Here is a 144,179-nt window from a genome sequence, read left to right on the forward strand (position 1 = left end):
CAGCATCCCTTGAACAGTTGTGGAGATCAGGTTACAGCTGGGAGTCTCACAAAGCCCCAACCATTACAGCAACTGACAGGTGGTCTTGGAAGCAGGGTTTGGATTGGCAGACAGGCGTCTGGAGGAGTTAAGATACTGCTGGGGGAATTTGAGATGAAATTGCAGGGTTGTTTAAACACCCTAGGGTTACAAATAGGCTTTCACCCTTAAAATCCCATCTGCAAATATGTAGCCTTAAACTGTCTAAATAGTTTGTTGTTAAATCCCAGGGTTGGTAGAGGCCACAGGAAAGGCTTTGCATACTCTCATCCTGTTGCTTTCACTGAAATTACATTTGTGCTACAATGAAATGTGAAACCTGGAAAGTACATAAAAAAGAAACTTTCCCTACCATGTGCTATGCCATCAACCATTATCAACCAAATTGATTAAACTTTCTAGATAACTACCTTGTCAACTTAAACATGTGCCACACACTGGTTTTGTACACACTGTGGCATTTATTATTCATATTCATACTAATTGCACAAAACAGGTACCATTACTCCCCTTCTGGAGATGAGCAATCTGAGGCTTAGGGAAGTTAAATTACTTAGCCACTGTGCGTAAGCTTTGTAAACTGATCATTTGGTTGTGCAATCTTCCAGATGATGACAGAAAGACAAGCGCAGGAAAGAAAGAGAGAGGGCTCCAAGGAGAGAGGGCCTGTATACTGTATACTTCCCTCTTAGTGTTTAGTTTTGTTGTGTCTCCTAAGTTCTGAAAGGTTGTGTCCTCATTATAATTAGTCTCGAGGTATTTTTCAAATTTCTTCTTTGATTTCTTCATTAACCCAATTGTGATTCGGTAGAGTGTTGTTTGGTCTCTTCTATTTCCATAGCTTTCTCCAGAACTATCTCTTCTACTGATTTTTGATATGCTACATCTTCAATATTTTCTTATTTAAAGCACCAATTTCAATCTGCTCATGAATTTTATTTCTCTGGACATCTATTTGTTCTTCCGAGTTTTCTGGTATATCTTTGATCCATTTTTCCGTGTTTTCTTCCATTTCTTTGTATTTGTTATCATGGCAATTTTGAACTCTGTATATGATAGGAAGAAAAGAACTTCCAGGTCTTTGTGGTTGGGTTCTGGAGATTTGTTCTGTTTCTGTGGTGTAGTATTCCCCTGCGGACTCAGGTTAGTTTGTTATGTTGTGTTGTGTTGTTGTTTTTTTTTTTAATCGCCCTATTATTTGCTTTCTGGATATTAAGGGAATAGAGCTTCCATTTTCCCAGTAGACAGTACTGTATATCAGGGAGAACTAATCTGTAGCTGGGTCTCCTCTGGGTGGTGAAGGGACATTGAGGGGTCTATTGCTATGGAAGTGGTGAGTGTAGGTGCACTCATGTCTGTGTGGTCACTCATGTCTGTGTGACCACTGCTTGCTCTCCTCTCTGTTTCAGGCCTGAGCCTCTGCACACAGCAGGCTGGACTTTTGGTGTGGCCCCAAGGCATTCCAGTGAGGCTTCTCTATATGGCTTGGTGCCCATATCCACCCAGCATCCACTCCTGGGGAAAATGGATGGGGTGAGTAGTTCTGAACTCAGGTCTTCCTCATCAGGCTCCCTGTATACCTGGCTATACTCTTGCCTATATCCGCCAAGGTTAGAACAAGTAGATTCACCCTTGCTGAATGCAGCTCTAAACTGTGATTTCCACTGTGAGAAGCCTCCCTCTAATTTATACTTTCATTTCCCTACATTGAATTTCTCCAGAATCTCCTTTGCAGGCATAGTCAGCATTGGTCCCCCATGATGGTGAGGCACTCCAGTTTTGTCCCATGTCACGGAATCCTCTGAGTCCATCTTCCCTGAACTGACAATCTCAACTGATTGTTTCAAATTGAACTTCCCTTTATAGATGAAATTTTTACTGTTTGTAAATACATATTTAAAGAATGCACTATATACAAAAATAAAATAAATTGAATTTCCCCAAAGCTCAAAGATATGAAAGTTAATTGTTGGTGATGGTTATTTTGCTGATAATATTATAAGTGTAAAGGTCTTGGGAGGCAACATAGTTCAAACTCCTATATTAAAGGCCAGGAAACTGATGTTCAGAAAGGAGAAACAACTAAGTTATGATTACACAACTGGACAAAGGAAGTTCTGGAACTAGGGACCAAGTTTCCTGTATGTGCTGCTGAAATTGCTCTTCTTATGACACATGGTAGAATTAAAAACCTACATAAAAGCATTTCTTTGTCATAATATTCAATGCAGTGTTTTGTTTTTTTTTTTTTAAATGCCTTTTTTAAAAATTCAAGCCCAGGGAGCTCAGGGAAATGTCTTGGATGAGCAAAGTAGAAACATCCTGGAAGCTTACTTCTGGTGAGAACCCTTTACCAGTCAAGACTAAGATCAGGGCGATTTGCCTTCCCTGGACTCTGCAGGAGTTTGAGAGAATTGGGTCTTTTATTTGTTCGTTTAGATGGTTAATTATATAAATGTGTGTCTATTTCAAGCACTCAGTGTTTAAATCAGATCTTATGATAGCATTGGTTTGCTTTTCACACTGCCCCATGAGGAGCAGATCATTGCCAGTAAGTTTTGCATGAGGAGAATTACAAATTGTTCATGCAGCCATGGCATCCTCTTTATTTTGAATGCTTTGCATTTTCTTTGGATTTGAAACAGAATAAAGGTGGCTATGCCCTTGGCACATATTTCCAGTGTCTTTCTTATCCCAGAGTTTGTGCTGAATTTACCTTTTGGGGTAAAAATCACTTGCTATGCTCCATGCTTCCAGGTTTTCCCTGCCTGATTGTGGGAGCTACCGAGACATCTCTTCGTTGCAAGCTAGGCACAGGCAGCCCAGAGGCCTGGTAACCAGGGGTTGCATGACACACAAAGCCTTGTCATTTACCCTGATCAGACTCCCACATTGTTTCCAGAAATTCATCCAAGGCAGAATCCCCCACTCCACCTTGGGCTGCTCTCCAACTAACTAGACAACTGCTTCATTTTGCTAATGGTGACCTTGGTCTGAGTTTCTCGTCATTTTTGTTTGTAGGAGGCCAACAGCCATAGATTCTGTGGGAATCAAACAAGAAAAGAGGCAAGTCCAAGTGGAATTTTCCCAGCCTCTATTTTCCTTCCAAGTGCAGATACCCTGACTGGGGTCTGCTTGTGCTGCCTGCAGGAATTTGGACCCAAGTGAAAGAGGAAAGATTTATTAGAGGAGCAGCAAGGTATTATAGGAGATGGTGCTGCACAAAAACCACAAAGCCCTGAGCAGAGAGGCTTACAAAAGCGTCATATCCTTTCAGGCAACTCTGGAACTGCTCCTCCCAGCCCTCTCATATCCTCTTTTCCCTCTGGCAAAGACTTTCTACCATGGAATGCATTTTGTTATCCTAGAAATAGGTCAGAGTTTCTTTTCATTCTGGACATAAATTTGCATGGTTTAAAAAATAAACCCAAGAGAGTACATTGGGATAGACTTTCTCCATATGTATCAAAAGTCAAAAGACTTTTGGGAGAGTTACCCTAAAGAAACAATTAGATTCATACCTAGATCTCTATGTACAAGATGTTCATCAGAGTGTTGTATATATAAATACAGGTCCCAGAGTTTCTGCTGGGAACTCCACATAGCTCCCTCCATATATGCATTTGCATTCACTCATTTAAGAGACTGAATACAAGGTTAATGAGCAGTCGAAGAGCCTCTTGAGGATAAATATTTGAAATCCTATTTTTTTCTGAGGTTGAGGTATATAAAGGTATGTCTGGTGAATGTGACCCTAGTGGAAACTAGAAAGGGGGCAACCCTAAGATGGATTTTATGATAAAGGAGAAGGAAGCAGATTTAGCAATAGGACCCAGTTATTGGAAGGAAGCTATGGTTCTAAACAGCATGTTGGCTGATACCAGCGCTTGAACCAATCCCTCGACTAATTAATGACCATTTTGATTTGCCAAAACTGAGAAGTTTTCCTGGGACATGGGACTTCCAATGCTAAATCAGGTAAGTCCTTGAAAACCTAGAATGGTTTGTCATCCTGCCCTCTACCGAGGGTGGGTGCTCAGAGGAAGAAGCTATGTAAGAAAGATAGTGTTAACTCATGCTGGACGCATCAGACTTTGAGCAACTTTGCAATGAGACCTTTGCTGAAAACTGCGAAGAGGTGTTTTCCCTCTCACTTCATAAGAGTGGCAATTGCAGTAAAGGTGATTAGTTTTGAAGTAGACTAACATATCTGGGTTATGTCAACATTTGGAATCACAGATTTTCAGCACACGGTGATGAGCTGGGAAAACAAACAGAACAAAGTTCCAGCCCAAAGTACATCCCAATGGGGCTGTCAGGTGTGGTATGTGTCATTTTGACTCTGCAAGCAATAGCCAGGAATGATCCCCTGACACATGTGAGTTTATTCCTGGGTGATCCCGGAAATATTTAAAGAGGAAGACCCTTAAAATGATGGGAGTTGGAGCCTTAAAGTTATGAAATTGGGAGAATTAATGTTAATTGGGGCTGTTCATTCCCATTGGTTAATAAAGCCCAAGATATTCAGGTCACACTTACAAGTGAAAAATTAAAACAAATTGTCAGATAATAAGAAATTGATTAAATAAATTACGGCATTCATATTTATTAGGAAGTTATTTGGTATATATACATATAGGGTTGTGTGTGTGTGTGTGTGTGCGTAGAGAAAGAGAAAGAGAGAGAGAGGAGGTCTACATTTTTTATTTATATGTGCATAAATGTACAACCAAGAGTTTAGAAGATAAACAATTAAATGGACACTGGATAGTAGGATTTGGGGTCACTTACACTTTTTATTTCTTTTTGATATCTCAATTTTACAACTTTCCTAAGATTATGCATTGTGTGTCACATACACAACTCTCTCTCTCTCTCTCTCTCTCACACACACACACACACACACTTATGTAAACTACTTGTACATGCTAGACAGTTGCAGTTGCAGTTTCTCAAAACCTTTTTATTAAAAAGGTATCATACCTATAATTTTAGGATGTGTTCAGATAGAGTACTAGCAGTTTGACTAATATATTTATAAAGTACAGAGCTAAGAAGTACATGCATTTTTGAGGCACTGGGGGAAAAGCAAGTATCTAAGCTCAGTGACCATCTAGGTTCAGGGAAGAAAAAGAAGTTTGGATTCCTCTTTCATTTTCTTGGCAAAGGTCTGGTGCTCTGGATGAGGAGTAGCACCTGGTCCACATGCACACAAGGGACACCCAGAAGTTTGCAAATGATAAGGGGCTCTGGGAATATTTGTCTGAGCAGCGCAGACTAGGGAAGGTGTTTCTGCAGGTTCTACCTGGGCAGGCATCCTCACATCTGTCATCTCAGAACCTGACAGGGAACGGGCGTGGGGCAGGCCCTTCATATGAGGTTGTGGCATTCATTAAGCAACACCATCCATCAACCGATGCCACGGGCACTTGGCTGTATTCTTTAAGCACTTTGCATGACTGTGTCTAGCCTGCACTTTTTTTTTTTTTAATAACTGATCAGGAGTATCATTCCCATCACAAAGATAGGAAAACCGAGGCTCCAAGTGGCTTAATAACTTCACCACCACTCGGCATCTCTGATGGTATCATGCAGTGGCATTTGTCATCCCAGGAGAGAAAGGAACAAAGGGAAGAAGGGAAGCAGCCGAGCAGGAGCAGCCCCTTGCCGGCATGGGTATTAGAATGCCGCGCCACTGCTCCTTGATGGCCCAGACAGTGGAAATTAGGGGGCACAAAAGCTCCTTCTCTTGTCGTCTGTAACATGTCTTTACTGTTGATGAGCAGAATTCAGAGAGTGTAAGAATTGCATACTTAACAGAAGCTCATCCAAGCCTCTTTGGTCTGGATAATGGGCTGGAAATCAAGCTCTTGCTGAGAGTTTCTAGTTCAATCAAGTCAGAAAATTACATGAATTTCAATTTTTAAAATTCATATATTTTTACAATATGATTGAAGGGGTACTTTGGACTTGAGCTTCTACCAGCTAGCCCACATTTCTCCATTCCTCACCTAACATCCCAAAATGCAGGGATCTATTCTAGAGAATTTAATGGTATTCAGGCTGCCAGGAAAGGAACACATGCTTGAAGTACTTGGTCCATGGGAGGACTTCAATAGTTAGGCTGACTTCATTCTGTGGAAATACAAATGATTTTAAAGTAAATTCATGCCTATTGAAGTCCCTGATACTATTTGTAGAAGTCACAAATTGGAAGACAGTAACTCCCAAAAGCAAATCCCTGCCCCCGACCCTCCACCCCCAAAGAAAAGGGGGAGAAAAGGAGGAAGGAGGGAGGGGGGAACAAGAACAATAAGGACAGAGTTAATCATATTCGTAATGGTGCCTCTTGTAACTTGAAGTCACTTTCAACCCTATCAAAGGTGCTAAATTATATGAAAAGTTATCTGGTCTACTTCCCATAAAGGAAGAGGAGGTATGAAGGAATATGAAACAGAAGCGCATACTAGCCATTTAAATTCTGGAAGTGACCTGTAAGTGAGGATTTCTGGAAATACCAGTAAACAAAACAAAAATCTTCAAAGGCTGGATCTCAGTACCCTCTCTAGTGTTTCCCTTAGATTCCCTGGTGAAATACTGAGTCAAGAGTGGGAATCAGCAGTTTAGATGTCATACGCTTTTCAATCTATGCATTTCCCACCTTTTTTGTCAAGATATCCAAGGCAACTTCCATGGGAATTTCAGTTCCCCGTGTATCCTAAAAATTGCCTCTAATTATAAGACTTTCAAAATCTGCATGTGTCTCAGCCACACTTACACAAGTCAATACCTGCCATCACTTACTGTTAGTTTTCTTTTTTTTCCCCATCACCATCCCTATGGCCTTCTAACCCTTTCTCCCTCCCTCTTAACCTCAGAAACCTCGCTTTATCAGGGTCTGCTAGTTTTGGTAAGTATTCTGTTTTGTCAACATCTGTAATGCAATCATCCAGTATTTGCCTTAGTAATTTTGACTTGCTTTACTACACAAAATGCCTTTAGGCTCCTTCAATTTTGCTATAAATGGTAACATTTCATCTTTCCTTATGGCTGAATAGTACTCCGTAGTGTGGACAGACCACATCTTCCTAATCTGATCCTCCTCCCGGGAGCACTTTGGTTGCATCGGTGTCCCAGCTATTACCGGGAATGCCACAATAAACTTTGTGTACAGATAATCTTTTGAGTTGATGGCTTCATGTTCTACGCATAGATTCCCAACAGTGAGGTTGCTGGGTCATATGGATTTCCATTTTCAGTTTTTTTGAGGTAGATCCAGGTCACTTTCTAAAATAGCTGCGGCAGTCCTATTTCCATTAGCAATATGTTAGGGTTCCGTGTCCCTGCACCCACGAGAGCACTTACATTTCGTGTCTTTTTAACGTGTGCCACACTCACAGGCGTGAGATAATCTTGTGTGGTTTTGACCCACATGTCTCTTATTAAAAGTGATGCCGAACAATGTCCATGTATCTACTGGCCCTCTGGATAGCCTCTTTGGTGAGCTGTCTGTTCAGACCTGCTTCCCACTTATTAATCGGGGTGTTTGGTTTTTTCGTTGTTAAACTGAGTAAGAGTCTGTGTATCACGGGTATTAATCCTTTGTCTATTGTGTAATGTGTGAACATGTCCTCCCATTAGTAAGATTTCATTTAATCTACTTACATTTTCTTTTGTTGTATAAAAGCCCTTTAATCTGAGGCAATCCCAGTGGTTTGTTGTTGCTTTTATTTCCCTTGCCGTAGGGGACGAGTCTCCATGGACATCTTTATCATTGATGCCATGCATATACATCTTGCTCTTTTTAAAATAAATATTTCCCTGTAAGAAATACATTTAGGCCTTCTCTTATCCTGAATCAAATTCTTCAAGGTACTGAGGGTGTTGGAACAGGCAGAGAAATGAGAGATGAGCTTTTCCAACCCTTCTATCTCACTAGTGAGGATACGGGTCTGAGCAGTTGAGACTCTAGCCTGCAGTCCCAACATGATTTTCTGCAAAGTAAAGAACAGTGTGGATGGTGCAAAGGGACAGGTCTCTGGAGTTACACAAACTGCATGAGTCCCAGACCTGTCCTTTGCCCTGTGGCTGGAGATGTAGCCCTGTAACTGCAGTCTCCACAATGCTCTCTGTAAAATGGAGACAATACAATATATATTAAAGGCTGTTGTGCACTGAATGAGAGCTTTGGACTCCGGCTTTCAGCAAGCTCCTGTGTCCTTTTTAAAAGACAGACACCAAAAGAAGTTAAATATTTAGGAGATTAAGATGGCCAAATTTCCTTATTTATTTTAGGCCACATGGAAATGAGATAGGACTTTTATTCTTAACTGATTTATGTAATTCTTATTTTCTGCAAGCTCTGTGTCTCCACCGGAATGCCATTAAAAAAAAAAAAAACAACAAATTTTCAGTGATGACAGAAGCTAGGATTTTTATTCTTCCTTTTTGGAAAGTATTCTCTGGCATAGTAGAGAGAGAGGGATTCCCTTGACACTGACCTGTATTACTCAGGGTGTAGTGCACAATCCAGAGGATGGGCCTCCTGATAAGGTTCATATAGTAATCATAGAAAATCAGACTGAACACTTGGTGTAGAATCAGGAAAATCACAAGATGAATGGACCTATGTGAATATGAACATAGCCTAATCTTCAGTGAGAAAGAAAAAAAGAAAGATACTGGCAATTATCGTTCTGTAAACATCACTTCCAGCCACAATAATTGTGTGTGTGTGTGTGCGTGTGTGTGTGTGTGTGTGTGTGTGTGTGTAAGTAGCAGGAGAGTGATGATATCAGGAACGATAAGTGGCTTAGACTTCAAAGAAACAAATCATGCCAGCACAATAGCTTTTTATGACAGAGTTATGAATAGATGAAGGGGAAATGCAAGAGAGGTAATCTATCTTATGTTGGTAAAGATTTGATATGTCGCATGAAATTTTATTTGCAAAATTAGCTACAAGATCACAAAGAAAGGTTATTGATAAATTGCAAAGTATGTGGTTGTAGGAAGGGGCAGAGATGGCTGTTGGGGGTGGTCTTATTTAATGCCTTCATCATTAAACTGGAAGAGGGAATGAATCTTTCTCTGCGTTCATGAAAATTGCAGGTTATACTAAATCAGAATGTGGTATGAACACTGATGAGCCAGAAACTGACACAAAGGTGTCTGAAAAGAAAGGGGGACTTTGGACAGAAGCAAGAACCAACTGAAAAAAGCAATGCTTTTAGATGATTTTATATCTTTTCATAATAATGAGTAGAATGAGAACTTTGTAGCAAAGTAGTGCTACAGAGAGTTGCAGAAGATGGACAATTGAAAAGAATCCGTTAGACACACACTGTGGGGACTAGTATCTTTTGGGGACCTACCATGTGCCAAGTTCTGCATTTGGACTTCACAGTCTCTGAGTAGGTGTTCAGAGAAGGTCAACAGATATTAAGAATCCCAGAATAAAAGAGGAACTTAAAGTTTACATAATCTAACCATTATTCACTAAGTATAATTTGACACAGACTTAACTTCTTTCACTTTCTAGGAGCTGAGAGTCTATAGATTTATATTATCTCTGTAAGTCTGTGACCCACCTTAAGTTTTGTAAAACGTGTGAGGTTTGAATCAAGGTAATACATATATGTATATATATTTGCATAGGTAAGTCCAATAACTTTTATCTTTTCAGGAGAGCTCCTGTCTTCCTAGTTTGCAGAAAGGTTTTAATAACGGATGTTCAATTTCTCAGAAAATAATGCATTCATTTCAAGAACCAAATAATTTTTCTATTGGTGCTCTATTATCTTTAGGAGGAATTAAAAGTTAGAAACATGAATTTATATAATAGTTCTTAATTTTGCACAGATCCACATGTTTGTATGATATCACATTCCTTCTCCCTGGAGACCTTTTAAAAGCATATCCTGCAAGATAGAAATGATGGCAATAAAAACTATGTTCTTGTTTGTCAGATAAATTCATTTATCCTTCATTTTTTTTAAAGATTTTATTTATTTTATACAAGAACCAGGGTACAGGCCAGATGTGCAGGAGGGTGAGAGGATTCACCAGAGACAGAGCAGGGAACAGAACAGGCAGACTGACGAAATACACTGCTGAGGGGAGCAGCAGGCGACACAGGAGAGGTCTGCCGCGCCATGTGGAATTCTCGCCGGCTGGCCGGGATCAAACCAGCGCTGCAACTGCAGAGGCTGCGGACAGCTTCAGAGTGTGGCGCTCAACTGCCTGAGCCACCAGGGAGGCCCTATTTATCCTTCATTTTTAAAAGGTTTTTTTTCAGGAGTAGAATTCTGAATTGACACGTTTTGATTTTTTTTTTCCTTTCAGTGCTGTTGTCACTCCATGGTGTTTTGATTTGTGTGATTTCTGACAAGAAGTCTGTTGTGATTCTTATTTTTGTCAGTCTATAAGTCATGTGTTTTTTTCTAGCTTCCTTTAAATGTTCATTTTTCTCCCTTTGGTTTCGAACAGTTTGGTCATGATATGGCTGGAGGTATATTTGGGTGTTTGTGGGCGCATGCACAATTGTGTATATGTATTTATCTTTCCTAGTCTTCTCTGAATTTCTGTGATTTGGTACTCATCATTAATTTTGGAAATGTTAAGCCATTATTTCTTCTCTTTTCTCTCTTGGAGTCTATGAATACATATGCTAGACCCTTTGATATTTTCCAATAGCTCTTAGATGCTCTGCTCTGTTTATTTATCATTAGTTTTACTCTTTGTGTTTCAGTTTTTATATTTCATATAGGTTTATCTTCAAGTTCACTGATTCTTTCTTCAGCTTTGTTTAGTCTACTTATGAATGTACTGAAGGCATTTCTTTAGTTCTGTTACTGCAGTTTCATTTTAGGCATTTCTATGTGACTTTTGCTAAAGTCACACTTTTAACTTCTTTACTGATGTTACCTACATTATCTTGTCCTCCTTTCATATTAGAGTCTTTGACATACTAATCCTAGTTCTTTAAATTCCTTCCCTAAAGTCCCAATATCTGTGTCATATCTGAATCTGGTTCTGTTGTTTGCTTTCTCTCTTAAAAATGTGATGTTTCTACCCATTTTTTTCACCTGCGTCATAGATTTTCACTGAGAGCTTGATGTTTTGTGTAGAGCAGTAGGGGATGAGATAAATAACTTTGTTTGGGAAATGAAGATTCCTCTCTGCTAGGTTTTTACTGTTAAATTTTGAATCAATCTAGCGAAGGTCAAGCTGTGTTTAGGCTTTATTGTTGCTGTGGTTAGCCACAATGTACCACAGACTTCAAATTCCTCCAGTGATAACTTGTATTTAGCTTGGGGACTTGCTCAATATGTTTTTTCTCCCTCAATGTCTGCTTCACACATCAGTCACTCCTTTTTGCTGTACCTCAGAGAGTCTCTTTCCACACTCTTGTAATTTCATAGCAGAATTCCATGATTACTTGACACTAGTTAGCCTGGTGGTGCTGCCAGGGATATTCTCTATTACTCAGATAATGCTTCAGACTTAGCTAGATACTGTGCTCCAGAGTCTCATGGGTTTTCACTGCTTTCTTAATACTTCTACCCCTTGCGCCTCCCCTGGAGGCACAGGCGGTTGAGTGTCACTCTGTGAAGCTGTCCGCAGCCTCTGCAGCGCTGGTTCGATCCCGGTCGACCAGCAAGGGTCCCACATGGCGCAGCAGACCTCTCCTGTCTCGCCTGCTGCTTCCCTCAGCAGTGTATTTCGTCAGTCTGCCTGCTCTGTTCCCCGCTCTGTCTCTGGTGAATCCTCTCAACCTCCCAAACATCTGTCCTGTACCCCGGTTCTTATATAAATAAAATACATAAATCTTAAAAAAAATATTCCTACCCCTTTCTTAAGAAGTTGATTTTTTTCTCTTTTCTTACCTAGCTTCTCTAGGTTTTCACAAGTACCTGAGGGTAACAATGTTTGTTGCTCCTCTTCCCACAGTCTAAGGGTTTTGTTTCTTAGGAACAGTAGGAGATGGGGATCAGGCAGGATGAAGGAGATCCTCCCTTTCCCACAGCCCTACAATTCCTCTGGTAAAGCACATACTTCAAGGGATACTTTCTCAAATCCCTTACCATTATTTTTTGCAAGCATGTGGTAAAATTATTGGAAAAGAACATACAAATGGGTAAGAAACTAAACTCCCGGGAGTTCTATATTTTCTACACTATTCAACTACAATCAGTCTTTGCTAATCTATACTCAGTCTTCACCAATTTGTTAACAGTTTACTCATCTACAATAAGTCTTTGCTAATCTATACTCAGTTTTCACCAATTTGTTAACAGTTTGAGCTAAGTTTTTCTTACCAGTATCCAGCTGCATCTGTCCCAGGTAAGAAAATGTTCTCACTTCATCTCTCATTGTAGGCACCTGTTATTTCTCAGCAATCTGAGAGTAAATAAAAGTTGTGAATTTGCTCTTTATAGGAGGTGGGGGAGGGATTGTGTGTTGTTGCTATAGTTGTTATTGTTATTTTTGCAAAAATGAGCTTGATGCTTTTCTAGATTCTGTATCCCTAGATGGAACAAAACATCTGTTTGCTTATGATGAGACAACCATAAATCTGCCCTGCATTTGAGACCATATCCCAGTCTTGCCTCTACCTTTTTCTTTGGTAGCATTTTCCGGGATTTGGAACTGAAGGTCCTGATGCAGAAGAGAAAAAATATACTCTTCCTGCAGGTAAAATGATATCCACCTCTTATATTTATTTGACTCTTTTGATATTTGTTTTAGAATCTACTTTGGATATTTTCCATTATTCTCTTTATCAAGACAATAAAACCTTCAGAACTTCTCTTGTGTTGAGAGAGTATGTGAATTACATCATTACAAATTTATTTACCCTTGATAACACTTCACAGAAGCTTTTCTAAACCACAATTTCCTATTTCCTATTTCGAAAGTATAAAGCTAACAAGCTATTCTGTTATTTCAAAAAAGAAAAGAAATCATTCAATTAGTTGTATGTCAAATGAAAGGGACACTTTGAATTGTGGCATCATTCTGAACATATGAAAAGCAAAGTCTGCACCTGTCATCACTATGGGATGAGGCATGAATATTCTATACATTTCTGATTAATCAAAATCCATGCAAAAATATCAGTCAGATCAGAAAAGTCAGACTTGATTAAAACACATTTAGCTTATCTGTATTGTCTGGATATCACACAGATTAGAACAGAAGCCAATGTGATAGTGTGGGAACAAAAGACTTGTCAACCTGACACTATTTTAAACACAGAAACAAATGGAATCCTGCAAACCAATTCTGATTAACTAAACCTGACTCTACCTTGAAAAACATAATGGCATTTTTATGATTTTAATATGGTTATCAGCACATCCCTTCTATTCTGAGGTATCTAGACATGCAATCTTCAGGTATTGGGAAATAACATCTTCAATTTGAGAATAACGTGACCTGCAGTATGCAGCCACAGACAGGAAACTACAGGGCAAACTTGTTTCTGGTGTGATTAAAAGCTCACTTGAAAGGACCTCTTTGCATGTGGAGCTTTCCTGGGCAAAGGATAGAGAGCTTCTTTGTCTTCAAAGAGCTTCAAAAGATATAAAGGGAAAAAAAGCATGTGCAAACTGGAGAATCAGCTGTGTGAGGTATTAATATTTTATATTCTGAATATAGTCTCTCAAGCCCCTACTCCTTGACTCCTTTCCCTAAATAATCTGTTGAAACAAAATCTCTACCAGACCCCTATTGCTATTGTGTGATGCAGACTGAAGAATCTGGAATAACTGGGTGGTCGTGACCTGTGATTGAGGATAAGAAAGTGGGTATAAACAGTGAGGAGGAACAATCTTTCCAGCTTCACCTCAGAGGGAATTGGGGGAGGGGGCAGATGTGGCCATGTGTCCTCTATAAGACTTTAATGCATTGTGCAAAAAACTTCTTTGTCATGCCTTTCACTGTCATATTAGCCACCTGAGGATTAAACCACACACTCTCTGAGAAGCAGAAAGGAAAGATCAACCATTTCTCTCTCTCTCCGGAAAATCAGCCCCTTTTGGTTCCTACAGTCCATCCCTCAGGGACTCAGCAGCCTGCCTCACTCCCTCTAATGATGCACATCAGCATTTCTGATAGAAGCACCTGCTAATCCTCCCACCCTGGTTGGCAGAGGGTGAGGAGGTGAGCTGTTTCAACAGGGCTGTGTGCCTTTTTAAAACACTCCATCTCTGCCAAAATGCTTTCAATAAAGACGCTTTTTCATTTTTAAGAAGAGGGTGACACAAATTATAAAATCGGAATTGTTTTCCATTCAAAATGAGTTAATAATCACAGCATTAATGGACTTTTCTAGCTTCTATAACATCAGTATAACACTCTTGCAAAACTAGTCAAGTTGAAATATTCTCACTGACATCCCTCTTCTTATTTTAGTTAAATCAACCCCTGCCCTTTTGCAATTCACTTTTCTTAAGATCCATGAACTCATTGGCATTAGCAAGCAATGGGAAAAGGTGTGATGTTATAACATGTACAAAGTCCTGTCCAAACTTCTCATTCAAGGGTCAAGGACCCTTTGTAAAAACACTTGACAGCTTGAATTGTGATGAAATTCTAGTTTGATAAACCCACTAGGAGAAAATTTTTAAAAATTGCTAAGACATTTAGAGTCAAGTTTATCTCAAATTCTCTAGGTAAGAGATCTATTTTGAAATGTACTTTTTCAATTCTAGTTTATTTACACTATATTCTACATATTTTCAAGTATGGTATCCTAAATAGATGCAAAGATATTTCAATAATTTTTTCTTGTAACATCAACTAAACCTACTCTCATGTATTTTTTAGAATGTGTGCCTTGTTCTAAGAGGAAAAAACAGGTACCATATGAATATGTAATGATGAAATTTCTATAGATTGAAAGATCAATGACTTTTAATGTTAATTTTTTTTTAACTTGGGCATTACATTTAAAATTGTCTGACCAAAGTTAATTAGGCAGGGATCTTTTCAAGCAAGAAATTTATTGTCAGAAAAAAAAGGCAAGTTGCGGGGTGAAAGGGGGAGAGCAGAAAGAGGGGGGTGGAGAAAGAGAGGGAGAAAGAGAAGAACAGAGAGAGGGAGACTATGAAGGTTATGACCCAAAGAATTGGTTTGAAATTATATACCTTATGCACATCAGCAGCAACAATGAAATAAGATAGATGAATATAAAATCTACATGCCAGAACTTAGAAAGCATGGATCTTGAGTGAAATCATGAAATAAAATAGAATCTAAGTGCTGTGCCTTAGTGTAAAAAGGTTGACATGCTACATAGCAAGAAATGCCATCTGTTTGTAAGATTCACTATGAAGACCGTCAGTGCAGTTACATACAGACAATAGTTTTTCTCTTAGATGTAGCGAGCATTGGTGGTGGCCCACCCAGCACCCAACTTGGCTTTCTGAATCTCAAAAAGACTCTGAGTACCAGCAGCCTCCACACACCCAGCGAGACTTGGGGGAGCCTGACTTCACCGCAGTTCCAGGGAGTAGACCTGATTAGATAAAGGTCATCCTGTTTCTGCAAACCAGGAGGCAGCAAACCTTTCCCAGAAAGGGTTGGACAGTAAATACTTTGGGCTTCGTGGTCATACCATCCCTGCTGTTGCTACTCATGTCAAGCAGCACAATACTTCATTGATGAGTATGACTGGATCCAAGAAAATCTTATTCATGAACACTAAACTGTTAATTTCATGCAATTTTCACATTATGCAATATCATTCTTCTTTTTGATTTTTTCCAAGCATTTAAAAATGTGAAAGACATTTTTAGTTATCAGGTTATACCAAAACAGACAATGGGTCCAATCTGGCCTGTGGGCTGCTGTCTGCTAACTCTTGCTCTAGGGACAAGTTTTATCCAGTAGCATCTTCTGGGATAGTGGAAATATTCCACTAGTTGGCCAGATGTGGCTGTTTAGTATTTGAAATGTGTCTAGAGTGACTGAAGAATTGAATTTTTATTTCAATTTAATTTTAATTTAAATGTAAACAATCATCTTTAGTGAGTGTAATAAGGACTCCCACTCCATTTTGTGATGTTTGGCTGCTGACCGTTTCAATTCTCATCCTTTTTCCTCTTTGTGCCCCACATCTAAATAACTGATAAGAAAGTCTGGGTGCTATTTTCTTTGGTGCTGATGGGAGAGTTAAATGACCAGATCCCTGTCCATACTCAAGAACTCTCCCCTGGCCTCAGCCTAACACCAATAAAGGAACCAGATGAGTCTCTTTACCTCTCTTGAGCCATTCTGAACTCTGAGGAACCCTGCTTTCCCTAAATTATGTAAGTTATGAACCTTGTCATACCCCCGGTGTGTATATGACATCATCAGTCTTGACATCTTAATCAAATTTAGGGTGAGGGCCCACCAGTCTCTCCTGGTAGCCATAGTGAGGCATTATCATACTAAACAACACAGCTCAGAAATTAGTTTGTTCGTGAATAGGTAGGTGACTCCGTTTAAAGTTGGACTATTGGGAACACAATGAGAAATTGACTAGAGAAGTGTAGGAAATTTCTTTCTATTTTATTTTATTTTATTTTTTTGGAAATAAGCCTCTGGTTTTGACTGTGAAAGTTCTTTTTAAATTTTTTTGGAAATAAGCCTCTGGTTTTGACTCAATGTGAGCAGGGAATTTTGTAGCCCATTTGTTGCTGGCATCTGTGTTTTACCTACAAGGAGAACCAACCTTGGAGAATGAAGTTGAACCTATGATAGGATAGTACATCCTTAATGACAATATTGAATCAACCATTCCTAAAGCAGCCACATCCTCTCAGCTTCTAGGGATGTGCGCCAATACATTTCAGAATCAGTTTTCAGTTAATTACAATCTAAACCATTCTAATATATACCATTGATTCTAAAAAGCATGTTTTCTCCTCTCATTTTAAAAACTCTACCATTCAGGTGATTCTTACAATCTACAGCATGGCATAGCTTAGCTGATAAAATCTTTTTCTATCTTTGCTCTACACAAAATAACAGTGTGTCTTATAATTGGAAATGTCTTAGATCTGATAAAATACTTTAGGTTTGATGAATACTTTAGGTGTTGGGGTTTTCCTCTTTCCTTTTTTTTGTACATATGATTGTTTAACTTTTAAGTAACTTTTTCTTCTAAGATCGTCTTTTCTTCAAGTTTTATATATCTCCCAGAACTATGAAGCAGTATTTTCATGTTTGCATACCTTCAGAGCATGCCTAAGTGAATTTTTTTACCAGAATCAGATTTTATTTCTTGAAGAACACATTCTGTTTTGTGAACTAAAGGTAATATGAAAAACATCAACCAAAGTTGTACAGATCATTTGGGAATATCAACTAAATTAAAAAAGATTGTTAAGGGGCTGACATATTCTAGCACCACTCAGGCATTGAACGAATTGGCCTTGGATAAAATGAAAAAGAGGGGAAGTACTTAATTGTATGCTTGGTGTACTCCATTGTCCCTGACTAGTGAAGGGCAACTTAACTATGAATTACATTTCTGTTATTATTAGATTTTTAACATTTTTTTTGTTTTGTTGTAAAAATTCAGCACAATGCAAGCATGTTATTATGGGGTATAAGTCAAAAACCAGCAAGCATTGCCATTAATTCAAGCACATGGAAATCCAAAATAAACACCCACTTTCATGAGCCAACACTTGCAATTCACATGAACTCTTTTATTACAAAAAGGGTTTCTTCCAAATAGTCCTTCTACTCCACCCTCCCAATCTTTCTCAAAATGTGAATAAGAAACTATAATGAAAAATAACTCCCATTTTATGATTAAAAAATAAGATACCTAGGGAAGTATGTGATTTATTTGCAGAACATTAAAAAGTTTGATATTTTATATATATATGATGTATATATATATAGTACATATATATGAGAAATCTTGAATAAGTAGATCAAAATAATGTTTTTGCATTGGAAAAGTACTGCCACAAAATACTTAACAGATTTATGAAATCCTCATGGCAAGAGGGGGAGTGTGACAATATAATTTTTAAAATAAAGGGAAAAATAGTCAAGAATATATTGAAAGTAAAGACTAATGAAACAGAACTTGCCCTATCAGATAATGCAACTTCAAACATGAGAGCAGTGTGCTACTAGCAAAAGAATTGACAGACCAATCAATGTAATAGATTTGATAGCGCAGAAATCCAACACAGTGTAGATGTGAACTCAGTATACATTAAGGGTAGCATACAAAAGTAATCATTATTGAATATATAGTAAAAGGCATTGTTACTCTTTTGGAAGAACAAAATTAAATCACCACTTTAAGATAAATTGCAATGGGTGACCTTGAACCTATTAAATCAGAGGTAAGGAAATGAGAAGTCCTATTAAAGCATAAATAAACGAGATGAATTCACCAAGGAAAGGTAACTTGTGACAAGAGATGAAGCACTGATGTCTATCTCCTCTCTAGTCCTTAGAGCCCACAGAAGTGATAGGAGGAATAGTGTGAAAAGATCAAATCTTCCAGAAAACAAACTATTAAGCACAGAAAATGATGAAGTTCTAGAAGACAGAAAGTGGAGGAAACTATAGTCCAAAGCAGAGAACTGGTGCTCCTATGAAATCAGAAACTCAGATAATGGGGCCCATCTGGATTTTAACATGCCTTCCATGACATTCTGATGCACATGAAGTTCAAAAAAGTTACTAACTAGGGAAACTTACAGTCAGATAGATACCAAAGGGATTCTGGAACCATCAACAGGATAATTAAATAGTTTCAGTCCTAGTAGCTGGACCAACAGAGTTGCCCCCTTGCTGTTCTCAACATTGGGCAGCATGTGTGGCTAGGTTATTCACACTCGGGATAAAGTCCCAGGAATCATTTTTAGATAAAATACACATTTTGGGTAGGGAAGGTGTCTAAAATGAGTGCTGGGTCTGGAAGCAAAGGTGAGCAGAGATGGAGAACTTCATGGTCCCTCAGTGTTAGCAGAAAAAAAGGAAAAAAGGAAGAGATAATTTTTCACCCAGAATGTAAAATTTTTTCAGAGTGATTTACATACAACTTAGCTTTCTGAAGTGGTAATTCTGGCAAGGGGTACTCTTGAGTTGCACTGAAGCTAAGGAAACAGACATGTTCCCCAGACAAATAACTGCTACCAGGTGGAAACTGATCCTCTCCATCTGGAAGTCAAATTATCCATCTTGCCGTCTATCCCCATCCTGCTTACTACATCCACTCAACTATATCCAGGACTCTTATTCACAACAGATAAATAAGTCTGTTATTTGGCTTTAGAAAATTTGTGTTCAATTTAGACTAGTCATTGTTTTCTGTAAAGAGTAAGAAAGCAATACTTTCAAAAATCAAATACTTTTGACGTGGCAGTTCATCTATGTGATACTACTTTCTACCACTGTAACTCAACAGCAGTCATAGAAAAGTGGCCAGAGACAAAGCAAAATTAATGTGTGTAACTGTGTTCCAACAAAACTTTATGCACACAGTTGCAGGTGGACCAGATTTGGCCCACGGGTCATAGTTAGCCAACATTTAATTTAGAATCCAGATCAGATTCACAAACTCAAAATGAACAGTACAAGAAACACCAAACAATAAAGAAAAACCAAGCTATAAAAAAGATGCTAAAAGTTGACCAGAATCAATCTGTGATGAAATGCAGTCAAGGAAAAGATGAAAGAAACATTAGTGAGCTTAACACACTCAAATCATTGTAAAGATATTATATCTATAGAAAGGAGCAAATTATTGTGAAATAAACAGAATTCTTAGAAATTATCTATACGATTACCAAGAGCTTAATAGATAAGCTGAAAAACTGAAGAAGAGAGTTGGGGGTGGGGGAAGTAGATGATTCTTCCAGAATGCAATGCAAAAGATGAAGAGTTTAGCAGTAAAACAGAAATGCTGAGTCATGAGACTACTTCCGAAAGTTCAACATTTGTTTAACAGACCTTCTAGAAAAAGAAGAAAAAAATAGAGAAGAAATAATCACAGAAACAACAAAAGATAACACTGTGACTGATTGGAATATATAAAAATTGAAAACATCCATCAAAATCCATAATAAAATGACAGCCTACAAATTAGTTACATTATAATGTGAAAGGCAATATCATTAAATACAAAGAATTCATACAAAATGCTCAGTCTTTCAAGTAGAAAAATGGGCAAAGAATTCACACAATGGGACACACAAATTACTAGTTAATTTCCATCAGGCAGCATGTCCAGAGCCAATGAATGTGATACAGTCCTGTAACTGGAGACAGTCATTTGCTTGCACGTGCCCTGCTTGCACTGAACTCTCCTCTCAAAAGCGCACTTTTGAGAACTCAGTTAAGGTATCTGTAATATGAAAGAATACCAGTTGCTAAACAGAAGATTCCCTTTTTCACCTTCCATGTGTCTTGGAATATATCATGGAACAAATGATCTCAGGTCCAATGGCAGAGATCAGTGGTTCTCAAACTCTAATGTGCATCCAGATCATCTGTGTGTATTCAAACTGGACTCCACCTTCCAAGATGCAGATTCTGTAGGTGTGGATGGAGCCTGAGAATTTTAATTTCTAACAGATTCCCAGGTGATGTTAATGCTGTTGTTTTCAGGAACCACATGTTGAAAACCAAAGACACAGGTCAGGAGTTGGCAGACTTTTTTCTATAAAGGGTCAGATAGTAAATATTTTAGGTTTTGCAGGCCATACTGTCTCTGATAAACGTACTCTGCTGCTATAATATGATGACAACAATAAACCATAAACGTAACATAACGTTATTGCCTGTGTTGTGATGAAACCTTACAAAAACAGGAGACAGGCCAGATTTGGCCCTCTTGACATAGTTTGCCAATTTCTGATACAGGAAAACAGGATCCAGGCAGGAGAACACACATTTTATAAAGAAGAAAAAATTTTAATAATATTTTAGAGCAGATTTACATTCACAGCAAAACTGAGCAGGAGGTAGAGCTATCCCATATGTCCCCATATCACTACACATGAGTAGCCCCTCCCCCATTGTCAACATCCCCAGCAGAGCAGCACATTTGTTAAAACTTCTAAATCTACACTGACATAATTATCATCCAATATCCACAGAATACATCAGGGTTCACTCCTTTTTTAAAAGATTTATTTATTTATACAAGAACTGGGGTACAGGCCAGAGGTATAGGAGGGTGAGAGGATTCACCAGAGATAGAGCAGGGAGCAGAACAGGCAGATCTACTGAAACACACTGCTGAGGGGGGAGCAGCGGGCGAGTCAGGAGAGGTCTGCTGCGCCATGTGGGTTGCTCCCTGGCTGGCTGGAAATTGAACCCGCGCCGCGGAGGCTGCGGACAGCTTCACAGCGCTACGCTCAACCCCCTGCGCCACCCAGGGAGGCCCAGGGTTCACTCTTGATGTGTGTTCTGTGGGCTTGGATAATGTATCACAACATAGATCCAACAGTACAGTGTCATACAGCGTAGTTTCATCGCCCTAAAAGTCCACTGTGCTTCACCTGTGAGAACCTTCTCTTTCCCTTTGATAATCACTATTTTTCACTGACTCTAAAAATTATTTTTGTAGTGTTTTTTTAGTTCATTTACTTTGTTTTTTTATATTCTACCTATGAGAGAAACCATCCAGTAATTCTTTTGCTTTCTGTCTTATTTTGCTTAACATAATCACCTCTAATTCCACTGATGTCACCAAAGGCAAGACGTAATATTCCACTAAGTATAAATACCACAACTTCTTTATGCAGTCACCATCCATCAAGTTAGGTAATTTCTATGTCATGGGAACATATCTTTCTGTATTATTTTTTTCATATTCTTTGGATAAATTCCAAAATTGCTGGTTCATATGGCATTTATTTCTATTTTTAGTTTCTTAAGGAGTCCACCACAATGGAAGGCCACCCCACTGACTGGGAAAAGATATTTGCACATTTTATATCCAACAAGGTTTTAAGAATCAAAAATATAGAAATATACTATTCAACAAAAAAAAAAACATTTCAACACAAAAAACAAGCAATCGAGTCAAAAAGTGGGTAGAAAGTCTGAATAGACACTTCTTGAAGACCATACAGATGACCAACACATAATTTCATTTATTATTAGGAAAATGCGTATCAAAACCACGGTGAGATATCAGCTCACACCTGTGAGAACAGCCAATATCTAAAAGACTAGAAACAACATGTGTCAGAGAGGGTGCTGGGAAAAAAGGAATTCTTTTATCATATTATTTTTTCTTGAGATAATGGTTTACAGTACTGTATATGATTTGGAGGTATAGATTCACACCTATTCAGATGTATGCTACTACACAACTCCCACAATCAAAGCACCTATAATCTCCCACCACAGTTCATTGGGCTGCCTCCCCTCTGCTTCGCACTCTATCTATTCCCCCTCTGGTAGCCTCAGCACTACAGTCAGATTTTTAGGGCTTGTTTTGGTTTATTTTTGTTTGTTCCTTTGTTTCTCTTTATTCCACATATGAGTGAAATCATTTACTATTTGTCTTTCTCCTTCTGACTTATTTTATCACAATACCACCCAGTTCTATCCATGTTGTTGCAAATGGCAAGATTTCACCTGTTTTGCTTTTTTATAGTTGAGTAGTATTCCATTGTGTATGCATATACCATGTCTTCTTAATTCATTCATTTGTGGTTGGGCACTTAGATTGGTTCCATAACCTAACTATTGTGAAAAATGATGCAATGTACACAGGAGTGTTTTTGCATTCTTCAGGAAGACACCAAGGAATGGAAGTGCTGCATCATATGGAATATCCATTTTTAATATTTTGAGAAACATCCATACTGTTTTTCAAAGAGACTGGACCTACATTCCACTAACAGTGTACAAAGGTTCTCTTTTCTCCACATCCTTACCAACATGTTTTGTTTCTGGTCTTTTTGAAATGGACCATCCTCACAGGTGTCAGGTGGTATCTCATTATGGTTTTGATTTGCATTTCTATGATGATAAGTGATGCTGAGCGTTTTTTCAATTGAATGCTGGCCATCTGTATGTCTGCTTTGGAGAACTGTCTATTTAGTTCTTCTGTCCATTTTTTAAATTGAGTTTTTTTTTTATTTGTATGAGTTTTTTGTAGAATTTTTTTTATCAGCCCCCTGTTGGACATATGATGTGCAATTTTCTCCTATAGAGTAGGGTATCTTTTTGTTTTAATAGTTTCTTTTGCTGTTCAGAAGTATTTTAGCTTGATGTAGTCCCATTTGCTTATTTTTTTGTATCCTTTTCCACTGGACTTGAGTCACCAGAGACATCACCAAAACCGCTTTCATGGAGTGTTTGTTTATGTCTTCTGTGTGTCTTATGGTTTCAGGTCTTACATCCAGGTCTTTAATCCACTTTGAGTCTGTTTTTTGTTTACTGTACAAGATAGTTTTCTAGTTTGATTCTTTTGTATATGCTGCCCTGTTTTCCCTATACCATTTGTTGAAGACGTTTTCCCTTCTCCATTGTACACTCCTGGCTAAAAAAGGAACTCTTACTCCTCTTGGTGGAAATGTAAGTTGGTAAGCCTCTATGGAAAATGGTATGGAGATTATTTAAAAGAATAAACATTAAATTTTAAAGCATGTGTTCTTAACCTTAGTTCAATAAATGGACTTATTTAATCATCAGATTTCCCTTCCAAGGCACCAGTAATAGAGATGGAGTGATTTCATTGGAACCTCAACTGAACAGTTAAATTATGAAAATCTGGGAGCAGGGAAGTAGACAAGAAACCTCAGAGCTTACTGGAAAGATATTATAAAAGCCACAGAAGAGGTGGCAGTTTTGGTTGAGAAGTCATCTAACTAAATGGTTCTCATGGAAACCAAGTGTACCAGTTGCATGAGAAATAGCTAAAGGGTCCAGGAAGAGGGCTGCTTGATCCTGACAGGTAGCCGCTAATTAGCAATCAAAACCTAATTGAGATTAACAGCTGTTTTTGTAGTACAGTTACTAACAGGGAGGCAGAAATGGTATGAAGATCATCCAAGCACTACAAGCTGTGTTTTAACATCAGAAAACCATGAGAATAGAGCAGTATGCCAAGCAAGCAGGGAGATGAAAGCAGGCCACAAACACAGAGCCGAGCTGACAGGCCAAAGAGGGCTGGATCCAGAGGACCAATTAGGATGTCTACAGGGGTGCTGGAGGCAGATTAAAGGGGCAGGATGCAAACAACAATAGCGAGTCTATTCACTGACTGGTGTGGCCGAGTCACTGCCTCGTTCTTATGGAGAGAAGGGCATATGGTGCAGCTCTCTTAGCTTATCACCAGGGCCCTCAGGTTAGGCTGGAAATGCTTTCAAATTACTATCTGAGCACAGTCCCAGCACTGTAGTACTGCGTGTAGGAATATCTATTGTGTGGAGGCCCCACTCGCCCCACGGGGCTGCACCTGGTGACATTTCCACCAGGTGAAACATATTGAATGCTCAGTCTCTCTTTGACATCCTTTCAGTGGATTTTCTTTTTCTGAGACTGTCTCAGTCTACTGGCTCAGAATGGGTTCCCTTAATTAGAACTGCCAGTCAAACTGGTGGATGCCACCAGAAGTAGCACATAGGACTGAGGATGAACTAAAGCTTAGTACAGGCCTCCATCAGCAGGACCACAACTGTCAGACACACACTGCCTCGGCATATGCCACAAGGTGGGCAGGTTGATCATTCATTTGGGCAAACAGAAAGAGGATTTTGGAGCCCTCAGTAGATCTGACAGGCCTTTAATGCTGAAGCAGGGGACCAGATACAGGCAGAGCAGCAGGCAGGGAGCAACCAGATTCTGTTGCATTTCTATCCTTCTATTCCTTATACTTCCTTCCATGATTGTCCCGAAATACTGTTTATTAGGAATATGCTTGGTAACTAAAGCACTCATGCACTGCAGGAGGGAATGCAAAATGAGACAGTCACTCTAGAAGTACAGAAGCTTCTTATAAACTAGGCATATATTTTCCATATGCACCAAAAATCCCACTCCCGGACACTTAGCTTGGAGAAGGAAAGGTTTAACTTGTCACAAAAACCTGTATGCAAATGTTTATGGAAGCTCTATTAATTATTGCCCCAAATTAAAAACCACCCAAATGTCCTTCAAGAGTGAATGAAACAAATTGGGGTTCATCCACACAATGGAACACTACTTGTCAATGTAAAGGAATGAACTACAGATACCCTCAACAATATGATTGAATCTTGGAAGCATTATGCTAAGTGAAAAAACTAGACACAAAAGACTACATCCTGAGTGATTCCATTTATATGAAATTCTAATAAAGACAAGAGTGTAGTGATAGAAATCAGAGCAGTGATTTCCAGGGCTAAGATGCTGGGGGCAGGGGATTGATTGCAAAGGGCACAAGGAACTATTTTGGGCTGATGAAAACATTCCATGTCATGATTGTGGTGGTGGTGACACTACCTCCTGTGTTTCTCAAAACCAATTAAATTGCACCTTTAAAATTCATGAATCTTTATGTAAATTATACCCTAATAAAGCTGTGGTGGAATATTTTACGTGTCAAATGGGTCACAGGGTGCTAAGTTATTAGGCCAACCGTTATCCTGAGTTTCTGTGAAGGTGTTCCTGGTGGGCAGGCTGAGTTAAGCAGATAGCCCTCCCTAGAGTGGGAAACCTTTATCCAGCCAGGTGAGGACTCAAACCCTTTTGCAAGTGAGAAGTAACTCCTTCTACCTGACAGCCTCAAGCTGCAACATCAGTCTTTTTTTGGCCATCAGACAAACTGAAATATCACCTCATCTTGGGATTCTTGCCTGCTGGTTTCTGGCCTGGACCTATATTGTAAGCTCTCCTACTGTCCAAATTGTCGACTGAAGATCTTGGGACTTCTCAACTTCCATAAACATGTCAGCCAATGTCTTATAATAAAACTCCTTATATATAGCCCACTGGTTCTGTTTCTATGAAGAATGCTGACTAATATAAAATCTAACCAAAATCAGAAGAATTTAGATTCACTGTGGGTTAAGAAGGAAAAAAAGTCATCTAGAGCCACTGAAGCAGCTGGTGACCATCACTGTCACCACAATAATCATCAACTAATAATAGAAACCGTCTGCAAATACCCAACACTAGTGAGCAGTAGTTTGTCCTCTGGAATAGTCTAAATTCAGTACTTAAAGAAAACACATTCCAAACATGTTTTCTGTGTCCTGAGGCTTTAGAATCTGAAATGAGTTTTATATGGATGCCATAAACATCTTGTAATTAAAGACTTGCTAAGTGTTAGCTGCATTAATGTTGAGAAAAATACAAATTCATTGTCTACATCCATCGAGAGTCAGGGTCTCTTAGGGCCCAGAAAGAATAAAAATTCAAATTTGATGGACCCAAACCCCCATTTTCTTGACTAGAGGAAAATGCACTTTATAAAATCCTCCTAAAATCTTTCTGGGATTCTCAATGCTATGCTGATGTGTATACACAAATCAGTCTGATAGATGATCAACTCCCAAGTCTAGACTGTTTACCCCAGGTTCATATTCCACATGAAGCTGCTCACACTCTGGGCTCTATCCACATGGGCATCACCTCTAATAACAATTACAAGATGTCTTGATGACATCAAGCATCACCATGCTTTGACATTTCATTAAATTTCTTTTTTTTTAAATATCATTTTTCCAGTACTATTCTTTTTTTTTTTTTTTAAAGATTTATTTATTTATTTATTTATTTATGCAAGCACTGGGTACAGTCAGAAGCACGGGAGGGTGAGAGAATTCACCAGAGCCAGAGCGGGGAGCAGAGCAGGCAGAAGGACCGAAGTACACTGCTGAGGGGAGCAGCGGGTGGCAGGAGAGGTCTGTGCGCCATGTGGGACCCTCCTCAAGTGGCCGGGGAGCAGCTGGAGATTGAACGGGCACTGCAGAGGCTGTGGGCAGCTTCGCAACCCAGCGCTCAACTGCTGCGCCACCGAGGAGGCCCTCATTAAATTTCTTATACAACAAGAACAAAAGCACTCCCACCATCCCAAAACTTTAGGGAATCCTAAAGTGTGAAAGATTGGGTTTTCAAATATTAGCGTCCTTAATAAAGTGTCCCTTTCAATCCCCAAGGACTCTTCTCTTCCTGATATATCAACTGGTCTGAGATTATCTTTGGTACTAGCTGCTACACAGGGCCAAGAACCACAACCTCATCTCATGAGGTCCTGTTGTTAAGCCAACTGCTGCCCCAGGTCTCTCTCCACTCTAATCTACATCTCACCAGGACTACCCCAGCTCACCCTCTATCTGTATAGTTCTGAATCTTAATTATGGACAGAGTTTAGCTCAACAGTACCCTCAACCTCTGGAAAATGAACAGCAATAAATAGATGCTCAAAGTGCAACTGCAGAAGATGCAACTCCCACTCAGCCATGAACTCTTGTTACACAAAAAATTCTCCAAATATAGTTTGCTTTTTATCATAACATGTATTTTGAGGAAAGTCTATGGATTATATTATAGAACTGAAAAGACAGCTGAGCAATCAGGTTCTGAAGGTATAAGAACCTAAAGAGCTACAGGGCATTCAAGAATATTGTGAAATATTGTGAAATATTTCAAACATAAAGGCAGTATAGAAAATAATGTAATAAAGAACTATAATAAGCTGTATTATCAAATCACACAAATGTTGCTAGACTTGCATAAATAAGATACTCTATACCCAATGGGATACTCCTACAAAACACGTAAGTGTAGATGCAAATTTTTTACTCCTCCCTTCAGGAATCTCTTTCTCCATCCTTGAGTTTAGGCTGGCCCCATGACTTACAGGATTTGGTGGAGGTGATTTATAGACTTCTAAACTTTTACCTTAAGAAAGAAGGCTTACAGCTTCCACTCTCACCTTCTTGGAATGCTGCCACTTTGTGTGTGAGCCCAGGCTTGTCTTCTTATGGATGGAAAGTTCATGGGGAAGAAAGAGGTTCAGGTATCAAAGCTGATCTACCAGTAGTGATCTCTGGGACCAAAGAGAGATCCAGACCAGCTGGAAAACCATGTGGAGCAGAGATGAGCCATCCCAACTGAGCCCTGCTCAATTGACAACCCAGAGAATGAAGAGCAAATGCATAGCTGTGGCTTTAAAGCACTAAGTTAGGGATGGTCTGTTAAGCAACATAGATAACTGAAACCCTCTGTGGACACTACCCTCAAACTCATTCTCTATATTTCTCTCTCCCTGAAGGTAAACACTGTCATTCCAACGCATGCATTAAGAATATTACTGAATATTTGTGTTTCCTTAAAAAATATATAGCCTCATTTGGATGATATTAAACTCTATATATTATTTTATGACTCCTTTTTTTGTATGAAAAAAACTTACTGAGATTTATCAGGTTGATTTCAGATTTAGTATTATTCAATAGTTTTCCATTGTCTAAACTACAATAAGTCCTCCTTCCCTCCTACTTTCTTTCCTTCCTTCCTTCCCTCCTTGCCTCCCTCCCTCCCTCCCTCCCCCTTTGACGAATATGGTGGCTTGACACTCAGCATGTGCCACCCTCATTCTAGCATGCCTTCCTCTAATACAGTGGTTTGAAAGTTTAAAATTTCCTTTCTCTTGGGGACAATGATTTAGGTCTGACAAATTAGGTATGCTCACATAAGATCTGGCAGGTAGAATTAAGATGTGTGTGCTTTTGCTTTTTCCACTATTTCTGCTATTTCTTCTGTCCAGCAGGGCTACAGAGAGGTCTGTTTTCTGTGGCAGTGATAGAGATTCTAATGTCCAGACCTGACCAGTCAGTATTGGGAAGTTAGGCCTGAGGCCTCCTTCCTGCCAGTGCAAATCATAGTTGGAGCAGCACAGTTCTAGGTGCAGGAGCTTCAGCAGCTGCAGAAGCAGAGTCCTGGATGCAGCAGTTTTCTGAAATTGCTGGCTTCATGGTGACAGGATTAGAGTCAGGGGCTACTGATCATAGAAGCATCTGCTGGCCCATTAGCGACCCAGTTCTGTAGTGTAATGTTCCACCTTGACTGAAAGTTGCTCCAACTGTTTTCAGTCTTGTTTCACACTCCAATGAAGTTTCAAGTTGCATCTGTGGGTCACCTGGAGATCCATCGCTTTGGCTGGGCTTGCTGAACAGCTCTGCTTCTAGCTGCAGGTTACTAGGGTTCAGATTTTGGTGGCAGGTTGGGCTCATGTCTGCTCCATGTGAGCTCAAAGTTCCAGATCAACAGAGTCGCAGCCACCAAGGGAGATGCTCTTTGTGACAATGGTAGAAGTGCAAAAGCACCAAATTTCTTCTAAATTATTTTTTGGGAAACAATCTCAAACATATATAAAAAAGTACAGGATTAAGAACTTCATTTTTTTCCTGGACCATTTGAGTGTAAGTTTCCAAATTTAGTTTCTTTACATCACCCTCCTCTCAACTTTGATTTGTATTTCTATAAATAAGACATTCTCCTATAAAAATAGGGTAAAACAATCAAAACCAGGAAATCTTTATTGATTCATTATACCATCTATACCATCTAATCCTCAATCCCATTCAAGTTTATACAAATCCCAATAATGTCCTTTATAGCAAACAGATCCACTCAGAGTGGATCCACAGATACACTCCTTCTATTTAGTTATCCTGTCTCTTTAGTTTCTTTTAGCCTGGAACAGTTCCTTAGTCTTCCCTTAGCTCTCATGACATGTTTGAAGATTTTGACATGTTTGAAGATTACAAGCAAGTTATTTTGCAGAATGTCTCTCAATTTGAGTTTGTCTGATGTAACCTGATGATTAGATTGAAGTTAAGCATCCCTAGCAGGAATATCACGGAGGTGATGCTGTGTTCTTGTCACCTATCAGGTGGCACATGATTTCAATTTGACCTGTTACTGATGATATTGTTCACTTGGGTGGCTTGATTAAAGTGGTGTCTGCCAGGTTTTTCTCTATAAAGGCATTTCTTCCACTTTGCAGTTAATAAGCATTTCCTGGGAGATACTACATAAATATCCTCACCAAACTCTACCAACTAATGAAACTATCATTTAATTGCATGGACTCCTGATTTCCTATTTTATTAATGATTAAATCTTTTATTAATATCATGTTGATCTCAACCTGTCATCACATTGGCAGTAAAAGCCACTTTAGGTGGCTTTCTGTATCCTTTTGACATGTCTTCCATGAGCACTTCCTTGCTTTCTGTGGCAGAAATGCTGGTTTCATCTTGTACTTTTCTGCCCCCCAGTCCTGGAATCACTCATTTTTCCTGGTTTCTTTTAGTAAGGAATGTTGCTGTTTGTTTGCTTGCTTGTTTAAAATAACAGTTTCATTTTGCTATAACTCAACCACATAGAATTGATCTATTTAAAATTGTACAATTTTTAAGTTATCAAGGATGGATGTTTCCTGTTCTGATTTTAAGCCATGAGACAAAGTGTTCCTTGCAATAACTGGAGAATTACTAAAAGAAGAAACTTCCCAGTCAATGGTGCTCAAGTGTAGATCAGCAATCACTGATACATTATGGGATGAGGTGTTGGGCTGATTAGATCTGAAGTTAGACACTTACACATTTAATTTGCTGCATAGTCGAAGGCCTTAGAGAAGACTTTAACTGTTCTTGTATATTCAAACTAGGAGCATGTTCAAGAAAAGCATGTAATTCAATGATGCAAAAATAGATTCCAGAGATAATGTAGAATCAGGGGAAATTTCCAAAATTAACTTGGAATTATGCTTAGAAATTATTTCACATGTGGATTTTAAAGTCATGTGTTACTGAAAATTCATCATATCATCTGATTCTGGCACATTGTTTTCTTTAAGTTTAATTTTCATGCTTTTTTGGTTACGGAATTCTATTTAAAGTCAAGTTTGTGCTAGATGTGTTCATTGCTATCAAAATATTGCTGTTCCTGGTTCTTTTCAGCCCCCTCAGTAGACAGAGCTAGAGAAATGTGTGTCGTTATATTAAATATATATGTGTATATATGTATATATAAAATACACAACTTCGATTTGTTTATATATAAACATGTATGTTGAAGTGTATACTTATCTATTGAAAGCTCACAATGATATATTTAATTCCAATCCACAGGATTCCTTCTAATTTTCTCCTTTTTCATATATTTCTAACTGCCTTCTCCAGCAGGACTCAATGTAGGCCCTCCTCCGTTTTTTGAAAATTCTCCTGTAAGAACTCTCCCACGCCATCACTGTCCCACCTTGCCAAGCCCTCCTCACACCTCACCCAAGTTCCAGTTGGATGGGATCCTTCTGCACCCTGCTGGGTTAACTCCCAGTGCCAGTGCTCCTCTCTCAGCTCCTCCTCCCTCGCTCAGGTCGCCCTCACCCATGGGCATAAGGTCACCCTCTTCACTTTGCCAGGGCTCTGGATGTGGGGTGAAGAAAGGAAAGAGTGAGTAAAGGGAAGAAAAAAGGGAGAGAAGAGAAAAGAAACATACTGTGGTTTCAGCCCCTCTCTCTCATCGCAGACTTGAATGTTCTCTATTCCTCTCCCCTGTATTCACCCTCAGGTTACTCCTGTCCTATAACCAACTTTTCTCAAACTTCTTTTCACTAAGCTCCCATTCCAGATTCATTTCACTACCAATTTCTCTAGAAGGGGCTCCCTGGTCATCCGCACTGTCATTTGACTTCTATCTCTAAATCTTACTGAATTGTCCTTCCCACGGTCGCCAAGGATCTGCAAATTACCCCATCCAGTAGCTTCCTAGTAGGATTTTCCCTCCTCGATTTGATATTAGCATGCATACTTCCAAGATATTGTGGGTTCAGTTCCAGAACACCTCAATAAAGTAAATCACACTCATTTTTTTGTTTCTCAGTGCACATAAAAGTTATGTTTACACTATAGTCTATTAAATGTCCAGTAGCATTATGTCTAAAATACAACATACATACCTTAATCAAATGTGACACAGGCTATTGGAAAAATAGAGTCAACAGACTTGCTCAATGCAGGGTTGCCACAAATCTTCAATTTGTAAAAAAAAAAAAAAAAAAAATTCAGTGTCTTCAAAGCCCAATATAGCAAAGTGCAATAAAATGAGGCATGCCGATATAGACCATCATCTCCAGCCTGAGAAGCTTTCCTGCTTGCTTCCTGGGCGCTCCCTCTGGTTCTCACCCCATCAATGCCCTTCCATCCTCCTGTCTTCCACAGGCAGCTCATCCTCTGCTCCCAGAGGTAGGTGTTCCCCAGGGATCTGTCACTGGCTTCTTCTCTTTTTAATCTGTATTTACTCCCTGTGAAATTTTATTTTGTCAGTTCCTTCTCTCATTTCTAGGTGAATGACTACCAAATTGACACCACAAATTTGACCTCTCTCCAGCACTGTAGGATATTTCTCCATAGTTAACAGGAGCTATTTCTCTGTCTCCCCAGGTACCTCAAATTCAAAATTTATTCAGTGCCTTAAATTACAGACTTGCGCTAGGTAGATCAAAACACAGATTATTAAAGCATAATTTGTGCAAACAAGAGACACTGTCCACCCCAGAAACTACAGTACCTCCCATGCCTCTCTCCTTAAGCCCCAGTCTCTAACCTGTCCTTCCCATCACTGTAATGCTGAGCTTTCTTTCTTTATATTTTTTTAAAGATTATTTATTTATGCATACAAGAACTGGAGTACAGGACAGATGTGTTGGGGGGTGAGAGGATTCACCAGACAGAGTGAGGAACAGAATAGGCGGATTGACTGAAATATACTGCTGAGGGGAGTAGTGGGCGAAACAGGCTGAGCTTTCTAAGGCACAAGTTTGATCACACTACTCCCTTACCCAGAAGCTTCCATGGTAAAAACGCACAGCTCTTTCAACACGATCATGTCTTGCTACTCCTTGCCTCTCCTCTTTTCAGTCAAACAAATTTATTTTCTACCTCTGCACTGTTCCCCCCTAAATCAATGTTCTTCTTCTCCTTCCCACCAATTGAAATCTTACTTCTTTTCAAGACTAAACTCATAAAGCATCTCAATTCTCTTTTCTGCCTCCAACAGAATGACATCTGAGATTTCCTAGCTCTTTGAATTTTGTCTATATTCCTTTTATGACAGATACCCTGATTTCCTTTTTTCTATGGTTAGCAGTAGATAGATTTGTTTCTGAGCAACTAGAAGGCAGGGATTAGGTCTAATTCCAATTAGTTCCCTTCTAAAACAGGCATTCCCAAACATTTTTGGTTCACAGTGACAAGATGTGTCAACAATTTTTTCATGGTGCCCACAGATCAGAGGAAATATCTAATAGCTCAGTTTATTAAATAAGTAGGTGCCCCAAACAATATATCTATCCTAATAACTCAATAGCCTTTTGGGAAAACATACCAATTAGTTAAAGGGGAAATAATACTTTATGTATTCTTAAATAATCACAATATAGTAATGGGCACAGCACAACTTCTTAAATCTTAGAACCTGCCATTGCCTGCTACACCCTGCTTTTCATGCATCACTCCAGGCCTGGCACAATGCCTGCTGCATGTGGAACCAGGGGGAACCAAATTAGGGCCTGTTTTGTTTATGGATCACTAGATAAAGAGATTCACCTTATATCCCAGGCCCACACATGGCATTTATAAACAATTCAAATTTCTTTAAAGAATATGTAGGATTTGAAGAATTATTATCATCGTGCCAACCTTAACCAAGGACCAAATAACACTGAGTGATATGTCCTCACAAGCAATATTTACATTCATTGCACAATGCAAATCAAAGCTTTGTGTGAGTTGTTACTTTAAGGAGTGGAATGAATTATTTTTAAATTTTTCTTTTTTGAAGCGCCATTGGTTTACATTCTTGTTAGTGTTTTGGAGGTACAGGATTTTCTCCCTCAGGTGTAGTCACAGTAGCATACCTTCCACCAAGTCAGCGGGAACGCATTCTTACAGTAGGGATATTAACTTGGAGTTCATTTAAGCAATATTCTTTTTTATTTGAAGTTATACCCTTTCCTGAGAACAATGCATAAAGCTTTCATCAGATCCGCAAAGTGATCTGTGACCAAATCAGTAAAATTTGAATTATAACATTAAATAACATACAACATATAAAACTGGCCATAGCATGTTACCACTAATCCCAATTATGATATGTTGCCAAAGTAAGTCTTGTCAATACAAAACAGCTTTGATTTTTTCCCCAGAACTGAGCCCTTATCAATGTCAGAATGAAACACAGAGGATTCTCTGCTTTCTCATGTTAGTATTCTTTCATGTATTTCTCACTTTATAAAGATTTCCTTCCTCATAAGAAATAATCTAAAATTTTTGTTAGTCATTTCCAAAATGAGCAAAGTGATTTTTGTTTTGCAGAAATCTGAATTTTCCTGATAGACGTTAATAAAAATTTCACCTAGAAAATAACACTTTCCAAAATACATATTTTTATGTAATTTATGGTCTCCACATGAGATCCTAGCCAAATTGATGGCATTTAATATTCTCTCTTGCCTGAATGGCTCTACTAAGAGAGATTGAAAACCTTAATATGAAAAACAAACCAAAGCTGAAGCTGTTTCTACATGATCTCAAACTCCTGTTTTAAAGACAAAACAAAACAAACAAGAAAACCCTTGTAATTTATTAGGTTATTACAAAATATTCTAGTGTTTGGCATTGTGTAGACCAAACATCTAAATAATTGCTTTAATAAACTCAAATGGTCTTAGATTAAATAATTGCTGTTAATAATAGATATATAAACAGAGCCTGATTAACTTCCTTATTGTTCATGTTCTGAACAAGAATATTCTTATTTTCTTTCTATTCAGTTCAACTTATGCCTCAAATCCTCACCATCCCTGGCTTTTCCAACCTAGATTGAAGTCCCTTTTCTCTCAATTGCTATAAACTTCTAATCTTGAACAGAAAATGTAAAGACCTCTCCTCTACTCCTTCCTAATGCCATCTATTACTCTTTTTTTTAAGATTTATTTATTTATTTATACAAGAACCGGGGTACAGGCCAGATGTGCGGGAGGGTGAAAAGGATTCACCAGAGACAGAGCAGGGAGCAGAACAGGCAGACTGATGAAATACACTGCTGAGGGGAGCAGCGGGCAAGACAGGAGAGGTTTGCTTCGCCATGTGGGTTGCTCCGCAACCAGCTGGGATCAAACCGGCACTGCAGAGGCTGCAGACAGCTTTACAGCACTGCACTCAACCACCTGCGCCACCAGGGGAGGCCCCTGCCATGTATTACTTTTAAAGCAAACACTCTTTTAGTCTAAAGTTTAGATTTATCCTCCATCTTCCCTATACAAATATTCGATATAGATTCAGTAGACAAAAACCTAAGGAGTTTGCTTTCGTGAATTTACTTCTTTTCCCATCTACTGTCCACCCTAGTTCTACCTCCTATTACCTATGATTTATGCAATAATAAACAGACCTTCCTTAACAATTTTCCCACTCCAATCTACTTGACACAACTTTCCAGCTGATTCTGCACATCAAATAGTTCAATTCAGTTGTGTTTTTTTCCAAATCCCATTGTGACTCCCCATTCTCACCCTCTTTCAGTCTTACAATTCACTCAAATCGTATTATCTGCCCCTGAACCTGAATTCCCAGATTTTCAGCTAAGTATCTCCTCCACATCTAAACTTTCATAACAGTTCATAGTGATCATTTTCCACTGAATATTACAATTTTTTGATATTTGCCTTATGACTTTACTTTCTTCTTAACCTTTTTATACAGTAAATTCATTCATTCATCCTTTCACAATGCACTGTTTACCTGCCCACTGGCAGGCATTTTATAGACCCAGCCATTCAAAGAAAACAGAATAAGCCTTTGTAAGCCCTGTATATAGTGCTCAAAAAGTTTTTATTGAACTGAATTTCTAATGATTTTCAATCAGATTTGCTTATACACAGGAAAAAATTTATTAAATTGAATTGATCCTACCTTTGCATACTTCTATATTTATTTTAACTATGTTAGTCTTATCTCTCCAAGAAGAGAGGGACCCATCTTATTGATCTCTTGTATTCCCCAAGTCAAACTCTGCAGGTATGGCTGCAATAGATTTTTCAATAAACCCAGTTTGGTTGAATGACTACAGGCTTGATTTTCTTTCATATATGTGATGTGATGTGACCTGAGCCCATCATGTATAATCGGCAAGTGTGACTGACTTTGCAGGAGGGAAACTTGAGTTGATCGTGCATGCTTTTGCAAGGCAGGGCCTTTGTTGACATTTAATTTTCACTTCTGCGGTTAGAGTTTTATGAAGCCAAAATAGCCTTTAAAATAAGTTAACCTGTTACCCGATCCTTTAAATAACTCAAACATTGGTTTAGTTCTTGTTTTCTTATCAAGACATCCAAATATTGGATAAAGACAGATGTAAATGTCAGTAATCATTCCAAAATACCTGTATACATGTTGCATATTTTTAAGTATTAGCTTAGATTTTTTTATAAGATTCTTTTCATGATTGCACATAGAGATGAGTAGATGCAAAGATCTTGGACACTATATGTTCAATTCAACAATTCTTACCAAGTAGCTAGTATATTAAAATGTAGATTCAGCAGAAAACTGATGTCATGAAGGTCATGTACTGACGTACCAATGAGATGTTTTGTTTGGTGTGCTACTGTGAATATATTCAGGGAGAGGTGAAATTCAACTGCCTAAAACCAAAGAAATTGCAAGTTTGTGATGACTGTAATTTATCTCCACTTAAATCAAATGCTGTGTGTAAAACACTTAACAGAGTGATTGGCACATAGTAGGTGTTCAATGAACATTAATTAGTTTTTCCTTATTGGTTAGGAAAAAGAATTTTTTTCATTTTTTTTTCATTATTTTTAAGATTTATTTATTTATACAAGGTCAGAGGCGCGGGAGGGTGAGAGAATTCACCAGAGACAGAGCGAAGAGCAGAACAGGCAGATGGACAGAAGACACTGCTAAGGGGAGCAGCAGGCGAGGCAGGAGAGGTCTGCCGCACCATGTGGATTTCTTCCTGGCCGGCCAGGAATCGACCCACACTGCAGTGGCTGCAGAGAGCTTCACAGCACAGTGCTCAACCCTCTGCGCCACCAGGGAGGCCCTGGTTAGGAAAAGAATTAATCAACAATTTATAATGGAGTAGAGTGGATGGGAAACTCATATTAGAAATTTTCATTTCACTACAAGGATCCAAATTTCTATCCTGCCTTATTGCATTTATCAGATGACTGTTTAGTTCTATACTTCCCCTGCATTAACACAGGGCTAAATCTGTAAGGTGAAAAAAAAAAATGAAAGCATAACAGTGAAAACCTTAACATACAAACTGTTGAAACTATTGTGGAAATTGTAATACACCAAGAGCAGGAATGAAAATGTGAAAAGAAAAAACAAAACATGTATTATAAATAACTTCCTTCTGAAGGTAATCTAAAGCTCCTAACACAATGCTAGACACAATGGACTCACAGGAAATAACATAGAAATTGATTGATATTGCTTAAAAAAGAATGACTGGTGTGTCAACTGAATATGTATTTTTTTTAATTACAAGGAAATAAGAAGGTGCCAAAATTCTATAAGAAAGTTAGACTGCACAGCATCCAACTGGATGGCTTAGCCTTTGCCTGAGGATACCAGGGGAATCTTCCATCCTGTACCTTTTTGAGAGGCTGGCTTCAGGGAGCAAGAGCACAAGCAGAGAACTGTCATGGCTGGAAACTCCACTTCAAGGCCTGGCATTCCAGGAGCTTCTCTGCTCCAGAGAGAAATTGCCCAGGTGGATGGAAACAGGGAGTTAACTTGCTGGTCTTCAGAAAGGAAGGATGGTGAAGCCAGCAACAGCTGCCTCTCCCACTGGCATCTCTACCTGGTCAAATAGCCAAATGGTTATAGAGGGGAACGTTGGTAAACACCACTGGGGAGAGTGGAATTATGCTCAGTCAGCAGGGAGATCTCAAAATAGTGAAAACACACCCTAGCAGACACACTCAATGGCTATCTGTGCTAAAATTATAAAAGCACGACTGGTTATTGGTAAAACTGTAGTTGTTGTATGTTTAGATTTATTAAAGTAATAAAGAATTGGCTCTAAAGTCTCATGACATTTTACTGGCAAAGTCTGCTCAAGCTGGTTTGGATCTGATTGTAATCAGTGTATAGGCTGAAAACTGGCTGGAATATATTAAAACTGGGTTTCCTGGTCCCACAGAAATCAATCCAGTCAGAAAATGACCAAATGAGTTGCCTGAGGGTAAATATCAGGCCTCCACACAGCTTCTCTTCCAAATGTACTGCCTCTGAAAGCAGTTTCAGAGTAAACCACACCTCAGGCTCCTTAACTAACTCTGGCTTTGTGAGACACTGAGACAATTCCCTGCCTGATGTATATTCTAACTACCACTGCATCTGTCCACTTTGATATTGGCGATAAACTTCTAGAGAACAAGCACCACTTCTGTGTTTCTCACATGAAGAGTCTACTCACTGGGCTCTACCGGCAAGGTCTGGGATGAGATGTAACACTCTATTAATCATTCTGTCAGAGTCTGTGTTATGTAATTTTATGTGTTATCTCATTATTTTACCTTAACAATTCCACATGCTAAGTATTATTATTTCTTCATTTTATAGGTGACGAAGCAGGTTCAGAGAAGGTCAGGAATTGTCCCGAGTTTATGGTCTCATGTGGAACCCAAGTTGCCCATCAACTCTATGCCCAACTGCCTGCAGAAGAGGGATGAGGAGTGTGGGTGCTTTCTATTTTCTAAATGGAGAAGGTGTCACCACCACTGTCATGTTTCTAAAGAATTCAGAATTTGATGGCCTCTGAGCGGGGAAGATGTTGCTGCTTCTTGGGAAATGTCCTTGATTTAATGGTGACCAAGTCTACCAGAATTTTCTAACTGGTGGAGTTTGATTTCATTTCCCCCCTATTTTTTTTCTTTCATTTTAACAAACTTTAATTTTTAGAACAATTTTAGGTCTACATAAAAGTTGTGAAAATTATAGAATAAGTTCTATGTACAATCCCACATCCAGTTTCTCCTGGCATTAGCATCTTACATTAGCAGAGTCCATTTGTCACCATGATGAAGCAATATTGAAACACTGTTTTGAACTAAATACTTTATTCAGATTTCTCTAGTTTTTACCCAATGTTCTTTTTCATTCCAAGATGCATCCAGAATGTCATATAACAGTTAGTTGTTATGTCTCCCTAGGGTCCTTTTGGATGTGATAATTTCTCAGAATTTCTTACTTTTGATAACCTTGAATGTTTTGAGACATACTGGCAAGGGTAATTTGTAGATGTCCTGCAACTTGGAACTGTCTATGTTTTTCCCATAAGTGGACTGGAATTATGAGTTTGGGAAGGAAGATCCCAAAGGAAGTATCACTCAGTCTATCAAGGTATGTACAATGAATATATGAACTTTATCATTTATTACTTAGACTATTAAGGCTGACCTTGACCACCTGAGATAGCGTTCCTCAGATTTCTCCACTAAAGAGTCACTCTTTGTCTCCTTTTTACTATGCACTTCAGAAGGAAGTCAGCACGCACAGCTCACACTTAAGTAACATGGAGCTGGACATCCTCTTCAAGGAGGGAGTGGCTACATAATTTACTTGGCATTTTTCTGCACAGGAAATTTGTCCATTCTCATCCATTTATTTATCCAATCATTTACTTGTATTAATATAAACTCATGGATATTTACTTTATACTTTGAGTTATAACCCATTTGCATTTTAGTAAGGTCAGTTCTGGCTAGATCAGTCTGACACTAAAAGCAGATTGTAAAACCAGAAAGGAAGCAATTTCAATGGACTGTGCCAAAAAAAAAAAAAAAAAAAAAAAAAAAGATGTCTTCAACTATAAGGATGGACATTTGGAAAGTCAGTTTATATTCCCAACAGAGCGCTGGGTACTTGAAGGCCTAGCACTCATTCTGCCTGTCACAAAGCACACAGAAACTTTCTGTATGGAGAAGGATAATTAATAGAAATCACTAATATTTGTTGGATATTAATTATATACAGTGCATGTTACCCTTGTAAGGTGCTGGGATACAGAGGAAAGAAGAGACATTCCTTCTCTTAAGGGTCTCAGCGTCTTGTGTGTGTATGTGTATGTGAGAGAGAGCGAGAGCGAGAGAGAGAGACAGAGAGACAGACAGACAGACAGACAGAGAGAATACAGCATAGTCTTTCACTCCACTTACTCTATGATCCCTCACTCTTTCAACCTCTGATGCTAGTGCCATTTGATTCCAGACCAACCCCTGCTTCAAACTCTTGCATCCAGGTCTATGCCCAGGTTCAGCCCCCTTTCTGCTTGTTCATGGAATTGCCAGTCTGCGGATATTGCTCCACCCACACCTGTATCACCTCACCAGGGAACCACGTGAGCAACTTTCTCTCTCTCCTGCTGTTAATGGGGCCAGACTGGAGAATGTGCCAGGCCAGCCCAGTCGTCCAGACTACTCTGCTCTGAGTCATGCTAATTTTGTTTCCAGATTTTTTTTTCATTCACGGTGATATTAGAGCTTCAGATTTATTTTTTTTTTCTCCAGAAAGAGTAGGAGGTGAATGAGGGATGATTAGCAGCCAGATTTCTTCCATAATTCCTTTCAGGCCCAGTTAAGATTTTTCTACTTAACTATTTCTGATTTAGGTCTGAGTCATTCTGCCACCAAATAGCAAGACCATTTAAATAATCTGCATTATTTATCTGATGTTTGAAGTTTCAAAATCCATTTCACATACATTAATACCTCCCAAAGGAACACTGTCTGCTTGGTTCAATGAAGCATCTTTTTAAGGTAGAAACTAGTGAAACCATTGCTATGATTAGTATGGGGAGATACCAGATAATCCCTTGTGAAACTTGATAATGAATGCTAACAGCTCTTTCTTCATTTTCTCCAAAGATTCCAAAAATATTATGCAGTAAAGTTACATGACCTAATATTCAGTTAAGTGACACACTTAGGACTCACTGTTTTCTTCAGCATCTAATTCTGAGCTTCTAGAGTCAGACTGACTATTTTCCCAGTCAAAAGCAAAGATTCTTCTTGGTCCTTTTCTTGACCTTCCTCTATTTCTGGAGAGATACCTAGATCAAAGACTACAGATAAGAAAGGAAAAACAGACAAATTCCTTTCTATGGTCTTTTTACAAAATGACTCACCCCCAAAATTTCACCCACTTTCTAAGATAATATTCTTTTTTTTTTTTAAAGATTTATTTATTTACTTATACAAGCACTGGGTACAGTCAGAAGCACAAGATGGGGAGAGAATCCACCAGAGCCAGAGCAGAGAGCAGAGAGCAGAACAGGCAGACTGATGAAGCACCCTGCTGAGGGGAGCAGCAGGTGGCAGGAGAGGTCTGCGTGCCATGTGAGACCCTCACCTGGCAGCCGGGGATCAAAGCAGCGTTGCAGAGGCTGCGGGCAGCTTGGCAACCCAGCGCTCAACTGCTGTGCCACCAGGGAGGTCCTAAGATAATATTCTTAATCACACTCTAATAAGCCACTTTAAGATGTTATGTTACAAATGACTTATAGAAAAATACATCAAAGTTAGAAAATAATTAAATTTTACTACATGAGAGTGGATTCAAAGTTGAACTTTGAGAAATAAATAAAGCAGACCTCATTCGTTTGAAGGGCAATTTGTTTTCTTGAGTGGGAAGGAAACTTGGGGAGTTCAGTGTGACAATCGCACATAAGACACTGAGTGTGCTGTCTTGTGCCTCCTCTGTGGAGAAATGATGGAGAACTACAGAGAGGGTCTTCTTTCCCCAAAGGGCATCTATTTACTCCTCCAGGACCAGTGCTTTCCTGGTGTTTTCTGCCTGCAGCTGTGAGGCAAGCAAGTCCCAATCCTACATGTACATGTTCAGAGGCCACAGGCACTTTTTATTCTGTCTATAGGATAAGAAGTGACTTGTGGATTCAGGATGACACTCAATTCCCAGCAAACTCTCAGAACGCTGTAATCAGGCCACTGTGATGACCAGCCGTGCAATGGACAAAGCATGGACAGCTGCTCTTAGACATGTCCTCTGGATCCAGCTTCTCAGATAGGGATCCCCAATGGCTGGCTGGAAATGGCAGGGCATGGAGCAAGCTGGTATATCACATTTATCTGCTTTAAATGAGTGGGGAAGAAGGAGAGAAAAGAAGAGTTAAATTTTCTAATGGAGGGAACTAGGTCAGAGCCAAAGTTGCCTGCAGGGAGTGGAGATGTCTTTCAAAATCCTGTGGTTTTAGTGGAGGAGAGAAGAGTCACTAAAGAGGCTTGCCATTTGTTGCTGGTTTTTTTTTAAAGAGGGACCATAGTACACACCACAAAGCATGTGTGCATGCGTGCGCACACACACACACACACACACACACTGAGGTCCATTCCATAAAGACAAAGGACATCAAAGGAGAGCTTGGAACAGCTGAGGTTAATCCTTCATGGCCCTTGGTTGAGTTTCCCGTTCTTTCATTAGTATCCTCTATTGGACCCAAGTTTTCACCAGAAACGCTCAAGCCAGAGACCAAAGCAGGGGAGAACAACAGAAGAATAGTTCGGCAAATGTTTTAGATCCCTTTCTGCATCTAGACACAGGAGACCCACAGTCAAGCAAATTCCGTTATTAGTTCCTGTGTCTGTTTCAGAAATCACCACTAGGTGGTTCTTCCCCCACATCCTATACTCTGGGTTGCTCTGTCAGTTGAGCTCTGGGCTCCTGGGGAGTGAGCCATCTGAGGGCTCCCCCAGGGCTGGGGAAAGGTTGGGAGGCCAGTTCTCCCATCTTGCTTGCTTTCATTATTTAAAGTGTATTTTCAAACACTTTGAAAGGATTTGGCAGCTGCTGTGCTCTGTGTCTGATTGGCTGTGTGTGATCCTCTGGGTCAACACTGCCTCTAGCGGGAATTGAGTTGTACAAAAACACAAAGTTGTTGCTTTAAAAGAGGGAGTCAGAGCCAGCCCGAGCAGGAAAGTATGCTGGGGAGGGGGCACCTGTCGAGTGACTTAAGGCCCCAGCACAAGCCCTAAAACTCTCTTTATCTTAGCTCTGTGGTGATACAGTCTAGTTTCCTGAAGGTAGCTCACACAAACCATGAACACTACACCTGTAACAATGACAATAAACATCTCCAAGCACTTTAAGGTTTATAAAATGCTTTCACACCACTGCTTTTTTGTGAGATGATTTCAGTCAAAATTCAGCAGAAGTGTGTGGGTGGCTTGAGAAAAAACGTCAGCCTCATTGTCTTCCTCTGGTTAACTATTTCCCTGAGTGGTTTGCATAGTAAGAAGGCACATCTGGAGGAAGTGTTTTCTATTGCGTTCTCTGGAAGGCAGGGCTGGGGACAGAGTTAGAGAAGCTGTGGCCCATCTGAAGCCTAGCCCCATAAACTGTCCTTGATGGAGGAGATGAGCTGAAAGAGCTACTTCTCTGAGCGGCTGAGACTGGGAGTCAAAGCAAAGCTCCAAATGACTCTTGACAGCACAGAAATGTTAAGGTGGGGGCAATCAGCTCATTTGTTCTTGGAATATGGAACTATGTTGTGCCCCAGCCATAAGCAAAGGCATTACAGCCTTCATTGGCTCCTCAAGGGTTTGGCGACTTTAGTGACCCAAGGAGGCAGCTCCTGACCTAGCTAGGAAGTAGTCTTATCATGGAGGCAGGAAATATAGATGGGGCATGTGAGGAGAAGACAGAGGGGACTGGCCTTGAGCAGACACGGGATGCTTCAAAACCCCCAGGAATGAATGAGGATGCTTTGAGACAAAGGCACATTGAAAATCACAGGCCAGTAGGTAGAATTTATGGACGGAAAACTGCAAAACCTGATTATTTCTACCACACTCTAATGATAATTATTATAAACATCAATTATCTATTTATTCATTGGATCCTGACTTGAGTTGAGTATTCCCATTTTATATGTGAAGAAACTAAGGCTTAAAAAGATTAATGAGGGCCTCCCTGGTGGCACAAGGGGTTAAGCACCGCACTATGAAGCAGTTCGCAGCTTCTGCAGCAGGAGTTCAATCCCTGGCCCGCCAGGGAGCAACCCACATGGCACAGCAGGCCTCTCCTGACTCGCCTGCTGCTCCCCTCAGCAGTGTATTTCAGTCAGTCTGCCTGTTCTGTTCTCCACTCTGTCTCTGGTAAATCCTCTCACCCCCCGTATCTCTGGCCTGTACCCCAGCTCTTGTATGCATAAATAAATAAATCTTTAAAAAAAATATTAATGACTTGCAGTCATTTAGTGGTGGAGCTGGAGTTCTTGTGGGCCTGATTATCATTCTGTTTTTACAATACAGATCTGTATTTGCTCTGGCCATTTAGGGTCCTCCCACCCCCCCAACCCACACCTTCCCAAGGAAGGTAAATTATGATAAATGAAGTGGAGATTGAAAGGAAAATGGAAAATTAATGAGATAAGGCTGTAGATTTCATAGCTCTGACCCTGAGAAGTCTAGAAGTTGAGGCACAATGTGTGTGGGATGGTGACATCTTCGAGAAACAGGGCCAGCCTGAGAGAGCTGCCCGAGAATGAAGGTCAAGGGTTAGTAAACACAATGGCTAAACAGCTAAGGAAGGAAACTAACAAAGCAAATCCTGCCTCCTTTCACTATGCAACTAGCAAATCCTGTTCATTGGCATTTGTCCATTTTCACAACATAGCTCTATTTTATTTATGAGAAAACTGAGGTCCTAAGATCCAGTATGCAAGACCACACTTGGGTCCAAGTTCAGATCTAAGTTTTCCAATTTCAGGTACAGCCTCTCTTCTATTGTTACCCAAGTCTCTCCTTTGCTCTCTGTCCTATAACCTTACACTGTACACACTTTCCTTTCATTTAAGACCCCCATCAGGTCGATGTCAATATAGTTTCAGAAATCAAGCAAAGAACATTAAACATTTAGAAAACTGCTAAGAACACATAACACCAATTGCTGGTGAGATTGCATAGCAACTGGACCTCATATTTTGCTGGTGGGCATGCAAAATGTAGCTACTTTGGAAAATATTTTCACAATTCCTTATAAAGTTAAACTCTTACTTAGTATTCAATCCAATAACCCCAATCCTAAGTATTTACTGAAGTGAATTAAAAAATTAACTTCATACCCCCAAAACCTGTACATTATATTAATAGAAGCCTATGCACAATTGACAAAAATCTGTACACAAGTAAAATATCTTTCAGTTTTTGAATGGATAAACAATCTGTGCTATAATCATATGATGGAATACTATTTAGCAATAAAAAGGAATGAGTTATTGATTTATCCAGCATTTGGCTAATTTTAAATACATTTCACTAAGAGGAAAAAAGCTAGACCCTACATATTATAAAATTCCATTATGTGATATTCTAGAAAAGCTAATGATAGAGGAAAAACAGAGCAGTGGTTATCAGAGGTTGAGAGAAGGACAATTGACTACAAGACTGTTAGCATCTGTTCTATACAGATTAGATGGGTGCGACATAGGAACAATTTTTCAGCTAAAGGAACCGTTTTATAGTTCTGATGGCTATGTGACTCTATGCATTTCCCAAAAACTATAGATTTGAACATCACAAAGAGGAAGTTTCAAGCATTTTTTTTTAAAAAACTCAAGATGGAGTCTCAAGATGGAATATGGACTAAGGCAAATGCCAAGGCATATCATAAATGTATAACATAATTTTACCGAAAGGAGTAGGGGGAAAGGGACTGACCTACTAACTTTGGAAAATGATGTTTTGAGTGATTGCTGTAAGTACAAAAAGAAGAGCTGCACATGAATACTGCATTCTAGTCAGTAAATTCGCTCTTGCAGAAATGTAAGTTAGCAATTCTGAACCTACTGGACACAATAATTGAACAAATAGGGTCTCCCTGGTGGTGCAAGGGATTAAGCACAGCACTGTGAAGCTGTCTGCAGCCTCTGCAGCACAAGTTTGATCCCCAGCCAGGCAGGGAGCTGCCCACATGGCGCAGCAGACCTCTCCTGACTAGCCTGCTGCTCCCCTCAGCAGTGTATTTCAATAGATCTGCCTGTTCTGTTCCCCATCTGTCTCTGGTGAGTCCTCTCACCCCCTGCATCGCTGGCCTGTACCCCAGTTCTTGTATGTATAAATAAATAAATCTTTAAAAAAAAGAATTGGGGCCTCCCTGGTGGCACAAGGGATTAAGCACAGCACTGTGAAGCTGTCTTCAGCCTCGGCAGCATGAGTTCGATCCCTGGCCGGCCAGAGAGTAACCCACATGGCGCAGCATCTCTCCTGTCTCGCCTGCTGCTCCTCTCAGCAGTGTGTTTCAGTCAGTCCACCTGTTCTGTTCCCCACTCTGTCTTAGGTGAATCCTCTCACCCCCCGCATCTCTGACCTGTACCCCAACTCTTGTATGAGTGAATATATAAATCTTTTTTTTTAAAAAAGAATTGAACAAATAAGTAAATGCATTTTAAATAATGGGAACCAGACTTTCATATCAGAGGAAAAATGTTAAGAATAAATAAGGGGGACAGATAGAATGACCTGGGGTACTATATGAATTCACCTTCATTTTAATATGTATACAGAAATAGTCATGTATGTGCACGTGTGTTGTAAACAGACATGACTTCACAGCTCCGACAACAGAGAGAACCTAGAAGTTGTAAGAGTCCAGTATCAAGAAGCACAACCGGCACCCTGATCGTGGTGTTGTAGCCCCACTCCCCAATACATGGACAAGGGCTCCACGGAGATATGGCTGGTCTTTAGGACAGGAAGAGGAAAATATAAGACTGGTCAGGAGTATCTTGTAATGCCTGAAATATAAAAAGTACTCAAAGAAAAGTTAAAAAAGGGAACAAAAAGACACAAGAGGCAATCTGAAAGGATTATAATGCAAATAATATAAAATAAATGTCCATAAATCTATAATGAGATAAATAAATGGTTGAGCAAATAAATGGGGAGAAGAAACAAATTTTACAAAAGAACTTCAAATAATGAAGTAAAAATCAAAATCAACAAGCAACTATAAACCAGAGACACACTACGTGGGTGGGGGGTGGCGGGGGACGGGAAGAGGGAGTAGGATCAAAACAAGGGGGGGTGGGAATTGTATGGGGACTATAACCAAGATGAAAATGCATACATTGTGCAAAAATGAAAAAATGTATAAAATAAAAATTTAAAAAAAATAAATTGAATGGCTTCTTTAAAAAAAAAAAGAACTTCAAATAATATATGTAGAAGTTCCTCTCCACAAGGTGTAGCTTCACCCTTCACTCCCCTCCCCTGGATGAGGGCTAGACTTTGTGTCTAGCTTCCAAAAAAAAAAGAGTATGGACAGGAAAAAGAGCAAAGGGTGGGTTCTCTAGTTAATATCCTTTGTATCATTTGATAAGTGATGTGACAAGGACACTTCACCTTTGTGGTATTCTTCCTCCAAACCCATAACCCCAGTTTAATCATGTGAAAATATCAGGTAAACACAAGTTGAAGGACATTGTACAAAATCAGTGAAAAGCAATCTTTAAACTGTAAGGTCATGAGAAACAAGAAAAGAATAGAAACTGTCACAGATTGGAGGAGACTAAGGAAACAGGATGGCTAAATGTTATGTGATGTCTTGGATTGGATTCGAGAAGAGAATGGGGGCATTCATGGAAAAATTGGTGAAATCCAATTAGTCTGTAGTTTAGCCAATAGTATCATAACAACGTTAATTTCCAAGCCTTGAAAATGTAACTTAGTTACATAAGATGTAAACATTAAGGAAAATGGGTGAAATATAGACAAGAAAACTCTGTTCAATCTTTGCAACTTTTCTGTAAATCTAAATTAAAGTTAAAAATTAATAGCTAGGAAGTCGATGTACAAAGAGAACTGGATCATACTCATGTAGAATAAGTAAATAGGGAATAACGGAAAGTGGGATGAGAGACTTGGCATTCTACAAAGATTTAACTTCTGCAGACAACAGTTGCCTAGATCATCCAGGGTCATGTGAATTTTGAACTTTGTCACAGCAAAGCAAGCATGGAATGACAGGCTTTCATCTAAACACCCCCTTCCCCAATCAAGCGAAGAAGATTAAAAATTAGAAAATCATTAAGAAGTTACAGATTCTTCCTTCTTCTCTCCAAAAAATCCTATGAAAGGAATAATAAAGCCCCTTTCCTGCCACCCATCATTCTGACCTTACAAGATTTTTAAAAAGGATTTCATGCTTGAATCTGTTATCAACCAGTTTGCATCTGTGTGGCAACAATCTAGAAGAATATTAATGATGGACACAGAAAGGAAGGACAGGAGAATTATGGAGAGGTTAACCCTGACAGTTCACCTATGTCTGAAGTTTCTATAAAGTGAGACCACATACATTACTAATATTTAAATCAGTGTTTTTTCAGGTTTTCTTGACTTCCAGGCAATATATATTAACTGACTCCTACTTTTACCAGTTTGTCTGATCTATCCAGAACAGGAAAGATGATGACAATGAAGGTTACTGTGCGAGGGATAGAATCCCAATGGCAAACCACCTACTTCACAAGTGTTCAAAGCAAAGACACCACATAGCATGGCTGTCAGCAGCCAGGGAACTGTAGGCTTTATCCCTGATGCTGGAGAATGTCGAGAGTCACTGAATAGACAATTGGCTCTGCTGAAGTTAGGCTGATAGGGAACTTGTGGCAGTGTCCCTGGAAGGAGAGCTGCATTGATTCTTGAGTGGAATACTAACTTCCAATGACCATGAGCCGCAGGAAGAAAAGTCCTAACCAAAGTTACTTGAAATAATATATATTAATATAGTTCCATCATAAATAATACATAGTTTTAATATGGCTTTAAATAATGTATAATGCTAGATTTGCATAATAAATAATACATAAATATGTAATCATCCTGTGAAGTCATATGAAATTAGTAATCATGAAGGAAACTTAACCTATTAACATGCTATGAGGAAAAGGCTCACAAGTAGCTCAGAGGGCCTTAATCATTGCTGCTATGTAATAAGTTAGCTGAGAGAAACATCAGCCTTGCACAAAGTATTTGATCTGTGTATCTCATGATTGCAGAAAAGTAGCTAGTCAGAGATTTTTCAATGTATAGTCAATAAAACGTTCCAAGGTCTGTAAAGATAAAATTATTTTTCTAAAATCTCTAATCCATCATTTATTGAAAGACTATCAAAGAGTTATTTCCTAAAAATAAGGCAATATGAAACAGCCATTAACTCTATGAAAGCCTTCCATTTTTCCAGAAATGCACTTGTGTTATTTTAATTGTCACCTAGTACCCCTATAAATTGGACACCATCATCTCCATTTTCCAGCTCAGAAAACAGAGAGTGGGAGAGGTCAAGTGATTTGTCCAAGGTCACACAGCTAGGTAGTGGCAGGGAGAGGTATGCAGCTCTCCCGAAGCTAAAGCCTATTGTTTTTCCTTTACAGTATAATACCCTGTCTGTCATTTTTAATGTAACTCTTCTCTGGGGGTTAAGATCATGGATATTTTATAATTCGGATTTTGCGAACCTTTGAAGAATTCCTCCTGCGTGCTTGACAGTAAACAGGACATCTCGCATAGTTGATGTCATTTGTCCCCCAGTCACCTTATTGGGTATTTGTATCTTTAGCTGAAATGACTTGCCAAAGGCCTCAGAAAAGCCCAGTCCCATGATGCCATGCCCCATTGCACAGCCTCTCTGGTGACAAGCAATTTCATAAATCATAAAATTATGCATAAATCAAATAAATAGAGTAAATATAAACCACTTGCATTTTTTGATTTAAGACCAGGCTGTGAACAGACCCAAGACCCCTGGCCCAGTAAAATTGGATGACTTTCTTCTTGGAAGAAAAGTTACGATCAGAGCGGAAGTGACTGTCAAGCTAGGTAGGGGCACTAAGGGCACAAATTTTCAGAGGGTTACCACTCTGAGTAACTTCAGGTAGATCAGGAGCAAAGCCTACTCACAGTACTTCACAAACACTCAAATTTTCTAGTCCCCCGCATCCACTCCTCCACAATATCTAGTTAGTTAAAAGTCCCCATTCCTCTGTTATGGCATCCTCAGAAATTGTGCTTTGAGATCAGTTCTCCTGGGAAAGACGTAACCTGCCGAAGAGGTACAAGAAGAGTTGAAACCATAAATGTCGAGCTTACCCAGGAGAGTAAATATAAACCACTTGCATCTTTCAGGCTGAATTATAGCTTATCAAGCACACATTAAACCTTTAAACCTTTTTTTTCTTAAGTTAGAATAAATCTAAGTTGACTATTCCAGCATATGTATTTGTTTTCCCTACACTGTCTATAAACCATGTCCTAGGTGAGTATTTATAAGCCTGAGCGAAAACTAGACAAACAATTCTGAGAATAAGTGACAACTATAACAGTTCATGATAAGACAGTCACAACAAAGGAAATGCTATGCATTAAGTGATTTTTCTTGCAAATCCTTTATACATATGTCAGGCTGTGTGCTGGCAGAGTGAAAGAGAATAAATCAAAAAGAATACCCATATAAGAAAAGGTTTTTAGGCAAATGCTGTCTTGTATGCATAAATCAAATAAATAGTATTCAAAAAACTCAAAGGAACAGCATAGATTTCTATGGAATTTTACACAATGAAGCTATTTAGCAATTGCACAACAATTTATATTTATGGAGCACTTTACAATTATTTGTTCATTAAATCTTATGACATTTCTGGCAAGTAGGTCCATACCATTAGTTTAGTTTTATAGCCAAGGTAACTGAAGCAGGGAATTGTTAAGGGAATTTCTCAAGATCACAAGGCCAGGTGTGGAATGACCAAGGAATTTACACCTGAACTGCTCTCACAATCTGGGGCTGTAGTTCTGGGGTGGTTTAGCAGCCTCTTAACTCTCTCTCTGATGAGGATCAGGTGGGAGGGTGGGGTATGCCTCACATCGCATCTGGGGGTGGGGAATAAAGACAATGGCTCCTGGCATCAAATCTAGAAGCACCAGTAGTTGGTGCTGGCATTGGCATTAAGGTGGAACTTGAACCACAACAGCATGCCAAGACATGTCTATATGATGCAAACACCTGCAATGGAGCCGACTTAGAGATGTTCACGATGGTAAGCCTAATGCTCTAATTTCAGCCCAGCCTCCAATTACCTAGGGCATTTCAAATATATTCCAATGCCTATCCAAATCTGTGAGGTTGGAATTCGGACAGGGTTATTACTGAGGAGCAGCCCAGATTTTTCTCACATGTAGCCAGAGTTGAGAACCACCAGTGTAAAGAGCCTTCCATGTCTACTGCACATGGTGGAGCAGGTTGTTCACTGTATATATACCTTGGTGAGGAGCGAATGAGGACCAAAATTCAGCCCACACAGTGTTTGCTAATTTGAAGGTGGCTCTTGTTTTCAAAAGAATCACCTTTTGTCTAATTCCCACAAAGGAGGCACTGGGTCATTGCTCCACTCTTGGATATGCGTTGCTCCATAGCCTACATATTTCATTTTCAGCTTATTTTTTATGCCTTTCCTTATTCATTAGAAATTATATGTAGCATCTACCACATGCTGGACACTTAGTATACTCAGGAGATACAACTATACCACAATCACAGCCCTGACCTTACAGAGTCCAGTCTGCTGGGGAAGACAAGGGATGGAACAGAGAGTTACAGGATAACAGGTATGTAGGAAGCTGGGGGCTCTCCACCACCTACACTAGGGCCTCAGGGGAACCGTGTAATGATATAAAAGGGAGGGGTGGTTTTCAAGATTGAGTGGCAGCATTTGAAGAAACCTGGAATCAGGAGGGATGGAGAATTAGTGCGGAAATGGCAGGGTCAGCCCATCCACCTGGAGCACAGGGTAAGGGAAAGATGGAGGGCGGCTTGGGAGTGTGGCAGGTTCTCCCAGTCTTCCAAGGGCTGTGTTGGTCACGTGCAAACTTCATCATTTTACTCTGCGGCTCAGTCCTACCTTCCTCCTTGCATTTGTCCATCCTTTCTCCCTCCCTCCTCTCTTCAAATGTGGTTCTTTATTAGAGCAAAATAAAGAGTCTAAAGCACTTACACCCTACTTTCTGCAATTTCTGACTCTAAGCACTGCAAAGAAAGAAAAAGCTTGGAAGCAGGCAAAGGAACAAACTAGCATGGGGACACAGATGCCACTTGCTTTACTTGGTGCCACCTGGCACCACCTCACAGTTGGCACAGATTCCTCCCTACTTACCACTCTCTTCACTTGATATGTCTGGTCCTGAAGTCACATTGAAAATCACCGTCTAAATACCTGGATTGGTGGGAGTGGGAGGGGGGAGAGGGATGGCAATGAAACAAGCCTTGTCATGAGCTCATGAAATTATTAAAGCCGGAAGATGAGCACATGGGCATTTTATTACACTAACCTCTACTTCTGATTGAAATTTTCCATTATAAAAAGGAGAAAAGCAAAAGCAAACAAGATCTTCTGCTGCCTTTGTCTTCTTTCATTTTGCTTTTCATTGCTTCTGGTAATGTTCTGTTTTCAAAAAAACTCTGGTTTGAGGTGGGAAGGTTGTGTGAAGGGGTACAACAGCAATATTTGATGGGGATATGCAAATATCACCTCAATTAAAAATAAATAAAATTTTTAAAAGAAAGCAATTAAAAATAAACAAATAAAACTAATGTAGTAAATTAAAAAATAAAAACAAAGAAACTGTACTCTGGTTTCATTTGATTTGGAGCCCACTTTTTACTCCAAAATAGTATGTCTTTATTTTAGTCACAGGATTATTTTAATGAGGCAAATTTTTCAAAGTTAAAACCATGATTCATCTCTCCCCCTTCCCAAAAGTTGAGGAGTATGTTGTAGGATACACCTATTCATTCCCTTCTTGATTCCTCAAATTCTGATAAATGACCTTCATTCCCCTCCCACTGTGGCCATGACAACTTTCAACATTCAGAGATGCTGTCAGGCCAACACTCTGACTATACATCCCCCATGAAATCAGGAGTGTTTGGCCTCTTACACTTGGAAGATGAAGACCTGCAATGGGAAATGCAGGGAAATAGACATTCAGCTTTTGAGCAACTTCAACTCATGCACCTCCAAGTCTATCCCACCCCATTTCTACACATTAGCTGCAGCATTATAAACAGCTCCTAAGTCTCTACCTTCCTGGGCATGAGATCTTACACTTCTAAAGTAGAATGAGACGTTGCACAGGACTCCAAACCATATAGACATTTCACACGATTTCATAATGTCCTAGAATCACAGTACACATATTTGCTATAAGACATGGCCTTTCTGGACAGGCACCACCTCAAACATGCATCTGCTGTGCACAGGTGTCGCGTTGTGTTCTATGATCTTGTTTACACTTGTTCCTCCCGTAGATGGAAAGAATGTGGCTGAACAGTCTTTAAACTCCCAGTGTCATGGAGAGCTGTGTGGAGATTTCTGGATCTACTAAACATAGAGCTTCCACATGATCCAGCAATTCCACTCCTAGGTATTTACCCAAAGGACACAGAAACATCAATTCCAAAGAGCACCTGCACCCCTATGTTTATAGCAGCACTGTTTACAATAGCTAAGCTTTGGAAACAACCCAAATGCCCAAAAATAGATGACTGGATCAAGAAGATGGGGTACATATATACCATGGAATATTACTCAGCATTCAAAAAAGATAAACACATGCAATTTGCAGCAACATGGATGGCGCTGGAAGGGATCATGCTCAGCGAAATAAGCCAGAAAGAAAAAGAAAAATACCGGATGGTCTCACTCATAGCAGGAATCTAGAAAACTTAAATAAGGGACCAGGAAAATAAATAACTATAAGAAAGTGAAAATCAAAATCAACAAAAAACTATGAACCAGAGACACTCTATGGGGGGTAGGGGGCGGGAGGGGAGGGATTGGGGTCAAAATAAGGGGGTTGCAATTGTATGGGGAATATAAAAATTAAATTTATTATTAAAAAAATAATAAAAATAAATAAATAAACTCCCAGTATCTATTTGACCCAGGTAGCTGACCCACACGTGTTTAAGGGAATGAGTGACCTATTCATGCTGAAACGTAAACCTACTTAATTAGAAGAAATTTATTTGAAAATAAAGAGTAAGTCTTCCAGCACGCACACATGGTTCTATTATACTCATCTTTTGATGGCTATGCTTCCCATACACAAGAACTGTGACATGGCTCTGGGTCTGTCTGTTGAGAACAGTTATTCTGCCCCAACTCTACCTCTGCCAAAGCAGTCATTTGAACGAAAAAAAGAGAAAGGAAAATCAAACTTTTCACTTACACTTTTTTCAAGATTGAACACCCAACTTATCAATGAAGGATTTCTATTATTTCGACCAGTCTTTATAGCTTTATGGCTATCAATGAAGTCTATATGACTTTTGTCTATCCAAGGACAAATTAATATCATTTCTGTGATTAATTTCCAAAGGGAAAAAGGATGGGGTTGGCTTTCTTTAAGACAGTGTGTGGGAAGAGCTTTTTCCACAAGCAGACAATGTGGAGTGAGTCTGTGCCTCCCTCTCTTTGTTATTTCTGTTCCCAGGATGCAAGGGGAGTGGATGAAGACTTGAAGCCTACCAGATAGAAGCACCCTTTGCTACTCCTAAGGGAAAACAGAAGAGAGAGTCAGCAGACTTTGCTCTGCTCTGTGCTACTGTGAAGTTACTAGATTACACAGGAATCCAGCCATAAATTTGCTTCCACTAGCATAAATCACACAAATAGGACAGAAGTGAACATGTGCTAAAGCCAAATGTGCATATTGAGATTCTTTTGTCATCTCAACCAAATCTTAACACTGTAATTTCATGGCTCTGTCCTTCATTCGAAATCTTACATTTTCTTAAAGAAACTGGAAGGGTGAGGTGTGTCCAACAGCAGCCACCAAAGATTTCCCTTCTCACATGCCCTCCCTGGCCGATGCTCAGGGCCCTCTGACCTCCTGTAGCAGAACGCAAAGTGCAGACAATGGCTCTGCCACTCCTTGATGATTCACTGAGTTCAAACGATAGCTAAGGAAACTGTGGCTTGGAGGAGTCAAATCTCCAAAGGGCAGAAGGATGGGCTGGCTTTCTCTAATACAGGGACAGTATGTGGGAAGAGCATTTTCCCACAAGAGTTGCTTGAGTATCCTACTGAGCTGACCAATATCAGGGCCTTTCGGGGGGCTCCTGCCCAGTATGTGTTCATCAAGCGTGAGGTCCCCACCCGACAGGCTGCCCTTATGAGATGCTGCTTCTCAGGCATCATGTGATCAGACGAGTCTCCTGTCTTTTCTCTGACTGTATCACTGACCTGTGGATTTCCCTCAAGGCCGGAGCCCATATCTCCTCTCCGTCACATGGCCCTTCTCTCGTTAGGTACTCAATAAATGTTGTTGACAGGCTGGCTGACTGCCTAACTGACAAGAGATGGCATCTCTCCACCAAGGGCAAGTGTCCTTCAGCGCCTTTATTTATTGCTTTATGTCACATGGTGTCATCAGCATGATATAATTTTCCTGAAATGCACATCAGGATTAATAAGAGAGTTAAAGAATTCTAAATTGTTAGAGGGTATTGGTTCTAATTAGCATCATATCATTAGTAACAGGACTTGAATAATGACTTACAGGTGTAGAAATCTTTGGAGCTAAACATGTCAATTTCATCCTGAATATTTTCTAAATGTCCCCAATTTTTATGACCTCATTTGTATGTATATTAGAGAATTTTCAACTGTGGTTACTTCCTACTCCTGTAATTGTGGGAGACAAAAATCAAGTGTAATAACCACATGTTATGCTGTTAACAGAGGATAAAAACAAACTTCTATTTGAAGTTCACCCTTCATTTCAACAAATCATCAGTAAAATGCCTGGGAATTAAAGTGCAGACATGTCTGTCCCAAGTTAAACTCATCAACATTTTTGCAAGAAAATGGGGGTGGGGTGGAGTTGAGAACATTTGATTTCCACTTGCTTCTTGGACAGCTTTTCCTTAGTAAATATTAAGTAAAAGCCTATGTGCGTGTGCGCACGCGCACACACACCACCCCAATAGAGCAAAGCCGTTTTATGAGGTTTATGAAATGGTTCTGAATTTTAAAATAGTCCATTCATTTGTCACTCCCCTTGCCTGCCATTTTTTTAAAATCTCCATCACCATCCCTCTTATAAACACTCCCCAAATGCTGTCAGATGGGTTAGCATTGCCTTGCACTTTTGTTCTTTGTTAATTTTGGATAAAGTCCTAGACTGTAGCAATATTATTGAACTCATTTCTGCTTAGGTCTCAAGTTTCCATAGCTGTTCTATTACCAAGTGGCAGTGCACCCTATAGGCACAATAAATAAATAATACAGCACTGAAGCTATAACAAATCACAAAATACATTATTAAAAAATTAAGAAATAAATATCCCCCTCTTACTTAAATAGAGATTGATTTTATAATGTGGAATGCTGAGGAGAGCTGCTCCGAGATATATTAAAGCCTGGGGACACGGAGAATACACTGTAATGGGCATTTTGCTCCCTCAGCCAGAGGAAAAAATTCCTCCAAGTGAATGGATGTATTTGTGAAGTGGAAGCTGATATTCTCTGTTTGTTCAGCAGCCAGGTATGATGCACTGCCGGCTTCGACATGTGAGGGTGGAAAGACCTGCAGGACACATCTGTCTTTCCTAAGCACAAACTGTTAGTCTAGATGAGGGTGATGAAGACAAATGCTTTCTTGGAACTAAAGTTGGAGAAGCTTCTTTCTTTTCACTTTAAATCACAATCCCAGCTTCCAAAAAGATGTTCTCAAACTAGGATTCTGCCAAGCTTCCTCCAAGGTGTTTCATTTAACAAGGAGAGGATATGGTGTAGATCTTTCCACAAGGTATATATTTCAAGAGGAGAAATTAAATAGGATCCCTTCTTCAGGCACATGAAGATTTCCAATGGAAAAGACAAAGGCTATTGGGTTCCTAGAATTTCAGTCACTCACTCTGGCTTCCCGTGAAGATTTTCTGGATCCCTCAACTTACCAAGAAGCCAACGCCTCCTAGTCCATCCTGGGATAGCAAGATATTTCTCTTTGATGTCTTGGGGTTGCACAAATCTTGCTGAATGCACTGACCTCAGCAAAGACTTCCAACACCTTTGCATGAGGAGAAAGGACAGTGACTATTGCTTCCACCCTTCTCCTCTCTGAAGTTATGTAAGTTTACTCTAGAGGCACAGAGAAAGAAGTACTTCATTTGCTTATCTGATTGCTCTCTGTAAAGGAGGCTAGAGGAGACTCAAACATCCTCCCAGAGTTGGAAGTATGCACCCATGCAGAGAGGATTTCCCATCAACGGAGTAGTTTTCAATCAGACCATTGGAAATGGTTTGCTTGCAATGAACTGATCTATTTGTGGATAAGACAGTAAATCAGTGAGCTTCTCTGGTTCCAGAGGCTCTCAGGGCGTCATTTGCCAAGTTCTTGACTTGTCTGTATGCTTTTTTTATATGACTGTGTCCTTTGTATATATCTTGCAAGTACATAAGGCAAATACAAGCAAGGATCATGGTTATGAAGTAGCTTTTGCTTTTCTTATTTTTCAAAGAGACATTTTTCTCCCCTATACCTGAAATTCTCTGGAACATGCAGACATCCAGTGTATCTCTGGGAGACATCTAGAGCTCTGAGAGACTCTGACATTTTCACTGTATGGACATTTATATCTGGCTGGTAAATGTAGAAAAGTGGAGAATGGAGGGAGGTTTATCACATGCAAAGCCTGATGTGGAATATATCACTTCTATCCATGTTCCACTGGCCAGAACTATTGATAGTTACATAATCTCACCTGGAAATGGGGCTGGAAATGTCCCTCCCAGTTAGGCATCAACATGCAGGGGGAAGACTGCAACAATAGAAAGTTAGAAGGTTGGTGAGAAATGTGTCAGCTGGCATCCCAGCGACAAGTTAAAACTCAGTGTGGGAAATGCAAACTATTCGACATCCCACAGCAGATCTGAAGTTCTTACAAAGATCGTGGTGATTACTTAGCAATTTAACTTCTCAAGATGACCTCTGCCTTTGGATTCCCACTTCTGTATCTGCTGTCTCCGTACTGCAGTGCCCAGTGCAAATGCAAAAGTCACCCCTCCTTAGTTTTGAATGGCTGCACACACATGTATGCACATCAGCATGTACATTTGCACATACAAAGTGCATGAGAATTAGGGTAGGTCCTACTAAAACTTTGTAGATTATGGGGATTTATGGATTATGGTGCAATTCACATACAAACAACTTCCCATCCAAATTAGTTTTGACAGAATTTCTCATGGTTTGTGTCAGTCCCAAGAAACATCCAACTCTTTGATGCCTCTCTGGTTCACTGATCTATCATCTTCTTTCCTCCTCTCCCTATTCTAGGAGTAAAATCCTGAATTCCTCTGTTTACTTCTTGCAGAGCACATTGTCTTTCAGTTTGCTTGAGCCCCCTACCAGCAACCCCTAGTAGTTAATCAAAGTGCTTCCCTGAGAGGTACTGGGAAGAGAACACTTTTTACCTGGTTGCATTAGTAAATTCTCAGGAAGTATGTCTTTTTGCCCTGTTTTTGCCCTGTTAGAGTACTGTTGTAATTATTCATTCATCTACTCAAGAACAGTAGGGTGTCCTGAGTAGGGTGTGCTAAGCACAGTAGGGTATGCTAAATATAAGAATAGAGTAGTGAGGGCCTCCCTGGTGGCAAAAGGGGTTGAGCACAGGACTGTGAAGCTGTCTGCAGCCTCTGCAGCATAAGTTTTATCCCCAGTTGGCCAGGGAGCTACCCCCTGGCACAGCAGACTCACCTGCTGCTCCCCTCAGCAGTGTATTTGAGTAGATCTGCCTGTTCTGTTCCCCACTCTGTCTCTGGTGAATACTCTAGGCCCCTGCACCTCTGGCCTGTACCCCAGTTCTTGTATGCATAAATAAATAAATCTTAAAAAAAGAATACAGTAGTAAACAAAACCAATGCAGAACTTGTGTTCATGGAGCTTACACTTAAGCAGGAGAGACAATTAAAAATAAATGAACTGACTTACAATCATAATTTGTCATCAGAGTTATGATAGAACAAATAAAGAGCTGAGATAAAAAACAGAAAATGGAGCTAATATTCCATGTAGGATACTCAAGAAATTCTGCCCAAAGGAAAGAAGTATCAATAAAAACAAGATTTTTAAGATGAGAGGGAGTTAACCACACAGGGAAGACACTTGATGCAAAAGGAAGAGCAGAGACCTTAGGGGAGAACAAAACTTGGCTTCATAGATAGACTTATAAACATGGCTGAGCCCCCCTGTCTCTTCACCAAGACTCTCCTTCCAGAGTGTCAATTTGTGACTGGGTAGTGGCTGCCCAAGCAGGGCAGGTCATGCGGCATAGTTGTGACCATAGAATAAAATGGGTTAGACTCATCTGCATCCTCAACCCCCAAATTTTTTTCTTCCTCCCTTTGCTGGCTGGATGTCAATGCACAAGGAGATCTTAAAGTTATATTATGAAAACAATGGTGTTTCCATTGGTCCAGGTTCCTAAATGACTGTATGGAGCACCGCTGCCAATTGAGTGTATTATGAGTGGATTGGTTACTTATTATAATTGTAACAAATTACCCCCAAATTCAGACAAGCAACACACATTTATATCTCACAGTCCCTGTGAGTCAGTAATATGGACACAACATAGCTAGAGCCTCTGCTTTAGAGTCTCTCAATAGGACTTAAATTAAGGGTTTGTGTGAGGTCATTGTCTCATCTAAAGTCTCCACTAGGGAAGAATTTGCTTCCAAACTCACCTCTGTGGTTGTTGACAAGATTGATTCAATTCAATGGCTGCAGGATTTTGGACCTCACTTCCTTGTTGGGGGTGGGTCAGGAGGTTCCTTTAGTTTTCTTGTTTTGTTTTGTGTTTTTTTTTTTTTGTCACGTGGGCCCTTCTAGCTTGCTTCATTAAAGCAAGTGCACACAAAGAGCCAGAGAGAAAGTGGTAGGAAGACAGAAGTCACTATCTTTTGCAGTCTAACCATGTAAGTGACACCTGTCACTTATACCATATTCTATTTGATAGAGTGAGTTACTAGAGATTTCACTAGGACATTACACCAGAAGGCAGGGATTTGGAGGAGCCATTCAGAAGCTGTCTACCACTATCAGTAATGTATAAACTTCTGTTGTGCTAAGCCACTGAGATTCCAGGTTTTATCTGTTATGGCAGTTGACATTATCATAAGTAACAAGAGGAGAGCAGCAACAGATGGTTCTAGTAAAGTGAGGTTAGAGCGAGCCAGGTCATGCAACACCTATAAACTCTGATAAGAAACTGACTTTAAAAATTTTTTTCATTAAATACCATTGTTTGACATCCTTGTTAATATCTTGGCAGTACAGGGTTTCTCCCCTCAGGCATGATCGCCATAGTTCTCCCACCACCAAAGCACCCATAGTCTGCTGCACCATAGTCTGCTGTGCTCTCCCTACCCCTTTCCTCTTTTCTCCTCCTCTCTCCCTCTGTCTCTGGATGCCTCAGATCTATGGCCAACTTTCAAGAGTTGGTTTTAATGTTTGTCTTTGTCTGACCCTTTGAAGAAATTGACTTTTTTTCTAAGTGCAATGGGAGAGCATTGGATTTAAGCATGAGAAAGAAGGGATCTATTTTTTTTTCTATCTTACTATTGTTTATAAATACACTGGGAGCAAACAAGAGTTGGAGCAGAGAGTACTATCAAGAGGCTGTTGTCATCTGATGCAGTGCTAGGTAATAAAGAAAAGGGTACATGAAGGTTAATTCTGTGGGTCAACTTGACTGGGCCACCATGCCTAGTTATGTGCTCAGACACAGCTCTGGATGTTTATGTGAGGGTGTTGGGAATGAGATGAACATTTAAATCGGTGGGAATTCAGTAAAACAGACAGCAAGGATACTGTGGGTGGGTCTCATCCAATCAGCTGAAGGTCTACACAGAACAAAGAGACACACTTCCCCAAGCAATAGTGAATTCTGCAGCAGATGGCCTTTGGACTTGAACTGCAACATTGGCTCTCTCCTCTGTCTCCTGTCTGCCAGCCCACCCTGCAGAGTTTGGACTTGCCAGTCTCCATAACTGTGTGAGCCAATTCCTTAACATAAATCTCTCTCTACACATAGATACACATAAACGTATATAAGTACATATATACACAATAGGATGTGTGTGTACACACACACACACACACACACACACACACACCCTATTGGTTCTGTTTCTCTGGAGAATCCTAATATAAGGGGTTTATCCACCCAATACAGAGAGGTAGCAGCACCTGGGGTAGCCAATTCTGCTATTTTTTAAAAATCTATTCTGTGTTCTGGCCACTCTGTTACACATTTTACCTACACACCACCTCACTCAATCATTCAATAAATATCGATTTTTACACCCATTTTACAAATGAGGAAATCAAGACTCAGAAAGTTAAGTGAATTATCCAAGGCCACATACCTAGTAAGTGGCAGAACTGTGTGATCAATTTGTCAGGAGTCCTTTTTTTTCCAAATGATTGAATGGAAAATAGCTGCAGTAACAAAAAAAATCAAGTGTTAGTGCTTCAAATCTGAAATTCCATTTTGCTGATGGTCAAAGCAAATTCATTAAATCCAGTACATTTTCCTTATGTATTTAAATAACATTTGCAATCTGTGAGGGGCCCTTCTTTCTGCTAACGCATGGCAATTATATCTTAACACTGCAACTGCAAATCTGGTTTTTAGCTTTCCCATTTGTTTCCATGCGCATACTTTTACAGCCAATTGTTAACGGATTAACAACTTTGGGTGGAATCCATCAGTCTGCCTTCATGATTGGGAGAGTCTGTTGACAAGGACTGAGCACAGAGGGGCTGGCTCTAACTTGAGTGGGCCAAATGGTGCATTAGGCCTCTCAGTAAACATTATTGTTCCTCTGCTATGTTCCAGACTCTGTGCTAAACATTCTGGACTCTACCTCATCCACAGCAAGGAGACTTTCTTAATCTTCTGAGATCCCAGAATGAAAAAAAAAGTTCCATCAAGAGATAAACAGGGCCTCCCCAGTGGCTCAGCGGTTGAGCGCTGGGTTGCGAAGCTGCCCGCAGCCTCTGCAGCGCCGGTTCGATCCCCGGCTGCTCCAGGCCACTGGAGGAGGGTCCCACATGGCGCGCAGACCTCTCCTGCTGCCTGCTGCTCCCCTCAGCAGTGTACTTCAATCCTTCTGCCTGCTCTGCTCCCGGCTCTGGCTCTGGTGAATTCTTTCACCCTCCCTCGCTTCTGACTGTACCCAGTGCTTGTATAAATAAATAAATAAATCTAAAAAAAAAAAAAGAGATAAACACATCTACATAGGAAAATATTTAGCTCAAAAATACAACCAAGCTGATATGTCCCTAATTTTTTAATATACTTATCTACCTATTATCTATGTATCATCTATTTTTATCCATCTATCATATTATCCATTGATCTATCCACCCATGTCTCAACAGTTTCTAAGCAATAATTTTCAATAACAGTACTTGAAAATAATCAAAAAAATGTTAACATCTAAAACCCATTCTCTCTTTTTTTTGGGGGGGGGTTATTTTTTATTTTTATAATTAATTAATTATTAACTGGGGTATTCCCACCACAGTGCTCACACCATCAACTTACCCATGTTCAACTACCATAAGCCATTGTGCTTCCTTCCCCCTTTATTCTCTCCCCAACCCTTCCTCCTCTTGGTGTTTCAGTGCTGTAGTGGGCTATCAAAGGTTACTTTTTCAACTTGTCTTTATCTGACTATTAATTTAGCTACTTTATATTCCACACATTCGTGACACCATCCAGTTTTTACCTTTCTCCTTCTGACATATTACACTTAGCATTATTCTTTCAAGTACCATCCATATTACCACCCATGGCATGAATTTATCTTTTTTGATCCCTGAGTAGTATTCCACTGTGTATATATACACCAAATCTTGATCCACTCATCTGTTCTGGGGCACTTGGGTTGTTTCCAAAGTTTAGCTTTAATAAGTAGTGCTGCAATACACATGTGAGTGGAAATTTGCTTTTGAAGTAGTGTTTCTGAATTTTTTGCATAGATGCCCAGGAGTGGAGTTATGGGACTGAATGGCAGATCCATGTTTAATGTTCTGAGACACCTCCATACTGCTTTTCATAGTGGTTGGACCAGTCTGCATTTTTTTTTTTTAATTGCTTACCATTGTTTATTGAATCAAATTAACAATTTCCAGCTTATAGGCAACACAATACCTTTTCCAGTCTTCTCCACCATATAGGTAATTCAGTCTGCTTTTCCTATTTCTTTTTTTTTCTTTTTTTTTTTATTGTTATATTCCCATACAATTGCAGCCCCCCCATTCTGACCCCAATCCCTCCCCTCCCGCCCCCGCCCCCTAAAAGTGTCTCTGGTTCATAGTTTTTTGTTGATTTTGATTTTCACTTTCTTATAGTTATTCATTTTCCTGGTCCCTTATTTAAGTTTTCTAGATTCCTGCTATGAGTGAGACCATCCGGTATTTTTCTTTTTCTTTTTGGCTTATTTCGCTGAGCATGATCCCTTCCAGCGCCATCCATGTTGCTGCAAATTGCATGTGTTTATCTTTTTTGAATGCTGAGTAATATTCCATGGTATATATGTACCACATCTTCTTGATCCAGTCATCTATTTTTGGGCATTTGGGTTGTTTCCAAAGCTTAGCTATTGTAAACAGTGCTGCTATAAACATAGGGGTGCAGGTGTTCTTTGGAATTGATGTTTCTGTGTCCTTTGGGTAAATACCTAGGAGTGGAATTGCTGGATCATATGGAAGCTCTATGTTTAGTAGGTCCAGAAATCTCCACACAGCTCTCCACAGTGGTTGGACCAGTTTGCACTCCCACCAACAGTGCAGAAGAGTTCCTTTTTCTCCACACCCTCGCCAGCATTTGTTGTTGCTAGTTTTTTTAATATGTGCCATTCTCACTGGTGTAAGATGGTATCTCATGGTAGTTTTGATTTGCATTTCCCTGATGGCAAGTGATGTTGAACATTTTTTCATATGCCTGTTGGCCATTTGCATTTCCTCTTCAGAGAAGTTTCTTTTTAGCTCTTCTGCCCATTTTTTGACTGGATTATTTTCTTTGTTGTTGCTGAGTCTCATCAGCTCTTTGCAGATTTTTGTGATCAGTCCTTTATCATTAGTGTTGGGTGCAAAAATGTTCTCCCAGTTGGTGGGGTTTCTCTTTGTTTTTGTTATTGTCTCTTTTGCTGTGCAGAAGCTCTTTAATTTGATGTAGTCCCAGCTGTTTATCTTTGCCTTCACTATCACTGCTTTGGGTGATGTGTCTGTAAAGATGTCTTTGATGTGCAGATCACGTAGTGTTTCGCCTATATTTCCTTCTATATATTTTATGGTTTCAGGTCTTATGTCTAGTTCTTTAATCCATTTTGATCAGTCTGCATTCTTACTGGCAGGGAAGGATTCCCTTTTCTTCACATCCTCACCTGCACTTGTTTCTGGTTGTGTTAATATGTGCCATACTTGCAGGTTGTGAGATGGTATCTCACTGTGGTCTTGATTTGTATTTCTCTAATAATAAGTGATCATGAACATTTTTTCACGTGCCTGCTGACCGTTTTAATGTCTTCTTTGGAGAGAGGTGTCTGTTTAATTCCTTTGCCCATTTTTTGATGGGTTATTTGTTTTGTTTTTGTAGAGTTTTATGAGTTCTTTATATATCTTTGATATCAGTCCTTTGTCAGATGTATGATATCCAAGTAAATACTTTCTACCATTCAGTAGGGTGTCTTTTTATTTTAGTTATGGTTTTTTTTTTTACTGTACACAATCTTTTTAGTTTGATGTCATCCCAGCTGTTTTATGCACTCTTTTTCTAAAACCCATTTTCCATCAAACTACTCCATTGAACGACAGCCACCAGCAAGTTACACAAAAGCTGCAATCATCTGAAAAGAGAGGATTGCTAGGGCCTAGGACTAAGCCATTATCCCCATCCATACATCTGTCCTCCAGCTTGTACAGGACAATAACTCAGAAAAACATTCACACTTAGCTTTGTCCCAAGTGGGAAGGATACACAAAAAAAGTCAGAGTATATAAACACACCAGGTTTCCATAATTATAGTTCACTTGAATTTTAAAAAGCAGGATGTATTAAAAGAAGGAAATGAAGACAGTATACAGAAATGCAAAGTTAAAACCCCCCTTGAGCCTGTTATACCTCCTCTGTTCCACAGCAAGTCTCTGTCATCACAAACAAGATGGCATGAAAAAGTTAATTAAGTACCAATAGCTGCTGAGAAGGCAACAAATAGATCTAACTCCAGTTGCAGATGATGAGTGAGGTTGGAAGGTGCAGAAAAAATCGAGGGCAGCAGTATGCACACTGGGTTACAGGAGGAACTACAACGGAATGAACTTTTGAGTGATCTAGAAGCGAGAGATGAAACTTTGCTTTCTGTCCATAAAATCCCTCACCCTGTAACCATCGCTAGAATTTTGTAGGATGAAGCATTCACAGACAGCGGCATTTTGGAGGAGGCATTTTGCCCAAGGCATCAGCAGAACACATTTGTCATCTGAAGGCAACACATGGAGAACTGTACCTCCAGCTTTTCAGTACTGCACAGAATTGTACTGTCACCAACAGGAACAGAAAAAGCTAGAAAGAGAAATGCAAATGATGAAGTCTGAATAGTTCAAAAGGAATGGTCCCTAAATCATGAAGACTGTATTTCTAGAAACAAAGACATAAAAACTTAATATCTGTCTGAGATATCTGGGACAAAATATCCACTTTAGGACAGGAAAAATGCCCTTTCAGGTGGGAACCAGTGAGGACCAACATTGGGCAATGTGGATCAGCACGTAAGAGTGGACTCAAGGGCAATAAAGAGCCAAGAAGGAAGAATCCTGCTTCATCTTTGCTAAGGGCATTTGTGGGGCCGGAGGCACACACATCTCAGGAAGAAAGTTGTTTTGTTTAAATCTTGCAGGGTGAGCAGGAGTTCACCAAGTTGATGGTAGAAGGAGGAAACATTCTAAGCAAAATGTAAAAGCACAGAAATAAAGAACAGTATGTTCCATTCACTAATGGCTATTGAAGGACAATAATAATAATTACACGAACTGAATACTTCTGAAATGCATTATCTCATTTAATCCTTCCAACATACCTATGAGATTATCCTAATTTCCATGTTACAAACAAATGCATAGTACATGAGGTTAAATAAAATATCTTATTAAAATCAATTTTTCCTTTTTTTAAGATTAACGTGAATATTAAGACAAGTTTAACTCACATACATGGCTCACAATATATTTTTATTGGTCTATGATACTCTGGACTTTTAAGTTAGATGATTGAAAATTCCTTCTTTTTTTTGTTCAATACTGAAACTGTAAGTATAAACAAGTACTTGCTACCATGAAATTCTTTATAACACAACCACCAAATATATCTCCAATACTGTTCCTTCTTTTAGGCTCCAGTCCCTGATGAAGGAAAATATTCAAAGGGACAGACATCTATTTTAAAACTGGTAAGGTGTCCTTAAAGTTGTTAGAAATCTTCTGTCTCTACCAATAAAGGTATCAATTTATCTTTGGAAAATACTTTTTAAAAAAGAAATAATTGAAAAGGAACTTTTTTAGACCCAAAGGTAATGCTAATGTGCACATTTTTAAAGAAGATAGTCACCTATTACCTTAGACGTAAGCACCTCAAACTGACATGTTTCATTTTTTATTTAGAAATCCAAACTGACATAGTTTACAGAGGATTGTGCCCCTGAAAAAGGTGGATGGTTGGTTATACAGCAAAACATAATCAATTTAACAGTCACTCTTTATGTAAAATCTTAATGCGAAATATCTTATGAAGCAAGTATCCAAAAAATAAACTGTAATCTGTATATGGTGGCCACCTCTTATATTGACTCTCCTTTTACAAAAATTTTATCTTATAACGTTGTGATGATATTGTAGGAAATATTAGCATTAACTTATGTCCTCTTTAATACTTGTCACTCTGTTAGTTCTGGGTTTGCCATTGCTTCATCAAGTATGCAAGTTGACCAACCTCTAAAAATGCAGGTAACCTCTTTCCAATGTTACCATTTGATTTAGTTTTCTTATTTATTTGAGCCATGAATGTCTGTGATAAAAGCAACCATAGAAAGAACATGTTTTTTCTTTACTTTCTTCCACATGAATCAAACTGAGGGAAACTAATGCTTTCACTACAGCTAAAAGTGAGGGAAGAAAATTGGAAACTTGAAAATCTGACTTACTTACTGTTGGAACCAAGACACCACTTCTGGTACCATGGACAAGTCCTGTATCGCTCTGAGCCTCACTCTCCTTTTGTAACGGAGGGTAATAACCAGTGCTTAACAGAGCTGTTCTAAGTATGTCAGTTAGCCTTGTAAATATTAATACATTGCATACAGATAAGTTGTTGTTATAATGAGCAACTTGCAGGTCTTCAGATGGTTTTCTGTTCTAATCTAAATGAAATTGGTAAAAAAAAAAAAAAAGCACAAGGTGATGAGGCCTCTTCTCCCACATTCAGTCCTTGCAACTTCATGCCTTCCACATGTCCTCCTAAAATTTATTCACAGCTATTAATTAATTTAGCCTATTACAGATAATTTGTTTCTTTAGATCAACATATAGCCAAGCAAATGCATATTTTAATTAGGGAGCACAGAGCCAACCTGAAACCAATGTAATAACCGGCTTAGAGCCCTGTATTAGATTGGTTTTATATAGAAAGATGTAAATGGCCACAGGAATTCTTCGTAATTATTTGATGGTAGCAAGAGTGAGAAGACATCTATTTTTATGGATATCTCTTTTCACTTTCCAACAATGACAGGACGATTATACATTCTTCACTCTGGCTGAGAAAACTGATTCAGGACAGCCAGCTCTTCAACATTGTCTGTATATATGTCTTCTGTTGGCAGGATAGCAGATTCAGGCCCTATTTCAAAGACCTTTCCATGTTGACAATACTCTGTTACCTGAACTACAAGGAACCTTTGCCCTAAGTGAGTGGGCCTGTTCATTTGTCTGAAGGCATAATTTCCCAGCAATCAGCAGGTTCCAGCTCCCTCTCTGATGATGACTGGGTTTTTTATTTGCCAGACAGCCAGGCAGAATTTATCAATTTCCCTGCTGCTTGCTTTTAAGTGATCAGTAATCTATAATGCCTCCTTAGTTTATCACTCAGGTCTACTTTATAAGATGACTCTTTATTGAGGCAATATGAATGTTTACTGGCCTTGGACAGTTACAATAGCAGTTCAAGTGTGCTATTGTTGTAAATATATTTTGCTCTCAAAATCACAAAGAGAAATAAAAAGAACAATGAATTTTTCTCTATAGCTTTTCAGTCATGTGAACTTGTCCCATCTGGACTTTCTCCAACCTGTCAACCTACGAGTAAACTGTCAACTCACAAGACACCTAAGAAATAGTTACTGATTCTGTCTGAGATTCCAAACTTCAGAGTGGAAAGTATTTAGTGGGTATTTCACTCAAAAGTGAATAAAATGTCTACTGGGTATGTATTCAAATACAAGAGTTACATTTCAGTGCTGCAAAAACAAACATTTGTAAGATTTTTCAAATACTCTATCTTTTCTCCCCAAATATAATTTGCATTTGTTACATTTCCTTTGTAGCTTTTTTTTTTTGAAAAAACATCTTGACATTTGAATCTCATGAGAGTCTATTAGGTGTTCCTTAATAAATTATTCTAAGTCTCATTAATTTCTTATCTTCAAGGTGCTTCTTTTAACATAAGAGCATTGAATTGTAAATCCTTTTCAAGGTATTTATTAGTGGATATTGCTCTGTGACCTTTATGATCATTATTTTGGGAGAACTGTTGTGAAAATAAACTTAGTTCCTAGAGTGTTTAAACAGAAAGAATGTACTCAGGCTAACTTTCCATCTAAAATCATCCAAAACATACTCTAAGGATAGAAAAGAGTCATTTTGTTTAGAAAGTCAATCTTTTTAATTCTGCTTTTTTTTTTCCCCAAATAGACTAAACAAATAAGTCACCACAGGCACTGTGCATTTTTTTCTATTCCTTTCTCTTGGGATGAAATATGAAATAATCTACAAAGTAATTTGATCCAGCAATTAAAAACAAGGACATGAATTACACTAACAACTGTCACATAGAAAGAATTAATTCCCTCATAACACTACTTGATGTTACAGACCCTGGGTGATTATGAACAGATTGTAATTGGAAAAGAGCCAAACCAATTCAGGTATCTCCAAAACACAGGGCTAAACCTCAACTTGCAAACAGAGAACATTTTTTACTACCCACAGGAGGATCTTTTTGCAATTGGTGCTCAGATGTTTATCTAGTGATTACTCAATGCACCCAGCAACAAAGACATCCAAGGTACCATACATGGATATGCCCACCAATCCTTGCTTCTGAGAGTTAACACATCATTTATGAAAGCAACCCTTCTGGAGGCTGTGCTTCTAAAAATGATGTCCCCCCGAGTATGGATTATTGTCTGTTTGTGTTTCATAGTGTAGTATGTCATTCTAAATAATAGACATTAGCTAGTTGCTGTGTCATTGGGCAAGTAGTGGAGGACACTGATGCCTGATGGTTATTGGTAGAAATTTCATTTTCCCAATAGCATGCAGATATTATAGCCTTGTCCTTACATTTTATCATTTCCAGTCTAAGGGAAAGCTCTTTATTGAAGGAAAATGTTATGTTCTGGTAGAATGGAAAGAACTTAATTTGGGGAGTCAGATGATCGAGGGGTTTCTTTGTCCCCTGTTTATAAAATAGCACAGAGTAATTTTTTTAGCATAACAAAAGTCAAAGAGAAAAACAAAAAGCCTCCATAACTAATATATCCAGGGGCCACAGCCACTATTAGCATTTTTTTCTAGTATTTTTCTTTTTTTTGGTGGGGGGAGGAATCATTCTCCCTATAAAATTTTATATACTGCTTTGTATTTTTCTGTTTGCTTAAAATTTGTCCAGTGTATTCTATCACTGGAACTCCTTCTGATATATAATTTATAACAGCTGCATAAGTCTATTTTTTGGATGTTCCAGAACTTATTTAAACAGTCTTCTGATGTTGTTTTCATTTTTAACCACACAATTGTACATAAATCTCTGTCTACATTTTTGCCTTTCCTTTGGATGATTTTCTAAATAAGGAGTTACTGGGTCAAAGGATATGAGCATGTTTTACAAGTTTCTTTCTCTTTTAGATATAATTTTATTCATTTTCTATTATAATATAATGCATAGCAAAAAACAAAAACAAAAACAGAAAACCCTGACACTTAAACAAAATAACAACTATTTGTCTCTACATACACCCAATTTCTTCTTTCCTTTTTTTCTTCCATCATTTCATTCTTCCCCTCTTTCTAAGAAAAATGGGGTCGTAGTCTCAAAAACTGTTCTGTAATTTGCTTTTTTTCACCTCGCAATATACCATGAACATAAAGAACATTTTTTAAGGCTCTCAGTACATGTCAACTTGAAGTCCAGAAGGACTCCCTCAAAGCTTACTCTCATGTCCAGCATGCAAAGTATCTGTCGTCATCACCAAATGATAATCTTTACTATTCAATGGTAACATCCTATATCTTTACTTTGTATTTATTTGCACATTGTGAAGTCAAACACTTTGGACCTCGCACTTCTATAATTTGTTCAATTTGCCCCTGTACTTTTACAATCTTGTCTGTATATTGATTTGTATGCACTCTTAATAATTTAGACCTTGTTCATTATTATGGAAAATGTTTTCCTTTATTTCTTATCACTCTCTTCATTGTATCTGCCAATTAGGTTTTTAAAAATTATTATTTTTTTTTCCTATTTGAAATGTAGATAATCCCCTACAGAGAACAGTAAATAAATATTCACCTTTTGTTTTCTCTTTGTGATTTTCTTTTGACTCTATCTGCAACACAGCATGGAATCAGCAATTTAGGGCCTGCACTGAACTTTGTTTCCAAATATTCATCCTTTTTTGTTCAGTTATTATACCTCTTCCAGCATATACTAAGTCCTATTTCTGAATTGTGCCTTCCCTTCTACATTTAAGCTTTATGCAGGCAGCCAAGTTTACTGTAGTCACTCATTCCTATTATATACCATTCTCTGTTCAGCCTAAAGAAACTCTGGTGATGAAGAAGAGCTGGAATTTCTACTGAGAATTGAAAGCTCAGTCCATGCTAAGCTTGATAAAATTTGTCATCCCACATCTAAAATGCTATATATGTATATAAATAAAATATTATAAGCCAGTACAGAAAGAAAGAAGTATGTTTGAAATCTGATCGAATTCTAGGGACATAGTACTTTCCTAATGAATAACCATGGTCTTTTAATTTTATGTTAAATGCTTAATCATAGGGTTTTAATTCCCCTAATTACACTCTTAATAGAAAATGCAAATGTTATATGTACTGGCCATGCATAGAGTGGAGAGAATATATTTTAGGTTAAATTTCTCCAGAAAGAGAGGCTGCTTGATTCACTCTGGTTTCCAAAGCACAAGCTCAAATTTCTCAAAACTTGAAGCAATAAGGCATTCTTGGATTTTCATTATCTCTCTCTTTTTTAATGAAACATTAAAGGGCTCCAATACCAAATGTTGAATCTTTAGAGATAGTCAGAGGACTGAGAAGAAATAAACAGCTTTATTTCCATGGTATTTCTAAGATTTTTTTTTTAATGCATACAAGAACTGGGGTGTAAGCCAGAGGTGCAGGGGGTGAGAGGATTCACCACAGAGAGTGGGGAGCAGAACAGGCAGTTCTACTGAAATACACTGCTGAGGAGAGCAGAGGGCGAGGCAGGAGAGGTCTGCTGAGCCATGTGGGTTGCTCCCTGGCCGGCCTGGGATCCAAGGCCTGGGATCCAACGTGCTGCAGTGGCTGCCTTGACAGAGCTGTCTTTAACCCCTGCACCACTAGGGAGGCCCCAAGGTAATTCTAAATGAGGATGTCTGACGACATGGCGGCAAGACTGATAAAAAGGTGAGAGTAGGACAAGAATTTGTCCCAGGAAAGGGTGTGGTCCCAAGGCACCAGGTTATGGCCCAGAACTATCTTGGTATATAATATATGAAGAGAAAATAAAAAGTGCTTGAACCAGGGTCCTAATATTAGTTAAGGGCAGCACATTCTGGTGATTCACAATTCACTCTTGCTCATTATCATAGTAATTTCTTAGTGATTTCTTCTGAAATCACAAGTAGCCATGAAAAGAGAGTACTGCTAATTAAAAACTTTAAATTCATAGTTTAGATAATAAATCATGTACCGTGCAGAAATATTAAACCAGGAAGAGAAAAATTAGGGCTCAAATTTCCTGCATCATGAAAATTCAAATCAAAGAAACACTGCTGACAATCAAACTGGCAAAACTGTTCTGATTCAAATACCAGATTTTCTGATTAAAAATTTGCAATCAGTTCAGGTTTGGGGAGATGCAAAGGTATGTGGAACAAGCATTCTTAAACATTTCAAAGTTCTAGTATAGCCACTAGAGGTTTTTCTCTGTAGCTTTTGGAGTCACTGTCACCTTTGAAGTGTTTGAAGCTGTGAGTCTCAGTTGCTTATCACTGGGACACATTCGCCTTCATTGAGCAGCACAAAGCTTCTAAAAATATGCATCTGAATGACACTGCAAGTACATTACTCTAATATTCATCTGCATTTACTGTCTCCCCTATTCACTCTGATTCTATTAATAAGTATATTCATAATATGGCTAAAAGACAATCTAGATTTATAGAGAACTATGGACACCATTTGACACCCCAGACAAAAGGTGGCCAATTCCCGTTTAAGACCTGTACCCCAAGCAGCAATGACAGAAAACACCAAGTGCTTCTTTATACCTTGTAAAATGCAAAGTTCTTTTTTTTTTTCCCACAAAGGGCAAATTCTTCTTTTATAACCACCACTGCTTCAACTAGGTTTTCCTTATCGTGCCAGACTGAAAGATGATCTGCTGTTGAAGGAAGCATGTCAGTATATGTTTGCAGTAATAAAAATCTTCCTGCTATCTAAGTTAAATCTCCTTTGTTCCTGCAAGGTAAGTCCATTTGCTGCTTCCCTGGGGCCATTCAGTGTCCAGAGCACTGTGGCAATGCTCAGAGATGAGAATATGGTCTGGCTTTATCTTTAGACCATCTTTAAAATATAGATTACAAGAAAGAGGCTGACTACAAAGTGCTGCAGTGTGGTATTTAGAGAGCATGCTGCTCTGCGGACAGAAGCCTGCCACTACATTAATTCATCTCGCACCATTTTCTGTTCTCATTATAATTTTATCTTAAGCATTAATACATTCTTGCCATTTTCTATTCTGGTTACAATCTAGAGAAATCCGTGAGTCTGAATACATTTTGTACCACTTTGTTCTGCATATAATGTTAAGATGTTTTCAAGAATGGATTAGTTCAATGCCACTCTCCCTACTTTATCTTGAGAATAAGAACTTAAACAGTTAGAAAACTTCACCCAGCATTGGTTTGAATATGTTTCTAGTGCAAAGATTGAATAAAGAGAAAGTATGAAAGTTGTTTTAGTCATCTTTTTTTTTTTTTGCTTTTGCTTTTAAATATATTTAACCTCTCAGAAATTTTAAAGAGCACCTATAAAAAAATAATTAAAAATATAAGTGAGGTAATACCAGGTTCATGACAAAGATCTTCAGAAAGAAAAGGAAGTTTTCATCTTAAGCTACTCCTTTTTCCTAAGTGAAATAAATAGAAATTCCTTCATCACAATTACATTTAAATAAATCTTAACAATTGAGAACACACAGTTTTAACAAAGATAAAATTAAGCCAAAAATAACCTCTCAGCACTATAATTACCAAAATGGCTGAGCCATTTTGAAGAGTCATGTCATAATCAAGTTCACTTGGTCATCAAAATCAAACCGTTAAGAGTGATGTTTTTTAATGTGGGATGGGGCAGGGACTCAAAATAATGGAAAACTATACAGTTTGGGATAATGTGATCATTTTGTTTTGCTAAATTAAGGGACATAAGTCTAAGTATAATGATGACAATAAACTGTGCTTCAAATACTAGATAAAACTACTGACTTGCTAGGAAAAGATGCTGAATACATCAGGATGAAAAATAACATCTTAGGGTGATTTTCCATCCTTTACCTGTTGTTCCTCCCCCACCCAAAAGCTCTAAACTCTTTTACAGCCTCTTATCTGTTTCCTTCCTTTGTTCAACAACTCCTATTTGCGACTTAGGTGGGGGGTGTATTCTATGTCTGAGAAACAAAGTTAAGTTACTTGCCTTCAGAGTCTCAATCAAATTAGCTGATTAACCCACAGACACACTATTTAAGCGGAAATCCTCACCTCCGCCTCTCAAGCTGGTTCCTGCTCCCAATCCCCTCAGTGACTATTGCAGATTCTGACTTTCATTATAAACCACCTTCCTCTCTGCTTTCTCCCTGATCTCTTCAGAAAACCGTAACTTCCTTTTGCAGAAAATAAAAAAAATCATCTTAGGACTCTTCCCCTTCCATTCTCTTTCATGGATGGCTTATGTGTCCAAATCTCTATCTTCTCTTCCCTGCCACCAACCAGCAAATGGCTGAGCTGTTTCTTGGGGTGCTTCAGTCTCTTTGGTCACAGAGTCAACTACTCTACCACCTCTAGAAATTACCACTGCTTGACTCTCCCTCCTGTATATCCCCCTTCTGTTACACAGGGTGGACGATAGCATAAGCACTGTCTCAGGCCTCTCAATTCCTAAAATTAGTGTAAGAATTAACAAATGGCTAAGCAATTTTAATTTTAAGTGCAAATCAATTTACCACTCTTTTTTTTTATTTCCTTTCATAGCCAAACTTCTCCTGTTAGTGTGCAAACAAGGGACACCCCGGGACACCAAACAAATGGGGTCTATGCTCTAAAAAACATGGGGTTCTGCCATCCTCTGCAAAAAGGCAAAGAAAGGAGACTCTTAGTGTGAAAGCCCTTTAATAGAATTAGTGTGCATAGAGAGTAAAAGATCAAATATTCCTAATAAAAATTTCCCAGTAAAACACCCAAAATTACCCATCTGCTTGTGGGCAAATACCCAATGGAACAGAGTTGACTTGAAGCAGGGCCACTGAGGCCTGAAAGCTTGCTACAAATCTAAGATACCTTCTTTGGAGGGGATACATCAAGAAGAAGGTGAAAGGGCTAGGCAAGTCTGGGACAAAAGGAAGAGAAACAAAATCACAAATCAAGATAAGGAGTGCAACTGTCAGCCTTCCCACCATCTCTCACACACACATTTTCTTCAAGTGTCTCTACATGTCTCTCCAACACACATCTTCCATGTCGCCTTCTCGGTACCAGGCTGCAGAAGCAGGAGACTGCTCTTTTCTAGCCCACCTGCCTTCCTCGTTATAAAGCTTCACCTGGCAGCGGGGCTCCACCCAGAGTTCCCAGTAACTAGTCCAAGGCCGCATGTAGGTGGGGGCTGCATGTAGGTGGGAACAGGGAGAATGGGGGCTGCATGTAGGTGAGGGCAGGGAGTTTAGCAGAGAGAATGGGCTGCATTGCCCCCTTCCCTTTTACGGAGATGCCTCTGTAACACTCCTAGTAAGTTTTAACACTTTGTAGTGCAGCTTCTACCACTTTCTCGGCCCTCATGTCACCAGTGGCCTCAGCTGGCATAGCAAATGAACATGTTCCCTTCCTGATCTCATTTCTCTGCAGCACTGATACTGGGACTACGTCCTCCTGTGTGTAACTTTCTTTTGCTTCAGGCACATCCCACTTTCTTAATTCTTTGTCTGTATATAGCTGCTCCTTCTCAGTTTCCTTCATCTCCTTTTGTTCTCCCCTAAAATGTTTCTGAGCCCCAGGGCTTTATGATCAACTTCTCTGATCTTCTTTATTTCTATATTTCTCATGGATGAACTTGCCCAAATCTCTGGCTTATGGCTTTTCTATTTGTCATATATTTATAACTTCCAATCCAGCTTTGCCTTCCAAGACCCTGACTCACTCCCTTCTGCGGCTCTGTCTGTGCATCTCAGGATCAGATGGCTGCTCTCAGTGACATCACTACCTCTTCCTTAATTGCCAGCCAGTTCCACTCTGGCTGATGTGTTGAGGGTTAAGATGTGGGAGCTCATGTCACTTCTAGACAGTTCTCCAAGTAATGATTTCACTATTCACAACTGGGCAATTAAAAAAAAAAAACCACCAATGACTAATTCTGCTATTTTCAAGCCCTTCTATTAGAACATATGGGAATTTGCCCAATTATATCTTACAAATAACCGAAGAATTAATGAGATCACCAAGCATGCTACCACATCATAGAATTCCATCCACCCCAGCCCTAATACTGGCAACTTCCAAAATTTAAGTCCTGGATCTGGATATCGGACATGGCTAGAATTTCCCATCAGCTGGAGTTCACTCAGACATCCTGGGATAAGAACTTGAGATGCAATCAGGGAATAGTTCCAAAGATCAAAAAATGGTAAGCATAGCAGTAATCTTTCTTAAGAGTTTTCCAGTAAGACTAGTTTTGCCTGTCAGGAGAGCAAAGAATTAAATGCCTTAAAATCAACTCTCAAGACACTTAACATCCATTTTATACTTAAGGAAGATTTCAACCAGCTACAAGTGTATAATTTAAAAATTCAGCTTATTCAGCAGTGTGAATATGGAGAAGGTAATTGCATGTCACCAATTTAGAAACGTCAATCGGAAGAGAGGTTATCCAAGATCCCTTGTGGTATTTAGGATAAGGTTAAAGAGAAGGAAACATCCTTTATAAATATGTGAAGAAAGAGGCTGGGTTATTTCTATATACTGTTTATATTTAGTTGCCCCTTTTGTTCTAAAACTACACCTTGTTGCTATTTAAGGCTTAAATACAACCTACAATAAACAAGGAATTAAACAAATCATGCCTCTAAAATGTCCAATTGCAGTCAATTTGAAAAACTCCCAATGGAGGCTCTTCCAAAAGGAAAGCATTGTGTTTCTATTGCCCTGGGTAAGCAATTTTTTAAATAAATCTACCACTGAAGGAACTCAACGGTACCCTTCAAAGAAGATACTTGATTCTCACCGGAGTGGAGTAACTGATTTACCTTTCCCTCTTTTGTGGACTGAACACAGATGGGTCTTTAATCACACTTAATTTGAAATGATACCTGCTAATAAAATATTATTCTGTGTGAAAAGCAAGACTTTGTGACTGTACATATGAATAGACATTTCATGCCTTCCATGAGTTTTCTTTAAATTTCTAAAACAAGTTTGCAACAGCCTAGAAGAAGAACAGTCCAAAGGTGCTCAGGGGCCACCTTAGCTGTGCAGGTGAAGTAGCTCACTCTCCCATCTCATTCAATCCCTGTTCTCGGCAGCACTAGTGACAATTAAGTCTAATTGTAATGGCAGCCAGTCTGATGGAGACTCTGGGCTGTTAGGGAGGGAGCTGAAACCACTATACACTCATTTCCCCAAAGACCACGGACCTTCAGGGGGTAATGACTTTGTGTCATTGTATCCAGAGCCAAAATCCAGCTGATAGACTAAAGGTTAACAGTTCCATTTCCCATTACCCGGCAGCCCAGGCTGGTTGTTCCTATTTGTGTTTCCAAAGCCTCCAATAAGTTCTTTGTCAAATTTTTTACTGCTTGAAGCTTAGAAGACTTTCTCTTTAATGGGAAACAACAGCTTTTTTCAAAAAAATAAATTTCAGAAAGGGTAAAAAAAAAAAATAGACCCATGCCTTAGAGCAAGGGTAAGAGATACTACAACACATTGATATATTTAAATAAGAAAAAGAAAAACATAAATATTGGCGTCAACTCCAGCAGATTAAAAAAAAAAAACCTTTACTTTTCCCCACTACATAATAGCTTACATCCATAGCTAGAAAAATGGTAAAATTTTTCTTTTGCATTTCTTCATGTAACCACCCTTACAACAGCATTATGTAAAGTTGAGGCATAAACATATTGCTTATTTAAAACTAAGCATTTAGTTATAGTCCAGGCGTAACTACAGAAAAGTTGGTAAATGAATCCCTGGAGCAACAAAACCAAATTATTTTTGGTTCCCATCAGACTCATTTCCAAACCCCGTGGGGGTTTATCAAGCTGGACTGCAAGTGACTTGACCCTTTCAGATTCCAATTAACGTGCACTATTTTGGTGGTTTTCATTCAGGCCTGTATCACTCATCGCCAACAAAAAGAAAATCAACATAGGAACTGAGGTTAAGCAAAGTGGGGGGTAGCAATCAAAAAAAAAAAATAGTCTCTGAGAGAGAACAAACATTTTAAGCTACTTTGACAATTATGAACAGAAGCCTGATAACCTCACAGTGCCTGGCTAAGGGGTGACAAAGGTGTGCCCACCCCATGATGCTGACACCCAGGGATTGTGCTCAGCAGGCCTGCAAGAGGGCAACAGATCTTTACAGTCCTCATTCAGGGATGGGGGTGAAGGAGTACAGTGGGTTGGGGAGCTGGTTTTCTTTACTGCCCCATCCTTCCTGTTTTCAGTCTTGAGCTCACAACGTTCTCATTTTATTCCTATTGAGCCAACTCTGCTGTTGAAGAGGGCTGGCCTTCACTTCCCTCCGCCCCCCGCAGCCCTTCGCCACATCCAGCTTTACTTAAATCCACTACTGGCTTCAAAAGGGAAAGCCAGGGTGGAAAAAAAGGAAAGGATGGGGGGGGGGGGAAGGTAAACAAGATTCAGACAGTAGTTAGGCCACTACTGATTCCACATCAGCAAGCTCAACAGGCACTTTAAAGGGAACCCAGACTTGAGTCAATCATGAGTAATAATCTTTGAATAGGGTGACTAGAGTTGGGCATGTACTTTGGCAAGGCTTAGACTAAACAATGTGGACTGTGTGTCTTCTTTAGTGTTTATTACATTCTTTTTGTAGAAATCCCCATAACATTTTTTAAAACTTTTGTATGCATGCACAACTATATTGTATCATTTCCAGGCATGCAAATGCTCTTATAATTGCTAGAATAATTTCAATGCTTACTGTGACCACAAGCTCGGTATTATACTAAACATGTTATTTGTCTTATCTCAGATTACTTTCACAACAAGCATATAAGAAAAGGTTCCCTTAGGATGCTTATTTGTGAAATACCCTCATCTACTGATGAGCAAACTGAGGATAACTTGCTCAAGGTCATGCACATAACCAATAAATGGTGGCAGAGTTAGGACTCAAACCTAGGATTTCTGGTCTCAAAGCCATTTTTTTAATCCTTACCTAACACTACTCCGAGAGCAAATCTCAAGAGCTAATTTATCTGAGCCTCAGATTCCTCAATAAGTTTAATGAGAAGATTGGGCGACACTGTCTCCCAATCTGAAATGATCTTTTCGATATAGCTCTGCCAACTTAGCAGGAAAAAGGTGGGCTCCTTAGCCCTTCTCCATCGGCTTTCTGAAAACTGTGGACAACTTACTTCAAGGTGTGGGACACCAGTAGACAGCATTTGATCTCTATTAACAAAGAGTTCAAGATCTACAAGCAGATCTCAATCTTTGGGTTAGTACTCTGAATATATTTGTGAATAAGTGCATCCACGAGTTCCTCCTGACTGTGATGAATCTTAGAGTGTCTACCCTCTAATCTCAAAAAAGAATCCTTCCCTACACTCCATGTGCCAGATACAATCTTTGTCTTTGCTCTTTCTTCTAACAAACTCCTTATATGAGTGTATTTGCTGCCACTCCCTTCTTGTCTCCCATTCTCCTTCAACCTACTCTAGCTGGGCCCCATCAGTCCACAGAAACATCTCTTGTCAAGATGACCCATAACCTCCATAAGGGTCATCATCTGGCTAGAACTGGAAACAACTGTAGCACTATGATACAGGAGAATGGGTAACAGACAGGAATCTACAGATCAAAACAGTTTACGAGCTATTTTGACTGACACTCTTAACTAAGCACAAAAAAACAATATACATCATTAAACAGATATGCATTATTTTCTATAAACTATCTTATTACCACAAGAATTTATTTCAGCATTACACTGGTCTTTATTGTGTTCAAGGAAATTGTAAGCAGTGTAAATTTTATTTAAACTACTCACCTATTTCACTACTGCTACACATGACTCTAACATATACTGAGATGATATTAGATTTGTTGAGGCTATCTAAATTAAATAAGGTTCCAATATTTTGTAGCCGTAGGAGCTCATTTAAATTTCTTGCATCAATACAGATGCTAACATATCAATATTAACTCTAAATGTAAATGGACTAAACTCTTCAATAAAAAGACACAGAGTTGCAGCCTGGATTAAGAAACAAAACCCAACCTTTTGCTGTCTCCAGGAAACACATTTAGCTACAAAAGATAAAAATAGGCTCAAAGTCAAAGGATGGAAAACAATCCTACAAGCAAATGGGCCAAAAAAGAAAGCAGGAACAGCTATACTTATATCAGATAAAACAGACTTCAAACTCAAAAAAATAAAAAGAGACCCCAATGGTCACTACATTATGATTAAGGGGACAATACTTCAAGAAGAAATAACACTCATTAACATATACTCACCAAACGAAAGAGCACCAAAATATATCAGACAACTGTTGTCCTCTCTGAAAACAGACATCAGAGAAAACACATACGTCGTGGGAGACTTCAACACACCACTATCAACAATGGATAGATCAACAAGACAAAAAATAAGTAAAGAAACTAAAGCTCTAAATAAGGACCTAGAGCATTTGGGCTTAACAGACATCTATAGAACACTAAACCCAAAAAAAACGGAGTACACATTTTTCTCAAGCGCACACGGATCATTCTCCAGGATCGATCACATACTGGGGCACAAGACAAACATCAACAGATACACCAAGATTGAAATCATACCAACCATCTTTTCTGACCACGAAGGCATCAAACTAGAAATAAATCATAAAAAGAAGACAAGGAACTATCCTACCTCATGGAGATTAAAAGCCACACTACTGGAAGACCACTGGACTAACGAGGAGATCAAAGAAGAAATTAAAAAATTCTTTGAATTGAATGACAAGGAGGACACCAATATCCTAAATGTATGGGATGCAGCAAAAGCAGTAATAAGAGGAAAATATATAGCAATAGAAGCTCACATCAAAAAACAAGAAAGAACTCAAAGAAACAACCTAATCTCGAAGCTCAAAGATCTAGAAAAAGAACAACAAAAAAACCCCAAACCAGTAGAAGAAAAGAAATAATAAAAACCAAAGCAGAAATAAATGAAATTGAAACTAAAAAAACAATCCAAAAGATCAATGAAACCAAGAGCTGGTTCTTTGAAAAAATAAATAAAATAGACAAACCCCTAGCCAGGCTCACAAAGGAAAAAAGGGAGAAAGCACAAATACACAGGATCATAAATGAAAGAGGAGAAATCACAACAGACACAGCAGAAATCAAAAGAATAATCAGTAACTACTATGAACAGTTATATGGAAACAAGTTCAACAATCTAGAGGAGATGGACAAATTCCTACAACTCTACAATCACCCAAAGCTAGATAAAGAAGAAATAGAACACCTAAACAGACCAATTACAAGCAGCGAAATTGAAATGGAAATCAAAAACCTCCCCAAAAACAAAAGCCCAGGACCTGATGGATTTACAAATGAATTCTACCAAACATTCAGAGACGAATTAGTGCCTATCCTTCACAAACTCTTCCAAAAAATTGAGAAGGAAGGGACAATACCAAACACGTTCTATGAAGCCAACATTACACTAATACCAAAACCGAATAAGGACAACACAAAAAAGGAAAACTACAGGCCAATCTCCCTAATGAACACTGATGCAAAAATCCTCAATAAAATTTTAGCTATCAGAATCCAACAATGTATCCATAAGATAATTCACCACAACCAAGTTGGATTCATTCCAGGGGCACAAGGATGGTTTAACATCCGAAAATCAATCAACGTTATCTAACACATCAACAAAAAGAAATATAAAAACCATATGATAATATCAATAGATGCTGAGAAAGCTTTCGACAAAGTGCAACACCCATTCATGATAAAAGCCATTGAAATTCTTGGGATACAAGGAACATACCTCAACATCATAAAGGCCATCTATGACAAGCCAACAGCCAGTATCATTCTCAATGGTGAAAAGCTGAAAGCAATTCCATTAAGATCTGGAACAAGACAAGGATGTCCTCTCTCACCACTGCTTTTCAATATAATACTGGAAGTCCTAGCCAGAGCAATAAGACAAGAGAAAGACATCCAAGGAATCCACATAGGAAAAGAAGAAGTCAAACTATCACTATTTGCAGATGATATGATAATATACATAGAGAACCCCAAAATCTCCACAGAAAAACTAATTCAACTCATCAATCAATTCAGTAAAGTGGCAGGATACAAAATCAACACGCAAAAGTCAGTAGCTTTCCTATACACAAACAATAAATCTGAAGAAGAAGAAATCAAAAAAACCATCCCTTTTATTATCGAAACAAAAAAAATCAAATATTTGGGAATAAATCTAACAAAAGAGGTAAAGGACCTATACAAAGAAAACTATAAAACACTGTTAAAAGAAATAGAAGAAGACACAAAGAAATGGAAAGACATCCCCTGCTCATGGATTGGAAGAATAAACATTATTAAAATGGCCATCCTACCAAAAGCAATATACAGATTCAATGCTATTCCAATCAAAATCTCAATGGCATTCTTCAAAGAAATAGAACAATTATTGATGAAATTCATATGGAATCACCAAAAACCCCGAATAGCCAAAGCTCTACTGAAAAAAAAAGAAGGAAATGGAGGCATCACACTCCCAGACTTCAAACTATACTACAAAGCCATAATCATCAAAACTGCATGGTATTGGAACAAGAACAGACATACAGACCAATGGAATCGAATAGAAAATCCAGAAATAAACCCACAGATTTATGGTCAACTAATCTTTGACAAAGGAGCAAAGACTATGCATTGGAGCAAAGAAAGTTTGTTCAATAAATGGTGCTGGGAAAACTGGGTCGCTACATGCAAAAGAATGAAGCTTGACCACTACCTCACACCATACACAAAAATCAACTCAAAATGGATTAAAGAACTAGACATAAGACCTGAAACCATAAAATACATAGAAGGAAATATAGGCGAAACACTACGGGATTTGCACATCAAAGACATCTTTACAGACACATCACCCAAAGCAGTGATAGTGAAGGCAAAGATAAACAGCTGGGACTACATCAAATTAAAGAGCTTCTGCACAGCAAAAGAGACAATAACAAAAACAAAGAGAAACCCCACCAACTGGGAGAACATTTTTGCACCCAGCACTAATGATAAAGGACTGATCACAAAAATCTGCAAAGAGCTGATGAGACTTAGCAACAACAAAGAAAATAATCCAGTCAAAAAATGGGCAGAAGAGCTAAAAAGAAACTTCTCTGAAGAGGAAATGCAAATGGCCAACAGACATATGAAAAAATGTTCAACATCACTTGTAATCAGGGAAATGCAAATCAAAACTACCATGAGATACCATCTCACACCAGTGAGAATGGCACATATTAAAAAAACTAGCAACAACAAATGTTGGCGAGGGTGTGGAGAAAAAGGAACTCTTCTGCACTGTTGGTGGGAGTGCAAACTGGTCCAACCACTGTGGAGAGCTGTGTGGAGATTTCTGGACCTACTAAACATAGAGCTTCCATATGATCCAGCAATTCCACTCCTAGGTATTTACCCAAAGGACACAGAAACATCAATTCCAAAGAGCACCTGCACCCCTATGTTTATAGCAGCACTGTTTACAATAGCTAAGCTTTGGAAACAACCCAAATGCCCAAAAGTAGATGACTGGATCAAGAAGATGTGGTACATATATACCATGGAATATTACTCAGCATTCAAAAAAGATAAACACATGCAATTTGCAGCAACATGGATGGCGCTGGAAGGGATCATGCTCAGCGAAATAAGCCAAAATGAAAAAGAAAAATACCGGATGGTCTCACTCATAGCAGGAATCTAGAAAACTTAAATAAGGGACCAGGAAAATGAATATAAGAAAGTGAAAATCAAAATCAACAAAAAACTATGAACCAGAGACACTTTTTGGGGGTGGGGGGCGGGAGGGGAAGGATTGGGGTCAGAATGGGGCGTTTGCAATTGTATGGGGAATATAAAATAAAATTTATTATTTAAAAAAAAAAAAAAGGAAAAAGATAAAAAAATAAAAAATAAATAAATAAATAAATGTCTTGCCTCATACTCAGGTAGAAAAATGGGTGAGAGGGAACTACCTGGTGGCCTATGGGTTAAGTCTCAGCCAACCCACATGGTGCAGCACACCTCTCCTGTTTCTCCTGCAGCTCCCCTCAGCAGTATATTTCAGTAGATCTGCTTGTTCTGCTCCCCATCTGTCTCTGGTGAAACCTCTCACTGACTGCACCTCTGGCTTACACCCCATTTATATTTCTATGCAAAAATAAATAAATAATTTTTTTAAAAAAAGAAAAATGGGTGAGAGAGTTAATGATTCACCTAATATCACATAGCTGGAATTGGCAGAGCTGGATGACAAGCCAACCCTCATAATTCAAAGTCAGAATCCTTCTATAATACCATGTTCCTCTGATGCACTTCAAACCAGGATTGGATTTGACACAATGGATGTGCCCTTTATTATCAGTAAGTTATAACAGGACAATATCAAAAAGGAGAATTGTGAATCTCTCCTTTCTAACTCACCTATTTCCAAGCCTATATGTTCAGGGCATAGAGGTGGTCACAGGTCATCTTTTAGATATGTTAGCAACAGTAATTATGACTGCAAATGTGTTACCAATTTGAAAATTAGATCAATTCAAAGTTACACCAGTAATAATAGCACTTTTACTCATTTGCTTCCCAATTTGCTCTCTTGAGTAATAAATGGCATGTAGAGTTAAATCTAGCATCCCAGGACCTTGACCTAACATGCAGTTTGTTGTCGCAAAACCTGACCTGTCATCAGTGTTCTCCAGTAGTTGTGATCATCACCATAATGTTCTGCAGAGTGAGGTTTCTTGATAGCCAAGAGGCAGTCATGTGTTCCTTATGAGACATTCTCACACCATTCAGCTTTTTGTTGCTATTAAACACATTAAACATAGGCAGACAACTATTTAGAACAGGAAAGTTTCTAAACAAATTTTCCTAGATTCTCTCGATTGGAGGGCCAGTAAGGGATATAACTCTTTAACCAAAGTCCATTCCATGTGGCCATGAGTCAGATAAACCACTTACTGGCAGGATGGACAACACTGGGGAGATGAAATGATGTTTCCTTTAGAGTAAAGAGACTGGTTTTATAAGAAATAGTGAATTATTTCTATTCATTTAAAATATGGTACCACATTTAACATATGGGGTTGACCCATATATCCTTGACCAAAATCTGGTTTCATTTTCTGAAATTAGCAACAACAGAGGGATGAAGGGAAACCTACCCTTCTCATTCCCTGAAGACCAGAACAGCAGGTGTGCCTATTTTCAGAGGTAGTGAAATATTTGCCAAATCATTTGGCACATTTCAACTCAAAATGTGCCAAATTACCTGTCAAGACTAAACAGTCTTTTTAAAAGAAAGATAAATACCCTCCCATACATATTTGCATGGACCCACAGTGCCATCCAGTGGCTCATTATGTTGGTCATAAATGCTCAGGTCCTCAACTGTCTCCTAGGGTTTGGATTCAAGCTGACCACCCTTGTCTTGGCGTTGGTTCCTATGGTACCCAGGGTCTTTGGGTCTTGGTAAGAGATTATACATGTTTTTAAAAGATTATACATGTTTTTAAAAGATTATACATGTTTTTAAAATGAGTTGGGTTGAAGAGGAGATGGTGTAAAGTCTTTGGACGTCATGTCTACTATATCCTAAGTAGGAGTTGCCTACAGCATTTTCCAATATCCATGCAGTTTCTTCCACTGAATCACTGCCAAGAAAAACCTGCTAAACACACCCAGAACATTTTGTTTAGGTTCTAGACTGCCTAGCCTTAAGGGCCTGGGACAAGCTGGGTATGACATGCAACTTCCTTTTACTTCCATTTGGTAAATAGTCTTGACCTTCTAATTCCCTGGTTGTCAACTATCTCCCTTGAAATGACTTTTTTAAGGGTTGAATTTCTCTCTGAAAAGAGTATAAGGAGTCCCCTATCATATAACCTGAAGACAGGTTATATGAGGAAGGAGGAAGGTAAAGAGGAAGAAAGGTAGAGAGTGAAGGAAGGAGAAGAAGGAAAAGGATAGAAAAGACAGACTCGAGTCTTTCCTATTCAGACATCTGAAGGATCAATCTGATACTACCTCTTCTAATGTTGCCTTCTATACAGAGCAAACAGGAACTTTGAAAGCACAGTGGGCCATACAATAGCAACAGCATCTACCATAAAGAGACAGATAGATCCCTTTCAGGTAGTAGTTGTGCTATCTAATGGTCTATCATGGACCATGAAGCTGGATCAATCATAAGTTCCTTTACATACTCTTGCCACGTTGACTCTGAAGAGGTCAAAGCTCTCATTGGGCAACCTGCAGATCACCACAAATAGACTGATTCTTTTCCCATTGGTTTTTCCATAGTAGCTTGACAGAGACCTGTAATGTGATTCAGCTTCAAAATCTCTGAACCTGTCAGAACAGATTTAAACATCTCAGTTTGTCATTTTTCAGCTTTTTTGCCACGAAGAAAAACTCAGCTGCTCTGATCAGCAGGCTGTTTCCTTCCCAAACAAATTAAATCCTTCTGGTTCAATCATGATGGGCCCAGTCGGCCATATCAACTGAGGTTATACCACCATTTTCCATTTGCTATTTAATCTTACTTGATCTTAATACATTGCATAAAATCATAAGAAATGAAGGAATCTTTGAGCTCACCAGCTAGATCAATATTTCCATTTTACAGATGCAGGAATTAAGACCATTTCCCAGTTTGCAACTTCCGAGTAAGTACAAGTTTTAAGCCTATGGCAAGAAGACATCACAGGAAAAGGATAAGTTACTTTCACATTTTGCACAATAAAGAAATATCACAAACTTGACATCACCAAATAGCATAAACTTAGAGTTTGATAAAGAGATTAGAGAATAGTGTGAATACATTCACTTCTCCTCTTGCTACACTCCAGAAGATATGGACTTTTCAGAGATATATGAAATGGTGTTTCCATTTGTGCTCTGGAATCTAGGATGCTGAGTTGCCTCACTGTGGTGTCTCCAACGTCATTCATTGAGACTTTGAAGTCACAGGTGGGTAAATTTAGTTTTCTGGATTGACACATGTGAGATGAAGAAAGGCTTAAAAAACAAGTCCAGTAAAAACACCATGTCTAATTAAAGATTTGGGAGAATGGTATTTATAGGAAAGCTTTCTGAGGAGCAAAACCTCAATTGGGAAGAAACATAGGGGAAAAGTTATTTAAAGGAATGATTAGACTACTCATTGCTAAGGATGTCTTGCCTAGTAGATTAAAAATGATTCAATATTGGAGGAAGATTTCTTGAAGCATCAGACACAGGACAGAATGATTTGATTAGCTGAGATTCTGGGAAAGAGTCTTAAAGTGAAAACCTAAACTGGGTATCCCCTTTTAGAATCTCTGCACACATCAAAGATTCTTTGGTTACAAAGCACAAACACCTACTCTAAGCAGTTCAATTACACACACACACACACACACACACACACACACACCCCAAAAGACAGGTCATTATTAATAGATCTCATGTGGCAATTATGGACAGCATGTGCATCCAAAGACTGGCTGAGTCTCATAGGATTGAAAGTTGGAACAAAAGAGCTGTAACAGATCTGAAAGTGGGTCTCTTCCCCTCCCTCCCAATCAATACATATTTATTGAAATCTGTATCAGTAGACAAACATACAAAGATTCCATTCTTGTAAGAACCTTGCATTCTAGCTTTCCTCTTTCTCTCATCCACATTTCTGCACCTCACTGTCATCTGTCATCTGTTCCATTCTTCTCATTACAAATAAATTTTCCTGGATTAATCTAAGTATTAGCTCCCCACTAACTTCAGCAGGGATTGATTTCTATGTTATAGAATTTGCCTATGATTCTCTGTGACCTTTCAGTTATAGAGTGGATGAATTAAAAGCTTAATTCATCATTCCATGGGTTAACTAACTTTGGGTCAGTGGTTATCTCTGATAAAAGATTAGATCCAAATTATGGGGGGCAAAGATGGTGGTCCAGGTTGATCACTTGATCTCAGGTCAATGATGGATATAGTCACTGATGGGGTCACTGATGGACAAACTTCCTAGAAAAGTGGAAATTTGCTGAAGTGCATACCCCAAAATCATCCACTACTAGATTATGCATTTTATTTTTCTTGCTTTGATAAATTGTAGACTATGTCTCTAGCTACTAACTCTTCTCTTGTTATTATCAATTTCAAGTTTCAATTTCTGCCAAAATATCACTTTTATGTCATTAGCCAGTTCTTCTCTATTGGTCAGAATTGAGTCAAGCAGAAATTCTCCTCATTGCTTCCTCTAACTTCTAAACGATGAAATTGTCAACAAAACAACAATTTACCAGATACTCTGCTTTTTTTTTAAGATTTATTTTTATTTATACAAAAACCGGGGTACAGGCCAGATGCGCAGGAGGGTGAGAGAATTCACCAGAGACAGAGTGGGGAAAAGAATAGGCAGACTGATGAAATACACTGCTGAGGGGAGCAGTGAGCAAGACAGGAGAGGTCTGCTCACCATGTGGGTTGCTCCGAGCCCGGCGGGGATAGAACCAGCACTGCAGAGGCTGCGGACAGCATCACAGCACTGCACTCAACCGCCTGCGCCACCAGGGAGGTCCCAGATACTCTGCTTTTAAGGATAAAATTTCCAGCATATAATCTAACCAGAGTCATAGGAGGTTTCAATTTTGCTTCTCTGCTAAATTTCCAGAAAACATTATCCATATTATAGTCTGAGATACTACCAGTCTTTGTCTAGTTTTGAGGCTATGGCATGATCTTCCTCTTACCCTCTGCCAAGGATTGACTGCCAGGTCTTATCCTAAGGCTTATGAATCTTTATACAACTCTCAACAGGCTCACTTCATGGAACAAACCATATTAATGCTATTTTATACATTTAATTCTTTAGGAACAAAATGGATAACAGATATAACAGTACCTCACCAATGACCGTATTTTCCAGTGGCACTGCTCATTTTAAGGAGTTTTTATATGACAGACATTTTACATAGTCTTAAAACATGGCTCAAAAGCTGGGCCTCCCCTGGTGGCACAGGTGGTTGAGTATAGCACTGTGAAGCTGCCCGCAGCCTCTGCAGGCGGGTTCGATCCCTGCCGGCAGGTGAGAAAGAATCCCACATGGCACGGCAGACCTCTCCTGACTCACCTGCTGCTCTCCTCAGCAGTGTATTTCAGTAGATCTGCCTGTTCTGCTCCCTGCTCTGTCGCTGGTGAATCCTCTCACCCTCCCACGCATCTGGCCTGTACCCCAGTTCTTGTATGCATGAATAAATAAATCTTTAATTAAAAAAAAAACATGGCTCAAAAGCTGCTTTGTGATACTTCAGAGGTACTGATTAAAAGAATGGGTTAAAGTTGGATGGTGGTCATTTTTGCATTCAGCACTCCACAGAAGGTCAGGTGATGCATTCAGACTTCAGATGCCATACTCAGGAGAAGCCCATGTGATCATCAGTAGTGTGGTCCCCTCATCAAATATGTGAAGGATGAATCAGGTCATTCTGAAATGAAACTAGACCACATTCCATGAGTACAATCATAGACAACTGCCGTCAAGCTTTATAATATTGAGGCTCTCCAAATTCAACCTCACAAATACAGGTGAACAGACATCTCCCATGACAATCAACTTGTCACATGTTGGTACAACTGTTACACATCTGTCTGACTCCTGGCAGAATAATTTTCTTCATCAGATGTCAAGATGGGAAATCCATCTGCTGCTGATGACAACAGAATTTTCCATTGCAGGGAAAAGTATAGGGTCACCAGAAGACTACCATAATTTGGGCAATTTTAAGACCTGAAAACAAATGATTCCTCCTGCTGATATTATTATTCTCTCCCTAGAAGTCTGTAAATTGAGATGCTTCTCCTATAAGATATCGTCATCAAAATATCCGCTTTTACTCAGTAGGATAAAATTTATTTTGCCTATAATTATGTCAGCCATAACCTACTGCAGTTTTAAAATGACTCATACTTTACAAATAGCTCCTCAATGAATGATATCATTGAGTCCCCACTATCACCCTGTGAGACAGAGCCCTCTTATTACCATCATTCAGTATTTGAGTACATTGATTGGCTTGAGAAATTATATGACTTTCTAAAACTCATACATGAGCCAAGTGACTAGGTCCTTCCATGGCCATATACTGACTCCTAACCCAACGCTCTTCGCCACAGCTCTCCATTTTCTTATTTTCTCACATTAAGCAAATCTCATGTACTATTACTCTCTTAGTTCAAAATGGCTGACCCAGCTCTTGCCTTCTCATTTGCATCTCAGCCAGAAAATTAAGTATGGAACTTGGGGAGATTTGGGGGTGAATGGTGCCCATGGAGAGGGCGTGAAGGCTCCTGTCCGTTCCCCATACATGGTCCTATGCATCTCTTCATCTGTCTGTTGATAGAAAGCAGGTGTCTGTGCACCCTGCTGCCCCGAGTGTCTTGGGAAGTGCTCATCTGGGAAGCTGGAGGAGAGGTGACAGATCCTCCTGTAGTCCACGCTGCAGACTCAGTGACTTCTGGTGGTGGCTGAGGAGTCATAGCCTATTGGGAACAACACAGATGCCTCCCAAACAAGGCAAAGTGACAAAAACCCTAGTTGCTATCACTTCGAGATTGCCCTATATACACCCAAGTATAAAATTCCTTTATGGACTCAAACCAGTTTGCATTTTAAACAGAGGTGGGAGCTGACTAAAATGAAGTAGCCAAGACTTGAAGGTGGGATCTTGCTTTCCCCACCTGATTTACTAAGTTGCACATCCAAAATCAAGCAGGAACCTGTGGCTGTCAAATGCCTCCTCTGAAAAGGAAGGCCACATCTGGGTCTCCAGAAACTTGGCAGCATTGGCCTTCCTGGGAAACCAATCATTCTGGGTAAATCACTGCAGAGAGGTCACAGCTGGCTTTGAACCCCATACTTGACCTTGATAAATCCTCTCCTTCTCAAACTAAGTGAAGGTGTGAGAATAAGGAAATTAATATGCCATGCTTTAATTTTTTTTTAAGGTGAGGAAATAAAAAACTGTAAGAAAACATTGTTAATTTGCATCCAATATTGATTTGGGTGCAATCAACACCCTTTCTTACCAACAAACATCAAGCTTTATTTGGGTTATCAAGATGCCCAATTAGGAATATTCATCTCGGGCCTCCCCTGGTGGCGCAGGCAGTTGAGCGCAGTGCTGTGAAGCTGTCCGCAGCCTCTACAGCGCGGGTTCGATCCCGGCTGTCTGGTAAGGGTCCCACATGGCGTGGCAGACCTCTCCTGTCTCACCCTTGACTCCCCTCAGCAGTGTATTTCGTCAATCTGCCTGTTCTGCTCCCCACTCTGTCTCTGGAGAATCCTCTCACCCTCCCGCACATCTGGCATGTACTCCGGTTCTTGTATAAATAAATAAATTAAATAAATCTTTAAAAAAAAAAAAGAATATTCATCTCTCCAGAATTCTTGCTTCTAAGGGTGATCCTTTGCCCAAATTCTGCTAATGAGAGGCACATGAATGTGAGGCTTTGGAAGCCTCTTTAGAAAGTTCCTGCATCTTTTGACTTTTATCCTTAGCTCTTGTCTCCCCTTCCCTGCCCCCATTTTCCTGCAGGAATGCAGACAGACAGCTGGAGATGAAGGGACCATCCTTCAGAGCTGAGGGAACCATCTACACACTACGGATGCCAAAAGGAAAATCAAGAAAGAGCCATGATTCTTGCTGTCTTGTCACCATGAAGCTGCCTGACCTAGTCTCTGCCCAGTTCCAAATTCTCTACATGTGGAAAATAATAAACCTTTATTTTTTTCAGTGGAGTGGGAAAAAATAAGATATGAGACATCTGTTTACCTTCCATGGGTTAAAATCTAGCCACATGGCCACCTAAGGTAGCTAGGTAATCTGTAAGTGTGGTCTTTTCTCTGTACAACCTTGTACCTTGCTAAAATTCAAAGAGCCTAATTACAGAAGAAAATGGAAAGAATAAATCTGGGGACACAAGTAAGCACCCGCTACAATGCATCCAAAGAGACTGCCAAGCAAGAGTGGCCCCATGGTGAGTCTTATTTGATGTGCTACGATTGAAGAGCACTGTTTTCTGGGGTTGAGATGGAAATGTCTAACTGACTTCTCAAATGTCACTAAGCAATTGCTTTCCTGAACCACCTAGTTCCCAAAGAATTTTAGTACAGGAGCTTTGGCCACAGCTGTATAAGCTTTTTAAAATTTATCACCAGTTTGATCCAGTTTTAATATAATGATCCAGTTTTAATATAAAAAGAACTAAGCTCACCTTAAAATGGGGGGAGCAGAGGGCTTGAGAAGAAGCAGATGTTGTGCTGAAGCCCATTTTAGAATAAAGTAATTAAACAGTCAGTTCTCTAATTTTTTTTTTTTCATATCTCTCATCTCACATTCCCCCAAAAGATTTGAAGCCCTGTTCTTGGCTCTCAGTGTGAAATATGGACATGAGCCGGGGCCTTCAAAATTCTTCCATTGGTAGGGTAGTTTCAAAAGAGAAATCCAAAAGGTTCAAAGAAAAAACTTAATGAATAATGAGGGACAAAGAACGGTAGAAGCTGAGGACAGAATGTATTTAATGGATGAGGTGAGTGTAAGATGGGGAGGTGCACAGCTAATGATGGTGGATGACAGATAACATTTTTCCCTTGGCTGCTTTCATCTTTCTTAAGGATTTTTGTTTCTCTCAGACCCACTTGCATTCTCTTTCCCTCCTAATGGAATTCCCGTCTTTTCAGTGGATTTTGAATAATCTCACCTTGCATCTTTTAAACATGTCTATATAGGTGGCCCTTTCATGCCACTCTGTGTATGTACGTGAATAAAAAGAAAATCCTATGCATCTCAGAAGGTAATGACTGGATTCATTCAATTAGAATGGAGAATAACGTTTCTCTTTTGGGACTTTCTCAGGCAATTTCTGGTGACAGAGCAAAGGAGCAGTGCCTGAGATGAAATTCCTCCTTTTTTGCTTAACCGCAAGCACCCTGGCCTGCCATTTTACAAAGCATTGCCTTTTTCACTCAGCAGAGTAAAGCAATGGCCCCTAGGGCAATCTTGTAATTATACACAGCTCTACTTTTACAAGTCAGTATGCAGATTGAGCTCATTTATCAACTCTTCACTTATCCAGGATGATTATTTTAAATATGGTAAAATTTGCGTACCTTAAAAAAATGGATTTTTTTTCCTCCACTTGATTCAGATTGGTCTGAATGAGGTTATATCTGAGTGTATACAACACAGCCCCCAGGCAGAATTAAGTACTTTTACCTGCCCTTTCTGGATCCTAGATGTCATTTGTTTCTAGTGTGTTCTCATAGATGAACTACTCCTGTTCACTGTTTTAGAACTGGAACCCTATGAACATTCTCTCCCCTGAGGTTCAAATGCACTGGAAAGCCCATTGTTCTCCCTCTCTCCAGGAACACTGATGCTAAGAAGAATGTATCTACACAGCAGTATAAAGATGATAGGCTTCCAGATCACATCTGGACTCCTGATGTCTTAGTCTCCCCAAAACTTATCCAAGAGGACTGAGGATTATCCCCCACTCCCACCCACCTGCCCCATGGCTGGTGTTCTCCACTGTCAACAATCAGTGAGGACTTCTCTTACAAAATGACCTCGAATGAGGTGGTGTTCTCAAAGATCTCTGGTATCTGACTTGGTCTGGACCCCTGGTTCCTCATCTTCTAGCCCAGCCTACCACAATGGTCCGGCCCCAGCGACAGACTTCCTGCTTTAGACCTTCTCTTTAATTTGACAATTCCTCAACCCATTTTCTGGTTCCTTGGAAAACAGAACTATTACTGAACCTTCTCTTGGCAGAAAACTGGGAGTACCTTTCACCTACCAGTCTTCCAGGGCTGGAGTCTTGCCACTTAAATACAGATTCCCCAGAATACAATGGTCTGGCTTATTGGTTACTGAACCTCAACTGCCATAGAAGAGGAAAAATAGCCCCTATTTGTTGAATACACATTCAACAGGGCCTACCACCAGGACTTGTGCTAGGATCTGTTCTACTAGTGGTAGAGGGCCCCATACACACCTGTTCTAATCATCACTCCAACTCCCTTAAAAATATGTGATATTGTTGTCAAATGGTTTTATACATGCATTTAATTTAGACTAATTCAAGTATACATGCTCTCTCAAAAATTAAACCCACCAGGTCAGTATTCCCAAGTCCTTGCTTAGGCACAGTCTCATTGAATTCATAAGATCAAGGATGCACAATGGTTAAGCAGCCAGTTGATGATATACCAACAAGGGCATCATTTTATTTGATGCACTGAATGAAGCAGTAAAGCACATTTGGAACAGTTTATTTGGATACCGCTCCCTTCTACTGGCCCCAGGAAGAGGGAAATATTCCACATTCTGCATCTAGCCCTAAAGAGGCACTGTTTGAACACTTTTACTTAGATGATTCCAAATATGAATGACTACCATTCTCCACTCCATTCTGACTTCTCATCCTAGCTGCATCTATAGTCAATTGCCAGAAGTTTGAGCAAGTCACCTAACCTTTCTGGGCCTCAGTTTCCTTATCTGCATAACGAGGTGGTTGAATCAGAAATCCTTTCTTGTCTTATAGCACTAACATTTTTTTGGTTTCACCTATGAAAGGATTTTTGCCACAATGCACCTGACTCCTATTATAGCCCTAAGACTCAGCCCAAAACTGCAGAGAGCTTTAGCACACAGCTTCATGGGAAGACTTCTATCCAGCCTTGGTGGTTTCTCTACACCACACCTTGAGCTCATTATCTGACTCATGTCCTTCTGCCCTGTGTGGAGAGCTTGTCTGGAATGAAAGCCCAGACAGTGTCACTGGAGAAAATGACCTGTCAAGGAGCAATGACATGTGTCTTCGTGTATTTTGACTCATTTATTTCACACTTCTTTGCATAAAACTGAGAATGAGAGAAAAGAAGACAGAAAGATGAAATCTTATGGAAGATTGATTGAATTTGTTTCTTCACAATGGAAATGTGCATGCAACATTTCATTTTGAAAAGACACAGACTATTTAAGGTCAGATACACCACAAAGCAAAAAGCTCCTGCATCCAGGCTTCCTCTCCCAGTAATTCCAGCCTGGGGAAGGTAGATGAATCCAAAGACAAAACTTGATTGGAACATTTACTTGCTCCTCGGTCCAAGCTGCTCTGGGACTCTATGTTCTCTGATTTCTCTGAACTAAACATCTCATCAAACTAAGTTGATGCACTGCTCTGCCTAGCTTTTACCAGACCATCTCCTGGGACTGTCTAAAAGCAGATTACCCTCTTGATCCTTTTGAATTTGCATCCAGATGAAATCCAGTTTAAGGAAGCCACAAAAGCAGCCTTAAAAGGGAAGAGCAAAAGAGATTTCCCAAGAGGACAATCAATTGCCTGAGGAGAAGAGGAGAAAAAGGAAAGGGGACTGGCCACCACTCTGATGATATCAGGTGACTTCTCAGGACTACAAAGCCCAATGACCACCTTCTGCATATAATACCCTGTCCCACTGGCATTTCCCCCACAACAAGATCCCGATCTTGTTCCCCAAACTCTTGGAGGCTGGAAATACTTCCTCTCTCCAATCTCATTCTTGTAGAGCAGACTGCATAAACTCACTACTGTTATAATATCCCTTCTAGACTAGAAGATCCTTGGGGACAGGGATTACTTAGGAATGCCTTATATAAGCTTGCAACTAAATATAAGTTAATAACACATAAAATGTTTAATTTATTTGTAGCATTATCTCATATGCACACGGACATCACGCACAGTGAAACACAGTAGGGACTTGATAACTATTTGGCAAAATAAAAAATGGAAGGATAAGTGAGACAGACACCGTACCCATTTCTGAACCCTTACATGTTCCCATTGAGTGTGATTCTTTATTTTTAAAGTGATGGGAGGAAAGGCAGCCTAAAAATGAAGAACTACAATAACCAATGCATGACTATAAGTTCAGGCTGCTATAACAAAATACCACAGACTGGATGCTTAAACACAGTTCTGGAGATCACCAGAGATGGGGGTATCAGCACAGGGGTGGGGGAGGGGGGAGTTCTGGCCAGAGTCTCCCTCTTGACTTGTAGAAGGCCGGCTTCTTGCCATGTGCACACAGAGCCTTTCCTTGGTGCACCTTCCTTCCTCTTTTTATAAGGGCACTGATCCAGTCGAAAAGGGTTCCTTCTTCATGACCTCATCTGAACCTGATCATCTTTAAAGACCCAAAAAACCATCCAGTGGGGGGATTAGAGCTTCAGCATATGAATTTGGAGGGGACACAAACTCAGTCTATCATTTCTCAACCAGCTTCTGACCAGACTTGTTGGTGGACTCACCACCTCCCTGCTGCTCCTTCTCTTCCACTTCTCTCTTGCATTTGAGGAATGCAAATGGAATTAGCAGGGAGGGGCCAGCTCACCTCACTCCCTTACGTGCTCTGAGCAGCAATTATCCTCTTATGAGTATCTCTCCACTGGCAGATTAGAAGTTCAAAAAAGACTCGCCTCATTGCTGACCTGAATAGAATTGTGGCAGCTGATAAGGCAAGGCAGCTCTAGGGCCTGCAGCTGGAGGCTGGTTAGGGACGGACCGGGAGCTGCTCCTGCTTCCCCAGCATCCCAAGGCACACAATCTGGTGGATTATTGACAATGCTGAGTGATGTGGATGGCATTTATTAGTTTTCAATAGCTGCTATAAAATGAACTTCGTGCCATCTGCAAAATTAGGATTCAGAAGCTGCCCTGGATATTAAAATATTTGCGACTGCTTCTGCTATTATATAAGATTTTACATTTTATAGGCTCCCAGTGGGACCAGAAGTGTAAATTAAGATACATATTTAGAAGGCAGTAAATAAACTTAGGAAAGCAGCAATTCAATTAATGAATGGACAAAAAATTGCATATGGGAGGAAAAATAGTTTTTCTACATAGAGAGTCAGAAGCTAAATGGGGTTTAAACATTCTCCTGTCACTATCATTAAGACATTAATAGCAAAATATAATACACTGAAATTCATAAGGAAGATTTTTTTAGCAAAACGAATAAACAACTCTATGTACACCATAGTCTGCTAGCAACAGACTTCCACTCCCTTCCCATCCCATTGAATTATGGAACTTGTCTAATTATTCAAAAGCATCCTATAGCATTACCTCCAACAGAGCAAATATGTTGATCAAAGGAATTCTATGGAAACCATTCCAAGGCCTTATTCTAATGCCACCAATTTTCTAGCATAATTACTATATTCTCTTTAGCCCACATTCCTACTGAAGACACAATCACAGTATGATTCAAAGATGCAATAGCAAATCAGAGCCAATCACATCAGCACAAACCCCCAGGCAGGCTGGTTTGACTAACAGGCCCTTCCTGAGCAGGACCCTTTGAATGAGCGAGGCTCACTATGGTACTGGTTGTGGGGCAGGATGGGTGGGAGCAGGACTGGGCCCTGGCTATAGTAAGGTTTGGAGAAAACTGCGGTGATTGCATTTGTCTGGAAAGTTCCCTCGCAGAGCCTTTCCTCCACTTGCCCTTAGAGATAATGCAGAGGAAATCTTGTCTCTGGTAGGAAATATTGAGTCTAGCCATGTTTATTTATGATTCCTGTGATCAGGTCTGATGCCTCAGAACAAGAGGGTGTGAGTGTGATGCTAACGGTAATGAGTCTGGGTGCCACACCTCCACCGAGCTAGCCCTCAAACACAAGCCTTGCTCCAGCCAAGCATTGATCAAGGGAGCCGTGGGTAAAAATGATGACTGTTTTCACATTGTGGCTGCCCAGGACAAGACCACCTCTCATGCTCTCACTCTGTCTCCCAAATCTGCTCTTTCTCCCGATTGCACTTCCATCTCAATCAAGTATCAGCCTGGGGACATTGGCCTCTCCTGATTTCCGAAATGCTGCTTATACTAATGGCGGTCAGGGCCTTAGGAGGCCATTTCTAAAGTCTCACTGAACTAAAACATAATCCAAAAAATAGTAAAGGTTTTGGCCTACTGCTTTTTATTAGAACATGGTAATAGCTGGCTTTCTCCTTGATATCTTTCATTCAAAAATATCAAGCAATTTGTATGCCAGTAATTAAGAAAACACTCCTTTGTGACAAGTTACTAATTTAGCTCCCATTTTAAAGAAAGACAGAGTCTTAGTGATTTTCCCCAGGGGAGACCAGAGGAGGTAGCAGAAACATTGGGTATGGAGTGATTTGGGCATAAGATCTCTCATGTTCTTCTCTAATCCCCAGTATTGGGCTCACAAAATTGCTTCGGAGCGGAGTTGGTCTTAAGTCTCTTGGGTGGCGTTGCTGTGTTCTATTCGAGTCGCCTTGTTCTGCCGTAGAGGCAGCTGCATTTCATAGCTGTTGGTGAATATTTCTGTGCTCTCCTTTCATCACATGATGTATATCATTCCCCTCACTGGCATTTCCAATCACTGAGAGCTGCAGAACCACGGAATGAATTGGAGCACTGTAATTTTTCCCCCTCATTGATTTGGGGGGAGGCAGAAAGGAGCTGGCGAGGGGAATGGGTAAGGTGGAATGTTCTTTCAAATCTCCCAACCACAGCACAATTCTGTTTCTTGTACCTCTGGACTGCTTGTTCAAGCTCCCTCATCTTTCCATTTGCCTGCCTCTGCCAGGCCCTCCAACAGACCCAGGCTGTTTCTCCTCTCAGAAAGCTGGGCAGAGACCAAGAGGGCACGGTGTAACCTCGGGAAAATGGCACAGGACCTGGTCTCTACTACCTGTGCCCTTGCCCCCCTCCTGCTCACAAACTCTGTTGCTTGTCAGAAACTTTTGGATTGAGAGTGGAAAATAACATTTGATATTAGAAATGGCATCATTTGATGGCAGTGGTCATTATTTGTAATTATCCTTTTCTTGTTGGAAAGCTGTATATTGAGGCTGTCTGTCGTTGCTACAGAAAGCCATATCATTAAATTTCTATCTCATTCGTGTGAAATTTAAGCTGACAAAGAGGAAAACACAATGACTAGATTGCTTTTAAATGCATCTTTCACTCTGAGGCCCTCCAAGATGTAGAATATTGGGTGGAGGTATAAAATTTCTTTGTGAAACAGGCAGAACTTGCAAATGAAAGAGGGAATTTATAGTTGCTATTAAAATGGGTGCTGGGGTTCTTGAAGGTAACTATGAGTTGTGTTCTTAAATAACTTCAATAATTAGAGCGGTAATTAGCACAGGTAGACACACATGAAAGTATAACCTGCAAGTAGATAAATATACTGGCAATGATATCAATAAAACACTGCAAACATAAACTGCTCTATAAATGCTAATTAATTACATAAGTAGGCATACAGGATGGGATGGTTATTCATATTGCAGCAAAGATAAACAGGCAAACAGGCAGTGCATTCATTTGAAAACCAGCTCCTCCCTCCTCCCATCTCCAGCTCCCTGCAATGGCAACCACTGCCAGGGAAGGTGGAAGTTCTCGACCCACCACCACTTCCAACCCAACGGCAAATAGGCAGGTGTGGCTATGGCAAGTTTCAAGTGTTGCTATTCCCAAATGACATGCTGAGAGTTCAAGGAGATACCAGATTTTGAAGGCTTTGTTTGGGGGGAGGCAGGGGCAGGGGTAAAGAATGTAGACTATATCACTAAAATTTTTATATTGATTACAAATGGAAATGATAACTTTGTGGATATCTTGAATTAAACAAAATATATTATCTAAAAAGATTGTACCACTGTTTCTTTTACTTTTTAAATGCGGCCACTAGATAATTTAGAATTACATTTGTGGCTCACGTCTGTGACTTGAGGTCCACGCTTTATTGAACAGTGCTGTTCCAGACTACTGAACCTGTTTGGAGGAGCTCGGAGGATCAGGGATGGGGCAGGAGTGGGGCCTCTAGGGTTCCTCCTCCATATTCTGCTGTTGTAGCCTGTGAAATATAAGAAAGGCCAAATGGAGGCTGCTTTTCCAGGAAGGATGGAGATGAACCAAGAGTCATGCAGCCCTCATCACCCTGGGATGACCCACAGACATTTACTAAATAAAGGGGCCTGGGGCAGGATGGGATATTTGAGCTGTTTATCTACAAAATGAAGAAGAAGCAAACCTCAGATTTGTCATTCCCCAAGTTGGGTAAACACCTATCCAACTGCCAGATCTGCCAATTAATTACCAGTGATGGGAGAAGCAGGTGAAGGGCAGGCATGAGGGAGACTGACCTGGAAATGGAAAAAGGAAATGTTTGTTTAGTGTAACTTCTCCAGCAGTTTGACTCAGAATTCACCAGATCAGGCTTGCAAAGCACTTTGTCCTGAACGAAGATGACTGGAGGAATTCATTCATAAGTTCTATCACCGGATACAGCCCTTAATTGTTGGATAAATGTTGAAAATTGTGAGTTCTGGGTTAGGATGCCTTAATGTGGGGTTGGGTTATTTAAAGCACTTGAATGCTTATTTGCATATTATTTGCATAAGCTTGCATACTAAGTTCAAAAAGCTGTAACTCCAAGTATGCACAATTAAATTAGATTAAATTAATTAGTACAACACCCTACAATTGTATGCAAATCAAATATGCCAAGATTAATGCATATGACAAATAAAAGACATTCAAATCACTGAATCTCATTCTAACTTACCACAAATACACAACCTGAATGGCACTGGCAAAATGCATCTTCATATTACAACTCCTGTGGTCTCCAGGCACAGGAGACTGTACTTAAATGCTCTACCTTCCTTAGAGATGTTTATTTTTGAAGCTTTTAGTGTTCACCCAGTCCAACTTCACTCTGACCCTGATCTAAGTTCCAGAGAGGAAACAAACTTGTCCAGGATGCAGTAACCACTGGAGACTAACCCACAATTAGGAAATGTCCCTGTCCAGGACCATTCCCCATGGTGAGGGTGCTGGGTGTCCTAGAGGGGCTCAAGCACAAGGGGGTTGGCCATCTAAGTGCCCCCAGTCAAGCTGGAAATCTGTGCAATACAGTCTACACCCCTCCGATGCCAAGCATACCTCCTGACAACCAGACAGACCAGGTTCCATGTTGGAATTCTAGAATTTCTCAGATTACCCAGATTATAACCTAGAAGAGAGATGCCAGCTCTGGAAGTGCATGTGCTGTTAACCCTGAATATCCTGGCCCCTGGCAGAGATACAGCCCAGAAAATGGCCAGAGTTGGATCCTCTAAAGCTTAGCCAAGGCACAACAACCCCTCCTGGCTCTGAAGGGAAGTTTTTCTTCCCAGCCTGAATCCCAGTTCTGTGTGTTCTTTCCATATCACAATGGAGTTCTTTCTACGCAATTAAATGGACTGTTTTACGCAGGTGATATTTATTATTCCTGAGAAGAAAGAAGTTCTTGGTTCTCAGGAAATAGCAAAAAAAGAGTTAAAGTGCTAATGCTAATGAGATTCAGATCACATTGTCACCCTCCAAACACAATCACCCATGTGCATGGGTGAGAGAGCATGCACACGCACACGCACATGCACACACACACCTGGACAACCCTATGAGCAGAAGCAGGACCCCTCCTCCAGGCAGAGTAATTCCTCCTTCTCGTCATTTGGTCATTTGTTTGTTTTGAGTCACTAGAACTATACTGATTTGCATGTTGTTTTCATAAATTTGCATAGTGCATTCAAGAAGCCCTCTCTCTGTGGCATCCCACACAACTGTGGAAATGTAGCCAGCTTTCCCTGTGCTGCAAAGGAACACAAAGGAGAGCTTTATTTCCGTAAACATTTATTACAATGAGTCTTTTAAAAGCCACAGAACATAGAAGGATTTTGTTTTAAGTAAAGTCCCACTGTGAAGAATTTTTATAAAGTCATCCCTTTTTTCTGTGGTCACCGAGTACATGAGAGTAGGTGACCAAGGAAGGCACAGAATGTCCTGCCCTGGGAGGGGTGTTTTTTTTTTTTAACATTTTATTTTTTTTAAAGATTTTATTTTTTTATTTATACAAGCACTGGGTACAGTCAGAAATACGGGAGGGTGAGAGAATTCACCAGAGCCAGAGCGGGGAACAGAACAGGCAGAATGACAAAGTACACTGCTGAGGGGAGCAGCAGGCATGGCAGGAGAGGTCTGCGCGCCATGTGGGACCCTTGCCAGGGGCTGGGATCGAACCGGCACTGCAGAGGCTGCAGGCAGCTTCACAGCCTAGCGCTCAACCACTGTGCCACCAGGGGAGGCCCTGGGAGGGGTGTTTTTAAATGATCCATATGAGACAGTAACAAGAAATCCTCACAGGATTTCTGTCCTCTGAGTCTGTGGAATCTTCTCTCCCAGGGGTTTACACACCAGAACTCACAGGGTAAAGCTGCAGCAATGCTGGGCACCCCTGCCCACCTGGCTTGGTTCAGCACTTCCTGGTCCTTAACTGGCGCTAGGGCAACTGTGGACTGTGCATGTGCCTGTTGAGTTTCATTTTTGGAACAATGACTACACTGTGTAGTTATACACGTACACTGGCTATGACCACCTGATCTTGATCATTCGAAAGAATTAGGAAAAAGGTTTTTTTCAGCCCAGTGCATATTAAGACGCTTGTTGAAAATTAAGTCATGTGCTTAACCCTCAAATCTTACATAATGACCTTGCCTGTATTCAGCCCTCCCTCCCGCTCTCCAACCTAATAAGTCATCCACTTACCTTTGCCTTGTTCCCTTGCCCTCTGACAATGAACCATTCATAGAATTAAAAAGGAAGGAAGGGCTTACTGGAGGGACCCAATAACTCTTGGGCTTTCCAGCCATTGCACAAGGAGTGACCAAAAAAAAAGAATTGGAAGCAAATGAAAGTTTACCCACAGAACTGAGAAAAGAAGAAAAACACAAAGAGAATGAGTTTCCAGGCATTGCTCAGGGAGCTGATATGGAATGAGGGTCATGAATTGTGGGTTTCTTTCCTGTGGAGGAGTGAGAAGACCATGGGGCTGGGAATCAAGCCAACTCCTGCTTGGCCGCAGTGGGCTATGTGGTCTTGCTGATTCGTTTATCCTTTCACCTATATTTCTGAATCTCTAAAACTGAAACAATAATACTGTAACATCCCTGCTTACAAAAGGATCAAATCATTTGATGTTTTATTTTTGAGAAAAACCTATATTGCACTTTTATGATACTGTGTCCCGCAGATTTTACATTACCTCTCACAAAGTAGCAAGAAAGTGACCCGAACTACAGAGCATTCCCTGTTTCTTTTTTTTTAATCAATCCACAAACACTTCTGTACATTTTACTGTGTTTTCAACCTGCACCATGTAAACTGCACTCTACAAGGGATGCCAACTGCCATAACCATTCGAGGCCCCAGAGCCCCAACAGCCCCTTATGGGTCTGTTGCTAAGGTTCAGGAGGCTTCAAAGTTGACACCATTGTGAGAGAAAGTAAGACTGGATCATCAGTTTCCAAGCCATTCACTTAAGCTTTTAATCTTGGTTAATATAAGCAAATCCATGCAGAGGCCCAACATACCATTTTCAAATGGCAAACACAATGATGCAACAGTTCTTTGTCAGGCCTCTGACCATCTCCATTCCTGTGCTCTAATCCAATGCACACCTCTCTTTCTCATCTTATTTGGCTGCTCAACCAATTTGACCACTTCCTCTTTCCTGGAATGCTCTCTTCCCTTGGTTTTTGTCACACCAATCTCTCTCTTAGTTTTCCTTATCTCAGTGGGTCTTTCTCTTTTTCCTCTATTGTCTCAGTTTCAGAGCTTCATCTTTGAACTCAGTTCCATCTTCCCTTCTTTCCTTCCTTCCTTTCTTGCAGTCTTTCCTCCTCTGTCTATACTCTCCCTCTAGATGATCTCATCATTCCCAATGCGAAATTCCATGGATGTATTAATGAATACCAAATTTACAACTGCAGTCCTTATTTCTCAGAGATCCATATTTACCTACCCAAAAGAATCCATTTTCTTTACTTTAATAAATCAAAAACATCTCAAATTTAATAATTTTAACTTTTTAAAATAGAAATCTTCATTTCTTTCCAACTCCCCACATATGCACTCGGCACCTAGTACTAAAACCAGAGCATCATTTTTGATTCTCCACCTCCTGTTCTCTCAACCTATCAGTAAGTCCTAGAGAGTCAACCTAAAAAAGGTGTCCTGAGTCTGTCCATCTCTACTACCACCATTCTTGGTCAAACCACCATGATTCTCTCACCTGCTTCAGCTGAACATCCCCAACTGGTCTATTTCTATTTTTATCCCTCCCTGCCCCCAACTCAATTCATTCTCCACATGACAGGAAAGTAAATTATAACATAAAACATCTCAATGCTAAACATAAATTAAATCATGTCATTTTGCTATTTAAAACTCCTCAATACCTTCCTACTATGCCTGGAATTAAATCTAGTTTCTTTACTAGAGACTCTTGGGTTCTGCATGATCTGGCCTCTGTTCATTTCTATAGCAGCTCCCCTTGCTCAGTGATTTCTAGCCACATTGATCACTTACTTACCCAAACACACCCATGCCTTTTCAGATTCAGAATGTCCAAATGCAATAGTTTCCCTTTACTCTTTTGCTCCCCAAAGATTTTGGATTCCTACATATTTATAAGTGTGTTTCTTCACCTACTAATTTGTTGTCACAAAATAGATCATAATTGAGGAGAAAAAAGTAAGACTTTCATGGAGTAGGTGATTATCCCATATCATTTGAATTTAGTTTTAATGATTAACCAATGCATTCACTAGTTTAATTATAAGCTCTGGGAAGATTTGAACCACACAGTGAATGAGGATGTCTTTAACGTTAGGGTGTCTTGTCCTAGTTTGCCTGGATGGCTCTTATTTATACTTCTTGTTGTTGAGTTATTCTTTTAAGTGCATCCTTTGATAGGCATCTTTGAGACGGTAATGGAAGATGTGCAGTCTCTTGATAGGTGATTTTGATAAATCAATGATAAAAATAATAATAAGCCTTTATCTTACCCCATATAGAATGTAAAATGTACTTTATACTTCTATCTAAAGGAGTTCGCAGAATAATATCAATGATTACTTATATACAAGGAGACTAAGGTTCACAGGTTTAAGCAAATTGCCCAAGATTTGAAAATATGAACAGTCACACGAGGCTCACTCCCAGATCTTTCCTTCTTCAAAGTCCATATTATTCACCATTGTTTGTTTCTAAGACCATTTGTTCTTTTTCATTTGTTCTTCTTTCCTTTATGTGCTGTGATGAAATACTTAGAAAAGTATCTCTGGCCTGGTGTTCAAGGATTATTATAGGCTGAGGGTTGCCTGTCTTGCATCAGCCTAGAGGAAATGAACTAGACAGTGACATGATTAAAAGGGATTTTGGACATTCCACAGTCCTTCTCCCTTTAATACATGAGAAAATCAGAGAAGTGAATTGACTTGCTCAAGGTCACACAGCCTTATAGTCAAAAGCCAGAACGGAACGCGATTCTCTTGATTCCCAGTCTAGTATGCAGTGGTATAGAAATAGTATTCAGAAAACAGTATCTTTGGGGAAATGTTTCCATCTAAATATTTTATAGACTGTAAAGTAAATAGTATATATTTAGAAAAGTAATGTAAATATTTTATAGGCCATTGCACAACTGTCAAGTTTGGAATTAAATCTGTGGTTCCAAAGCAATGCCGTACATGTATGGAATGATACATAAATACACTGGGGTCTGGGCAGCCATCCCTACATTGCGTCTGCATTTTCCTAAATTGGCAGAATCCAGACTGCACAGCCAGCTGCTTCCCCACTCTCACTTTCCCATTGCACAACTGCAGGAGAGTGTAGCCACAGGAAGGGGGCTGAGCACAGAGACTGAACACATCCAGGGGTTTGCAGCTACCCTCTGGGAGAGAACCACTTTATAGGTCCACTCTATAGGTCCAGGTCAGAAAACAAAGGCAGAGTTGGCCACACCTCCCAGGCCACATTGGGTGCTACAGCCACACCTGTAGACAAGTCAGAAGCTGCTCCTGATCTGTATGAAGGTGGCACTGTGCACCCCAGCCCAGTGGGTAGAACTGCTTAGAATGTTCTTACCCTGAAACATTCTTACTCCTTATATTTCCTATACCCAGATCTTTGTCCCTCATTCCTATTTCACTGTTTTTTTTTTTCTGTAACTTGCAATGTTGAGTGGCAGTGGCCAGCAGGCACAGAGGGTTGACCTTTAACAAAGAAAACAGTTCTTTATTGTCATTACTAGTTCTGGGCTGAATCAGCCCTATCAAGGTACTTTGAGCATCCAGAAGTAATGGCAAAAGCCTCTAACACTGACAACCTGCTGGACCTCCCCAAGTATTTCACATACCCCTTGACCTCTCACATTAGCGCCATCTTTTACCATCAAAAGGACACTGCTGGGGCTTGGGGCCCTGCCCAGATTCCAGCTCCACATCTTCTACTCTCAGCTGGAGTCCCTAACTGCTCCATTAAGAAAGACCTGCCCATCCCAAGCTGCAGAATAAGCTGCTCCTTAATCAGCAGACATGTGAATTCCAGATCAATACAAAAGGGCATGGTGAAACGTGGGTTTCTGGGCTCTAACCCTGGCCCTGCTGGTGTGCGCCCCCTCCAGGAACCAGGTCCGGGTCTTAAACCTCATGGTCTGTTTTTTCTTTTATTTCGGTGATAACAAACCATTAGGAATAGGCAGAAATTTTAGAATTTTAAGCACTGTAAATATATAATCTCTTCACTTCTCTGTTAGTCAGGGTCGTGTGTGTGTGTGTGTGTGTCTGATTTATCATAGGAATTGGCTCACACAATTATGGAGACCAAGGAGTACCACAATTTTCTGTCTGCAAGATAGAAACTCAGGAAAGTCACTGGTGTAATTCAGTCTGAGTCTGAAGGCCTGAGTACAAGGGTAGCCACTGTCCAAGGATAGGAGAAGATGGATGTCCTGGCTCAGGCAGAAAGAGGATATTGACCTTCCTCGGCCTATTTGTTCTGCTCAGGCCCTCAGTGGATTAGGGGAGGCTCACCTCCATTGGGGAAGGTGCTCTCCTTTACTCATCTACTGATTCAAAAGCTAATCTGTTCCTGAAAAAAACCCTCACAGACACATCTGGAAATAATGTTTTAGTAGCTGTTCATCCCTTAGCCCGATAAGTAAACCATTGCAATATCCTTCTGTTATTCCTCACCTAATGTAACATTCAAAATTATAAAAATACTATAACATATCTCAATCTGCAGTCTTGTTCCTAAACCCCCAAAATAAGATTAATGTGACGTGACAATCATGCACACCTCCTGACCTGCCAACCTGTGACAGAAAGTAACTTCCCTGGCAGAGGCACATTTGTAACTAGAAGATGGCTGCTCAGCTAAGAATCATATCTTTCAACCACCCTGGCATCTAGCTGGGACCACGGAATCTTCCAAAAGGATTATGTGCCAAAACTTCGTGTGCCTCTAAGCAAAGTCTTTTTTAAAAAAATGCCATTCTCCTTTTTTTGGGTACTTCTCCACTGTCTAGATAAAGATATCCTTAGGGAGTAGTAGATCCATACATGAAATGAGTGCTGGCACCCAAGTCACCACACGCCAGCAAACCGTCAGGTGATAATAAATACCCTCCTTGCTCTGTGATGTCAGTGAGATATTAACTTTATTGTGTTTGAACCATACCTACCCTTATACTGTCTAAACTTACTCCAATCTCTTGCTCTTAGTTATTCCCATTGCTGTTGAACATGTTGGACAAGAAGCTCCATCTTTAGAATCAGGCAAATCTAGTCCAAAGGTTTTGATATTTCCTACTTCCTAGAGAGTAACTCACTCAACCTTTATGAATCTATGAATCTACATCTCCAAAATGGGCCTACTACAATACTATTAGGATAGATATATGACATATATGACTCCTTCCTCCCCTTTCTCATCAGTCACCCACATTAAATGAGACTAAACCCCAAAACACCCATTGTCTTCCTAGAAAACCACCTATTGCTATTTGCCTCTCTTTACCTCGTGAAACTTCTTCCTATCAGTTTCAGGTAGAACAGGAATCAATATACTGAGAGATGAAATACAATGTTCTCCAAGCACCATCTAGACCTCACTCAGTCATCTCCTCCTTCCTCATGGCCTGACCATTTGATTCGGATAATGAACCATGACTTGACAGCAGACAGGGTTCACCCAATATCTTATTATACATTTGGATGACTTCAGGGCTCTTGTCTGAGATGATAGAATTATGAAACAAACTTGCCTTGGATAAGAGCCGAGGAAAGCAGGAAATGTTTACTGCAGTGCCAGACAAGAAACTGCCACAACTGAGTTCTTTTCTCATGTAATTGGTGTCACTTACTTTAACTTGGAATATTAAAACCTTTCACTTTCCCAATTAGCTGCTGAAGAGCCCACTACACTTTGGAAATGAAGTTTGTGTGTCTTTCTTGAAGTCTTCTACCCTGCTGAATTGCCAGAGGGAATTCCTCAGTGCCAAGATGAAGCAGAGTGGTTTCAAAAAAGAGAATTGAAAAACTGGACCACTGGCTATGATGTCACTTTTCACCATCCCCTGGTCTGTCACTATTGATGAGGCCTGCACTGCACCACAGTGGTTCCTTAGGCAATGACAGCCTTGTGCAAACCAAAGCAACACCATGCTCTGGTGGGAAATTTTCAACTACCACTATCTGGGTCAACAGAGAATTCTAGCCTCAACCTCATACTACATCAGAATCAACTTACCCTCAGAAGGAAAAAAAAAGGAGGAGGTGAAGGAAAAGAGAGTGAACCTTATATAGACCTTATTTCCCTGTCCAGGTTCTCCCAATCCCCCTTTGGGGCCAATGGTTAATATACTGTGTGCTAGCCTTGCATGCCTGTTATCAATGTAATACAATATATTGGCTCTCAGCTCCAAATTCACCTTCATCACCCATGTTATAATAATGTAGCTAGGTCCTTTAGACATTTCTTCCATGCTATTTAACTTTTCTCTACTTAGCTTTTCTCTGTAGAAATCACTGAAAGATTACTGGATCAGACAGGAGTTTCTCCTCTTGGTTGTAATGTTCTTCTTTCTTCAGGGTCACATAATATGGTTTGTTTTAGTTTTTTTCAGTCAACAGAATCCAGTTCCTATTGCAGGCAGTTTCTGCAGCCCCTGGCTCATGCAGCACATGCTGGCCAGGAGCACATACCACCTTCCCCTGGGCAGCTTTCTTCAACAACGCTAGCACCTTCCATTAAAGGTTTCCCCAGGAACAATAATATTCAAAGACTGAATGGTCTAGGCAATGCCTCTTGGAGGGTTTACCCTGCATCATCTAGAGAAACTCTGCAGTGAGTTCTGAAACACAGCACCTCAAAGAACTTCTCGGCCATTCAATGAATGGACTATGCAACCTCACCAATGAGTTCTGGATACTAATATTGTGGGGAAAGGATGTCTCTTCTTAGGGCATTCTAACTCATCTTTAGGGATAATGTGTGCTCCTTCTTATGCTATTGTGTTCTTTAGTAATTTTTTTCACCCCTTATTAGTCAATTCCACATTACCCCATCCCATCAATAATTCTTTACATAGAACAGCATGCTATTGTAAGGTTTCTGTCTCCTGGTTGGATCCTAACTGGTATACAATTGGTTCCAGGAGTGGCCCCAGGACATAGATCTGAAAGACGGCATTTGGGGGTTTGGTCATGTTCTTGGTTTTTAGTGCAGTATTAAGCTCCTTGCCAATGCAAATGGCTTGTCAATAAACCGTGGCATGCAGAGGCATTGTAATCAGTCAATTTAACACCTATGGTTGTTTATGATCATGCACCAACTAAAGCAAGCACTTTGGGGCCCCTAGTGGCCCCAAACTTGACTATTATGGTGGCAACGATGACTACAAGCCCTGTGGTGTGGAATGGAGTTTTAAAATTATACCTGAGCACTTGCAGGATGAAAACAATAAGCTCAGATCTTTTAGCTCCCAGATCAAGTCACTACCTGAGAGCCAGAAAACCTTCACAATACAGCCATTATGGCAATAGTGCTAATACTGTTGAAAGTCAAACACAAAATTTAAATGTTCAGGTTTCTGAATGACAACAGTAATTAAGTTCTCAGTCTCACCAAGTACCTCATGTGAACATCATGGCATCTAATGAGAATTAATGTGATCTTAACACTTGGAATAAGGAAATCTGGTTGGACACAGAGAAAACTGATAATACTGAGTCCTCAAGTCCACTGATCCTCTGTTATCAGTGAAAGTAATTTTCTCTCCAATAATTGAGGAAACCAAGTTTCTTTTACTTAAAATCATTAGATAACGTCATCTGAAGCAGATGTCTTGAAAAAGGATGGCCAGTCTCCTCAAGATTCACCTCAATCACCCTCTGTTACCATTAAAACATAACTAGGGTCAAACTTAAGTTATGTTCCAGAAAGACAGGTATCTACTATGATTGAGGAATAGTTTACACACCAAAGGAATTTCAAAAATTTGTAAAAATATATTGACGGGCATGTTTGGAGAATATGTGTGGGATTGAACTGTAAGAGCATTTGATCAAGGACAGTAAATTACAGCATTAGATTGGGCAGAATTCATTTATGTGGAGATTTTGAATTAGAGATTTTCAATTTGTTATGTTAGCTTTATAGCTGGAAATAGTTGACACCTTACTTGTTTGGTTAACTGAAACTTGGACTCAACAATGCTCTATAATTGGTAATACTGAGATGCCCGGGCTGCTGTAGCATGATGTCGAAGAGTGAGTTTTTAAACCTAGCAATATCGGGTTGACTTTATCATGCATACCCACTCCAACTACATTCTATAATAAAACCAAGAAAACACTCCCTCACTAACATTCGCAAGGAGGATGCCTGCACCACTGAAAGTCCTGTGGTTGTGCTGCTCTGAAGTGTGACCATGGAGGATCATCATTGACATGAGTTCTTTGATTTCAATTGGATGAAATAGCAACTGCCAAAGACAAAGCAGATGACTCTACCATGAAGAATCGCAGGAACATACTAAGCAGAATGTTTTGACCCACAAAGGTCTTTGGAGGTAGCTGTCATAATGTCACCAGGAAAGAAACAGATGGTTAACCGACCAGGTTATATTGCTTGATCTATGTAGCAGGGCAAAAAAAAAAAATCTAAGTCTAGAACCCAAAAGCATGATGGAGATGCCACAGTGCTGAGTTACAGTCTCTCCAGTTTACAGAACCAACTCCATTCATAGATTCAGAGCTCCTTAACTGAGGGAGAGGTTGGCCTTCCTTGAAGAAAGGCTCTGAACCACTGTCGCAGTATAAACTGTAAATCTTCCTATAAGCATTGCCTACAGAGACCTGTTGCTTTTATTAGAGTGAATGTTGGGAGAAAGAAATAGTCATATCTTTCAGGGATTACTAGACACGAATTCTGATTTGGTACTATTTTCTGGGCACTCAAAATTCCACTGTGACCCACCAGTCTGACTGGGAGCTTAACAGTGGTCAAGTGATAGATGGAGACTTAGTTCACCTCTGATTCACAGTGGACCAAGTTGTTCTCAAGACCCATGCTATGATTATTTCCCCAGTTCCTGCATGAGTAATTAGAGTAAGCATCTTTGTCAAATGAGAGTAACTCTATTTTGGTTCTCTAATCCATGAAGAGAGAGCTGAAATGGTAAGAGGGGCTAAGAGGAAGCCTTTGAAACTTCCCTTTCCTATCAGGTAGTAAACCAGAAGCAATACTGAATCCCTGGAGGAAGTGTGGAGATTAAGACCACAATCAAAGACTTGAAATAAGCAGAAGTGGCGATGCCTATCACATCCCTACAGTTTGGCCTGTGCAGAAGTCAGATAAAACTTGGAGAATGACTGTGAACTACTGTAAACTTAATCAGGTGGTGACTCCAATTGCAGCTGCTGTCCAAGATATAGTATCTTTACAGGAACGAATCAATTTAGTCCCTGGTACTTGATATACAGCTATTGGGCTTTTCATTTTTTTCTTCAAATGTTGCATGAGATGTCTATTTTAAGATTCTGAGGATAAAAACAGCAATTAAGGATAACAGAACAGGAAGATAAGCAGAAAACAGGGTTCTTGATGATGTTGTTGATCCATTAAACTAGTCCTGATTACCTGTCCCCTAGACTTGTTGCATTAGGAAAATAAACCGATCACTTGTATACAGTTAGGTTTCCCCTTATTTAAAGGTGAATACAATTAGAACTGATACAAAGCTCCAAGAACAGAGGATGGAGAGAGACTCCTCAAGACTGAAAGGAAGATGGCATGGCAATCTGCAGGTTCTATCCATACAGACTTACACACACAATTCCCTCACAGTACGTCAAAGACAGAAGGATCTCACTCCCAAATCTGACAAAGATTCTTGGCTCATGCTTAACACAGACACGGCTACACCATTTGCCTGTAAGAGACCATGAGATTTGAACAAGGAATGTATTAGGCAGACAACAAATATTTACTGAGCACTTAGGTGGCCAGTGTAGACTGAGGACCAGAAGGCCTTCCTAATGTTCTGCTCTGCTTGGAGCTGATGGGATCTTATATGGTCATGTGGAGCAGAGAGGAAGCACCAACTGTTTGGAATTTCCTGCCAGATGAGTAGGATGAGGGTTCGATTCAGAATTAGAAAATGAAAGACATGTTATGTTTCTTCTGCAGCTGAACATCTGGAGTAAAGACATGGCTATTATGCCCATAAAGTGAAAATATAAATTCCTACTTATCTTTTTCGTTAACCCTCATCTCTTATGAAAGACTTCTAAAGCTTTTCTCTTTGACAAGACTAAGAAATCATTAAAACCATCTCTAGAATCACAAAAGCTAATTTCTACATGGAGCATTTAAAATTACCAAACCTTACAGCAATGTTAACTTTTTAATAGCTTTATTCTAAAGTCCTCCCCCTTCCCCCTATTCTGGGCTGAATTGTGTGTCCCCAAATTCCATATGCTGAAGCCCTAATCCCAGACTCACTATGTTTGGAGAGAGGATCTTCATAGAGATAATTAAGTTAAAATGAGACCAGTAGGGTGGGCTCTAATCAAATGTGACTTGCATTTTTATAAGAAAAGGGAATTTGGACACACAGAGACACCAGGAATGTTTGCACAGAGAAGGCACACATGGTGGCGAGAATGTGGTCCTCTTCAAGTCAAGGAGCAAGGCCTCAGAAGAAGCCAAACCTTGATCTCAGCCTTCAGCGGCCAAAACTGTGAGAAAGGAAATTCTGTTGTTTAAACCACCCAGTCTGTGGCATTTTGTGATGACTAAGACATCACCACCACTCCCATTTTGCCATTCAGCATAAAATACAAAGAGGTAAGTTACTAGGTCCTAGTTGCAGGTACTATTAATGAGTGTACTGTGTTGGTTACATTTATATTAGTACCCTGCTCTTGACCTTGTGATAATTCTGAAATCAACTATAGCAGAAATGTGTCTTATTTTTATGAGTCAGGACAATTTAAATTTAGCACCAAACAAACCACATATGCTTACTGAGCATCTTCAAGCTTCATATGCTTACTTGGAGATACTCAGAACCAAAAGGTACATGCCCAGGTATGATGGCGTGCACCTGAGTGCACAGGAGCAGATTCCCTGGGGAAGGACACATACCCCGGCATCTTTTAGGGGTGATGGCTTCTTCCCCATTTTTAGAGGACTGCTACCTTCCCTGGCCTCTAGAGTGCAGTCAACTCTTGTTTCTTATTCAGTATTAAATGATTTGTGGATTAATCATAGTAATAAAATTACAGTTAGTAGATTAATGAAAAAGGTAAATTGGTGTAAATCAACAAAAATATGTTTTAGGGAAAAATGAGTGAAATCTTGTCACTTAAAACAATATGAATGAGGGCCTCCCCGGTGGCGCAGCGGTTGAGCGCTGGGTTGCGAAGCTGCCCGCAGCCTCTGCAGTGCCGGTTCGATGCCCGGCTGCTCCCCGGCCACCGGAGGAGGGTCCCACATGGCGCGCAGACCTCTTCTGCCGCCCACTGCTCCCCTCAGCAGTGTACTTCGGTCCTTCTGCCTGCTCTGTTCCCCGCTCTGGCTCTGGTGAATTCTCTCACCCTCCCGCTTCTGACTGTACCCAGTGCTCAAATAAATAAATAAATAAATAAATAAATAAATAAATAAATAAAGTTCAATGTATTTTCTCTCCTTAAAAATAAATAAATAAAATTGTTTAAAAAACAATATGAATGAAATTTAAGGTCATTGTGCTAAGGGAAATAGAGAAAGACAAATACCATATGTCACACTTATATGTAGAATCTAAAAAATAAGCAAACAAATAAACAAAAACCCAAGCTCATAGATTCAGAGAACAAACTGGTGGCAGCCGGAAGTGGAGGCTGGAGCATGTGCAAAATGGGTTAAGGAGGTCAAAAGGCATAAAATTCTCGTTATAAAATGAGTAAGTCAGGGCCTCCCCGGTGGCGCAGCGGTTGAGCGCTGGGTTGCGAAGCTGCCCGCGGCCTCTGCGGCGCCGGTTCGATCCCCGGCTGCTCCCCGGCCACCGGAGGAGGGTCCCACATGGCGCGCAGACCTCTCCTGCCGCCCGCTGCTCCCCTCAGCAGTGTACTTCGGTCCTTCTGCCTGCTCTGCTCCCCACTCTGGCTCTGGTGAATTCTCTCACCCTCCCGCGCTTCTGACTGTACCCAGTGCATGTGTAAACAGAACAAACAAACAAACAAATAAATAAATAAAAAAAACATGCCTCTATAAAAAAAAAAAAAAAAAAAAAAACATTTAAAAAAAAAAAAAAAAATGAGTAAGTCAGAGGGATGCATATAGTGTATTGCACGGTTGAAAGTTGCTAAGGGAACAGATCTTGAAATTCCTTGTCAACAGAAAAAAAATTGTGACTATACATGAGGATGGGTATTAACTAAGCTTATTATGGTGATCATTTTGCCACATATACAAGTATCAAGCCATTATATTGTATACCTGAAACTAACAGAATGTTATATGTAGATTATAGCTCAATTTAAAAAAAATCTGTTGAATGAATAAATAAACCTGAGCATTAAAGAGAAAGAGAGCTCAACCATTTGAAGCGATATACAAAAGCATCTAGCTATTCCAGCCAATCATAAGACCTTGCCTGTTGGAAGCCCCACCTTCCAGCCACTCACAGGGATGGAGGAGAACAAGGTCCAACCAGCACAACTATGGAAATTCTGGCCACCTGTAAACTCACATCTGTGGAATAGTCCCTCTCTTTTGAGTTTTAGATCAACCAAGGGATTCTTAAATCTCCCTACTTTTCCAATTTTATGTCTTTTATTCCTAGATTAGAAAGAAAGATGGGAGGAGGACTCTGCTGAGCTAAATGCTATCTTTTTTTTTTTTTTTTTTTTTTTTTGCAAAAACCCATAATTTTGAACTTTTCATTTAGTGCTGAACATTGAGAGACCAACCTTGCAGGGAACAAATGGAGAGGAAAAGTGTGGAAGGTGCAGATATTAAGGAGGAGGGCAATTTACCTTCAGAGCCGCGTGGCTCGACTGTGTGATGCATGGGACCTGGGGAGCCAGATGTGAGCAATGACACGTGGCGCAGTGGCTGGCGAGAGGCTGGCATTGATTGCAGCTGTGTCAGGGAGATGCCACCAGCAAAAACAAGATCAAGTTGAAGCTGCACTTTATCACCTGGACCATCTGCTGGGTGGTAGAAGCAGAGGCCCATTTGCTAAGTGACAAACTGATGTCACTTTATTCTAATGTTCAGCAAAAGAACTCTGCCAAGAAGCAGACCATGGTAACAGAGCATTTTACCGCTTCCTCCCACGCCACCCCCCATATTTTGCCACTTTTAATCAAGCAATTTGTATTATGTTTTGAGCCCCTTAAATGTTCCTTTTGCACTGCTTATACTTTGATAGTATCTGCAGAACAGGAAAACATGGCTATCAGGTGTCATTTTAAGTAAATTGTTGTTCATTAAATCCCTTGAGGACGAAGTTTTTCCTGGATTTGTTTTAGCTGCTATTGGGGGTTATCCATAACTCCTTCCACCTCCCTGTTCTCTCCCTCTCGTGCACATCATCTCAGTGCCTGACAGCTGGTGGCACCTGGTGCACCTCCCGAAAGCACCGTGACTTAGACTGTGCGTCACAGTTGAACCACCTGGCGCTCCAAACAGGTGGTCTGCACATCTCGAAACAGAAGCCAGCTCCTTAGAAATTGTACAGAAATACATGCCTTCATCTTTGTCTTTGGAAAGTGTACACTTGCTCTGCTACAAGAGATGAACATTAGCTCAAGAGGGAGAGACGCTTCCTCGGTGTTCTGACTGATGTCATTGCTGATCACACACATACACACACATACACACACACACACACACACACACACACACACTATAATTCCTGATGCAGGACTCTGGCTTGGTCTCCACATTTTACCATGTCTTTGTCAACCAGACAGTAAAATACCTAGCTTACAGCACCAGATTCTTAAGTGATTTTAGGATGAAACTCTTGTGTTTAACTAAATGCACAGGTATGCCTTCTTTCTGCTTCACACCTCTCCCACCACCTTTTTTTTTTTCTTAAAGGTTAGATTCCTAATTATCAAGCAAATTGCTACAATTGCTAGAACATCACACAATTAAATTCCCACAGCCTGGATATTCAATTGTTCTGCTGCCTTCAATTGGACTGGTCTTGCAGACCTCAGGGCCCTTGTGCGGCCTTACGGTCATCTGCACGCTGAGCCACACTGCACGTCAGCCGCACAGCCCAGCGGCGCCAGGGCAAAGCCTCTATGAGACAGCAGAATGGGCCTCTAGAGGTGTGTTGCGGAAACTATACTCAGCTGGTTACTGAGACAGGACCCTCAGAGTCAACATCCAACCAGCACCCATGCCTTAAACGGGACCCCCTGCAAATGTCATCCAGCCCCCAGTTACCCTGCCTGGCCTCTAAGAGAGGCACAGCACCAGGAACATAGGGATTATTACTGATTTTTTAATAATTGAGTTATTTGATTTCTGGACACATTGTTACAGCAATGCCTAGACCTCATTCTAACAGGTTGTGAAAAGCCTGCTTTCCCCAAGGTGATCCTTCTAGCTTTCCCAACACCTTAGACCCTTATATCTGCAGTCCCCCACAGTGCAGCCAGGCCAGGAGGGTGTGAGGTATGGACTGATTTATAGATATGCTCTATGTTTTGCTCTTTTTTCATTAGTCTGTGAGTTCCTTGACCTCAAGAGCCGTGCCTTATTCACCTTTGTACTGAGGCACTGCTGCAGTATCTTGTATAAATACATGCTCAATAGATATTTGTGTAAACTAAATGTTGGCCCTCTTGGCAAGAGTTTCATACTTGGGTAACAAGGTTTGCAAAGAAGTTGAAAGTTTTCATTTCTGTGACATGAACTGATACATTACCAATTCAGTTTTAATTCAACTTTTATTACACTCAAATTTATGTGGTCCTAAATGTAATAATTGATTAGAGAACTAGGTCATCCCACCAGATCGATTCCATGAACTTTGTATTAAGTTGTAAGATATGTGTACAACTCTGAGGACCATAGAAAAAGGACACTTAGCTTTTTAGGCCATATGAATGTCAACTGGGTGAGTCAGGAAATGCTGGTGAAGTACTCCTTCAGTGAATATCGTTTGCACCAAGATCTCACAATATATTGTCTAGGAGTCCCCAAGTTCCAGTTTAGAAGCAATAATAATAGCCAATATTCTCTGAGCTCTCTGCCAGGCACCATGCTACATTGTTTTGGGTACACATATCACCCACCCCAGCAAATCCCTAGCAGGGAGACCGTATTACTACTTGTACTTTACAAATGAAAAGGCAGGCAATAGAGTGGTTAAAGAACACCCAGTGTTGAACAGCTAGTAAGTGGCTGAGCTGGAATTCAAATTTAGGGACTCCAAGATCTACACGCTTCCCACTGTTATAACTTTCTACCCAGCTCTGCAATAGCGTAGAATATTCACACAATATCTTCACCAAGCTTTTGATTTCATTTACAAAATGTGTATTATTATGTGATGGGTTAAAAGACCAGTAGAAGCTCAATGCCAATAATCTCACATACTCAGTGAGGTAGCTTTAGTAGAAGTAGGAATATGGGAAGAAGGTAAGTTCTACAAACCATCTTAGCAAACGCCTGTCTGTCCGGATCCCCCCTCTTTCTGTTTACTTCAGGAGAAGCTTCTCAGCTCAAGAACCACAGGAATCAAAATGACAAATATAAAATTCTTCCAAATTAGCCACCAGCATGGGTCTGCTTGGGACCAAGATCTGGTCTGTGTTCACTCGCATGCCTGCAATCCTCAAGAATGGATTTATCCAACTGTGGTCATTTGACTTTCAACACGTATCTCATTCTTGGTACTAGATAGTTAGCCAAGGAGAGCAGATTCTTAACAAAACTGTTCCGCATTGCAAAGAGTGGCTAGCTTTTTTGCGAAAGAACAGATAGTAAATATTTTAGACTTTTTGGGTCACACGCTCTGTTACAATTACCTCTGCCACAGGAGAGCAGAAGCAGTCACAGGTGACACATGATACTAGGTGAGCATGGCTGGGTTCTGGTCACTGAAATCTGAACGTCATTGAAACATCCAGTGTCCCAAATTAAGCTTCTCTTCTCATTTTTTTTCCCAACCATTTTACAAATGTAAAACCAGCCTTAGCATGTTGGCCTTACAAAACTATCCCAAACTACCAGAATTCCAGCAACTCACTGGAGCACACCAGAAACCCATTGCCACCCCGACAAAGGCTTCCCAGCTCCCCCATGGTCCACATAACTAACCTGGGACATGGCTTGTGGCCCATGAGGACTGCTGGGGTGGGAAAGCAGTGCTCAGTGGTCACTCTTCTCACTATGTTAGGAGGGGACATGGGGACACAGATGAGCAGGTGAGAGCTCCTGCGAGCGAGAGCCGCTCCCTCCCCCAGGTCTGTAGTCAGTACCCCACGGTGTGAATTACAGGGTTTGCTCATCTGTCAGACTAGGTTTTCATGAATTACAGATGATATTAATGAGCATCCTTGTGAAAGCTCCCTGTACTATTTGCCAAGAAATAACCCTCCCTGACAATAGCAATTAACAATAAATACTCTCTCCTTTTAAGAGCTTGGTGTTCAAAACGGATACGTGTTTTATCTTTTGCTTCAAAAACAGAGGTGGATGCAGGCAATCTATAGGTTGATCTCAAATTTTCTCTTATTGCCTCTCAGAATTCTGGCCTTAAATTTTCAGACTCTAATGGGGATGAGAAGGGGGGTTACTCCTGTTCCTCCTATCTTAGTAAGTGGCAAAGAGATAAAATTAAAGTGTTATAAGAAGGTTAGTGTCCATCCACAGACCTACCTTCACCAGTCTAGCACATGAAACTGTCTGACTTTCAGCTACCAGGAATGACTCCTCTTTAACCACCCTGGCACTGAATCATTTTGTCAGCCCATGAATTAAGATCCCCCAAGAAGCTTCTCACAACCACTGACTAGTAGAAATGTTCATCTAAACACCCCAGCTTCCTCATTCCTTTGGTGGGATAACTCAGAGGTGGATCGTCCACACTGGCCCCCAGTATTAAATTTCCACTGCATTGGGAGGGAGCTTTCCTTCCCAGGCCCCTCCCCACTCCTCTCTTTGTGCCTCCTGTACATTCTCTATATATCACTTGTGCTCGAATCCTTGAATCAGGGTCTGCTTCTGGGAGACCCAATCTAAGACAGAGGCTGATACTAAAACCAGCCTGCTGGTCAGGTATGGCCCAGGTGAGTGGTTTCTTTAGTGCCCTTCATGATACCTTGACATACCAGGAAAAGAGACACAAGCCAACTTTAAATGTTCAGAAAACTTGCTCTGCATTTTCCTGAGGAGAAGTATGTTCTTTGCAAAAACCACAAGGCCAAACACAATCTGGGCCTCTATTACCCTTGACCTTACATTCTATTACTCTCCACTTGGGTGGCGGCATTCCAGCCATTCTATTTCCTTGCTATTACTGGAATATGCCTGACGTACTCCCGCCTCAGGGTCTTTGCTCTAGCCATCCCTGTGCCTGGAACACTCTTCCCAGATATGAGCTTGGCTAACCCCTTCCTCACTCCAAGGGTCTTTGTTCTGATGTCACCCTTTCATTGAGACCTTCTGGGACCATCTATATAAATTTTCACCATCCCACCCCATTCCCAGCACTTCCTATCCCCCTGCTGTGCTCTATTTTTCTCCACAGCACTTCCCACCTTCCAGCATGGCCGGCCATGGGTCCTGTCTCACAGAACTTCACTGAACAGTGAGAAGAGTTTGTATTCAGTTGGGTTGCAATTAACCTATTTTTCAATTTTATTTTTACTAATTCCATATTATCTCTGTTTAACTCAAGATTTATACACAAAGAAACTACCTTGAAATTGTCATGGATTAGGAAGTTTCTTTTATAATAAAGTTTAGTTTCCAGTGGAATGATTGATTCCGGTAAGCTGTGTTTGAGTTCCAGCCACTGACTAATGGGTAGCCTTGAATAAGTTACAGACTGTCATTTTCTGCATCTGTAAAATGAGGGCACTAATGCCACCCTGCAGACTTTATGAAGATTAAATAAGTTAGAAGAAGTGTGCCTATCAAGTTGGCATGAAGTAGGTGCTCATTTAATGGTAGCTATTTTTATTATTGTCCGGATCATTTTAGAGAGGTGGTCCTGATTCCTGAAGTTCAGTTTTCTCTTGGAGATCATCATGGGACTCAGCAGAGAGCTTCAATCTCTTCTCAAACCCTAGCCCTAAAGACCAAGCCCAATCAACCCCATACAATGGCTTCCCTTATTTGAGATTGTTGTTCTGGCCCAAATCTTCAGGAAATTAACAAGACCTCACCTAACAACAAGAGGAAAAGAAGTTCTTCCAGCTACCCTTCCTCACATGGACAGCATTGGCTCATCTCACTGAAAACTATGGATAGAGAACTTGCTTTGGCAACAACTTCACCTACCGCTGGCAGGGTGGACTACTGTGCTCATTAGCAATACAAAACAAAAAGTGTAGATCAATGTCCCTCATTTGAAGAGGATACTCAGGAGAAGTTGAAAAGTCAACATATGATCAATAAGTTCTTAGCCAGTGTATGCACAAAACAGCTCATCTATCCCCTGGCTTGAAGACCTGACGTCAGTACCTTATCTCTTTGTTCACTAACCAGCCTGCCCACTCTGGAGACACAAATTGTTATAAAAGTCACAGGCAAGTCAGGAGGTGTGCCTACCTGCTCCCTTGCAATCTCAGGAGCCCTTAATTGTTCTTTGTTCTTTGCCTCCTGAAGGCATTTCTTCTCCCATATTGCTTAGGGCTCTCCCATTTAGCAGTTCTTTGAAGATTCTTGTTACCTGTTGTCTAGCCTTACCTAACTTGGAGGTATGTCACTGCTGACACTGTCTTGGAACTTTTAGACTGTAAATGTAAGCTTTTAGACATAAATGACAGATCCTGGTCATTTATGACTTGTAGAAAGTGAGCAAAAACTGTTTAATCAGCACCAATCAATTACAAAAAGCACTGAAGCAAAAGGAAAGCTGGATAAAGTCAGAAAACCTGTGTTTCAGTATCAATACTGCCACTAACTCTGCAATTCCACCACGTCATTACATATCCCTGATCCTTCAGGTTCTTTTTCTGATGCTAACACTTCACCTAACATTTCAAAACCTGGTGCTACCTATTCTCTATCATGAATGAACCTGCTTTTATAGCTGTTAATGCTGACTTATGAATCTTGCAGGTATGGATGGTAGTCTTACTAAAATCTGGGGGGACCTGGGTTCTGAGAGCCTGACACTTAGATCAGACATCAAAGAGGGGTGATTTCGCATGTGGACCTGAAAAGATCGGTCCCACAAAAAGGTCTGTAGAGAAAGGCAGGTTGACCAACTGAAAGGCAGAATCAGTCCAGTGGGGCCAGACACCAAGGACAAGCTACAGTAACAGGTCACCAAGGAAAGAGAACATATCAGAGAGAAGAGAGTGTCAAATTCCCACATGATAGGTGGGGCTGACGTGATTCCCTGTGTGAGAGGTTCTCAACCTCTGGGGTTCTGAAAGCATCAGAATCACCTGGGCAGTCTGTGCAAACACACTGCCTTACACCCAGAATTGCCAACTCAGGAGGTCAGAGGCAGGACTAATAATTTGTATCTGCAACAAGTTCCCTGGAGATGCAGATGCTACTAGTCAGGGATCAAGTGCCTTAGCCAAGAAGTAAGTGTGGCGGCTTTTTTATAGGGGCAGAGAAGGAACAAATAAAAGGAGAGAGCTCTAAAATGTTATAACCTTTTTTTTTTTTCCAGCTACTTACATTGCCCTCACAATACACTTGGGTTAAGGTCAGCAGTTATCAGAGTGACTTCATCCGATGCCCCACATCAAAGCAGGACCGCTGGAGCTGCCAGCCAGCATCCCAATATCCCAGCATCCCAACCTTGACCATCTCCAAGCTCAGGGTGACTGAAAGAAATGTGCACTAGTAAAAAAACTGCAGCTCCTGGTGTATTTAATTTTTGGGTTTTGCCAGTAAGACAATACTCTTCTCGTGGCATTTTTTTTAACCCAAAGCATAGACTACAGTAATTGGCAACAAAAAAAGTAATGGACCTCATCTTCATTCTCCCCCAGTCAGCTGAAAAGTGAATACCAGATATTAGATCCTTTATTTGATTTCTGGAATTATTCATGCAATGACATCATTACAATGATGTAGGATCCTGAGTCTTGTAAGGGCACCTCTCCCTTAGCTACAATTTCTGTCTTCCTTGTATCCCAAGCACAGCTAACACGATTAACTGGGCACCAATTGGTGGCCCCTAAGCTATTTCAATCCCCATCTGGCTTCATTCCCTCTTGGAGAGCTTGTCAAGGCAATCCGTCTATGAATTTGAGTGAGCCTCTCTTCACTTACACTCCTTCAGGGGGAAATTGAATTTCTTCCGGAGCAGGTTCATTGGTTGTTTAGAAGGATGCGGGGAAGGCACAGGCAATTGCACATTTATCCCTGAACTTTAAAGAAGCCATAGATTTGAAAAGAAAATAAATCTTTTAATCCTTCTACAGCTACTCACCCTTTTACTTAAATAACTAGCATTTTAAAGAAACCATTATTGAACATGCCTTCCGAACTCTTTTGTAAGTGTTAACAAGAACTTCTCCTAAGAGACAAGGGCTCCTGTCTTTCCAGAAGCTAGGTCCCATTGTGAGTATTTAAGAAAAAGTCATATTTAGTCAAAATAGGCAATTATTTTTATTTCTTCTAAGGATTTGTTCACCAGAAGCCAGCTCAAAATAGTACCAAAATGTATTTGTGAGCACTGTCATCAGTTTCAGAGCCTGAACACCTCTGTTAGAATCTCACTTTGAAGGAAGGTGATCCACAGAGCATCCTGGGAGAGCAGCGGTAGCATCCCCATCCCCCGCGTGTGCAAAGCAGGTGATAACGTGTGAGGCATCCCAACACTGGCCTTGCCATAACCAATTAATTGATAACAAGGAGAAAATTATATTGTTAGCAAAAGCAACCAAAAGTAGCACGTATGAGGAACCAAAGAGAAAGAGATAGCATCTACAACAAGAAAATTACAAGTGTATTGAGAAATATAAAGGAAAATATAAAATAGATCTAAGTGAAAAGACTGAATCAATCAAAAATGCCAATTTTTCCCTTTAAAATTGTATTTTAGGAAAAAAATAGAACAAGTAAGAAATAAGTATTTGATTTTTCCTGGCATAGAGCTCCTAAAACCCTTGGACTTCCTAAGTGGTGGAGCAATAAAAGACTTAAATAACAAACCCCTTTCAACCTCATCTGAGTTGATGTTATGGCGGCTAGAGCCTGGGAGGATGGGGTGTAGGTTACCAGGGAAATCAACTAGGTATTTAGAAGGTTTGAACTTTCCGTCCCATACCCTGACTGACCTTCATGGAGGGAAGAGAGACTGGAGGTTGAGTCAATCACTAATAGTCAGTGAGCTGATCAATTATGTCTATATAATGAAACCTCCATTAAAAAAAAAAAAAGGCAGGGGTTGGAGAGCTTCCCTTTGGTGAATACGTGGGGGACCTGGAGAGGGGCTGACCTGGAGCAGGCACGGAAGTTCTGCCTCCCTTTCCCCATAGCTTGCCCCTCTATCGGGCTGTTCCTGAGTTGTATCTTTTTATAGTAAACCAGCGTTAGAGTTCTGTGACCCATGCTAGAAAATTAATCAAACCTGAAGAGGGGATCATGGGAACTTCTGACTTATAGCCAATGGGTCAGAAGCCCCGGTGATAACCCGGACTTAGGACGGGCAACTGGGAGAAGCAGGAGGAAACGGCAGTCTCGTGGGACTGAGCCCTTGGCTATGGAATCTGACACTATGTCTAGAACACAGCACCAAAACTGAGTAAAACTGCAGGGCACCCAGCTCAAAACTGTTTAGTGGAGGGGCAGGGGGAAGTGCATATATTTGGTGGCCACAGTACAGAAGTATTGAGAGTGGAAAAGAAACACACAGGACAGACTTTCCCAAATAAAGGTACACATTTAAGGCAATTCTAGTAAAATTTGCAATGAGGTTGTTGAGTTGATTAGTCAGGCTTCTCCAAAGAAAGAGAATTAGATAAATATAGAGCTATATATACAAGAGGAGATTTATTAGAGGAAACAGTTGATGTGGTTTTGGAGGCTAAGCTGTCCCTCAGCCTGTCATCCATAAGCTGTGGGGCAGGAAAGCTAATGGGGTAGTGCAGATTGATCTTGAAGGTCTGAGAACCTGAAGAGCTGGTATAAGGCGGGTCTAAGTCTGAGGGCTTAAGAACCAGGGGTGCCGATGTTCCAAGGGTGGAGAAAAATGGATATTCCAGTGCTGAAGGTCTTCAGCATTCCAGCTCAAGTGAAGGGTACATTCACACTTTCTCAGCCTTTTTGTTCCATTTAAGTTCTCAATGGACTGGAGACACTGGAGAGACCCACCTGCTCTTCTCCATCCACCAACCCAAAAGCTAGTCTCTCCTGGAAACACCCTGACAGACACATTCAGAAATCAAGTTTTGCAGACTATCTGGATAGGCTTTATCACACTCAAAGTTATCATCCTAATGGTATAAGTCTCGCACACATAAAGGTTTGGATGAAGCAGTAATGCTTCATAGGACCCTCAGAGCACAGGTGAAGAGTCAGATACACTTTGAGATGTGGGGAAAAGGCAGGTCTTAGCAACGAGGGCTGCTAGGAGTGATTCGGGCATCTGAAAGGCAACCAGAGTTGCTGATTTGTGGAGGAAACCCATAGAAAAGAAAAAAAAAATGGGGAGAAAAGAATATTGAATAGTCATCTGTCTAGACCTCTTTAATTTCATAGTTTTACCAATGGTTCACCAAGTAACCGGTCAATTTATTTCTCACCTATTCTAGCAGTTCATTCTGAGTAAATTAAAGTTGCTCCAAGCCAGCAGTTGACAAACCTCCTGGAGGGTGAGAGTGAAACAGAGAAGGCACAAAGTGTGGAGTCTTTCTTGGCCAATCCAGCTCTTGCAGTTTATGGGCTCTGGGCGGTGGGGGCAGGGCAGGTAGCAGGTGCACAAATGTATGGCCTTTCTTTGCACAAAACACACCTGCACAAAGAAAATTGTCCAACCCCAAATTCCAATAGCACCCTCATTGAGAAATGTTGAAAAGGAAGTTCAATGCTATTGTGCTTTTACAAATCTTGATGGCTGAGTTTTGACATTTCTCTTTTGCTGGGGTATGGAAGGAGCACTTCTTTAATACAAAATAATAGAGTCTTAAAAGTTCTCTTTTAACTCAAAGCATTTTTTTTAACTTTCTTAGGTATTAAAAGAAAAAGATTCTAATAATGACATTTTGTGCCAAGAGTCATTAGACCAAAGTATCAGCCTGAAGCAAAATTTTATGGCCAAGTTATGAACCTGCAAACAGAACCTTAACTATTGTGATAGGAGCTGACTGAAGTAATAAAAGTGGATTTGTTAAATAAAATATGTTTATAATTCACTGAGCTCAGAATCAGGTAGGTGGGAAGAAATCTCAAGTGAGTCGTTACGATTTTGCAAAATAGTCAAAAGAGCAGTTTGCTCTGTAGGCAGGTAGAGAAGTGCATGCCCTATTGTCATTATTACAGAGTGTGGTTTCATTTATTCATGGGGTGCCAGGGATTCGTGGCACTTCTGAGCTGCTAAAACACAGTAGACAAAGCAAGAAAATGGAATGAAATTTTGGCCTTAAAGAGACTGCAATTGAAATGTGTGAGCAAGTCCAGTTTGGCTGATAACAAGAAATGTGGGAGAACATTAATGCAATAAGCTTTTGCAGATCCTGGTGGATTTTAGCAATGATTTTGAAAAAGGATATGAAGCCTGGGATATAGATTCACTTGGAAGTTATTCTGGGCAGCCAAAGCTTGTGAAAGAAAGCAAGACTGAGCCAAAAAGTAAGAATCTCATCGGGGTGTAAAGAATAGAACCAAACAAAGGAAGAAACAAGACTTGATATTACAGAGGAGAGAATTCAGAAATTGTTTTACTATAGGAAAAAACTATTGGCTGGCATATTAAAAAAGAGAAGCTTTGTTTAGTTTTTCCCACAAATGAATGGTTTATATAATCACCGTCAATACGTGCTACAAGGATTAGACACAGGTACAAAGGGCATAGAAAAGAGAATCAAAACTTAGGGAAGTTTATGCCGCCAAACAAGTCCAGGTGTTTCTAGTTTTAATATCCAAGTAGGTTTAAAAAAAGAAAGAGAGTGATATAGGCTGAATATTGTACACACACTCACCCCTTTACAGGTTGAAGCCCTAACCCCTACCCATTTCAGAATGTGACTGTATTTGGAGATACAGACTTGAAAGAAGTGATTAAGTTAAAATGAAGCCATTCGATGGGCCTTTCTCCAATCCAATTGATGTCCTTCTAAGAAGAGAAAGTTCAGGCACATTGAGAGATGCCAGAGATGTGTGCTCAGAGAGGGGAGACCATATGAAGACAGCGTGAGAAGGCAGCTGTCTGCAATGCCAAGGAGAGAGGCCTCACCAGAAATCAAACCTACTACACCTTGACCTCAAACCCCCAGGCTCCAGAACTCTGAGAAAATAAATGTCTGTTGTTTAAGTCGCTCAGTTGGTGATATTTGGTAGGGTAGCCCTAGCAAACTAATAGAGTGTTGGGATGAGGGACGGATAAAGAGAGAAGCAGGACAAAGAGGAGGAGGCAGGGGAGTGGAGAACTTAAAATGCAAAATAAGAACTAGGGCTTCAAGATGACACTGAATACACTATACTTCTATGACCTTAGAAATCATTTTATAGAAGAGAAAATTACAGGCCAGAAAGAGCAAAATCACTGTGCAAAGTACCAACCGGTTGTCCATAACACTAAGGCTAGGACTCAGGCCTCCTGGCAGTGTTTCTGAGTTATCTCTTTTTGCTCCCTCTTATTGCCTTTGCCCCATAATGACCTTGTGGGCACAGGGTTAAACAGCTGCTTCCATTCTGATATTTATTAAGTATCTATCTGGACATAATGTGCTAGTCAAATTAACAATCTGAGAAATCTAGTAATTTGTTAATCTAACTCATTTTATTATCCTCACCCAAAGAAACTGTGAGGCCACACAGCTTAGCATGGAGGACTCCTAGAGGTCATCTAGGAAATTCATCTGCTGAAAAGAAGGTTGAATTCCTTGAGGGAAAGGTGGAAGAGACTATAGAAGCTTCTGGAGCTGGTATTTCCAGGACTGACCTAGCTCTAGTGAAGTTAAGTGTGTGCTGACCAAGAACTCTAAGGCACTCAGAAGAAGGGAGAGCCTTTTATCAGGCTCCAAATATAGTCAAACTCAGAGGCACTGGGAGGTTTGGTGACTTATCCAAGGTCAGAAAGCCAGTCAGTAGGGAGAGGTGGGTCTGGAACTTGAACCAGCACGTGTGGCTGGGAGGTCCATGCTACTGACCATTATGGGACATGGTAGGATGAATTTTCTCACTTCCTCCCCAGGTAAGAAATGGGAATCAAGGCTCTGAGATTTGGACTTCTTCACCGAAGCTGTTGAGTTCATGCTCTGTCTTCTTGAACATGAGATATCTTAGAGAGGTCCAGAAGGCCCGTTCAGAGGGAAAGATTTTCCTCTCTGCAGGTCTGGATTCCTACCAGTGGAATGTCACCAGTCAGAATAGGCAGGTGGCAAATTTAAGCAATTAGTGAAAATCAGGACTCACAGTCTTGAGAATAATTAATGTTGTCTTCTAATCTCTTTCCTCTGGGGGAAACTTTGCATATTGCTTAAAAGAAATGTCATCTATGCCTCACTGTTTCCAGAATCTGACTGTGAATAGCAGCACTTTTCTCTAAGAGTTCTGCAAAAACATCGTTTCAAGTGTCTTTCCCTCAATTACCAGCCAAGTCCACTCATTTCCTGCAGATATGACACTTCATGGGCCTTTGATGATAGGAATGGTCAGGCACAGTCAGCTGTGGTTACAAAGTGACACACATCCTGTACCCGACTGCCACATTGTTTGCCCATTGCCAGCTGGCAACTAAAGAACAGTTATGGGAGTCCAACAGAAGAATACAACAGAAATATCTTGAGGAAATACAGAAGGACTTCATGGAAATGGTATCACATGAAATTCAGTGAAGAATGAGAAGAATATTCACAGATGAAGAGGGGCAGAGATTTCAGATAGAGAGTAACAGCAAGAACAAAGGCAAAGAAATGAAAATGCAGAGATTGATAAGGAAGAGACAATTTGCCACAATGTTGAGATATCTAAAGCAAGAATCGGAGGATAAAACCATAAAGGAAGACTGCTATTTTTAGTATTTTGTGGTGAATCTTTTGTGGTGAATCAGTTAAAGAAAAGGGTTATTTTGGAAGGCAATGGAACATGACTGAATTTTTTTTTAATAGTGATATGTCACAGGGTGTTATTATCTTAGAACCCAAAGGGATCTTAAACATGGTCCAAGTCACTCATTTTACCTTAAGGGAAAAGAAAGAAATAGGACTTGGCCAAGTTTCTCCCACATCCAGAATCCAAGTCCCTTGATACATAGTCCAAAGCCTTCTATACCAGCTACCTCCTCTTATATATGAGGCCAGCCCCCTTATATCTGAATGTATGGTGCCTACGTGGATATTTTCACAGTGGCTTTCTATTTGTTTTTTGTTTCTCATACTCACACCTACCCCAACTCACGAATGGGGTTTGCTCACATGGTTAGGAGGTAGCTAGGGAACTACCACATCTTGTCTGCTTAGCATGTCCCAGGCCTTAAACTAAATGAATCACATATATTTTCCCACTTAATCCTAACAAAATCCCTATCATGTGTCATCTACATAATAACTGCTCAAGTGCTTTGCCAAAGATTTCACAATCACAAAGTGGTAAGTCTATCAAGATATGGAAACAACCTAAGCATTCTTTGAGGAATTAATGGATAAAGAAAACACAAAACATTCATATACAATGCAACATTATTCATGCCTGAATAAGAAGGAAATCCTGCCATTTGCACCATATAGATGATCCCAGAGCACATTATATGATAAGAGAAATAAACCAGATACAGAATTATAAACATTGTATGATCTCACTTGTGGAATCTAAAAATGTCAATCTCACAGAAACAGAGTAAAATGGTGGTTGCCAGGGGCTGGGAGTGGGGCATATGGAAAAGGAAAGATATTGCTCAAACAGAGCAATATCTCCGGAGTTTTGTAAAATAAATTCCAGAGACCTAACATGCAGCATGGCTGCTACAGTTAATATTGTATTATACTTGAAATTTGCTAAGAGATCCAAACACATGCACACAAAGGTAACTATGTGAGATGATAAATTAATTAGTATGATTGTAGGAATCAGTTCACAACATACATGTTTTCAAAATACTACACTATATACCTTCAGTATATTCAATTTTTATTTATCAACTGTACCTAATAAAGATATAATAGATAGTTAGACAGGTAGGTAGGTGGGTCGACAGACGGACAGACGGACAGACAGATAGATAGTAGATAGATCGATAGATAGATAGATAGATAGATAGATAGATAGATAGAAAATTGGTGAGGAAAAAAAGGGGCAAAGCTGAAATTCCATTTTGTTTTTTCCCATGGCCAGTTCTACCTATTACACAAACATGTTTTACTTTAGCACATAATACCCACGGAGGTCCTTTGAAAATCCCATAAAATCAAAAAGGTAGACATAATTCCACTTATCTCGTGACTAAACACCAGTCATCCCCATCGTATTCCCACTCTAACCAGAGTAGCTATGGCTGCTCGCTCACACTCCCAGCAACTTCGCAGTGAGAACTACCCACCCTGTCGACAGATAATCCTTAACTGGATCAGTGCCAGCAGCACACCTCCAGTGCAGTGGCCAGATACATCTCTCCTTCACTTCTGGGGATACTGAAATCTCACCATATGTGCATTTTAACTCGGAGGAAATCAACCACACAAGCTGAGCCAACAAAAAGCAAATTAGAGTGAGAGTAAAAGAAGAGAATGAGATTTCCTTCCACCATTCTACTCAGTGGTCATATAACCTAACGTAGGATTGAGGGAGGAGACAGAAAGTTGCTATCCTTCAGACTGTCTCAGTCCTTTTTCACAGTAACAGCATATACCACATGGAATTAATTTTGGGATTTAAAAATACATTTTTCATACACTATAACCCTTTCAATTCAAGCCAACCTCAACCAGAGCTGAACAGAAGAAAACAGCAGGCTGTTCCAACACTGGAGAAAAACTCGTGTGTTTTATCTATCTCCAATGCAATACCGTCCTAAAGAATTTTCAAGGATAATTTGCACTATATAAAACATTTTTTGCATTCTCCTTTTAAAGTAAAGGGATTATACTAAGCAAAAAAAGTCAGAAGCAGAAAGACAAATTCTGGAAGGTGTCACTTATATGTTGAATATAGAGAAACAAAACAAAGGATCAGATAAAAAGCCAAACCAATAACAAACACCAGAAATCTGACTGTAGATCTGAGGCTACCAGGGGGAGAGCAAGGCTCTATGGACTATGGGGGAGGGAGCACAATGGACTATGGGGGAGAACTATGGGTATTTTGGTAGTGCGTGTGGTATGGTAACCACAACTGAAGGGGAAGACCCCCTATACCTCTAAACCATATACAGTGCTATAAACCAATGTTACCTCGATGAGAACTTACTTCCTCTGGGAACCAGGAAGAAGGTCCTTACCAGGGTCATTTTGTTGGCACCTTGATCTTGGATGTGCAGCCTCCGGAACTGTGATAAATAAATGTCTGCTGTTCAGGTCTCATCCAGTCCACAGTACTTTGTCATAGCAGCCTGAGGAAATGAAGAAATCATTGAGAGGGGGTTCTTCCACAATCTTTTGTACTAGGGGAGATTGGATCTTCATTTGAAGGCCTTTGAGGGTTACAGGCAGGATTTGAAGGTGGAGTTCAGAATTTGTCTTTGGACAAAATAGTACTCAATTTAAGAAGAACCACTTGGATGGTCTCGAGGAACAGTCAATTTTCCCAGAGATGAAGAAAAAACTAGATTCACATTATCAATCCTGCCACTGAAATTCTCTCTCAGATTTTAACTTTTAACCTCTGTCCTTTCCTCTCTGGCTTCTTTCATGAGCTGAATGTTAGTGGTCAACTAAGAATCACAAAGCAGTTCTTCTTCACCTCCTTTGTAAGACCTTGGGTGGGTTATCACTTTGGGAAGATTAGAGTAGAATTTTGGTCTGAATCAGGTTTTTACTTTTTACAGTCTCTTAAGAAGTTGTAAAAGTAGTACAGAAAGGTCTTCTGTGCCCATCACCTAGCCCCTCCCAATGGGGGCATCTTTCTATAGCTCGAGTATATGAACAAAACCTGGCAAGTAACACAACTGGCATAGTTTAAGTTATGAGATTGCAGATTTAGTCCTCTGTTTAAAATTTGATTTTAGCTGAAATATTTGAGTGAGACCCAGATCATTGATTAGGGAACCCCTCACTTACAATCATTCACCTAATATAGAGCCTGAGAGAAGGAAGAAGCCCCCGAGGACTGAGCAAAACCAGCAGAGACCTTCCACAGACTGCTGGAATGAGGTTCTGCTTCCTGAGACATTAGGGAGACAATCTCCAACCATGCTTTCCCTTGACTATTTTGGAACAACAGTCTTTCACAGTGAACACAGTGCATATGCCAGATCATGTGCTAGACAATGTAGGCCAGAAAGGACCCAAGTTAAAAGTTAGGCTATTTCACTTAAGCATCCATCCAGATTCCCACATTCCCTTGGGATGTTTGAAGGGCAAGTTCACAGCTCTGCTCTTCAGACAGGGCGTGCCTGCTACAGTCCTCGCAGCTTGCTGGGATTGCCTCTCCCACTTGTGTCACCCACTGGGCGTTCCAGGGTTTGAATTTGCAAGCCCTGGTCTAAATCATGTTTGGCCTTTGCCATTTCAAAAGAATCTAGTATTTAACGTGGTTCAGAACAAAAGCCCTACACTTAAAGCATTGAAAGTCATTTTTTAAAAATACACTCCTCTGAATACTAACGCTGAGAATTCTGAATGATTTCCTGATGTACTTCTTCTTTCTGAAAAGGTGTCTCCAAGTACCTTTAGAAATTGTAAATCGACAGCACACAAAGGCAGCATGAAAGTCACTTCAATGAATATAAAAATAAAACAAAATTGTAACATGTGAAAATGTCAAACCCTCATTAAAATACTAGAAATGTCATTTAATAAAAGAGGCTGGAAGATTCACATTGTTAAACTGAGATACTGAGGAACCATATGCACATATTTTTAACACATAATCAAAAGGCAAAACTGAACTGGGAACTGTAAGGAAGATAATTTTGCCATATGTACCCCAAAACGTAGTAAATAAACAATGAGCAAAGATATGTTTTACTCTGAATACAATATCAGGTCCCTAGAGCTGTGCTACAAGTCAACAGTGTGTATTGTATGGAGAAAAAGAACTCACTTTATGGAGCATCAAGAACAAAATCTGCACAAATGTCTTCCTTAATAGAAATCACCTTCTCTGCTAATTTGGAATTTGGAGCAATAGCCTTTTATTAAACTACTTACAAACAGCATTTTATACATCAGAATATATAATCATAAATCAAGTCCAGATTATTGCATTAGCCTCAAATAGACTTAGTTAGTGAACCTCAATAGAGATTTTTTAATGCCCGTCCTTCCGATTTTACCCATAATACCTTGGATGCAACTTAATTTTGCTATTGAGCCTTTCATGAAGTTCTATCTCTGCTAACTCAAATAACACTGTTACAAAATTTAAATGAAAAACAAAACATAGCAAGGGGGAAAAAATTAACAGGGATAGTCAAGGGATTCCAGCTAGATCTTCAGGTGGAAATAGAAGATAGGTGGAAAGGCAATAAAGAAGTGAGACAGAACAGCAGGCTCCCCTGTTTAAGCTGCATAGCAAGTGGATTTTCACCAGCTGTGGCCTACCAGCTTGAATAAACAGAACAGAGATTATGGAAGAAAGTATCTCTAACATGAGAGAGTAGCAGGTAGGCATTTAAAGCAAAATGGGCATTTATAATTGGATTTTGCAATTATCTTTGAGTGCATTTTTTAACCAGGTGGTATAACTTAATGGATCAGAGCACAGGAGCTGGATTTTCTGGTGTTAAAGGGCAAGTTATTCTCTGCCCCTCTGTTTCCTTATCTGTAAATTTTGAAATAAAAGTACCTATATCATATGGCTATTGGGGGCTAAAGGAGCCAATGCAGGCCACCTATTTAGGAGAACTGTGATTATACTGTCATCTTCCATGTTGGCAGCGAGGTAGATTGATAAGTTGAAAAGGTCTAAATAGGTATTAAACTTGAGAACAAGTATACTCAATCTGTTGACTAATTCCCTTTGAAATAAGAACTTGCATTGAACCAACTCACAGAACTAAACTTCAACATTTTTGAGCAAGGAAAAAAAAAAGAAATCCTAAAAAAAAAAATTATTAAACTACTTTAAACCATAACTAAACTGACCTAAAACTATTGGACCAGAAGAAAATTAGAAAATCAAAATGTCTTCTAAACTAAAAGGACAATAATTGCTCAATTACACCTACTCCCTGGAAGAGAAATGAAATGAAAAAGAGGCAAATAATTATGTATACAAAGTCAAATGATTAATTTGTTGTTAATGATAAACCATGAGTCCCTTTTGGTTATTCTACTTTCCACATTTCTAAGGGTCCTCGGCTTCTTTGATCTGGCTTCCCCATTCAGTATGTGTCACAGCCATTCGCATTTGGGGCATTTTTACCTTTTGCTCACAGTGAATTTGGTGGCTCTAGATTGTTGGTGCCAGCAGTTCAGAATCTGTGATTTAAGAAAATGGGTTGTGACTTGAGGCCAAAGTAGTTCTCAGAAACCACTTAACAGGCCTGACTTAGCAAGTAGATATCAGTCGTTTCTGATAGCAACAAATATGAGGATCAACTAAATCTAGCACATTTACAGAGATCCAAATCAGGGCCAGTATAAGTCAGAAGTCAGGAGAATGGAAAAGAACCAGAAGGAAAGCAAAACAAGTATCAAAAGTTCCTGCAGACAATCAAACCAAGCTATCCAGAATAGAACTGGCACATAGTAGGAGGTCAATAAATGAATGGATAAATGATTGACTGTGAATAAATGAATGAAAGAAAGGCACATGGATAAAAAAGCAACAGGACTGGTAGAGGGTGGGGAAGGAACCCCTTGATAACTAAACCTCTCTTGCCTCTACTTGAAAGCTGGAAGGCGCCCCCTTTAAGACTAGAAGGATGAATGAATGGGTCTAAGAAATGCCAAGGCGAGAACACATGCATTTCTTGCTCGCTTTCATAAGGAGTAATGAGGAAAAGAAAGAAATGGTTGCGTAATAGTCTACCTCCTCCTCTATTTAAACAGCTTCTTTCCTCGTTCAAGTGCCCTCTCCTTCAAGATCTCTCAGCAGACCTTTGTGACTCCAGCTTGGTCTCACAGGCATTACATTACCTTGTTTGCTACTCTCCAGGGTTGAAACTCTCTGGGGTCTACCTAGTTTCATTCCTGGCCTTGTTTAGGACAAAACAGAGAAAAAAAAGAAAAGAGGAAAGTAGGGTAATTTTTTTTTTTTTTTTTGCAGATTCAAGTTGAACTTCTTTGAGAGTAAAGAACCAAGACCATGTAGAAAAGAAAACATGTTTTTCCTCCATATCTCTGTCAATAGCCCTTACCCAAGTTTTCCTTAGAATGGGGGTAATAGACAGGTGTTGCTCCAAGGTTTCCCGGAATAAACCCGGCATGGTCCCAGCTGCTGGAATAGCCAGTGAGAATTGCCTTTGATCACAGGGCTATGCCCCTCCCAGGGAGAAGCCCACACCAATGACCAGTTGATTCAGAAACACAATGGTCATCCCAGCTCTAGTGCCCCGTAGGATTAGCCGAAACCTAGGTGCAGTGCTGCCCCTCTACCAATTTGACTTCCTTGCTTCCTCACAGGAACAACATAGTTCTCTGCCTCAGAGTCTATTTGTGGAGAGTCCAATTTCAGATAAGGGACACCATATTTGAGAACATGTGTCATTTAAGTTATGTTCAAGAGACAAAAAAAAAAAAAAAAAACACAACCATATATGCTACTTATACCAATCATTGACCAGGAAGAAATGGGTCAAAAGATGTTTAGCTAAAGGACTGCTTCTAAGCAACAGACTTACATGTGGGAAAAAATGGAGTTGTTTCCTTCCCCATTCCAAGAAGATATGATAAAAGAATGGAAGCTACCAAAACAAGGGCAAAGTTGCTACCTAGAAATATTTTATGATTTCACACATTGCTATGTAATTGGGATGTTCTCTCATTAAATATAGAATAACATATAGTCCCTTATTGAATCCAAACAATTTCAGTAATGTTATAACCCTCAAAAACTCAGCATGAGTAGTTTATGTAAAACAGTGTATAGCTGGCATATAACGACTATCTAGGGGTTTGATAAAACCGTGTGGTGTTATTTGGATGATTGTGTCCAGGAATAATTGTTTCATTCATACTGAATACCAGCAAGGCTTTCGGAATTAAATAATTTATATTGAATTAAGTTAAATAATCTAGCCAACAAACATAATGAATCATGAACTGCTTTCTGATTGGTGGAGAACAGACAAGAGCCCCCAGGGAGTAGCTGCCTTCTCCACATAACCATGCAGGCATACTACAGATAAATTTGCAAGTTAGCCAATATAGTTGCAGAAGATGAACTGAGTGTACGAGACAGATACTGAATTCCCCAGAGTCTGAGCTGACCAGTGTGGACTTGGTGGTGAATACTAAACAATTATTACAGTAACAATTTAAAGTTAACCCCCAAATTTATTAAATCGATGCAAGTTATGCTGCTTGAGAAATTAACCGTGCTGTTCATTGTAAGATTGCTAATTACTGTTAGGAGATGTGTGCCTTTAAAGCAATATAAAGTAGGAATGTTAGATTAGCTTTTAGCAAAATATCAAGCATCTATAAAAATAATAGGCCAGAATAACCGTAAGAAAATTGCTATGAAATATACATACTTCATATGTGTATGTCAAATCACCTTTTATTTGCTGTAGTCATTTTAAATGGTAAATTTAGGATTAGAATATTATTCATTTCTGGGGATCTTTAAGAATATGACATAAAAGCTAAAGAATGAGTGAAAAAAAAATGACTAGGTATTTGACATGTTTTCAATAAACACAATTAATTTATGCATTTGCATGAGCTCTGCATGATGCCAAGGTGGGAATACGAAAACAGTCTTATGTTATAAGTTGAAGTTTACAACACTTGCCCTCTTGAAGCCTTTTGCTTCTCCTTGGAGGCTGTTTCCTTCTTTAAAAATGTCACAGCATCAGAAATCCTGCAGGGTGTGTGGCTATGAGGATGGGAGGATGACATCCTTGGCACAATAACCAGAACCAATAGAGAAGTACTCTCTCTTCTGTTTTGTTCTGTTTTTTCCTAGACAGTTGAAATCATGATTAAAACAGCCAAAGATAGTATTTATTAATCACTATGTTTATTAAGGGAATATAAGACTTGAACAAAGTGTTAGGGCATAAAAACTCCCATGTGTCTTTCTCTCCATCTAATAGCAGCGATCACTGGATTTTTCTAACACTGATCTTTTTCTTGAGGGTAAAACATAACTTTCCATGGTTCTTAGATTCAAAAAGCACTTTCCAGGAATTCTCATAATCTAGACTTTAGTCTCATAGGTCATCTTTTTTTAAAGTGTTGGGTGTTTTTCCATTTCTTCAACAGAAGCCCTTCTTGTCCCTAGAATGATTATAATCACCCTTCCAAATGCCTGGCCCAGAGCCCGGCTATTTCAATTTAAGAGTTATCTACATCCATTTGAAGCACACATTTTTCTCATCTCATAGAGTAGATACATTCATCAGAAGTTGGATGTGACAGACACATTGACCGAGGGGAACAAAATCAAGGATGTTTCCAAAAATTACACTTGAGAAATCAGAAAAGTATCTAACATTGTTTATTGAGAAATGCATTTTAACAAGTGTTAGTAACATTAAAATCTAAAATGTTGCATAGTATAGAAGCAGGAACTGTTGTAATTAGCAGTGCCACATGAGCAGAGAGAGAAAAAAGTCTTCATCATCTAACTGGAATACAGATGATAACTTTCCAGACAATCTTAGAAGACACGATGGCCTTACCATATCCAATACTAGTAATAGAAGTCATCACGGCCACTGAAAAGCAATGTGCGTTCAATGGAACCCCACAACGCACTCTCTAGTCATGTGACCTTGAGAATATTTCCTCATGTTAGTTCATTTAAGTGCCTTCATGACATCCATCACAACCTGACCAGTTTACTTAAAGCTTTGCTTTATTCTCTCTCTCTTCACTAAAATGTAAGCTTTCTGAGGACAGAAATGATCTTTTCTATCTCAAACACCTACAACACACGTGGTAGACCCTAAAATATTTGATGGGTGAATGAAGAAGTTTTCAGTAATTAACCTCCTTAAGCTTCAGTATCTTTATCTCTGAAAGGCAGAATAACACCCCCATCTACCTTATAAGTTAAGACAGCACACAGAGCAAAGCGCAGTACCTGATTATTATAAGATAAACCAAGACACTATCCTTCCGAGTTCTCATTCTCCCCATTGCAACCCAAGGTAGCTGCAGGTTATGTTTATAATGGTGATCTCCAACCAGACAAGATCCTTCTTATAATAAATATTTCATAATGCCCTCTATACCATCCTAGAGTGAAATTCATAGTTTTATCACCTAATTTTTTTTTTCATTTTTTTTACAAGATTTATTTATTTATTTGTTTGTTTGTTTGTTTGTTTATACATACAAGCACTGGGTACAGTCAGAAGTGCGGGAGGGTGAGAGAATTCACCAGAGCCAGAGCGGGGAGCAGAGCAGGCAGAAGGACCGAAGTACACTGCTGAGGGGGCAGCGGGCGGCAGGAGAGGTCTGCGCGCCATGTGGAACCCTCCTCTGCTGGCCGGGGAGCAGCCGGGGATCGAACCAGCGCTGCAGAGGCTGCGGGCAGCTTCGCAACCCAGCGCTCAACCGCTGAGCCACCTCAACCGCTGCGCCACCAGGGAGGCCCTAATTTTATTTTTTTTGTCTTGCTTATTCTTGAATATTTATTATCCCATATGAATGCAAGTATCATCATTTCAGGTTACATAAAAAACAATGATAGAATTTTGACAATAATTGCAGATTATAGATTTTTATAAATTTTAGATTAGTAGATTATTTGGGGATAATTTCCATATCAAGCAATTGCGTTTCTCCATTCATGGACATCATCTAGTTCTTCATTCATTTGTTTATTTTCATGTTGTTCAATACATTTTATAATTTTCCCTACAAAAATCTTCTACTTTTTGTCAGATTCATTGCTGGATAGTTTGTTTTTAATTTTTTTCTTTAATATTTATTTTTTTATTTAAATATTTTATTTTATATAATTCTTACATCTTTTTTCATCTTTGCACAATGTATGCATTTTCATTTTGGTTATATTCTCCATACAATTGCACCCCCCCCCTTATTTTGACTCTAGTCCTTCCTTTCCCTGCCCCTCCCTCCACCCCACCCCCCCATAGTGTGTCTCTGGTTTATAGTTGCTTGTTGATTTTGATTTTTACTTTGTATTGAATAGTCTTTTTCCTGGTCTCTTATTTAGGTCTTCTAAATTCCTGCTATGAGTGAGACCATCCGGTATTTTTCTTTTTCTTTCTGACTTCTTTCGCTGAGCATGATCCCTTCTAGCTCCATCCATGTTGCTGCAAACTGCATGTGTTTATCTTTTTTGATTGCTGAGTAATAGTCCATGGTGTATATGTACCACATCTTCTTGATCCAGTCATCTATTTTTGGGCATTTGGGCTGCTTCCATAACTGAGCTATTGTAAGCAGTGCTGCTATAAACAGAGGGGTGCAGGTGCCCTTTGGAATTACTGTTTCTGTGTAATTTGGGTAAATACCTAGGAGTGGAATTGCTGGATCATATGGAAGCTCTATGTTTAGTAGGTCAAGAAATCTCCACATAGCTCTCCATAGTGGTTGGACAAGTTTGCATTCCTACCAGCAGTGCAGAAGAGTTCCTTTTTCTCCACAACCTCGCCAACATTTGTTGTTGCTAGTTTTTTAATATGTGCCATTCTCACTGGTGTGAGATGGTATCTCATGGTAGTTTTGATTTGCATTTCCCTGATTACAAGTGATGTTGAACATTTTTTCATATGCCTGTTGGCCATTTGCATTTCTTCTTCAGAGAAGTTTCTTTTTAGCTCTTCTGCCCATTTTTTGACTGGATTATTTTCTTTGTTTTTGTTGAGTCTCATCAATTCTTTGTAGATTCTTGTGATCAGTCTTTTATCATTAGTGTTGTGTGTAAAAAGTTTTCTCCCAGTCAGTTGGGATGCTCTTTGTTTTGGTTATTGTCTCTTTTGCTGTGCAGAAGCTCTTAATTTAATGTAGTCCCAGCTGTTTATCTTTGCCTTCACTATCACTGCTTTGGGTGATGTGTCTGTAAAGATGTCTTTGAGGTGCATGTCATGTAGTGTTTTGCCTATATTTTCTTCTATGTATTTTATGGGTTTCAGGTCTTATGTCTGGTTCTTTAATTCATTTTGAGTTGGTTTTTGTGCATGGTGTGAGGTAGTGGTCAAGCTTCATTCTTTTGCATGTAGTGACCCAGTTTTCCCAGCACCATTTATAACCCTATCTTTCTACACCATTTAATATATATATATATATATATATATATATATATAATGCTGTTATGTAAAGAAAATAGTTTTCAGAACTTTATGAAAAACAAAAGAAGCAGGTGTTCCAAGATATACATGCTTGGCTTTGACTATACTAAAATGCTAAAAAGCCCATACATTTCCACAGTGCCACTTAGAGGAGAGCCATGACCAATGAGAACTGTTGGTTTATCCTTAGCTTATAAAAAGTCATATAAATAAAAGCTAAGCCAAGTGAAAGGAAGGACATCAGGACCGAAAAATTACATCAGAAAAAAATAAGATCCTAGAGTGAAAATGCTCATTTCAGCGACCTCACAGCAGGGAACAACTCTGCAGCCCAGTCACCAGGAGAGCTCATAAGATCTCAACGCTGCCTGGGACTTCTACAAATTGACCTGTCATCAAAGCTCACACTACAAAATGCAATGAGCAGTCACCAGTTCTCAAAATGTTAGAGAAACAAGGAAATTGCAGATCATTTCGCTCAAGAAAGGAACTGGGTGAGAAGCCCAAGTTACCTTAGAGTCAGGGATGCTCTGTATCTTAGTCTGGATGGCCTTAGCAAAGTATCACAGACTGTGCATGCTGCTATATGCCTTTTATATATGAACCTCTCTATCCGAGCTATACATTAGAACAACCTGGAACTTGTCTTCAAAAAAAAAGTCAGCAAGCTATAGGCAGCTAGGATTGAGAACACTGATGTATGCCACCTCACTAGCAATATATTATACTCATATTTCAGATGAAGAAACTGAGATGCAGAAGTCTAGATAATCTGCCAAAGGTAACATATTAAATGGCTGAATTGCAGTCTTAACCCAGACAGGCTAAGTTAGACACTGCAATTTATTTAATAGATAACTGTTATTTGCCATCATGTTGATTAATAAATGAAGCTCTTGATTAATAAAAGAGCTTAGATGAAGAAACAATTATTCAATTAAGTCTGTTTTTAATATATTGAAAACCAGTTCCCAGTCAAAAAAAAACTTTAAACCTATTTTTAAAAATAATTTGCATTCCCATTCCTCCTCCAAATAGCATTGCAGAGAAATATAAATATTAATATTTTTTAACATTTAATGTTGAATTGAGGTAAAACTCACTAAACATTAAATCATCATTTTAACCATTGTATAAAGTACACAATTTTGTGGCTTTTGGTATTTTCACCATGTTGTGCAATCACCACTATCTAAATACAGAATGTTTTTATCAGGCCAAAAATAAACCCCATATCCATTTAGAAATTTCTCTATTTTCCCTCCACCCCCACTCTCTGACAACTAATAATCAGTTGAATGTCTCTATGGATTTGCCTATTCTGTATATTTCATATGAATGGAGTTGTAATATATGTGGCCTTTCATGTCTGGTTTCCATTACTTATGTAATGTCTTCCAGGTTCATATCCATTGTAGTATGTATCAGTGTTTCATTCCTTATTGTGGCTGAATAATAATAATAATGCATGTATATACCACGTTTTATTATCCATTATTTATTGATGGACATTTAGCTTGTTTCTGCATAGGAGCTATTATGAATATAGGTGTACCAGTTTTTGTTTTGTAGCTGTTTTTTTGTTTTTGTTTTTTGTTTTGTTTTGTTTTGTTTTTTTTTGTTTTGTGGTACCCTTGCCCGTGGCCGGGGATCGAACTGGCGCTGCAGAGGCTGCGGGCAGCCTTGCAACCCAGCGCTCAACCGCTGCGCCACCAGGGGAGGCCCGTTTTGTAGCTGTTTTTAACAATAATTTTCTTACTTCCAATACCTACTCAAACCAGGACGAGCATTTAGTACAGAACTATCATCAAATCATTGAATTCTATTTATAAACTTATTTCTAACATTCTACATTAAACCATAGTCTCTATTACAAAATGAAATGTTTGACCCCCAAACATTTTTTTAAATAATCCTATTTCTATTTAGAAAGGCAGGCTACATTTCATTTGGGATTTTATTATGAGTTCCTTTCATGATGACTTAAACTGTTCCCTTCACTTCCCTTCAGCTGTTGATTCTGTGCGTTCTCAAGTGGGTCACTTGCTTCCCTTTGTTCATACATTTCTTTAATCACTAATTACTGACCACATTTCAAGTCTCAGGAAGTAGGTTCAATGAAAAATATAGCATGTACAACACAGACACAGACTCACAGGAAGTATACTCTAATGGGTGATTGAACACTTAGTCATGCTCATGGCTACTTAGTTATCATTATACATAATCCAGAGAAGTTGAGGGATGCACACCCTCAGATCTGCCGTATAAAAGGAGTTCTCTTGACCTGCACCTTCTATGACCACATCAAAGATAGACATTTTGGAAACTACTATTTTAGCAGTTTATTTCTTGTTAGTTTCCCTTCTGGAAGGGAAAGAGCCGAAAGCAGTCACTAGCTATGGTCAGGCAGATTTAGGATTTCTCTGGTAATATAACTCTCTTCAAAACTTAGTAGACTTTCCTCTTCTTGTTCCCAATCGTATGGATCTACAGCCAAAACCTGAGGTCCCACTCCAAATCTGGAAAAGCTGTCTCTTGTTATTAACCCTCTGGTTCTGCCAATTCCTCTACACTAGCTTGTAATGCAATTTGCTACGGTAGGTCCACAGTGACCTTCAAAGACTCCTAAAATGGAAGTCAAAGGGCCAGGGGCAATTTTACTTGTGGTCAGCTCCATTGATTTCTTTGCTTTCTTTATAATGACACACAATGGTCTGGAATATGTAGAATATTTGTAGGATGGGAAGTAGACTAAAGGGAAGGGTAGATTAAGAAGCTAAGTACATCCCTCTCTATCAGCCAGTTTGTGGGCACACCTTGGTAACTACTGGGTCTTATGGGAATGCCTTCTATAGGAATGTGGTTAAATTACACATATAGGACCAGGTATAATGAAAATGACTGAAATTGAGTATACCCACAAATCTCTAAGCCAAAAATACTTAAGAATCCTCAAATTTGTTAAAAGACTGCTCTTACAAAGTCTCCTCAAGAACAAAGAAGTTTCCTGTACTTTCAGTATAGTCTCCTTGAGTCTCTAGAGTGACCTCAGGGAGCCAGGCTTGGATGTTTTTAAAACATTATTAATACCTGGTGCTTGGGATGCGTAAGAAATGGGTCCAGTGATCATTTGAAGAACTGTGTATTATAAATGTTAATATTACTTGGGAAGATTACTTTGTGTAGGTCGTAGAAAAGAGAACAAATCACAGTTTGCCTTTTGGAGAAAGGAGGATAAGAGAAGATATGTCTTCTATATCTGTAATTAATGGGGTTTACAAATGACTCAATCTGCTTCCCACCTGAGTCCAGGGCT

The 144,179-nt window shown here is 39.8% G+C and overlaps 1 long non-coding RNA gene across 8 annotated transcripts; it reads right to left on the bottom strand.

Moving 5' to 3' along the window:
- Positions 1 to 5,970: 5,970 nt before the first annotated feature.
- On the bottom strand, positions 5,971 to 93,831 carry LOC119261146 (uncharacterized). Of its 8 annotated transcripts, none has more exons than XR_008549205.1 (13): positions 93,761 to 93,831; positions 87,102 to 87,188; positions 86,708 to 86,852; positions 85,182 to 85,308; positions 61,558 to 61,630; positions 57,891 to 57,947; positions 57,084 to 57,196; positions 55,685 to 55,809; positions 55,369 to 55,573; positions 31,976 to 32,048; positions 31,302 to 31,442; positions 12,360 to 12,441; positions 5,971 to 6,174 (listed from the first exon to the last, which is right to left on the bottom strand). It is a non-coding gene; the product is annotated as an uncharacterized LOC119261146 (long non-coding RNA). The 8 variants fall into 8 exon arrangements; XR_008549199.1 differs by having other exon boundaries at positions 93,655 to 93,831; XR_008549201.1 differs by lacking the exon at positions 86,708 to 86,852 and having other exon boundaries at positions 93,655 to 93,831.
- Positions 93,832 to 144,179: the final 50,348 nt, after the last annotated feature.

Source organism: Talpa occidentalis, unplaced genomic scaffold (genome assembly GCF_014898055.3).
Source record: "Talpa occidentalis isolate TD23 unplaced genomic scaffold, MPIMG_talOcc4v2.1 talOcc4.6, whole genome shotgun sequence".
NCBI lineage: Eukaryota > Metazoa > Chordata > Mammalia > Eulipotyphla > Talpidae > Talpa > Talpa occidentalis.